The 144,179-nt window shown below is 42.7% G+C and overlaps 2 protein-coding genes and 3 long non-coding RNA genes across 17 annotated transcripts; 1 reads left to right on the forward strand and 4 right to left on the reverse strand.

Annotated features, from left to right (window-relative positions):
* Positions 1-8,132: 8,132 nt before the first annotated feature.
* Positions 8,133-17,659, reverse strand: LOC141923834 (uncharacterized). The gene is made up of 3 exons (XR_012623410.1): positions 17,619-17,659; positions 11,148-11,229; positions 8,133-9,117 (listed from the first exon to the last, which is right to left on the reverse strand). It is a non-coding gene; the product is annotated as an uncharacterized LOC141923834 (long non-coding RNA).
* An 8,903-nt stretch (positions 17,660-26,562) lies between these two features.
* LSM8 (LSM8 homolog, U6 small nuclear RNA associated) lies at positions 26,563-32,546 on the forward strand. Its single transcript, XM_074827555.1, has 4 exons — positions 26,563-26,696; positions 27,840-27,880; positions 29,243-29,370; positions 32,292-32,546. The coding sequence occupies exons 1-4, from the start codon at positions 26,666-26,668 to the stop codon at positions 32,380-32,382; spliced, it is 291 nt and encodes a 96-aa protein (XP_074683656.1). The 5' UTR covers positions 26,563-26,665; the 3' UTR covers positions 32,383-32,546.
* Positions 32,547-45,410: 12,864 nt separating this feature from the next.
* Positions 45,411-108,152, reverse strand: ANKRD26 (ankyrin repeat domain containing 26). 13 transcript variants are annotated; one of them, XR_012623628.1, is made up of 41 exons: positions 107,763-108,152; positions 103,601-103,715; positions 103,185-103,358; positions 102,967-103,073; positions 102,303-102,440; positions 101,377-101,525; positions 97,363-97,413; positions 94,519-94,552; positions 94,367-94,439; positions 93,031-93,091; positions 91,647-92,677; positions 90,778-90,919; positions 88,551-88,612; positions 87,341-87,452; positions 85,756-85,784; positions 85,588-85,654; positions 85,452-85,496; positions 80,216-80,301; positions 77,809-78,804; positions 76,735-76,973; positions 75,741-75,890; positions 74,767-74,800; positions 74,398-74,536; positions 72,763-72,976; positions 70,460-70,643; positions 69,837-69,983; positions 67,652-68,605; positions 65,761-65,913; positions 64,652-64,827; positions 64,358-64,451; positions 63,198-63,272; positions 61,939-62,064; positions 60,770-60,882; positions 60,215-60,356; positions 58,190-58,471; positions 57,240-57,475; positions 56,231-56,477; positions 51,325-51,378; positions 48,496-48,541; positions 46,600-47,020; positions 45,411-46,265 (listed from the first exon to the last, which is right to left on the reverse strand). XR_012623628.1 is itself a non-coding variant. In XM_074827557.1 (40 exons), the coding sequence occupies exons 1-40, from the start codon at positions 107,963-107,965 to the stop codon at positions 46,872-46,874; spliced, it is 7,626 nt and encodes a 2,541-aa protein (XP_074683658.1). In that variant the 5' UTR covers positions 107,966-108,152; the 3' UTR covers positions 45,411-46,871. The 13 variants fall into 13 exon arrangements, 11 of the variants coding, with proteins under 11 accessions (XP_074683658.1, XP_074683657.1, XP_074683661.1 ...); XM_074827557.1 differs by having other exon boundaries at positions 45,411-47,020; positions 94,367-94,436; XM_074827556.1 differs by having other exon boundaries at positions 45,411-47,020.
* A 6,276-nt stretch (positions 108,153-114,428) lies between these two features.
* LOC141923835 (uncharacterized) lies at positions 114,429-116,220 on the reverse strand. The gene is made up of 2 exons (XR_012623411.1): positions 116,173-116,220; positions 114,429-114,704 (listed from the first exon to the last, which is right to left on the reverse strand). It is a non-coding gene; the product is annotated as an uncharacterized LOC141923835 (long non-coding RNA).
* A 20,745-nt stretch (positions 116,221-136,965) lies between these two features.
* On the reverse strand, positions 136,966-143,209 carry LOC141923836 (uncharacterized). The gene is made up of 3 exons (XR_012623412.1): positions 143,172-143,209; positions 141,514-141,696; positions 136,966-137,061 (listed from the first exon to the last, which is right to left on the reverse strand). It is a non-coding gene; the product is annotated as an uncharacterized LOC141923836 (long non-coding RNA).
* Between the last annotated feature and the right edge of the window lie 970 nt (positions 143,210-144,179).

Here is a 144,179-nt window from a genome sequence, read left to right on the forward strand (position 1 = left end):
CTCCATTTGATTTTTGTATGAAATATGAAGACCTGAAACACAAAACATTTTATTTGGATCTCAAAATTTTATATTTGAAAATGCAAGCAGGTGTCCTGTGAGTTTCATGATCTCCCTGTCTCCATCATCTCCTTGGGTTGTTCTCCTGAGCACATCTCCCCTGGTGCACTGTTGTCAGGAACTCCAGTGATGATCCTATTTAGCAACAGGTAGATCATCAGATACAGAATAAATAGAGAAACTGGACCAAAAAGAGAATTAACTATTACTTGCAAAATAAAATAATAAAATAGTCACTGAAAACTTTCTCAGAATATGTGTGTGCATGTGTCTGTGTATAGGTATTGCTCTTCAACTTTTTTTGAAAAATGCAATTAACTTTACCCAACTAGCTGTAATGCTCATCATTAGTAGCCATCTAATGTACTGGGCACAAATATGCATGACTAACAGTGGTGATGGAAACTTTTATAAAGAATACTTCAAAATCACAGGAACTAAAGAAACACTGTTCCCCAAATCACTTGGAAAATTTCACCCGCTACAGAGCCAAGCCATATAACTGTGCTGCACACTGCCCATTACAGATCTAGCTCCTTAGAAAAATATTAGCAGTGCAACTATCCATCAAATAAATGACTCAGTCCTGCAGAAGCCTCCTGAAAACAATGGGCTCATCTGTGGTGCGTGCTAGCTTATTAAGAGATGTCTTGTCTCGAATGCCAGTATTACCCCACAATCATCACATGCAGGATTTCATCAGTAACTGAGGGTCTCTCAGGATTTCACAAACAGGAGACTCTTGAGTGGGATCCCCCTTCCCCTTCTTGGATCACAGGCATGATGCTCCCCTCTGCATCCCTTACCTGTACCTCTGATGGCTGCACTGTTACCAGCAGTCAGATTAGCTCAGGGACCAACAGCAAGAGAAAAGACAAACAGAAGAAATAGTATCTCCACAGCCCACCTTGTCCTAAATGAAAGTGTCTGACTTTTCTCCCTCACTTAAACAGCCCATCATTATGTTTTCCGAAGGCCCAGGGATGTCACTTCCATACAAACGGGGCTTCATGAAACCTTCCTGGAAGGTGGTGTCGCTAAATCTGTGCTGTGTGGGAGCTGGCTGGCCCTGAAGGCTCAGTCCTGGAGCTCCTCTGAGACCTGAGTCATCAGAGGAGGGACAGTCTGCTCAGCTGGGTTTGTGGCCAACAGAATCTGCCCCCAAGGACCTATCAGACACAGAACTCTATGATTTTGGGTCTGACACACCAGATTGGGGATTTAAAGGGTGTTGGTGTAGGGACAGGCTACAGGCCTGCCCTGCCATGCAAGAGCTCAAAGCTTTAGGATGTTCCATCATGATGAAGTCTCCAAATCTTGTGCTGAAAATCAGATTTCGTCTCTATGGACATCTTTAGTAATATGTGTAAGATTGATCTGATACGGGGAAGTACACCAGGACCTAGTCAGTCTTGGAAAGCGCATGCTTGAACTTGCTCCGAGGTGCAAGTTGAGCTGAGATTTTCCGCCAAACCCAAGAGTTGGCTCCCCCTCATCATGGTTCCTCGGTCAACCCTGAGGCACAGTCATGTGAAGACATGGCAACTTTGGACTCTCAACAGGCTAGAGAAGTTCAAATTTATTTCAACAGCCAACATACTGTGGCCTTTTCCCTTTGCTCTGTTAACAGAGTCTTATTTTTCCAAGGCTTAATGCCCATTTCTTGCAGGAGGGAACCCTTTTAATGTATCAACATGCTGTATGCCTGATGAAGTGTGTTTAGGGACTTGTAAAACAAAGAATACTGTATAAATGTAACAAAAAGTGCTATCACAGCTATGTGCACTTGTGGGACAAAATTAAAGGGAAACAGTTCCAGGTTGAGGCCACGGTAACTTGGTAATTGAAATGTTATCCACAGCATCCTTTAAACAATGAGCCAAATGCTAAAGACCCTATTTCAAACACTGCTTATTATTTCCTTTGAAGCCGTATACAAGTAATGTTTAGAATAAAAAATGAGCTGGTAATTTAGGATTTTTCCCACTGTTTGTATACAATTTTCTTTTTAAAATATAAGGAGAAAAGGAAACAAAGGTTTCACAACGAGAACAAACTGAAATACAAGAACTTCTGTGGGAGACTGAAATAGCAGCAGGATTAAAAGCAGAAAATACATGCATCCCACAGACTCCTTTCTTGCCTCTGAGGCCTCTCATTCAAGTACTAACCAGGACCACTGTGGCTTTGTTTATGGCATCTGACAAGCTAAAAGCCTCTGGCTGTAGGACTGCATTAGGTATTTTTTAAAGTGTCTTTTGAAGCTCTAGAGAACAATAAAACAATATTAGAAATCAAATTCAGCTCTTCCACATTTGCTCAGCACTCCATCTATACTGTTAATGTAGAGGTAAATTTTTGTGTATGAGTAGGCATGGACATATGTGTGCATATATATATATATAAAAGTTGAAATGTTTTATTTAACTATCACAGAATTGGTAAGATCTGCTGTTTATACTGGGGAACTTCAGAAGGACATGTGATGTGGTACTTGTATCTTCTTGTTTTATAAAACTGATTGACTATATATAATTTTTGTTAATTACATTTAACAGTTATTCATAGCATGTTAGCTTAAATTAAATAGCTTCTATTTCATATTTAAGGATTTGGGACAAAATTTTAAGTATTTGTGAAGAGAATGGATTTTTAAGGCATGTTTCAGCACCACTGGAGTCAATAATTTCTCATCAACCTCAACATCTTCAGGAATGAAGTCCCAAAATTCAAATGGCTTACAGCTGTCATCTTGCCCTCTAGTGGTATTTCTTTAAAGCCACCACTGAATAAAAATCATGAACTATTTTAAATTTATGAGAAATATAAATTGACTTATGTTACAGCTGGAGAAACAAATAGGGATAAAAAATGCCTAACTACTACTCTAATTTCCCCTAGGACAGCAAGATAAGGCTATTATAAAAGTTCTGAAAACTTCACAGGAAGGTTTGCAATTGAAGGTCAGACAACTCAGGTAGCTTGATATATTTTGTTTGTAAACAATACCCCCATTTTTTTTCAACTTCTTCCCAGTGTTTCAATGTCCTTCATCCCTGATAAGAATATAGTAACGTTTTGACATTTTATTTCCCATACAGGGGCTATTATGTCAGACTTGTTGGATGTCACCCCGTTTTGCAAGGACTGGGAGCAAATGTTAAAAACCCATCATGACTGCAGAAATTGTTGCCTGTGGTTGTCTACAGGTGTCTCTGGCTTGTTTATAGGATGCAGAGAGACAATGCTGAGATTCAAAACTTTCAGTAGATTGAAGAAGACAGAGGTCTTCTCATGCTCATAGGGGAAAGAAGTCCAGATACTGTCAAAACACTTCCAGGCAGGCTGTACTGAAGCTGATTCATAGCAGAGAAAAGGGATGCTGCATTGACCTCATCTATTTCATATGATGCTTTCACAGTATGTTACTGTACTGGGTCTGGCTGAGCTGGAATTGGTTTTCCCCTGTAGCAGCCCTCATGGTGCTGTGTTTTATGCTGGGAGCTGGCAGGGTGTTGATAGCACACTGGTGTTGTGGCTACTGCTGAGTGGTGCTTACACAGCACCAAGGCTCTTTCTGACATTCCCCCCCCCACAGTGGGACGGGGTGGGCAAGATCTTGGGAGGGGACACAACCAGGACAGCTGACCCGAACTGACCAAAGGGATATTCCATACCATATGACGTCTGCTCAGTATAAAGCTGGGAGAAAGGAGGAAGGGGGTGGGGTCACCCTTGGTCCTCCGAGGCAACCACTACGCGTATTGGAGCCCTGCTTCCTGAGAAGGCCCGACATCGCCTGTTCATGGGAAGTAGAGAATAAATCTGTTTTCTCTTTTTTGCTTCTGCGCATGGATCTTTGCTTCACTTTGCTTATATTAAAACTGCTGTTGTTTTACCCACAAGGGTTGGTGGTTTTTTTTTTTCCCTATCTTATTTTCTTTCCCCTCCTTGCCCTGTTGAGAAAAAAAGGGGAAGGGGGGGAAGTGATAGAGTGACTTGGTGGGTACCTGGCATTTAGCCAAGGTCAAACCACCTCAGTTACATACTTCTTATCTTGCAAAATATTTTGGTATCTACTTGCACTGTCCTGCAGTAAAAACAAAAGAGGCTAGGGGCAAGAGAAAAGCAAGTTGTTCTTCTCAGGCAGAAAAGACACTAAAAACTAGGGGTAACATCCTATAACAACCTAGGATGTAAATCTCTTAAGCCTTGTCACATGTTTCTACCTGTTTTTACACTGGACTAGCACCATCAGGCAGAGGTTTGGGGAGCTGATCTAGCTGTAACCCAACCCAGCACAAGAGGAGATGATGTCTTCTCAGCTAGATCAGCTCTTCTATCCAGTTCACCAGGTAAATCCTAAGACTGGTTCAGGAGAGAGAAGAGCTTCCCAAGAAACCTGGACTTTGATGAGCTTCAGCTGCCAAGGTGCTACCTGAGAAATCTGGCAGATATTTGGGGCAGAAACATGGAGAGAGCACAAGAGCACTGCTGTATAGGACCTCCATGTGGGAGATCCAAGCCTTTTACGTATCCTAGGGATTCATGGAGAAGAATTGCCTAATCTCTCAGAGTCAAAAACAGCTTTCTCCATGGCATGATTTTTGGACAATTCTGTTCAGGAGACAATTCAAGATGTAACCTCCACCAGTTTTCCCCCCATTTTTATTTCCACAGGACAGGAAATCTGAGGGTCTGGCTTTTATGTTTCAGCATTTGTAGTAGTTCATGGAAGAAGACTATGTCAGAGGTACCTCACTGAAAACGTATGATGGGGAACAGACACTGCTTACCTGGCAAGGTAAAAGATATCAGACTTGGGGACACATTTGCCCCAAAGCTTTTCCCTTCTAAATAGCACAATCAGGACTGCAATATTCATACATAAGAAAATTCATAAAGACAATTCATGCTATCACTATTATGCCCTGGAAGAAAGTTACATTGGCTCTCATCTTAAGGGTCACGGCCACTGGAAAAGCCTGTTTGCAAACATTTGTAAAAGCAATAAAAAGAAGTACCTTCTCAATAAGGCTTTCCTTTGTATTGTTGCAAAAGTGTTTCTATTTCACTCTGGAGAAATTACCAGTTAATGATAAATACCCTTCTAAATATTCCTCTGGGCCTAATCCTGAAGTCCTTAGTTGGTATTTAATCACTCTTTATTCTGGCAAGCACCCTTTTGATTTGAGGGCACAAGTGCAAAGTTTCGTACCAGTAAGGACATTTATCACTTCACTGGGAATTTTGCTGTGCCATGCTTTCTTTGATCATTCAAAACAAAGCAAAACAGCTTACTAGAGATGATTGTGAACCACAAAATTTTGATCTATAAGTAAAATTGGTTTTAAATACATGTTTTGGCTCATTCTGCCATGGAGATGGTCTGGCTAAGAGTTCATAACCTGAAGAAATGCAAGGCAGCTTTAAAGTATACTGATCCCTACACAGAGGTTTGGGTTCAGGCTCCCCTCCAATTCTTCACGGTGAGATCATAATTTACCTGAGACAACTGTTTACTTTCTTCTTAGTGACTCCATTGCTGATGTCAGCAGTGTCTTGCATACTAAAATTCACATGCTCTTTTTCTGAAAGCAGACTGTTACTTTCATTTCCTATAAAATAAAAATAATTCTAAATGCAAGTTTTCAGAGAAATGTTGAAAATGTTAAAACTTTAAGCACCTAGATTAAACAGCTAGTCTTCTTTATTTCCCTTTACAGTCCATTAACATTGGTTATATATTCTGAAGGTTTCTTGGATCAAATAATACCTTTGACTCTCACCTGGACTCAACCTTTGGGAAAGCCTATTGCTTTATAGGCTAAGGTTGGAGCTCAGAGACATAGGCCTTCTCATAAAGTACCTTAATCAGATGCTTTTCTACCGAGCAGTAGCTCTAAAGGTAGAGATATTGAATACAAAAACCTACAATGCTTTGGTCAGTACTTTAAGTTCCCTAACTGTCTTTAAAAGCCAAGTGAAATAAATCAGTGACCACATTTTAAGCCTGAATTTTTATTGTGATTATTGTCATAAATATAGTGTATGAATCTAGAGAGATGAATGCAGACAATTCCGGTATTGGAACATCCTACTAAAAAAACTCCCACCAATTCTGGACATTTACATGAAGTGCAGACCGGAGAGAAAAATTTTCCTTTAAGTGAGAAGGAAGTTATTTGGTTAGTTAAGTTGTTCAAAGATTAATAAAAGCAGTTTACCCCAGAAGATGGGAATCAGTCAAGCTACTAAACTGGTAGATGATTTATTGAATGTGAAACTTAACCACTGTATTTCTGTCCCTGACTCAGGAAATAAAAGCTTTGATATAATATTTGATCAAACAGATAATATTCTTAAAATTTTCAATGAACTTTCTATGTCCTACCTAACAAATGTTCACTTCAGAATACAAGTTTAAATAGCTTATTTTTTCAGAATTAAAATCTATGAGACCAAAACTTGCAAAAGTGTGTCTACTGATGTAGGATATTTCCATTTTTACAGACTGAACTCAAACAGTCTGATTTTTACAGTGTACTAAGCATGCATGCATAAAATGTCTCAAGGCTGGCAACTTAAATCATGAACCACTCCTTAAAATCTTTTAAAAATTTTGTCTGGACAGCAACTGAAGTACATTTCTGTTGGAGGCAATGCCAGTGTATGCAGTTTATATGTGTATATATACTTATTTTATATATAAGGTATATATGTACATATTATATATGATCTTTTTTATACTCCAGGTGCAAGACAAATGAATCGTGAGAAGGTTTGCGTCCACCTTTCGCTTCCAAGCAATGGTAGGATAGTCAGAACATTTTCATAGACCTGTCCAAATATCACTTCTGCAGTGAAGTTGGGACTAGTAGAATAAATCGAAAAAGATAGTCCCCAGCATAAGCATTTGACCCCTAGCACTGTAGCCATTGACTTGATCACAAAGTTTCTCACTCATACTCTGATATATGCAGCACTAGTACTAATTATGCTAAGAGACCCGAAGCTATCATGCAGTTATCCACAGGTTCTGAATAATATTTTTGGGCAAACAAGTGTGGACATAATTTTATATTAACAAAGAGAGAAAAGAAAGGAATGGTAGTGCTATGTCTAACATGGGAGAGGCAAAAAGGAGATCTGTGAAAGGCTGTGGTTATGCATAACTGACCTCAAGAGGCGCCCTACTGATGGTTGTGTCTTCTAAAGGCTCTGCAATGAGCTGAATCTCACTGAAAGCATTTAACATGTTTGCTTTCACCTGCACTGGTTCTGTAGGCTACCTCAGTTCCAGTATGACCCTGGCAAAGTCACTGCGGTCAAGTGGAGCTCAAAGCTCCATGGTGAGTTCTGTGGCTCTAAAGGTGAAAGCCTACACAAAAAGAAAGTAATGGTCTTGCATGGTCTGAGCTGTAGGACAGAAAGGGCAGCAGACTGTCTTGCTTACCACCTAGCCTTTGGCTTTGTTTAAAGCTGAGAAGACACCACCAGTCAGTCTCTCATGTTCTGACCTGAGAGGAGGAGACAAATGTAGTCTTTGGCAAACTGAAGCCTTTAAGGACCTTTGTTTCAGTTCTGTGGGCTGTGCTTCTATGAGCAGAGGAAGCCACTATATAGCACAGAAATATAGGACAAGTGATTATCGTGAGCCAGATCTGTGGAGTGCGGGTGGGAAGTGTTAATCTGCATATGCTGTAACAGTTCATTAAATGCAGTAAACTGCCTGCAAAATTGCATAGTGGAAAGAGGGTGTTTCATTTTTCCCTCTCTGTTTGAGAGTGACAAAAACCACTGAATACATCTCAGCAGTCATCATCTTAAGAGGATTCTGTTCACTACAGGGGAAGTACTTGGTAACACTTCAGTGGGGCTAGGCTTTTGCCTTGTGCTCATCAGCTGCCCTTGGGCTCTTAATTACAGAGATCAAGAAAATATATTCCTAGACTAGAAGAAAATTTCCTTCAAGATTTTGTGTAGCAAACCTTCAATGCTACATTGGCTCTACATAATTTAAACATTTGTAGAGTCATGTAAGTACAAGAGAAAATATCAGAACAGAGACCTTCAATGTGGCTGTGAAAGAAATGTTTTAATTGTCAAGATGCAGGATTTCATTGTCAGACAGTATCATAGAATAAAACTTTGCCATCTCATTTGGGTGATCCTAGGTTATCTGTCATTTAACATTTAAACTATGTCAGGAAACTGACAGACATTCATATTTCCACTAAGATACTTCTTCCAAGAGAGTCCTTAAGTGATTTGCCTTCTCTTGCATGTATTTGCAGTATATAATTATTTTAAAGCAGAAAGAACGCTATGCCTTTGTACATCTCCTTTGACAGTAGTCATCTTGGATTTCAGTAGAAATTACTCAGATTGAAAGGGATGTGTTATTGTAATTGACTATTTATATGCCCCAAAATATCATTTGCTGTGGGTGGCGGGGGAATCTCCACCAACACACTGACTCGTTCTGTTACTACATGTTCTTTGAGATTATCAACAGCCTGAAAAAATGAATCTGCCATATGTCTATACTCAGCCATTCTCCATTTGGTTGAATGTACAATTCCTATTTTATAGAGCTCTCGATTTTACTCTCTTGAATCATGCTGAATGGAGAGACTTAGTACCTAAGTAAATCCAAAGATCTAAAGCCAAGCAGGACAATTACAATCATCCATCTGACCTTCTGCACCACATATAATTCAGTCTAGTCAAAGCCCAATCAATTTGTGGTTGAAGCAGGCTATCTATTTTAGAAAGATACCCACAATTTTAGTCAGCTGCAGAGAGCCTGAAAGTATGGGGCAGAGCATCAAACATTTTTCTAAAGAAAATGGAATCAAGCTGCAGACATAGCTAAGCAATCTCACCCATAGAAAATTACACTTTTGAGAATGCTGAGATAAATCAGTTTCTGCAGTGGTGCACTGGGTTTGGAGTGTATCCTTAGATACTGTGCAATGTTGCTGGAGAATTTCAAGTCCTCTCTGTATCCTCTTCTTTTCTCTCTCCTGCAGTCACACGAAGACATAACATTTTCTATAAAGTAAAGGAAATGATGAGTACAAGGAAAGTGTGGCATGTCAACTGAGGGCAGTCAGATCAGCTGCCTGCAGGAATATTTATGGTCCATTCACTAATTTATTGGGGAGGTGAATCCCTATAGTCAGGGCAAATACCTTTTCTGGTTTGACATATTACTTCAAAGCACAAATACAAATTTGACTTTGTTATCAACAACTACAGGATACATCACATTAACTCTATTTCCCACCAGATAAGAAAAGCTATAGCCGAGTAAGATTTGACCAGATTTTAAACACCACCATGGTGGGAAGTCCAGCTTCTGGCACTATTTCTTCAGTTCTAGTTCTGTTCTTTGATAACATAAGGAGGGAATTTCCTTTTCCATTGTTTTTTCTCTCTTTTCTTGTACTCCACCTTTCATCACATGCTATGCAGAATTAGCTTCTTCTATCAAATCAGGACTTTATCAGTCTTCCACAGATAACTGTTGTTGCTTTGCAATCCCTGCTGCTCACTGTGGTATTCAGAACTGCCTCACTCCAGTCTATATGATCACTAGACCATTTTCAAGGTAAGTAATACTCTTTGTTACAACATCAGCTTCTCTTTGGTTCCACACTCACGAACTTCCCTAGCCTTCAATATTACCTGAACAACAATGCCTGCCCTTGATCCTATAAAGTGCTTTTGTAAGTCACTATGTGCTGCAAAACCTTTCATGAATCTCCACCTACAGTAACAGACACAAAGACCATAGGCTGCACCTTGGTATGGGCCATGGTCTATGAAAACAGTGTCTGCTGTTTAATGGTGCAAAGTTTACCTTCAATTTTCTCCCTGCTCACTGTACAAGAGTGAGCCAACTAGAAGATACAAAGCAGCTTACACCAGCTCCACCACAGAGCTTCCCTCCAGCTGCTGGGAGGATCCAGGAGCAGGGGAAGAGAGAGGTAGTTCCACCGGGCGATGCCAATGCACACACCAAGCCCAGAAGCAGGGCCCCCCCAGGGCAGGCAATGGCACCTGAAGGACAGGGAACTTGTGGGAGGCAGACTGTGGGTGCAAAGAGTCAGTCAGGCAGTGACAGGCATAAGCAAGTGAAAGCCAGGTACACGATTTTGGAGGGAAAAAGTTAGAATTTCCACACCTGAATTGACTGGAGTGTAAGTAATCTGTGGGGGGAAGAGGGAGAAGAAGCATTTTAAAAGGCAAAGAGGTGGAAGACAGAGAATGAAGGCTTGGTGCAGGCCGAGGCATATGTCTGTTTAAACCGTCACAGCAAGGTAGGAGTGAGCCCAATCTAAGGAAACTTGGGAACTGCTAGTTTAGTGAAATGATCACAGAGTAAAACCGAGCTCTAATCTTGGCTTAAATATTGATTCAGTGTATTTCCTTGGGCAAGGAATCAGTTAGATGGGATTAATTATGTCTATCTACCTATTTCAAAGGGCTGCAGCAAGGATTAATTAGTTAGTCATTGTTTGCAGATTTCTTTGAAGATGAAAATGTTGAACTGTATAATTAAACAAAATCATTAGACGTAAGGTTATATGACTTTAATGTTTTCCAAAAATGCATAAATTAATACCATAACATCTACTTCCATTTTATTCTTAGGCATATGTGTAATCCTGGATAAGGAATTAATGGTGTCTGTAAAACATTCCCATACAGTGGTTACATGAATGAATGAAATCCATTTTATAAATAAGGCTATATTAAAATTACAAAGGTTAAAGTAATAAAACTTACGTTTATGTATCAAGCTTTCTGTTGATATTCAAAGACTTAGTGAATCTGAGATAGACCACTGCTGTTTTAAAATATTGTTTTATCTATAGAAACCAAATCTCTGGCTGCTTTCCAACACTTAGGAATTGTAGCTGATGCTCCTCAAGGCAGTAGTGAAACTCCACTACTCCACCAGAAAGAAAGGAATGATCAATGCACATGTGATAAGGATTACAGTCTAGCACTGGAGCTGTGCCTGCCAGGGTGACATGGCTTGGGCCACAATACATGGGAAGGGTGATAGATCTTACCTGTCTCCTGCTTAAACAAACTGAAAGATGGTGATATTCTGGTTGGCACACAGCTTCAGAAGCATAAACCGTCAAAGACATACTAAATGAAAAGACATTACACAATTTTATGTCATAATCTCAGGCCAAATGGGTTAATATCTATGACCGAATCATGTCTTTCAAGTTCAGTGTTTGTCTGGTTCTGCACACCTACTCACACGAGTGTAACAGAGGTTCCTGTGTGGTTTTTCACCATGATACAACACTGAGTAACTTTATACCTATGGAAGGAACGGTTTCTGGTGATAATAAATAATTTGTCATCATAAATGACTGAAACCATCATGGAAGGCTGCTGTGGAAAGTTTCTAGACCAGACTTGTTATCATAAACTTTTTTTTTTTTCTTTTTAAAATGAGACTATTAAATGTTTCTGACAGGACACAACAGCTCCACCACCACACAGTTTGCTTCTTTGTAGGTGCTGCTTAGCATTCATAGAATTACACAATAACACAAATGAAGTTTTGGTTTGAATTGGTTGTTTTTCAAACAGCTTTTGTACACTGATTTATTGAACTTGATGGGGAGAAGGGAGAAAGAGTGTTAGATTCCTTCAGGGTCCAATCACCCCACCTAACTTTTCAGAGCTCCTAAGATCCATACCACCCCCTGGTAGGACCCATCTGCTGGTAGGAAATGGTGCTTAGGGCACTGTATTTCTCACTTAAAGTTCCTGAATAGAAACAGAAGATAGCAAAATGGCTGAACAGACATAAGAGATGACTATGTATTTATCTACCTTTAGATCACATGCAGAAAGCTTCCTATACTCTGTCAAACCAGTGCCTTGACCATGGAGGTCAGAACACTGTCCTTATGGAAGTCCATCATATGCTGTAAAAGCAAACCTGAAGAAGACCTCAACCAGGGAATGCATGCTTCCTCCCTCTGTTAGCATCTGTTTGGATTAATTCTTACCTCTACAGCCTCTTTTGCTTTGTCCTTTTCACATCCACCCTGACTGCTGCTCCCCATCAAGAGACTTATTGGTTCTTAATTTATTCAGGAGACAATATCAATATTCACTCCCCCAAAATCTTCACTGCTTTCAGCTCCTCAAACAGCTCGTACACCTGTTGAGGCCAGGTGCATGCATCCCTCTCCTTCCTGCAAGCAGCGCCTGTTAATGAGGGCCACTCCCCAGATCTCACTATAAATGTTAGCCACACTAGGGCAAAACATTCTCTCTCACTTGGTAAGGGCCTGTTCAGCTCTCATCATGAAGCCTTACCATATATTGAAACTTGTATTACATACAAGCATATACATCTGCCTATATGCTTTGCCACACCTTACACAAATAGATCCATGCATTACTGGGTCTTGATTGAGGCTGGACTTGGCAGTATAAATTATGTAAAAGTCGTGAGGCTTGGTGTCAACAGAACCCTGAAGCAATCTTTGAGGGACACTGTGACAGACTTATTATTTGCGAAACACGTAAACAGGAAGCACATATTTCATACAACTCTTTATGAAGTGGATTTTCTTCAGGAGCATGGGGAAGAAACCAGTCAGTACTTCCTCTCCTCATCTGGACTGCTTAGTTACAATTCACACGCCTGTCTGCCTAACGCAGGGCATAACAGACACTCTCAGTCCAGAGATTTCCTGGGTAAACAACTACAGCAAATGAACTGGCTGCAGAACTGAGGTCTATTTTATAAAAAAATCTATTGGGTGCTAAGCATTCCAGACACAAAGGGTCTGGTTTTCTACTACTCTGTACCTGTGTAGAGTGAAAACAAATGGCTGCAGGAAGATCAAAATTGCCTACTTATACATCATGTGCAATGTCTGCATCTTGCTCTCTACACCATCAATACAAATACAGAGCACAGAAACTCGCCTCTACAGAGGCAGAGAAGAAAGAAGGGGTGAATTGAAACACTCTGATTTTATAGAATCAGAATGAGGGCTACCCTGCCAAGAAAAATGTGAATTGGCTTTAGCCATCTCCAGTACCTGGGCTTAGACACTCAGTCCTCCAGTAGCTGGTCCTCAATTGCCTCATGCACAGAGAGAGAGGCACACACACACATCTAATCTCTCAGTCAATCCCAGACCCTACAGTCTCTCTGCCACATGGCTGGGACCCCCGCTTCCTCCCACAGCCAGCTCCTCCAGTTGTCTCACTCCCAGAGACACATGCACACACCTGGCTCCCAAGTCACTTCAATTACTTTGCAAGCCCAGGCTGATATTCAGGAGCAATCACACACTGACTTACATACCCTCACCCACTCCAATTGCTAACACCACAGATGGGAGCCCCTGTGATCCCATGGTCCCACTCCAGTTGCTGGCCTCTCAGACCTCCATACACGCAGAAGAGAGCTCTGCACACAGGAAAATGGAGTTAAACAAACTGTTCTGATCAAGTGCAGGGCATGGCCAGACAAGCCTACTGACCAGCCACCTGGTTACGTGCAGCTGTGTCCTTTTAGCCCCTTATTCCTCTGTTCTCCCAAGATTTTTCCTCCCCAAACCACCTCTATCCCTCCCTTTCCCTGCTTGTGGTTCCTCCCCTAAACATCCTATGATAAGTTTTGCACAATCCCAAAGTGCTCTTCCCCTGCAACCCGTAATGTGCCCTGTAAAAAGTCTGCAGATGACACCAAGTTAAGCGGGAGTGCCGATCTGCATGAAGATAGGGAGTCTCTACAGAGAGACTTGGATAGATTGGATTGGTGGGCCAACGTTAACGGGATGAGCTTCAACAAGGCCAAGTGCCAGGTCCTGCACTTGGGCCACAACAACCCCATGCATCACCACAGGCTTGGGGAGGTGTGGCTGGAGAGCTGTGTGGAAGAAAGAGATCTGGGGGTTCTAACTGACAAGCAGCTGAACATGAGCCAGCAGTGTGCCCAGGTGGCCAAGAAAGCCAACAGCATCCTGGCTTGTATTGGAAATAGTGTGACCAGCAGAAGTAGGGAGGTGATAGTCCCCCTGTACTCTGCACTGGTGAGGCCACACCTGGAGTATTGTGTCCAGTTTTGGGTACCTCAATACGAGAGAGATATCGAGGTGCTGGAGCGAGTGCAGAGGAGGGCAACGAAGCTGGTGAAGGGCCTGGAGAACAAATCCTATGAGGAGCGATTGAAGGAGCTGGGACTGTTTAGTTTGAGGAAGAGAAGGCTAAGGGGAGACCTCATCACTCTCTACAACTACCTGAAAGGACATTGTAGAGAGGTTGGTGCTGGTCTCTTCTCACAGGTAATTAGCGATAGAACAAGAGGGAATGGCTTTAAACTGCAACAGGGGAGGTTCAGACTGGACATTAGGAAAAAATTTTTCACAGAAAGAGTGGTCAGACAGTGGAATAGGCTGCCCAGGGAGGTGGTGGAGTCACCATCCCTGGATGTGTTTAAGGGTTGTTTAGATGGGATGTTGGGGGATATGGTGTAGGGGAGAACTTTGTAGAGTAGGGCTGATGGTTGGACTTGATGATCCCAAGGGTCTTTTCCAACCTGAATGAATGATTCTGTGAAATGCCGCCCTTCTGTGAAATGCTGTCAAATGCTGTACTCCCATGCAGTGCCCCCCCTCAGTCTGTGAGGTGATACAGAAACACACTCCCATATTACAGACAAACACTTTCTCTCTGTATAACACAGCAGACCTGGATCCTGATAAAACTCAGCAGGAAATGGAAGTCTCTGCCCCTTACAGATTCCTCTGCCAGTATAGCGTCGTCCTGACACCCAAGATGCTGTATGCATGTTCTCAGCTGCTCTAGAGCTCTTAGATCTTGCTTGCATCTGACACACGTGATAGCTTGCTTTGTACTCCTTGGTAACCATGTGAAGGGAAAAAAGGTAAAGACCTGCATGAGAAAAAAATACTCAATATGAAACAATACACCCAGGTTGTAACCCACCCATCCTCTAAATCCAGTGCACTAGCATTGTTCAAAATCTGTTTATAAGAGCATTAGCTGGTGTAATCTTGTTGCCAGCTTCCTCCACGCTCTTTTTATTTCTATGTTCAAACATTTGCCTTTGGAATCCTTGCACTGCATAGAGGCCCCTTGCTGGACAATGTCTAAACCCGGAGCAGCAATTGTACCCTTCTGAACTGAGGCTTTGTTCAGCTGGAACATTGCCGATTGATCACCAATTCAGCACAACAATGCTTTAAACTAAAAAATAGGCCTGCTTCAGAAAATCTGGCATTATACTTGGCATTGTGTGTTCCAATATATACACACATGGTGCTGTGACGTAGGGTTTCTAAAGCTGAGCATTTTCCTGGAAAGATTGTATCCCTGAGATGTGAGGAATACATGTTTCAGGAGTTTTTCCTACCTTGAGACAACTTTCAGCTAGGTATGTATATCCTGGACACAATGCATCCTTAAAAATAACTTCTGTCTGTACAGGAGTGGTGCAGCAGGGGAAAAAAAAGCCTGCATTCAATAAGTGTCTAAACAAATTTGCTAGCAGTGACTGGAGATAAGTTACCAGCTTTGCTTCATCTGGAAACAAGATAATTATGTGTCCCTTACCAAACACATTTTCATAATACAATCATGCCACGTTTGTGTTTCAAGATTTTCAGAAAGTCTTGAAATGTTTTAAAAATCATTGCCAGGCAAACTCTTTGAAAGGAATTTTCTTAACCAAGGGTAACGTGGTGCTTTATCATACCAAATGCATTTTGATTATTAACAATATGATGAAGTTTTATAAAAAGATCTCCATTATTTACAATAGTTGCTATTCAAGTGGCATTGCTTATTTCATCTAAGTAATCAGAGCTCTTAAGCTGAAATTCACAGAATCACAGAATCATCTAGGTTGGAAAGGACCTTGAAGATCATCTAGTCCAACTGTTAACCGAGGACTGACAGATCCCAACTACACCATCTCCCTCAGCGCTATGTCAACCCGACTCTTAAACACCTCCAGGGATGGGCACTCCACCACTGCCCTGGGCAGCCCATTCCAACGCCTAACAACCTGTTCTGTAAAGAAATACTTCCTAATATCCAGTCTAAACCTTCCCTGGTGCAACTTGAGGCCATTCCCTCTTGTCCTATGGCTTATTACTTGGTTAAAGAGACTCATCCCCAGCTCTCTGCAACCTCCTTTCAGGTAGTTGTAGAGGGCGATGAGGTCTCCCCTCAGCCTCCTCTTCTCCAGACTAAACAACACCAGTTCCCTCAGCCGCTCCTCGTACGACATGTGCTCCAGACCCTTCACCAGCTTCGTTGCCCTTCTCTGGACATGCTCGAGTAATTCAATGTCCTTTTTGTAGTGAGGGGCCCAAAACTGAACACAGTAATCGAGGTGCGGCCTCACCAGTGCCGAGTACAGGGGTAAGATCCCTTCCCTGTCATCCCTGCTGGCCATGCTATTTCTGATGCAAGCCAGGATGCCATTGGCCTTCTTGGCCACCTGGGCACACTGCTGGCTCATGTTCAGCCAGCTGTCAATCAACACCCCCAGGTCCCTCTCTGACTGGCAGCTCTCCAGCCACTCCTCCCCAAGCCTGTAGTGCTGCTGGGGGTTGTTGTGGCCGAAGTGCAGCACCCGGCATTTGGCCTTATTGAAACTCCTACAGTTGGCCTTAGCCCATCGCTCCAGCCTGTCCAGATCTCTCTGCAGAGCCTCCCTACCCTCGAGCAGATCAACACTCCCACCCAACTTGGTGTCATCCGCAAACTTACTGAGGGTAAGTTTGAGAAGCAGTATTATACAGCAGCTAAAAAAGAAATAGATGAGACTATATATATGTAAGAACTTTCCAATTTAATATCATACTTGCATTTCTAACACAATGATAATGCTCTCTAGCTACAGACTAGAAATCAGATTCAAATCACCATGGGTTTGTACATGAACATAATGAATACTGGGTATATTCTTTGAAAAATAATCATAACACCCTCTTGCCAAAAAATAGCAACACTTTTTTAAATTATTTCCTCTATAACACAGCCCCTTTCCCATGTGCAGAACAGATCACCTCCTGTTTAAATACCACAATCGTGACTACAAAATACCAGAGTCAGCCAATACTAAAAACACTTATGTGCTGTATATGTTCATAATAAAGAACAAAAATATGAAAGCACTTGCAAAAACAGATTGTGCACATTAGCTTCAGAGCAGCAGAGACTTGCACAATGACAGTCTTATCTTGATATTGTGCTTCAGTTTGCAGAAGCCTGGTTTCCCTAGGAGACACACCTGCCTCATCACTTGTCTGATATAAAAGAAGACAGACCATTTACAGGCCATTTTTTGAAAGATGTATAAACACCATAATATGTCATGTCAGTGTCATCAGGAATGGCAATTAATATTATTTCCATTCTAATGACCTTCTTTCAGATGCATTTAACTCTATTTTTCTCACTTAAAAAAAAAAAATAATTACAAGACGGACAAGCAGGTGAGGCAGATGATAATACTGCTTTACCTCATGTGTGGTGTACTACAGTCCATATTCCACTCTGGAACTTCTCCTCCTGTGCCTGAAAGAGAATGAAGGTGATTAGCAAGTACTGGAGTCTCTGGAAAGGGGAAGAGAAGGGGCAAGATGGGGAATGCTCATACATGCTCTGTATCAAATTATGTATTGAGTGGGGAGCAGGGGAACCTTCTCAGGGACCAAAAACGTGGTAAAATAAACTATGAGAAAATGCCTAGAACACAGTTCAGAAATCCAAATTTGGTTTCTGCTGGTGGTACACAGCAGTCTTAGGCAAACCACTTTTCTTTGCATTCTCTCTGGAAAATAGAACAGAATAAAATAGAATAGAATATTTTCAGTTGGAAAGGACCTAAAATGATCATCTAGTCCAAATGTGACCACTTCAGGACTGACCAAAAGTTAAAGCATGTTATTAAGGGCATTAAAATGGAGACATTAACACCTTCTTCCTTCCGCACTTTTTCTTGGCTATTCACTGTGCAAATTCCTTGTAGCCAAGACTTTTTGTCTCTTTTCACACGCTTATGCAGAGACTTTAGCATAACAAGGCCCTAATATTGACTGATGCCTTCTGGTGTCATTGTAATACCAACATTTAAAAATTAACTAACTTCTATTTACAGTTCCACCACTGACTTAAAAAGAAATTCTGCTATTTCAGTGCATGTCTAATGCCATTCAAGTTACAGATTTGGTAAATAATTAGAATAATATTTACCAATCATTCTGAGATATGGTAACACTTAACTAAGATGTACATAATACTTTTATTCCCTACAATAAGTGAAGCATGCAAGTCTCCAGAACATCATTAGCAGCAGCATGTCTATCACGAGTTGAGTAAAATATAAAAAAAAATAGTACTGTATTTGGAAATGTGATGCCTTCAGGATGGTTTCAATATTCAGTGGCATACATGCTTTTGCCAATGACTATAAAGGGAAAGAGTGCTTATGAATGACATTTCACTCATTCCTCTTGCTATTCAATTAGATGTAGCTGATACGTTAAGTGGTTTTCAGTAAGAACATAAGGGACCATCAGGAATGGCTTTCAACAGCATTAATCAATAATGCAATAGCACAGTGGTTGATAATGAAAAGGCAGCAGTTACTAATGGTTAGCACTGTGCTCTCTGAGACACTGCTCTTCTCTCCTGTGAGATATTGTGGAGTGATTGTAACCCTTCTACACCATAGCCAGGTAAGCCTGCACTCCAACAGGACATTTCTCAAGGCCTTTTATCATTTCCTTCTCAACTACTAGAGCACTATAGAGTTGCAAAACTAACTTACACTTTCAGGCATTAGAGGTACCCATCCAAATAGCCCAGAAATTTCAGGGCATGAGTTTATCTGTGCCATTCATCACTCCAGAATGGCAAATAGGCCTTGGACACACAATCATGTTAATCCAAGGAGAACAAATTTTCCCTGAGATTAAAAGGAAAAAAAACCTAAGCACAATTCTTGCTGCAAAGTAGATCTGCCTCAAAAAGCTTTACCCATGGGGATACCTCTTCAAAAAAGGAATACATCTTGTCATGACCCAAAGCCCTGGGTTTACAAAGGCGTTCCCCAGTTTAGACCAACAGTGCAAACAGTAAGTCAACAGAAAGACTTTCTTCTGCTGCCAATCATTCTTACCCCTATTAAACTCTGTAATTGAGATCCCTCCTTCCCCTCCAGATAGTGCAGCATGTACAGTTATCTTCTTCACACCAGAGGCCTCAACACTGAGCCCTGCATTGTTGCCAGCGGCCTGCTCAAGTGAATCATGAGCTACCAAAACTGGGACAAGCAGCTCACTGAAGCTATTTCTTCTCCCCATAAGTTAACTGACCTCAGTATCTGAACACTCACAACTAAAAAGATTCATCACTAGAAGGAATCTCAAGTGCCAGCAGAAACATTACCCAGAGGATGTGAAGAAAGTACCTGAAAGTACTAAGTGAAAGACTGAGCATGTACTCTGGCAGTGAACAAGCATGCCAATTGTGATTACCAAGGAGATTCTGGGGGTTATAAGAGAAAATATACAGTTGGAGCAGTAGCTTGCAAAATCCTAGGCTAGAAATAATAACAAAACAGACAGCCCTCTTCAAGACTGTGAAGAAAGCATAGTACCTGCCATCCTCATGTGCCACCTCTCTTCACTGCTGTTGGTGAATTTCTGTTTGCTTGTGCTTCAAGTTTTGCCTTCCACAGCGTAGCCTAGTGATAAAATAAAAATGGCCTTCTCCCTGCCCTTTGGTCTTATGCCTTTTATTAGACAAAACACTGTTCAGTGCCTGTTAAAGGAAAGGCAGGTTCTCCTATTTATCTTTCTCTCCTGTTGATAATTTTTCACTGACATGTTTCACATTTCTTCTGGGCAGGACCAAATCCACAGTATATTCTTTCTCCATTTCCGTAATTGGTTTAAAGGTCCTGGTGCCAAAAAACTGCTCTGTGGTACAACGAATAACCTACTTCACAAAATAATGATGCCATATAAGTTACAAAGCAGAATTATATTGATTTTTTAGCACAATCTACATTATATCTGTCAGCAGGCAGTGTGTAAGTCACCTCTGAACAGAGCACTTTGACCATGTGCTGTTCCTTTTACATGGTGATCATGTGCCACAGAGCAAATGAAACAAGTGGAATGGGGTCAAATGGGCATCCCTGCAGAGTATTAAGATAAAGGACCTTATATTTAAAACTGGAAGATCTAGTCATCTTAACACAGGCTAAAGATGAGGATCAGTGCTTTTACACAAAGATGAATTATACTTTGAGGAGTAGGGAATCTATCAGAATGAAAAGCCTGCTTCATGAGAGCAATTTAGCAAATGCAATTCCGGCTATGACTGTAAAAAATGGTGAACCTGACATCTAGTAAATGTCAGTTACTTGAAGCTTATTATTCATTTTATGTACAACAGAATTGTCTTAATACTCTGCTTAGAGCACCTGAAAAATAAGAATCCAATTTGCTCTGTAATTCTGTAGTTGTAGGTACAAGACTCATTAGCAATGGCATTTTTCCTACCAATAGTTCATAACATCCCCTATCTTTATTATCTAAAAGGACAACTGTAGTGAACTTCTACAGCTGTTTTCAGTTTCTTCTGTTAAAAAAGAAAAAAGGAGGGAAATGGAAAACAGTTTGTTTTCCTGCAAACAGAAACATGCAAAATTATGTTTTATGTTAACACATTAAGTAGGGCTGTAGTCATTAAGATTGCTACCATTCTTTGCACATTTTAGCAAAAATTGCTAGGAAAAATATATACTTTCTCATATAAAGGAGCTCTTTGACTAAAATTAAGTTTTTTGTAATGTTTCCCATGATAGCAGCAGCTGCTATCATAACAAACAAAATTTAGATCAGGTGTTTGTTAACACTGAGTTTCTAAAGATAAATATAAAGCACTTTGGGACTACTCATGCTACAGATTTGTTTCTAATGCACAGTAACTTACATTCAGAATCTACTTGCAATTTTCAGGCTGTTAGCCTTTTACAATATTTTCCAGTTGTTTCATTGCAAACCCATGTCATTTGATATAATAATATATATGAAACACATCTCAACTTAGATTGCAGCTAGTCATGCATGAGGTAAGATCCTTCTACTTTTCTCCAGCTACCAGATAAAATCTGTGTCCTTGCATTGCTGATAATGGACCCTAGAGCGTCTACAGACTCAGAGGAACAGACACGAAGGGATGTGTCTGTTTTTCCTGAACACATAAAGAGAAACCAACCATGTTTAGACAGCTTGGGTGTGTATAAACTAAAGATGAGCTACAGAGCTAGGCTCTTTTTATGGAGTGACATTCTGGAGATGCAGGTGAAAATCAGAGTGATTTAAATCTTTGAGTCCCAGAAAGTTGTGAGAAAGGCTGTTAGAAGGATTAAGTAAATGAAATGTGTGGGATTTGGGGGTGCTTAGTTCTCTTCTGGAGTACATACTGTCTGATTATTCTTCTTTGGTACATAACACTCCATTATTCCCTACCTCAGGTGCTATTTTTTCTTGAGCAGCAACCAGGGGATGCAACTCTTGCTGAGAAGGCTGACAGATGTTATCAGTTTTGGGGGTTTTGTTATAGGAAATTTCTTAAATCTCCTGTTCCGACAGTCAGGTGATTATATTAGAGTTTCAGCTTTCAAGGAAGCCTGAGGAGTAGGTCTTGCACCTTTCTCCATCTGATCTAACAGGGACATGGCTAGACATGCCATGGCACAGCAGTGCTGGTCAGGCCTCTCCTCTCACGAGAACTCCACAAAGCCATTTCACCCTTCAGCATGGCTGGGTCTATAAAACCTAGCTACTTCTTAATAACCAAGGAAAGCAAAGCCACCAGAAGCTAGCATGTTTTGGGAGATGTAAAACTGTATACAGTGACAGCAGCAACAAAACATTCACTCATCCATTCCACCAGCCCTCAGCTAGGTAACAAGTTTACACACAACCACTGCTTGCACATACACCCTACAACTACCATTGCAGGGTTTCCTTGCTGCCCTGGCAGACTATAAGGAAGCAGGAAAGTGTGCAGAGACACTCCAGGGCATGATTAGTTGGTTATATACTCTGCAGAAAGCATAATATACAGCAAACACTTGCCACAGTAACCTTAATGTATGGAGAATCAATTGCAGAAAATTGCAGAAAAACTGATTTTAATTACAGGAGCCAATGTAATTAGCAAGTAAGCTATATCTAGACAATGTAAGAGAAAGGGAAAGCCTTTTTACAAAGATGTTTTGTTTCTTCAATTAGTTGAGAGCTTAATGGGAATTATGCTCATATCCAGTTATTTTATTTAGTGTATGCTCATATTCAGTTATTTTACTTAGTGTATGCTCCTATTCAGTTATTTAGCGTGTCCTCAGGGGCAGCTCTGCAGGAACTGAAGGGAAGAAACAGGCAAGGCGTCGCTAGCTGCGTGTTTCTGATCCTCAAGCCAATGTTATATTGGCAACTAGGGTGACCAGGAATAAAATTTGTCTGGCCTAGTATAAGTGTGAACCTGTGAAATGTCTGTGTCTGAGTTAGTCACCCTGGTCTCACTTTGTATTAGAGTGTACTCACTAAGTACTGGAGAAACACAGACATCTTTAGTGGGAAATGCATCTCATCCTATGGTAAAAAACTCTTTTTCTCTGTAAAGACCAGGGTGACTTGCTCAGACTTAAGATACTGACTTTCTACATCTAAAGTTAGGACTTAAGTGATCTTGACCAGCTACAGAGAATCAAGACTGCTTATCATTTCATCTAAAATGCCACTGGATTTCTCTACTGAGTAAAGAGACCTTGTAATAGCAACCAGAAGCTAAGATTTCCCTCTACTGGACAAGTAGTTTAACCACAGTTTTAGACTCTAGCCTGATGAATCCATGTTTTTTCTGCATGTGGCACAGCTTCGACAAAAGGGCAAATTATGGCCCCAGGTTCTAACTTAGTCTACCAAACCTTGCTACTGAGGGCAAGAGGCAGGCAATATATATATATATTTTTTTTTTTTCCAAAAAGATGCGGGGATTAAATTAGAGTTTTCCACTTTCTACGTGTTTATTTTGTAAAAGGAGAATAATAGTAGTGGTGGCTTCAAACGGAAGGCTGAACCTCTGTTAGGACTGTGAGAAGGGCACAGCTGCTCACCTTCAGGAAAAGGCAGAAAGAGCCTAAGTAGATGAAGCCAGGAATTCTCCTTTCAGGGTTCTTTTATACTGAGAGTGCTAACTGCTTGCACCTAGCTTGGCAAAGCCTGGGCACCTGACTTCAGGAGACCAGACCTAAGCCTTACTCTTTTGGTTTTAGTCCTCCTTTATAAAATAAAGAAAAAAAGTCCTTCTCTGCTTTTCAGGGACTCTTTAAAATAAACAGATAGATCAGAGATTCTCAGGGGATCAGATACTGAGGTAATGTCATGGTACAAGTATTTTAAGATTTTATCCTACATCCTTGTATCCTAATGATTTCATACTCTTGGCCCTTGAAAATGTCTCTTTATAGTGAGAAGAAAGAGTACAAAAATCTCAAGCCACACACACACACAAATCTTCAGTCTCTTACATGGAATATACAATAATTAGTTTGAAACCTGGTATAAGGGTTAGTGGCAGTTGTTAAGCTTTTTCTAATAAGAACTTAAGAGAATGGGCATTATGTAATGCCCAATTTCAGAAGTATTTTGTTCTCTGACATTTCTTGTCATGTTTCTGATAAAGGCTGAGCCATTAGACAAATTCCTGAGAGACTATTTTGGTGTAGTTAACTTCAGAGGTGCCAGGAAATGTCTATCAATTTTTTCTGGCTAATTTGCCTTAAAAAACTTTATTTTGCTTTCTCTGTAGTTATGATGGCTAGAATGTGAAAGGAAACAATTAACACACTAGAAGGGGATGAAACAATAGCATTCCACTGTCCTGAAATGGTACTTCCCGCGGGAATTAAACCATGGGCTGGACACCAAGTTCCAGTTTGCACCTCTTGCCAATTTGTCCCTACAGCATTTATTGAAATAAAAGGAAGTTGGACTAGTACTGACAGCAACGATCTAAACTCTAAGTAGCATGTATATAGTAAAATTAAAAAAAAACCCGCAAAATATTTTTACAGTTTAAAGGTTGACACACAGGAGTCAGAGAATGCAGAACTGGGACATTTTAAGGAACATCAGTTTGGCCTCATTTGTGTCTGCATCTTTTCCTACATAATCTGACACTTCTTTTTATAGGATTCCATCAGTTAGAGCACAAAGGCTGGTACGTCATCCGTGTCGAGTTATTCAGTGTTTTTTCTACAAAAGCGGGGAGTAGACAACTTTGAATTTTCAGTTTGTCTTAAATACCCGATTGTACCCTTCAGTTATTAAAAAATGCATTCACATTTGAATGTATGAAGATTTAAGAAATTTACAGGTGAAAGCCCTGGAAATCAAGATAATTAAAAAAAAAAAATCAGAAAGCTAATTTCCTCCCATTTTTTTCAAAGTATTATTTGTGAGAGCTTTCTCCTATGAATATCTGCTCAGTGCTCCAGCAACTCTAATCTCCTGATTATACACAGATCTAATGTTATTTTAGACCATTTTATGAAACCCATCACAATCAGTATCTTCACTGACAGACTGGAAAACTTTACAGAGCTTAAATTTTCTCAGTGTTGTCCAAAAACTGACAAAAAGAGGAATTCCATATTCTAACTGCCAAGCTAATTTTCTGTCTACTCAAGGTCATGAACTTACAATATTTTTTAAATCCAGAATTTATGTAACATTTCATTTCACAATACGCTGGACTGAAAATGGCCCACTGCATGTTTTTATACTTTGAAGGAGCATTTCCCACACAGTGTTACATCTCAAAAGGTTAGCCAATACTGTCAAAAAAGCAGGTGGAAGAAAATTTATTTTAATGTGTCTCCACGAGGACTATTTGAGCAACGGTGCTGAAACAAAAGCATTGACCTCATGCTTTGAGAAGCTTGGTACATAGGCTATTATAAGAGGGCATGCCTGTGTAAAACTCTAGGTATCACCCACAGACTGCTATATTATTAAATACCATTAGAGGGATGCATTCATGACTTTGAATACATTGCAATGCAGAGGATGTCTGTATGTACAACATACCGCAGTATGCTTCTGAAAGCCTGTTGCATACTAACAAAGATTACACTATCTCCCACAGGCAAAGATGGCTAAAGCACCAGGATTAGTTTTGTAGTTTAACTTGGTTCTATTACTGAATATCTGAACTTAAATTTCCCCAAGATATTTCTTTTTGTGAGCCCAGCCTCCTACATAACAGTCTGCCAGTACCACCATTGAATCCAGCAGATTTCATCCACTCCTCTATCTCACAGGACTCTAAGGAGACTGAGGAAACACTGTGTGCATCATGTAGACTGAGCAGAAAGTATGGAAGGCAGTAATAATCAGGGACGCATCAAAAGACATAATGGGCCACCAGAATGGACAGGGAATAATGCGAGTGACAAGTAAAGTTACACAAAAATGAAAAAGTACAACTCCTTCAGGACATCCTTATTTGCCACTCCCATTTATAGATCACCGTGAGATTCCTGTAAGCATAAAACCCAAACTTGAAGAATCACCACTTACTTGGCACTGCACATCTTTTTAAAAAGATGCATAGTTCTGCTTGGATTGTAGAGCTTGCCCCCTGCATTTCTCTTTAAAGCAGAGGCACAACTCTCCACTTGTGGACCACAGCCTGAGCCCAAGCAGGCGGCTTGGTGCAATGCCCATTACAGCATGGGATCCAGGTACAACAAAACCACCTTCCTAAAGCCTCGCCTTCCCCACACCTCACCATTCATCATTTCCTACAGAAAGCACCACTGCACGGAGCTTCAATAAACAGCACTGTAAGGTTGGCCTGGGCACCCACCCCACAGTCCTGCCGTGAGGCTCTCCGAATCCGTGCGGAGGAGAGACAGCAACCAGACCTCCTTCCCGCCCACCTCACACCGGCGGCCCAGGAAACCAAGGGAGGGATACGTGGCTCCCAAGTTAGCGAGAGAAACGCCACACCCAGGCAGCGACACCCTGAGAGTCAACCCTTAGGCTGGGCACGGAAACAGCCCCCCCGCCAAACAGTCCCTCCACAGCGATAGCGTCCGAGAGGGTTGGGTGAGGGAAGACGACGGGTCATACAGCGCCTGCGCCTCCCGTCCCCGCCCACCCAGCAGGTGTCCCTACGGACGGTGCCATGTGCCGTGAAGGGGGCAGTGTAACCCCCCCGCGCGGCCCTCGGCGGTAGCTACTTGGTACAGCCCGCTCCCATCTCTTCGCCGCCCTCTGCCTCTCCGCGCATGCGCAGCCCAAGCCCCGCCCCCGCTCCGCCGGAAGCCTGCGGCGCTGCTGTCCCGCCTGGCCGCGGCATCGTGCGCCTGCGCGCCGGGGCCGCGTCAGCGGCGCGCGCCGGAGGTCGCGCTGGGAGCGTCGTCACCGCCGTCTCGTGGGAGGTGGCTGCCGGTGTGAGGCGAAGCGCGGGAGCCGTCGCCATGACCTCTGCTTTGGAGAATTACATCAACCGTATCCTTCCGGCGGGCGGAAATGCCCCGGGGCAGCCGTAGGGGCGGCGGGAACGGGCCTTCCCTCGCCTTCGCGCCCGCGGACACGAGGGGAGGCCGGGTGCGGGGGGCCAGGGGCCTCGGCGCTGCTGCGGGCGGGCGGTGCCCGGCCCTGGGGGGCTGGTGGCTGCAGCACGGCGCGGGGTTGGGTGCCAGAGCTGCTGCGGGCATCGGGTGCTTCCGGGGCCGGCAAGGTGTGAGCTGCGGGGAGATCCCCAGCCCTAGGCCGGCCACTGAGGGGCCTGTGAAAAGCGTATCGGCCGGGGCCTCTGGCCTCCTGCATCCCGCTCCCGCGAGCAGTTACGCTGCTTGAGTCTTTTCTGGTTGGCTGTGTCGGGTTTCTCTTTGCATAAGACTGGCTTGGCAGGTAGAACGGAGGTTACAAGAGACCCACAGGATAGCGTCCCACGTAGCCTCCAGTGCTGCAAACCCAATCCTTACTTTATCTCTGACGAGGAACGAGATTCACAAGGGGCTTGGCCCCTTAAAGGATTCTTAACACGTGATTAGTTACCAGCTTTACATCATTTGCTCAAAAGCTGTGAGTTAGTGTTCTTGGAACCCTTTTCGTATTATCTTTTTGTACTCCTAATAACCTATGGGCATTTTCAGTTTTATTCACAAATTGTAAGATACTGACCCAAAGTCATTCAGGATGATGGATATGTGATCATCAAATTGGGATGGTCGGACCTTCAGAGTGAGGGGGTGTAGAATGCCAGATTCAGGATCCCTACAGCTAAGCTGTTTTTAAGGACTTGCCTTCAAGTGTTTATAAAACTGTTTATGTTGTTTCAATTTTGAGGTAGTGCAGCTAGTAATGGAAAGAGAGGTGAATTCAAATCTTTACTCTGCTTTTAATGGTGTTCATGTTTGTGTATGACTCTCCACGGTTGGGTAAAATGAAACTTTAAAACAGATTTTCATAAAGACTACTGTGTTGTCAAATATTATCAACTGTGCTGCTTTTTTTAAAAAGAAAATACTGATAGGTTTTTCTGTCTCTTAATGGCTCTTAAAACTTATATTGCTTATGAATGTTTCAGAAAATGTTAATGGCTCTATTTCAGATATCTTTATAAACATTTCCTCAATGAACTGTCAGGTACTGTTGCAGTAATTACTTCCGATGGAAGAATGATTGTGGTGAGACTTGTATTTTTTAACATTTTATTTTCCCCCATAAAGAGTTTCCATCATGGCAATTAAGAAACCATGCTAGGATATTATCACTTATGGTCACACCTTTACAATTAATTTTTCTAAAGCTTTGTGGACATTATTTTATACTGTATAATTTAGACACTGGTTCTTGCCTGTCAGCTTTGTCCATTGATAAACTTGTGTGTGCAAATGCTTTGACTTTTTGTCATTTCTATAGAAATGCACAAGAAAACGCATTTCTTTTTCTGTTCAGTAATTTGGTTTCCATCTAAAATGTCCTCATAATTCAGTAAGCTCTTCAACTTTCATGCTAAAACATTTTCTTCCATATGGTTATAGAAAAATATCAGCTGACAATTGCTGAAGAATTGTGGGATTCTGTTTAAGCCTGAAAACCTGACGATTGGCAAGCTTATACATTAGATTGCGAATGTTGTGGGTTTATTGCTTCTGTGTTGTTTTTTTTCTCTTGTATTCCTCTCCACCTTATCTTTTATTCTTTCATGTTTTGAGTTTAACTTAATAGTATGGTTGTTCTGTCTGTACTGAGCTTTGTGTGGCCTCTGGAAAGAAAGTACTTTTAGCAGAAAAATACTAGCTTCACCAAATCTGTCTGGTTGGAGTCAGTCTGGTAAACTTTGTGTTGTGATACAAGATACTTTCTACTAAAAAGACTTGAATGGAATTGATATATATGACTCATTGTTACATGGTTAGATGATATAAAAGGATATTACCATTGTTTGAATGAGGTTGTTTTATGAGTTTAGATTTCTTAATCGGTTACTGATGGTAAATTACACAAATCAATTACCATTTTTCTAAACATATATTGAAGTGGCACAGAAATTCTTTGTGTGTTTTGTATTTTTTTGAATGCTTTTGTGGAACCAAGCTAATCTCCTTCAAAGAGATACCACTTTAAATTGCATGTTAAGAATGGTTTCAACAGTGTTGACAGCAGGATTCCAGTGTTTCTGTTCTTTGATTTAATCACTTATTTGATTTCTGGAAACTTCCATACAAGGAAGACTAAAATAGTGTAGGAATAGTACAATCTAGTTGTCTAGAGGGCTGTCATTGGTAAAAGAGCAACTTTCATTCTTTTAATGCTAGATTACTGTAGCTTTTAGCATGAACACTCAGTAGTAAATATAGATACTTTTCTTAAATTGAGTATTGCTTTTAAAGTTTCATTCTCCAGCTATTTGTGACAATAAAACCTGAATAGAGCATCTGTTCTCTAGTACCTTATTATTGCCACCTTGTTTAAGATATCCTTGGAAGCAAAGACGATAAATTTAAAAGGTAATTGGAGTGCTTTATTTTTGTGTGTTTTTTCAGGGAACCCTCAAAGGTTTTGATCAGACCATTAACTTGATTTTGGATGAAAGCCATGAACGAGTGTTCAGTTCTTCACAAGGAGTTGAGCAAGTAGTGCTGGGATTATACATTGTAAGAGGTGATAACGTGTAAGTATAGCATATTCTTGTTTAAAACAATTAATAGAGATTTAGTGTGTGTATATACATATATATAAAATGTATCTGTATACAACTCGGTAGCCCCAGACGTCTTGTATCTGTGGGCAGCACTGTCAAAGCTGAGGCATATTATATAGCAAGTATCTATGCTTCTGCTACAGAATCGATTGCATTGTAATGTTAAGCTATTGTTAGTCTAGCTTTAATGAGCTGTAAATTAACCAGCTGATGTACTGATAGCAATTGAGGAAAGGTCAGTATAAAGCTCAGCATTTTCCTTTCTTGAGTCTAGACATTGTGTAGATGTTCTTTATTCCAGCCTGTGAAAGGCAGGATCAGAGTTAAAAATAGAAGAATGAACAAAATATGATATAGAACTTGTGTGCAAAAAGTCAGCAATCTGGTATACAAAGTTGACTTTTAACAGGATCTTTAATTTTCTAATTCTAGTGGATATTTCTGTACAAAGAAATGTCAAGACTTAGATTTATATCTAGGTGTGTTTATCTAACATCACTGAGAAAGCATATCATTTTGGAAGGCTTTTGTCACTTTTGACTTAAGCTTTTAAACAAAATAAATAAATTGAGAAATGTACAAAGGTAGGGTTAAGCATGCTACTCTACCAGTAACTTTTCATTCAAATAGTACAAATGTATATAAAAAGCCAAACAATTGTTTACTACTTCACTTTTTCACCATAGCAGGCTGACACATTACTCAAATTTATCTTCAAAACATTCTTTTATAGAAACTATTCTATTTTTTGTAACCTTAACAAACTCAGAAACATATTTGTTAGAAGGAATAATTCTGTATTCATGCAACTCTTAACATACTGAAATTCAGCATCCATACAGGAAGAAGAAAAAAGAAACAACAGCTAAGTAACAGTTACTTCAAAAATGGGGACTCTCAGAAAATAGAGAAGCTATTGAAAAATAAAAGAAAAGAAACAGTTGTGGGATAAAGTGCTTCCAGGCATTCTAGTGTGTGTCACTAGAAGCTTGCAGTGAATGTGTGGCATCAGAAAAATTCAGTATGATTCAACAGCAAGTAGAGGTTGTTAGAAGGAAAAGGACAACTTCTGATTTAAAAGTGTGTGATGAATTAGGAAAACCAAAAAAGATACTAATACTAGAAAGTTGTGTGTAAAACTGTAATAAAAATTGTGAAGAAAAACTGGTTAAAAAACCCAAACCCCTTAAATATATGTGTTTGCTTTGCTGCATGAGAAGCAGAAAGCCTATGAAAGAGACTTCAGGAGTGGCAGATATTCTTTGTTCCTTTTACTTCTAGGAGAATGAGATCCCTGATGAAAAAGCTGCATTTCTCAATGTGAACTAAAGAGAAACTTACGCTTTGAGATCATAGACAGTTTTTAATTTAAGAAGATGTTTTAAATTTAAATTAAATTTAAAGTGTCACTTTAAAAAAAACTAATAAATGGAATAGTAACAAGCATCCAGGATCAAGTTCTTTTCATGCAAGAATTCTGAAGAGGCTCAAATTTGAGATAAGGTTTCATGCTGGTCAGTACTTGAGTATTCAGTTGGCACAAGCAGTTTACATTTGTATTGTGTAAGCTCCTGATATAGGGAAGATTTAGGCAGTAATGGAACTAAGAAAGCTACTCAGCTGCCCAGATTTCTGTTTCAAGGCAAGTTGAATTAGGCCTCTTTAGTTTCCACTGACCATCATGGGAACCTAGACACCTGTACTGGGATGTCTTACTCTTAAGCTCAGTCTCACCCTGGTATCTGGCTATTTTTTTTGTAAATACTTATTCATTGGGAAGAAAGAATATTAGGGATTATTAGGAAGAAAACTAAACCAGCAGATGTTGTCATGTCATTGCATAAACACCTGGTACGCCGCTATCTTTAGAGGGGTGCAGTATGAAAATGCATGAAGAGTGCAAGTGAGAATAACTAGAGGCATGAAATGTTTTGTGTCAGGGAAAGGCTGGATAGGCAAGGCCTCTTAAGTTTGGGAAAAGTACAGCTATAATGGTTATTGGTTGCTGTGAAATCAGGAGTATTAGAAGGAGATGGGAAGCTAATGGCTTCATTTAAATTCCTCTAGTTTTTCCTGTTACTGAAAATGGAAGATAACTTCTTGTTGGATTACGTATAACAGTATTTCATGGCACCTTGTAAAACTTAATTGTGGAACTTGCTGCTGTAGGATGTAGCAAAGACCAAAATTACAAATTTATTCAGAAAGTTATTGGATAGATTAATATAACATAGTTTCTGGTGGCTGTTAATTCATTTTGTTGATACAGCCACTAGCTCATAAGTCTCTGAAGTGGTGAGTAGATGGGTATGCCAGAAGGATTAGACTTTTTGTTCTTATGCTCCCTCTGGGTTAGTTCCCATCCTGACCTAGTATGACTTCTTTTACCTTAATCTTCTTTTCTCTCTAAAGCAGTTTTACTGAGTCCACTAGTGTTTTAGTCCAGATAATCTTAACATAGCATAGGTGAAATACTATATATCCTTTCTTGGATAAATTAATAACATTTAATTAGATTGTATTGAAGGAAATCACCTTGCTTATCTGATGCCACATGCACTTAAAATTGCTACAGTTAGACATAACTCTTGAAAAGCTATTCTCTCACTAGGTTTCCAATTCTTGTTTCAGAGGCTAACCTTCTGCCTAAAACAGACCAGTAGTATTTGGTTCTTATAACCTGTATCTTTAAAAAAAAAAACCCAAACCCCCTTTCTTTAGACTCTACTTATAGCCATGGTAATCTGAAGATCAAAGGATAGAACTCTACAGTTTTAAAAAAAGAAAAAAAAAAAAAGGGGGGGGGTGTCTTCACTAGCAAGTGAATTTTGTGGCTTTGCAGATTTGTACTGGGAGATTTCAACAAACGATAACCTGTTTTTTTATTGCAGTGCTGTCATTGGTGAAATTGATGAAGAGACAGATTCAGCTCTTGACTTGGGGAATATTCGAGCAGAACCTTTAAACTCAGTTGTGCACTGAAAAGATGAAAATGTACAGGGACTTTGTAAATCTTTGGTTGTACAGACCTATTTAACAACGTGGATGATTTTTACAAATTGTGTTTAATTTGTTTAGTCACCAGTTTTTTATTATGAATATATTGTAGTTTTGCATGTAAATTAAAGTTTCTATGTTTTACTAAAGATGCTTTCATTGAATTTCCTTTGGGGTTTCATTCTGCATAATTTCACTGTAAAATATGCACTGGGAAATGCAAGCAATATCAATGATAGTCCTGATATTGTGTATATATACATCTCTTTCTTAAAATAATATCTCATTCCTAAAGGTAAATTGAGGCTTTTTGTGTTAGCTCAGGATTATTTGGAGGTAGGTTGTGTAACAGTCAGTTTAACCATCCTTAAATGTAGTTCTGTCTGTAAGTAGAAAACTGGGCATTGTGAATATTTTTTTTTTTGTGTGTGTGTAGTATAGAAAGCAGGAATGTTAAAAGCTTTCACAGTCAAATTAATGACTTACATATGTGTTAGGTGTTTTTGTTGTTTATCAGACTTTGTTCTCTAGTCCCCAAGATGGGGGACTAGATGGAGATGCAGGAGTTCTTAGGGCCTTAATGCTTGAAGGCAAGTTAATGGAGAAAGAAAGACTTTTGAGCAGGAACACAGAACTTAAACCAAATATCCATGTTTACTTGAAGCCCATTAAATTCCACACCAACTCATTCTCTTCTCTTCTCGGCAGCTGTCTTGTTGCTCAAAATTTGGGTAAGATCTATAGAAAGAGAATTGCGTGTTTGCTAGTATGTAATTAGCACTGTCTTGCTAGAATGTAGTTTAGAAGACGCAGAAGTACTTTAGATAGAGAAATTATTTCTTTTGAGTGACATTTGCCTTAATATTGAATATAAGGAACACAGGTAACCATAGTAGACCCTTTCATATACATCAGCAACAGCCAAGTTAAGTGGGACAAGCTGTGTGCAGTATAGTGTGTTTTAGGCCACATCTTACTACTCAGCAGTAATACTGGTATGGTGGCAGCAAGAGGAAGTCAGTACTGTAGGACAAAGCTGTTTTCCTTGTCTTCTAGTGTGCCAGCAGGTCCAATATTTTTCCCTCCTATATATAAATGTACTGTGGAAAAGTCATTTTAATGTGCATATTTGTTTTTTATATTGATTTTTATGATTAAGTGGGATTTGGTACTTTTCATTACAAGTTCACTGTTTGGAAACCAAATACACTGAACTGAAGATATTTGTTCTCTGTGAAATCTGGTTCTCAATTCTTGTAGCTTCCAGCTTGTTTTCTGAGTTGTTCTTGGTGGAGCATGTGAAGCTCAGCAAACCTTTTTTGTCTTTCTCCATCTTGTGACCTGGTAAAGTAGCGTCTTGTAGTTTTCTGTCCATATTTCTGCAGGGAATTGCTGACCAGACATTGAGTAAGGCAAATCAGGGTTTTTCTGTGATTACTGAAAGTCAATGAAGTCTGGCTACAATTCCTTATGTCAAAATAATCTGTTTCATTGAACAGTCAGCAAAATTGTATATAACAAAAAACCCTTTTGCTACTGAAACACTGATACTGGCACAAGAAAGGAAAGTATAGAAAGTGAGTTGTATTGATAAAGGACAAATAAAGCAATGATAGGGCTCAGTAGAAAAAATTGCAAATGCAAAGAGTAGAATCAAGATGAGCTGAGTTTAAATGCAGTACTTAACCTTGGATATATTTGGAGAGTTATAGTTGAAATACATAGGTTGAATACTTGCAGAAGCACTGGAATGACTAAGGAAATCTGTTGCTTTATAGCTGAGGAATTGTGTTTTGAAGCTGAGTTACGGAATGTTAATGTATATGGAGACCATCTGCCTCGAGCACATCATTTGCAATGCAGCTCCTTGGTCCTGTGTTTGGTTGAGGACTTAAAATATGATGAGCTGCTGATGTTAGCTGAAACTACTTTCTTTGTCCTTGAAGTGATGATTTCAGATACAAAGCTGTGGAACCAAAGTGGTGAAGCTGATCAGTATAATCCAGGGACTGTCCAGATAAGAATTCAGAGTAGTTCAGGAATTGCTGAAGCAGGAAAAAACATGATCAGGAAAATAATAGTTTCACACAGCCAGGTGTTTAAAACACAGATTGCAAACCACATCCTCTTCCCTTTAGGTGAGTGACCTCAGCTCTTGCATGCACTCTTTCTGGACCTGTGAAATTGTGTGTGTGGCAGGGAGGTTACAGCTTAAAGAATTTAAGATGTTTCTCTACTCACAGGCCGTCCTAAATTTATGGCATTCTCCAAGGGATTGAGAGAGATAAGTTAAACTCCCTTTCAGAAGGGAATCTAGTGAAAACTAGCTGCACAAAGCCCAAAGGGGTTGATATGCAGTGCATTGTCAAATTGATTCTTCTGCAGTGAGATAGGTGAAGGATGACCCTCTCACAGGCCTGACTGGGACAGTGGGCAGTAACAGCCCTGCCAAGATGGAGCCTGCTCAGAAGCAAAGTTCTGTCTAAAACCTTAAAACTGGCAGCTGTGGAGTTCGCTTACTTTCATGCTTAGACAGCAGAAATATAAAGCTTTTCAGAGTTGTGATTTTTGTCTTGCACTCAAATTTTTCAATTTCTGCAGGAAATTTTGCTTCAATTTAATGTCATTGGTTTTGGTCCGTATTTGACCAAAGCCTCTTCTGGGTATACTGGTGAAGGGATCAAAGCCAGGAGACCTAGTCAGAAGGTGTTTCTTGCAATCAAATCTAGGGCCCAATATGCTTCTAAAAATTACAAGATGAAATTATAGCCTTGTGAATCTATAGTGGATAAGTAGGTCCCATCCCTCCCTATAGGGTGGAGAGAAAGCACTCGGGAAAACAGTATTTGGTGCTGGAAGTTGAATTGTAACCGGTCTGAAATGGTATTTTTATTGAATCAAACCTGTAATGCAGTCTAGCTAAAAAAGAGGTCACCAATGGAAGTTAATTATTTTTATATCACTAATTTACTTTCATAAAATGAATCAAAGTAGGAGAAATAAATGGGATTGAAACCAGAAAGTGGACATAAAGTGATGGCCTTGTATTAGTCACTCTAAAAAAGAAAGCTAGAGAATGTTAGTCTGAGGAGGAGGAGGGAGAGTTTAGGATGGAAGCTCAGCAAGTGTGAAGGCTCTGTATGTGTCTTGACTCTAGGTGAACCCACACTGCAGTCAGTGTAGCAAAAGTTTTGAAAGTAGTAAAGAGGTAAAACATAGAGGAAATGAAGCAGACCTGAATTTTTGAGAGGAAAAGTTATCTCAGATGCTGAGGAGTGTGAAGGAGGACTGAAATGGGGAAGGCACACCACAGATCATAACTCTGTGTGGAGCCTATCGGTGTGTGCCAGCTGGCTGGGGTGAAGGTTCTGCTTGCCGTTTCCCACTGATTGCAGAGATGTAGCAAAGCACATGTCTCCTAGGAGATGAGTTGTATTGTCTGCAAAGAGTCTTTGCTTTATTCTTGCTGGAGGGAAAAGTACTCTCAACAAAAAAAGAGTAACTCCTTTTTCAGACTTGAAGGCACTCCCAGTGAGTTTTGGCCACTGTGGCTGTATGACTGTCAGCTGGTTCCTTGGGGTACATGAAGAGCCCTGCTGAGATAGGAAAAAGGGGTCATAGTCCATAGTGTTCTTGGAAACTGTCTTTTCCTGCAAAGAGCCGAGATTAAAGATCCAATAAATAACAGGCGATCTTCAGTAAGAGCAAATGAGTCCTTGCAGAGTAATAAACCAATTTTACAAAAACGAGTAGGGCAGAGAAAGGTGATGCTAAGGACAAAAGGAAGTAACGCTGAATTGGAGGTAATTGTCATATTCCATTAAGTTTCCTGCATTGCTCTAGGTTGGTCACTTCCTCCTTTTGTTTGTTTAATAGAGATCTTGGAGTAGAAAGACAAGTCTTGACGAGTACTGGAAAAGGATGCCCCCAGTGAAATGACTGAGCTGGCTTATAAAGAAATTAAATTCATTTGGTGTGCATGAAGCAACACAGAAGCCATCTTCTGTGATCCAAGGGCAACTCCCCTAATTGCAATCCATGTGAAGTGTCTCCACGTTCACTTCACGTATTTGCAGTCAAAGTTCTTCAAATATTATGTGGCCTACAGGCAGATTACTGAATTAAAAGAACAAAAGTAAGTTTTGAGGACTTACTCTGACAGTGGAGAATTTCTGTGCGACTCAACATTTGCTATCAACTTTGGCCTGTTTTCTTTAGTTCCTGGAGTTAGTGTTTATTCTTTGATCCATTTTATAAGTACAGCAGCTGAGAGACATACCGAACACATTGCACTGGAGCTGAAGATGAAGAACAAGTGGTTTGTACGATAGATTTATCTTATGGCCATCCCCATACTACTTTCATAGCAAATGTACTGGATCTGTATGCTTGAGTAGGTGCTTTGTACCTGTGGTAACATAAGTCCACCTCAGCCTCTGCTGCATGAAGCTGCACTCTTAAGAATTTTATTCTGCACATTCATACAGAAATGATCCTAAATACCGGGGTGTGTTCTCCGTGCACTGGTTAGGAAGGTTTAAATTTATTTCACAATTAATGTGACAAATACAAAGCTGGGAGCTGTTGTTCCTTTAGGAATTAAATGACAACGACCATGAAGGCACTTCTCAAGAAGGTAGAAGCCTCAGTTGAAGAGACTTGGAAACTGTGAATGTGAGTCATGGCAGTGAAACATCAAGGTGGTTTGTTCTTGGTAGTTATATTTGGTCTGTGGTACATTTTGGCACCTGTGTATGCAACTCTCCTAATTTTTACTAATTATGTTCTTATTTCTGCTTTCCAGTTGGGGAAACTGCAGTTTATTGATTCGAATCATGTTGTTTTTTTTTTAAGTGGAAGAGTTCTTCAGTTGCAGTTCTTCAGTAAGGATCCAGAAAAGCTGCGTCATATCAGTCTTAGCTTCCCTTAGCTTAAATAATAAGGCGTACTTCATGTATCAGCTATTCACAGACAAAAACCCACGAAACCACGTGGCACCATGATGTGCCAGAAGGTGGTATCTGTACAGAACAAGCCTTGAGGTGAGGGAGGGAAAACTTGTACCAGGCTTAGGTTAAAAACGTATGACAAATAGTAAAGAGCCAGGTGTTTGTCCTAGAAATCCTGTTCCTGATAGCCTCTTCCAGTGTGCCCTATTCTGTCTAAGGGTCATTTTCAGGGGCCTTTTTTTACAGTAATTTTTATAGTTAACGGCAGAAATGCTGGCATTTCTTCCAGTAGCAGGATTTTCCTTGAAGAAAATAAAAGCCTCACTGACGAAGGTGGAAATCAAAAGCTGAAAACACAATAGTATTCAGACTTTTGCCAAGAACTACTTGCTAGCACTAAAAGCCTGACCTTATCTAAGCAGTAATATCTTCCTTCCTGGAGCCTTGCAGCACGTTCCAGGAACTCTGGAACTTGCGTTGAACAACCTGTTGCTGCCGTTCAGTCTTACATCAGTAACGGTGCCAGCGAATGCCAAGAAATTTCACTCAATGCTGAACTTCTTGCCTGCTACTCGCGCTTTTAGATGAGAGGTGTTTGTTACTCAAGGGAGCACAAGGGCATGTGCATGTCCTGCTTTTGTCCACTAAAACATCTTTAATGGTTGTCCAACCATCATCTTTTTGTTTTATACTCTAGATTCATCTTTAATTTAGTGTTGATTTTTCCAGCAGTGATGGTTATGGTGCTCTGCATAGAAACTGGAACAGAAATGGTGCAGGTGGAGAAATCAAAGAAGTTGGATTTAAAGTAGTGACATTCCTAAAACATGGAAGCAAGCAGGATAGAAACCTGTTGAACATGAACAAAGTTAGGTTTTACAGCAGTGCTCACTATAGCGAAGTTCTCGTTAACACATACAATTATTGTGCGTGTCATTTTTATTAAGAGAAATACTGCAAAATTGTGAGAAAACATTCTCTACTCAGAAATATTTTAAGGCACTAGAATTTCATATGGAAGCTTCCTATCCTAAAATGTTATTTTTAAATTATTGTTCATGCTTTGGATTCTTATGCTTAAATCTTCTGGAATTATCACTTGTATAATTTCAGATTTCTACTCTGCTTATGATGCAGTTGGGAACCTGTATGCAGATGAATACTGTGACGTTTCTGCAAACTGGCCACAGTTGCTGGTGGTGTATGGCAAGGATCTGCACTATTTGCACTGATAGAATATGCAGGTGACGTAGTGTCCTCAGATACAGGGGATAGATTGTCAAAATTGTATTCAAAGCCACATGCATACAAAAAAAGAAGAAAAAAAACATGCAGCAATGAAAACTCTAGATATTTACAACCTTTTCAAACTTGGTTTATAGCATTTCCAATGAATAAAAACAGTTCTTACCAACTGCCACCTGAATATCACTTCATCTATACCATTTCATGTATACAGACCGGATTTACGGGAGTTCTGTTTTGCAGCGAGTTGCAGTGCTGAACAGAAGCCAAGGCAGGAAGTGATTAGGGCTAAGGAGCTGATGCTGATTGAAAACGTGTGATGCTGCGGAGGAAATATCACACAATAGAACCTCAGGTAGTTTGGAAATAGATTTCAAAACCAGGGCACATTAAGATGTAAACAGTCAATAGGTCTGGGGCCCACCTTTCTCCTAACAATCAGATCATTAGCAGTAGGAGTGTGCAGAATGATTTCCATGATTAAATTGCAAGTGCAAAGTGCATGAAAGTGTGTGCTCATCAACTCTGAACGGAAGCAGCCTTCTTGCTTTTTGCCATGTTTCTTCTACTGCTTGCCCTAACCAGAGTCAGGCCTAAATTCAGCTTAAATCTAAGAGGTGCAAATGTTCTAGGTCTTTGAAAAGCCAGGCTTAAGGTTCTTTTGTGTAACTATAACGTGGTAGGATTGCTCTCTGGAATTGGACTTCTGATTTTCAAGACTGCTTCCCTGAAAAGTTGTCAGTCATATTCAGTTAAAATTGTCAGGATCTGAGTGGAAACAGTCTCTGATGAGAAATAGAACAGAATGAAAATATTTGGTAGAGTAAGCTATTGTTATAATTTAAGTGATGATTATTATGTGGGTGAACAGGACAGTTCCCTATTTTATCTAGAGACTACTTTAACATCTTGCAAAGTTTATAACATCCATCAAGTAATTTTGAGTTTTATGCTCTAACTTCTGATTCCACCATTTTTCAGAAGTCCAGCCAGTGCAGAAAGCAATAAGAAAGACAAACTTCAATCTGGGAGTCATAACATTTTATTTGTGGATAAAACATGTATGATGCTCTACAACCACATTGTGTATGTCAGTAGTTTTGGGTTTGGTTCTAATTATGCTTTTTCCGAGTTTCAACAGCAAAGCACAGATGCTAGCAGAATTGCCCTTAGCTGAAAGGGAATTGCCAGGCTACCCTACAGTAAATGCCATGCTTCCACTCACACATGTACCCAGAGTAATGCCCTTCATCATTGTGGGCCTTTAAGCAGTTCAGCATTATTTATGAAAGCACTGAAGTTTCCATGCACTCTGCCATGTGCCTCCTGAGCCTTAGTAATTTAATGAAGCAAGAAACTTCTAAGATGACAGAGATTCTACTGCAGCACCAAGAAAGGCTTAATCAGTGAAGATAACCTAGACATAAGGAAGTATAGATAAGTTGTAAAAGCCAGTGATGCATCATTTTCCCCTGCACTTCTGGTATGTATTTTTCTCTGTTTTGCTGCATGCCCAGAATATCTAGACATCTTGTCTTCCATGTCTAAAATGAAAGCTGATTTTTCTCACAGTGACTTGGGACCCTCATATGACAGATGGCAAAATGCAAGTGCAGGATTTTGTTTTCGGCATAAAGTTGGAAAGTAATACAGCCAGTCATTTATAGAAAGATTAAATTCAGCCCATGTTCTAAGTAACTTCTCCCTTGCCCCAAAATAGATGGGGGGCAAAAAACCCCAGATATGTCCTTTTCTTGATGGAAGTTGGCTCAGCTCCATTGTGGATGCCAAGAAACAAACCAGGTTTTGAAGCCCAGCTTCTCCGAAATATCGTTGCGTTTCCAGGACACAGCCCTGCAACTCTTGAAAATTAGAGGTATGTATAAAGCAACTTGAGTTTATGAACAGTAAATACCAAGACACATTATTGATTAGGCTGGTCTGAAGAATTCAGTAGGAAAGCTACAGAGATGGAATGGGCCTGTGTGTGTGTGATTCAGGATTCCTTGGTAAATAATTTCTGGTGTGGCCACCTAGCTGCTGTGTAAGGACTGTTAGCTTTGTACTGGATTACTTTTGCCTTGATGCTCTAGAAATAGGTAAACATTATCCTGTTTCATGAAAAGTCATTAAAGAGGAGCATTTGTGTTGAATAATAATGTCTTCATTCTTGCAACAAGTTGTATGCACAGGATTTTGGTACTACAAGTAGAGATAAAAAGTGACTTTTCTCTAAGGCTGTGGCAACTGGTAGTTCACCAGTAAGAAAGTGACTGGCAGTGGTGTTCATGTAGATGCCACAAGTGTTTAGAAATGTGAAGGAGGCATTTTTGTTGTTGTTGTTTATAAAGATGCCTAGAGCTCTATTCTACATAGAGGCACTGCTATAGATGTCTGGGGGTGGGCCTCTGAGGTGGGAGCAGAACTTGTATTCCATTTCTACAATTAAAACAGAAACGTCAAGAGAATATAAAAAGTGAAAATTGCCCTTGTCATTTGTGGTACACAGCTGTGCTCATAAGCCTAACTAATATGTGGTCCACATTATCCTGAATAAAACATGGACTATGCTGCTTGCCTGTGTAACAGTCACTGTCCTTGTGCTTATAGCTTGTGGCAGTGATTAAATTAATAGTAATAATTAATAATTCATTACAGTTAATAGGTAGTAGAATGGTCAGCTATTACAGTAACCTCAGCTAATGTGGTGCTTAAGCTCGGGGAAAGGTGGTGCTATCAGAGAAAATTTGCATATTCAAGATTGACAGTGTCAAGAAATACAGTTATCAACTTGATTTCCAGGTGAAACAGTGCATGCCATCTACTCTTGGCAACTTGTAACCAAAGGGTGAGAGGAGGCATAAGTCAAGCTGATGGTACAGTAAAACCTGGTTAACCAGTTTTCAACCCCTTGTCCTAAGGGCTTTTTCTAGGTATCCTGATACCTCCCAGCACCTGCACATTGTGCTGGCATGCTTCTGACTGTCATTTAGAAGAGGTCTATTGTAATGGTGATTTCCATAGTCTTCTCAAACTAGCTGTACTAGGAAGAGGCATGCAAAGTCATTACAATTATAAGCAGTTTAAGTCCTTCACACTGCTATTTCTTTAAGTATCCCTACACTGTTAATCTTTGTTGTGGTTTAACCCAGCCCACAACTAAGCACCACCCAACCACTTGCTCACTGTCCCCTGCCCCCTCCCCGTGGGATGGGGGAGATAAGCAGAAGAGTAGAAGTGAGAAAACTCATGGGTTGAGATAGACAGTTTCATAGGTAAAGCAAAACAAGGAATTCATTCACCATGTCCCATCAGCAGGCAGGTGTTCAGACAACTTTGGGAAAGCAGGGCTCCAGCATGCTTAACAGTTACTTGGGAAGACAAACACCATCACTCAATGTTCCCCCAGTCATCTGTCCTGGCTGTGTCCCCTTCCAAGTTCTTGTGCACCCCCAGCCTCCTTGCTGGTGGGGTGGGATGAGAGGCAGAAAAGGCCTTGACTCTGTGTAAGCACTGCTCAGCTGTACTGAAAACATCCCTGTGTTATCAACACTGTTTTCAGCACAAATCCAAAACATAGCCCCATACTAGATACTGTGAAGAAAATTAACTCTATCCCAGCCAAAACCAGCACATTCTGTTTTAGAAATTAAATCAGTGAGCAAACAGCAATGTTAACAGACACTGGTATAAGGAAATATTGGGACAGCCACAAAGAGTGTAACTTGACACCAGTCAAAGGTCTTCTTGCCGATTACTTGGGGTTTTATGAGTAAATAATGGGTCCAAGTGACACTGTGGTGAAAAACCTGACCCATGTGCATGCTGGAGGCACTGAGGAGTTAAGTGTTGGGTTATGTGATAAAAGCTCTTCTGCTTGCCCCCCACAAAGGAGGCAGACACCGTGGTGGTGGTGGCAGTGGTGGTGCAGATGGACACTGGAGTAATACCCTGCTGCAGCTGCACCCAGGCCCCTTACAGGAGCCATCAGCCCATCAAAGGTACATCTGCACCAGCCCAGGGGAGCAGAGAGGGCCAAGGGCAGGCAGGAACCCAAATTAGGGCCTCAGAGGAAGGGATTTGCTGTCCAGGTCCCTCCCAAGGCTGCCCCAGTAGAGCCACAGCCTCATGGTTGAGGTGTGAAACCATCAAGATGAGTTAACAGCTCAGCTGCAGGGCAGACTGAGTGTCTGTGCTCGGCTGCTGAAGGGATCCACACTGTACATGACTATATCTAGATATCTGTGTCTATAGACATATCTATACGCATAACGGTATCTTTGTGTCTGTAGCTATACATATCTTTGTACCATCCCATCCCCATCAGGCCACTGAATTTGGCAACTTACTCACAGTAAGTACTGGGATTGCCCCATTAGGATAAACTGTAAACAACTAAATTATCTTCCAGATTAAAGGACAAGAGCCTCTAACAGGTCTGCTGCTGTGCTTGATCTTCTTGTAGGACAGTATACCTAAATCAAGAGTTCAAGGCAGTAGGAAATGAGGTTTGTGACAGGAATCCTGGGTGACTGGATGAGTTGGTGTGGCTGAAGAGAGAAGCTGATTGACTCTCACTGTTGGTTTGGCATTGTATCTGTGCCTCATGAGCACTGAGGACCCGAGGCTGATGTCCCAGCCTGGCCCATCCCCATGGCCCTGGGGCCATGTCTGACCCTGGTCACCCTCACAAGGCCTGATCTCAATGCTGACCTTGACCTGAGGACAGACTTCCCACTAGACTTGTTACTAGGAACTTGCCTGGTAATCTGCACTCCTGGTTGGACCTGGCGACAATCTTCAGGTCCACCCTGCTTCCCTTGCTCCAGAGTGGTGGGACTGAGCTCCAGCTGGCAATGCCCCTGCTCCCACAGCTCCATCACGGCTCATGGCTGTGGCTGCAGCTCAGTGCTTGGGAGGTACCTCCAGGCCAGACCTGAGTGTTCCCAGTCCCAGAAGCCACCATCAAGTACATCTTCCAGGCCTCCAGAGCTAAAGCTGTGGCTGCAACAGGGCTTCTTTTGCTTCACAAGATTCACTCTAGGTGCACAACTGCACATTCAAAGGAATTGGCACCTATACCAAGGTGACAGATATGCAGACCTACATTTCAGCTTTGTGTGCAAAACAGATTATGTCTGCACAGACCCCTTCAGCAGACAGAGGCTGCCTCATGGAGGGATGGCCAGCCTTCGGCAAGAAAGTACCCCAAAGATCCCCATGTGTAGCTGGTTTTTCAATTGACATCTTATCTTTGGCTTCCTATTGATAGTGTACCACCACTGAAAACTGGCAAGGACTTCAGCATGCCATTATAATCACACCTCTCCATTCTGTTTTCAAGTATCCACTTAGTTGATTTCTCCATGAAAAACTTGAAGACACCAAAGCTATTGAGGCCACAGCAGGGGCTGGCTGGCTGCAAGACATACAAATATCATTCTGCCTCTATATAAACTGAATAATATAGCATGAACAATAGCTTGCTATAAAAAACCCCACCATATTATCTGTTACTGAAATAAGATCCCTAGTTTTAATATCATTGGAGGGTGCTGAAGGTTACACAGACATGTACCAGTGCATTCAGGGCTTTACAGAATGCACTTTTCACGTGGTCTTTCCCTTTTTTTGTAGCTGTGATGCTCCAGAGCAGCTGGAGTGGTATAAAACACAGAACTAGGATTCACTGCTGTTATGAAACTTCATGCTGCAATTCCAGTATATAAGCCGTAACTGCTCAGCATTGAGGCTTTCTCTGGTGATGGCAGACTAAAAAAGGAAAGATTTTTTTTCCCCTGTGTATCTAACTGGAATGGCCTCAGACTCCAATTTCACCAACAATGTAATTTGACCATTCAGGACTGTTAATCTCTTTTTACTAATACCATGTAAGACATCAGGAATGTGAAAGAAATTGCTTCATTTAGAGAGGTGAGAAGACAGGAACAATAATATGAATAAAATTATATAATATGCTGAAAAGCAGACAATGGCTGCAGCCAAAAGGGTGGGAGAGAAGCAACTGGTGACTACATTTTGCATTACAAAGGAGAATGTTGAAAGGAAATGACTGCCATGGCCTCACCAAGATCATGTCCCCACAGCGACACTGGAGATGGGACTTTAAAGTGAAGGAATTGACTGGACTTCTCTTTACCTCCTCAGCCCCCACCCCATTGTAACTGCTATCAATTCCCATTATGCCAGATGCCAACACTGAATTTCTGTTCTGCTGCTCCACCAGCCAAGAGCTTTCCTCTCTCACTGACAACCAGCAGCACAGAGCAGGTTAGGAACAAACTTGAAAACAGGTCATGTCTGAGTTTATCACAATGACAACACAAAGTGAAGGCCAAGACGTTCCGCACCTGCTTTCTCTGTGGAGAGACACTAGAAAGTACCAAAAGCTGAACTTCTCTTTGGCCGTTCTGGTGCAGGCCAGAGAAATTTCTTAACACCTTTTCTTTTGTGGGCTACAAATCAGTCAACTTCCCATGGGAACCAAACCTGTGGGATTTGCCAGCGTTTCATGGCTACCAGAAGCTCACCCACTACCTTCTGCCCAGACCACAAGAAGGATTGCTCTAAAATACAGGAAGAGTCTGGGAACTATTAGCAATACCTCAAGTCCAGTCCACAATCCTAACACAATTGTGCTTCAAGCCTCCCCGGAGGAAAAGGACACAGACTCATGCTGGCCCTTTGCCTGGCCTCCAGGACAGACTGAAGATGTAGCCATGAACAGAGCTGAACGGCACAGAGGAGAGCTCTGGAGAGTTATAAGGGCAGGGAAGGGAAACAATAAAACAAAAGACATGTACTAAATTACAAAGTTTATTAAATATCAAACTGAAATGGAATATCCAGAATACAGTGTATTAGCTTCACAAAAATGTATTCATATAAAAAAGAACAGTGTCACAGCAGCATTCATTGCTTTCCTCACTGCTGGTTAACTCAAGTCCTTGAGTTAGTGGGTAGAACCCCCCAAATTTTCCAGTCTTAATTAATCTCACTACAACCATTCTTACTTTTCCAGAATTGGGACTTTGTTCTACCATCTTCTGGTTGCTAGTGACTTTTGCAGATTGGAAGTGACAAAGGCAGATAGATCTTCATTAACAACAAGTAACTCCCTGCCATAAGTAAAACTGCTTGCTTTATTGACACAACTGTGTCACACAACACTGGCTAACACCTGGGCTACAGCCACCATATCAGCTGCATCAGCTGCCAGCAGCAACAAAAGGATTAGGTCTCCTGTCAGACAAGTTCTGGAAAGTACTGAGGAGACTAAAAGTTGATAAATTAACATTCCTTTCTTCCCCCCCTGTGAAGTGTTTCAGGTGCACCACAGGTGTTGATGTAGGAACTGCAAATGTCTAAAGCCGCAGCAATTTGGAATAGAAGAATCAACATGAAATCCATGAGAGGCAACGGGCACAAACTGAAACACAGAAGGTTCTGTCTGAACATCAAGAAACACATTTTTACTGTGAGGGTGACCGAGTACTGGCAAGGTTGCCCATGGAGGCCGTGGAGTCTCCATCCTTGGAGACACTCAAAAGCCAACACGGTCCTGGGCAAGCAGCTCTGGGTGGTCCTCCTCAGGCAGGGGGGCTGGACCAGATGACCTCCAGAAGTCCCTTCCAACCTCACCATCCTGTAGTTCTGTGACACAAAACAAACATACCAAAAAGACCACATAACAACTTTCTTGGCACTACTACACACTCACAGTAATTTTCAACCTAAGATGCATAAAGTGACAGCAACATAAAGTGCCCTATTCTCCAGCTTGAACAGTGGTAAAACTTTCACTTCATCAGCAGAAATATTCACTGCATCAGGAATGAGGCAGCAGGCTCAAAGCACATCAAATAATTTGCTAAGCATTAAAAGAACACTGGAAACATTAAAAATACAGAGTGAAAAGATTAAACAAAACAAAGGGAATGCTTTTGTTAAAACACAGAAGGTGAGTGGAGCAAAATAATGCATCTACCTTAATAAGCAGCATTGGGGCACTTCCGTCAAGCTCAAGAATCAAGATTAGTCAATCTGCTAGTCAGAAAAAATAGATATGGTTCTTACTGTGAGTATCAAATAAAACAACTATGAATCAATAAACCAATAGGCAAGTGCAATGTGCTTGACATCCATTTAATAGACTTAGAATTTATATTCAGACCGCAATGAACCCGTTTTCACACCTGAACCGTGGATGGGAAACCACAGATGTACTACAGGAACAAAATAAGTTCCAGAGCATTTGGTTCAAATCAGGTAATTTTTGGTTAAAACATCACGGTACTCCTGTATTGCCCTGCTAAGGGGATCCTGGTCAACGTGGAAATTTTTTGAAGATCCATCAGTGGATACCATGGGAGAAGCTCCAGCAGATCCAGTTTCAAGTTCAGCAGTGGCTAGGGAGAAAAGACACAAGGTTCCTGGTGTTACTGTTACAGTAGACAGGCCCAGATAAGTCCCTGTAAAAACATCACGGGTGGCTGGAGAGACAACAGTCCAGAAAGAGACTGAAAAACTTCCAAGGGAACAGAACAATGAAGGGGCTAGGCACAAAGGAAGAAGCACATTTTTGCACATTTGCTTATGAGTCAACAGTATTTCTAAAGCTAGTGAAAGACATTCCAGAGGCTACCCACTGAACATCTCCAGGGTACCCACAAATGACTCCTGCCTACGCCAGTGCCAAATTTAGCCCCCTGCAGACCTCTTCAACCTCAAGTGTCTGTTTTCCTGAAGTGTTCAAACCAGGGATGTGCTGGAACACCACTCCCTCCTAAAAGCCAGCTTCTGCCTTTGCTGTGACAAACTTTGAAAGAATCTGCCTGTGAAAAGGCAAACCCCCTTTGCACTGCAGTCAGGGCAAGACAAGTCTCCCAGCCCAGCACCTTCTCTCACCCTGGCAAAACCCTTTTACCTCCGTGAAAATACATATTGAGTGAAAGGAAACCCACCTTTGCCATCTTTCTCCAGCCACCCTTTTTCAGACAAGGTCCCCAAACCAACCAGACTCTACGACTCCTCGCAGATGCGCACTTATGTTCAAAATGCACATGGATGCAGGGCAGTGGCCTTGTGTCCATTCGGACACGTGGAAAGAGCTATGAAGCTACAGCTGAACGCTCTCTGTACGATTAAAAGCATACGGGAGCAGAAGGAAATGCTCACAGGGGCTACCTGCTTTGAAATAGCACCAGTCCCTGGCACAGCAGTGACTATGGATGAACAATCATCGCGAAACAGGTGGAATTCCTCTTTGGACACCTGGCCCCACGCTTTAAGCTGTGTATTACAAGCATTCGACTCATCTTATGTTTGCCTAAACGCTACCGAATGCTCTTTTCCTAAAGAAGGGATCTCTTTTGTCACCGACTCTATTCTTCCTGCTTATTCAAAGAAGACTGCAACACATGATATACAAATACAAGCGATGAATAAGAGACACAGCAAAAAGCAAGAACCAGCAATAGAGGTGGTGTGTGGTATGGTCTAGTGTGGAATGCAGTCGATGCAGATGGAAGGAGAAGCAATGGCTGAAGTCTATAAAAATCTTATCTCAGGGCTTCTTTTATGTTTGATGTTTGTGCCTGAGGATCAACTCTCATGAGAGGTGACTTCAGCTTAAGCCAAGTGTATCTGTGTGGGGGAAATGGGTTAGTTTTCTTTGCGCCTGGCTATTTCCAGGCAACCGTATAACATGCTCCACAAAGTTTTGGTAAGTGGGAAGTTTTCACTTTCGAGTCTAAACTGGAAAGCTAGTAGAAAAAACCCTGCGCTTAGCACAGGAACCTGACGGCTTTCAAGACAATATTTTCAAGAGTTAGGAACAGTCATCTTTTTCCTTCAAAACGCTCCTAACATAATGCCACATTACCCTGTTCAAGTTCTTTCGTGATTTTTTCATCCAGTTCCTGCCGTATCTAGAATTACAGAGAAAATACACAGTTAACATTTTAACAGTTATATTTTTGTCATATTAAACGTCTAAAACAGTCTTAAAACCCACACATAGCATGTGACAAAATCTAAAGGCATCATCCCAAATAGAGACATCTTGGTTTGGGGTTTGATTTTTATTGAAGAGAAACTCTTGGTCAGCCAGGCCGTAACATTCTTATGGCTGAGCAACATTAGCTGTAGCCCAAAACTCTCTGTAACTCACCAGCTGGATTATAACTGGGTATTTAAAACTACACAGGAAGAAAGCACAGTGGAGTTATTACAGTGAAGGTATGGCTAAAGTCCATCACCAAATACATAAGTAGAGTGTCAGCTACGTGCTGAGAGATGCACAAATGCCATCCATAGGGACAAATCCACTTGAGACTGCCTTCTGCAGCTTCCTAAGAGAAGAGGTACACAAGTAGCTACTGCAGGACTGACATACGCCATTGTATAGAAAAAAGCCTGCGCCAGTGTTTTTTCCTCCACCTTAAGATGGAAAATTGAAAGAGCTCCTACAGATCACGCCAAGATTTTGCTTTCTTGTTATTGCAAATACCATGACCCATGTATATAAAAATATAAAATCACACACAGTATTTTCTTGCAAACTTTGTACTACGAAGAGATAGCAACAGCTACAGCTTCTACCCAGCAAGTGCTGTGGGTTTTATTACATAACTGGAATCAGCTTAGATTACTAGCAAGTCCAAGCGCTATATGCTGCTGTTCACATTTGGTGATACTTGTGACTCCTACGTTTTTTTCCGTCAAGTCTGTGACCCACAGAAGTGAATTTCAAAATAGATGCTACACATCTTCCAGGCCTGTCATGGCCATGAAGATGCTGAAGGGCTTGGAGCCCGTGAGCTATGTGGAAAGGCTGAGAGAGCTGCGACTGTTTCTTTACTGGAGTAGAGAAAGCTCAGGGAGGCCTTATGTACATGTATAAATACATGGTGGGGGGAGTAAAGATGGTGGAGCCAGAGTCTTATCAGTGGTGCCAAGTAAAAGAACAAGAGTAATGGGCACAGACTGAAATAGAGGACATTTCACTTTAACATAAGGATTTTTTTTTTTTTTTTAAATTACAGGTGTGGTCAAACACTGGTACAAGTTGCCCAGGAAACATTGTGGAGTGTCCATCACTGGAGATGTACAAAACCTGACTGGACATAACCCTGAGCAACCTGCTACAGCTGACCCTGCTTTCAGCAGGGGTGGAGTTGGACTAGATGATCTTCAGAGGCCCCTTCCACCCTCACCTGTTCTTTGATTTTTAGTACTGAATCCCTGGGGAATAAGTATTTATTTTCTGCAATGAGCAGGTTCACCTAGCAACATACCAAAAAAAAAAAGAAAAAAAAAACGAACTGAAACACTGTACAATGTACTCAACAGGCCAGAGAAAACCAAAGCATTAGGAAGGGAAGCACTCTGCATAACCTCACAACAGGAACAGTAACAGGCAGTAACTGCAAGGGCCAAAGAACTGGAGCCATAAACAAGCAAAGTGGAGGGAAGGGCCCTCTCTCCAGGACTACAGGGATAGCTGTGACCAAATTTACCAGCTCCTCCAGGAAAACCACCACCCAGGGGTACTTCAATGCTATAGCCTGTGCCTTCACAGCTAGGTGAGGGCAGTACAGAGCTGAAAGGACAATGAAAAAGGACCCCCCAAATCTCCGATTTTTTTCAAGCAGGTACAAGCAGCAGAAAAATCCAGGGGAGAAGGGACCCCCTAACACATGAAATGAGACATAGGTAACAAAAAACAAAAACAAAAAAAAAAAAGGAAAACTATATGCTTGGATAAAAAGATGACCCAAAACCAGGACCAATCCTAAGCAAAGCAGTAGTAGTTGAGGTGTTAGAGGAAACCACTTTTCCTGGTTTCTGGAGCCTTCACAATGACCAGAAGGTCCACAGGACCCTCTGCAACATCTGTGGATGAATCAAGAGAAGAAAAATATCTTCTCTTCCTCTTAGTCATTGCATTAACATCTTAGTGATTCTCATCCATGCCTGAGGAAAGAAAAATAGGTGGAAATAAAGCCAACACACTGATTTCTAAAAAGGGAATGAAGAGCCAGGCAAAATACACCTTTGAGGACTATAACTTGCCTCCAGTGTTCTTCTCCCCAACCCCCTGGAAAAGGCATTGCAGCTGACTATCCCAATCCTCCTGAGCAGGTATTTCTCATCTCACTGGACATCTCTTTAGGCAGTAACATACTGGGTTCCCTTGCAGCAATCACCTTCTCAATAATTCTTTTTCAGAAAGCAGTGTTGACTTGCTACTTACCCACACGGGTTGTCTGAGCACAGAGTAAGTTGGAACCTGTAAGACTCCATGAGATGATACTTAAAGAGTCTAGGAACTCAACTTCAGAACAGCACTGGTACTCCAGACACAACTGCTGTTACTACCAAGAACTTTTTGAATATCAGAACTGGCAAGAGGGTAAACCGGCTTACTTCTAGAGTTTAAAGAAGTTCCATTGTAGCAGATGAAATCCATACACTGTCATCTTACAGACAGTTAGATACCACAGAAGCCACACTATTACAAATACATAAAGCATGGAAGTACTCTGCAGCAGTCATTCTTTCACTTGGACAAGCTAAAAAGTTCAAAATATTTGCAGTATCAGGAAAACATGAATGCATCAGTAAGTGTTAATCAAACCTAACAGCATAAATAGACAAAACATCTCCAGTATAAAATACCACCCAACATTAAACAATACTGGCTACAAACCTTGTCATGTATCTGGCTGCAGGGAAGAGAGAGAACAGATTTGTGATTAAGGAGCTGAAGAAGAGAGAAAAACAGCCTTAAGTTCAAAGGTCTTCAGTGAGAAATAAGAACATGGCCTACGTCTAAGTGAAGCAAGTAAAAAAATCTAACAATCGAAAGACTGCTACAATACAAGAGTGCAGATGGAAAATGAAATCAGAAAAGGAACAGAAATTGAGAGACAGAGTAGGAAGCAGACATTCTCTTTTTCACATTATGTAGGAAAACTGGTTTCATAAATCCACTAATTCACACTGGTTGCAGCTAGCAGAGTTCACTATTATTTTTTATGTCAAGACACTTACATTCATTTTGTCCAGCCTTTAGCACAGCTGTTGGGATTTCAGCTTGACATTTGTTAAACCTAACAACAGGACTCCAGTCCCAAAATCTCCTTGCAGCACTTGCAGTAGACATTCCTTGCCTTAGTCTATGGACTAAGACAACTAACAGTAGTAAGAGGTATTAAGACACCACTAATGGTACCTCATGTTTGTGTTTCAACTGCTTGATTCAGTTTAGTTCTGGACAGTGACATGCCAATTCATGAGCAGTTTGGGAGTCAGTAGACCAGATTATAAAAAGAAAGACCCCATCCAAGATCTTTTTACTCCTGTAAAGGACAGGCAATACACACGTACGTCCTTCTTATGACACATGTCCTACTATGAAACAAATTTCAGCCAACCTCCTTCCTCCTTAATGAACTGCTAGTTGCTACAGTCACTGTAATTAGATGCACAGAATTTTTCAAGCACTTGTAATTTATTCCTCATTACTGGAGCTCTAATGAAAATAAAAACTACCAAAAAACCCCAAAGGCATTTGCAGGTGATTGGGATTTTACTGACTAATGAGCTTGTGTCAGTATGAACTTTTTTTTTTTTTTCAAGATACTTCTGCACTTCCGTTTCAAGGTTATTAATTTCTGTAGCATATATATATTTGATAAGGGGGAAGAGTCTATACCGTAATGGATCACATTTCTTTGGGTTTTTTTTTAAGAATAAAATGCTCATTTTTTTCTGAGCTTGCAACATGACCATCTTCAAAATATGCATAATCATTGACATTCATGCCTTGCGTTAAGCAGTGGTTTAGGAAAACTGCGAAACCTTTCAAGCCTTTCAACTCCAAATTCCTTCACTATGTCTAAAAGAAGCAACTGTGTCCACTTACCAAAGGAGCACTTCTTCCTCTTGTTTGCAATCAGCATCATTTACCAATTTTTTTCCAACAGTTGCACAAAGAATTAATACCAACATTTTGAATAATAGCAGTGTCAAGTTATTTTCACTTCCTTGCCCCTGAAGCTCCTCCAAAGCTTTTGCACAAACCAAATTTTACATAAACATCTTCCTCTTAAGAATGGCATGTCTTCTACTTCAAATAGCCCTTCTCACCTTGAGGAAGCTACTGTGAGAAACACCAAATCTGCACAGAGAGTTTTGACTAAAAAAGAACTGCAAGAGGACTACCTGAGGCACACTGCAACTTAAGCTCTTTAACTCCCTGTCATTATGAGCTTTAGTGGCAGGAGCATTTGTAATCTCCAGTCAAGAAGGCACTGCTCAGCTTGAATTTAAAAGCAAGACAAATTCTGCAGATGGGAACCAGGTTACTGGAAAAAAGTCTGAGGCATAACTGAAGCAAACAGTGAAGAAAAGGCTTAGAGTCACAGAAGCTCTTCTGTCTTTAAATAAACTGGTGAACAGGCAGAGTAGTGAGCAGGACAGAGTACTGAGCAGGACAACCGACAAAGCACTTCAAAAGAGACTAAAACTGTCATCTCTGAATTCTTTCCTCATGCTCTAACTTGTCTCTGGAATGGCACCGGACTCCTGCAGAAATGACAGCACAGACTGTGCATCTGGTAATTCTGCATTTGGAAACAGATTGCGATTCACCACCCACTGTTGTATGCAAAGGGATACATGCATTTTTTCCCTTTTGTTACTTCCTAACTTAAAGCCCTATTTTCCAATTCAATCCTTTTTTTTTTTTTTTTTTTTTTTTTTTTTTTTTTAACACCCATGTCAAGAATCCTTTACTTTCAGTTCCTCAGAGATACAGTATGGCTTCAAACACTGTTAATAGCATACTGCACTCAGCTGAGGAAACTTAAGCCAGCAGTTCTGAGTGAAATACCCGCTTAGATGCATGTCCTCCAGGAACTACTGCACCTCTGAGGATTCTCTCTCTTTCTACTGAAGGACTCTGAAAGAGAAGACCAGGTTTTAGACTTTCCTGAATACACTGAACACTGAGTGACTGAGGCTACAGACAGTGCCATTACAATTAGTCTCAGTTGTTCCCTAACTGGTGATTACCAGGAGGAAGCAGTATCAAAGAAGGATGTGCAGCTGCATTTACGAACAGGAAGGATAAATTCAAACCAGTAATTCTGAGTCCCAGAGACCAGCCTTCAACTTTGATTGAGGGAAAACAGGCATGCTGAGATTGACAGCTTTTTCTTAAGAGAACCTGGTAGAAATGCTAAGAAATTGGTAAATTCTCTGAGGATTTAGCATTAGTTTTATTCACCTTCATTCCAGGAAGAAAATATGAGAATATCTAATACTGTATTAGACTTAAAAGCTAATCCCGAGAAGATGATCTGTGTAAAGCAAGAGCGAATTATCCTCTGCTTCTCTGTCGACAACAAACTAAAAGTCTCTGTTGGTTGTAAACAAGACCAGAGAGGACTTCAGGGGACTAAGTCCTACTGACAAAACTGCACTAGGAAGGAGAAATGTGGGTATATAAGAACGCCCCCAAACTACAAACAAAACCCCACCTGACATCCGCAATTGGAGACTGGGGAAATGTCATACGTAATTGTTCTTCCACTTCCTTGAGAGTCTGCTCAAGGCTGAGGGGTATTTTTTGGTTCTGTTTTTTCAGATCTTCAAAGTGAGGCCTCGAAAAACAGCACCGAAACCTAAAAGCATTGCCCAGCACAGCGATCCATCACAAAATGCGAGACATACGCTCTGAAAAGAAACTTTATGGCTTCTGTGGAAGTCGGGGCACTGAGCGAGAACAGTAACACCGCTCTCAGATCCAAGGCAAGCTTTTCCTGCAATCGGCTCAAATGTTTTTCACAAGTCAATTTGGGAGCCATTTTTCACAAAATGTTGAAGCAGCCTATATAAGGATTTGAAATATATATCTGAATACATTAGCAACTGGATAAAAACAATGAGCTATGAAATAGCCTTTTAAAATCTTGAATTTCTGTAATATACTTCAGGGAAGCTAGTAAATTAGTAAAGGTATCTCTCTTGATACTGGGCATCTCAAAGTTTTGTCAGAGAGTTCCAATTTCTTCTGGAAAATTAAAATGGAAAGTACCCAAAGAATGTTGCTGCAATTCAGTTAAGAAGCACCGAGTACTCCCGCTTTCTTTCCCTTCACAATCTTTCTTCCTGTTTCTTCTTCAAAAGAGGCACACCTGTTAACCCTTTTCTTTGAAACTAGGGCAGCTTTTTTTCCTAGAGGTGGGTTGGTTTCCTCCTTTGCCTTTTCCTTCTTTTAACACCTTGCTCCCGCCTCTCTGTCCTTCCTTTTCCTCACTTCTTCCCTGCTCCTTACCCATCTCGTGGCCTTGTCCTGGCCTTCTCCTTATTTCACTTTTGCAGCGGGTCCCTGAGTTTTGCCTCCTTTCTACCGCCTGCATGCAGAATAGCCCCTGCAGATGGTACAGTACTAATTGCCTCCCGAGCTCTTTCTGTAATACGTGTCCACCCCTCTGACCTGAAAAGCACATTCACGGTGATACAGAAAAGTTAATCTCTCTAACTGCCACCGCTACACATTGCCTACCCTGCTTTGTCTGGTTTTGTTGTGTTTTTTTTCCTTAAACCAGGTGCAGTATGCAGACACATTGTTGAAATGGGTTCTTTCCGATGTGGGTGGGACCACTGAACCAAGAGGGACTTAGAAGTGAACAAATACTTCTCCCATTCGTTCAAACAGCAGAACACGTGAGGGATAGAACGCTGACTGAATAGGGAAGCTCGTCCATGCCTCAGGCCTATGCTAGGTGGGAAACTGATCACAACTACTGACATCTGGTTTCCAAATCTCATGATACAACGTTACAATGTTCACCATTCGGTGAGGGGTGGGCTATCACACCGACTGCTAATTGCAGGGCATACTTTGACCAGAGGAAATGCAGAGGTTGCAGCACTGCTGTGGAACTGAAAGCTGTGAAGAGTTCCTGAGGAGTAGTTAACCTTAGCTTTTCATGTAATAACACACAGCAGGAACTGCAAAACCAAATGCCCCCTACGCATAGTATATGTCCCGCACTGAAGTATAAAGTGAGAAGTTACGTGATGCCGTTCACATCATCCTATTTTTGAAGCATCCCTTTGTTGGTATGAATGTACTAAAACAAGTCCCAGTGAAGAAACTGCTAAAATGAAGAACAGTGAAGAAGGAAAAAGTGTCTCCAAGAAAGATGCCTGATGGAGCTTTGCATTCATCATAAAGTTAGCCCTTTTAAATAGGCCAGACGTACTATAGATTAAAATGTAAGGAAGACCTTAGCTGGGAACAGTGTTCTTTTGCAAAGAACAGTTTCTCTTGTAAAAGAATGTAGTTACCCAGTTCATTGTTTAGATGTCAGTATTTTTTGGTCTTTGAGCACTCCTGGAAATTTGTACAACCCCGATGACCAGCAGCCTTCACCCCCACCACAGGTAGTTGTGTACTGGTTTGATGATTAGCAATTGTTTTGACCTGTTAGACCATACGGTTTGGAACGATGAATGGATTCTCACTTTAGGCTAAAAAGAGCACAAACTTCCCTATGGATACCCTTTAGCAGCAGTTGAGAACGGGATTTCAAAACGCTTACCTTAGCCACACAGGCTTCAACCCTTTTTCTTGATGATAGAGCGTTCCTGGCTGGGCTTAGGAAGCTTCCTCCTAGGCTCAGACTTCTGTTCAGGGCCAAATTGTTGCCAAGCTGTCCCAGTTCAGCTGGATGCAGAACTGGACTTGCAGACAGGCCTCCACTGACAATGCTGGTGGTGATTAAAGATTTGCTTCTACGGCGCTCCTGCAGGAGCTTAGCGTTGGCTTCTGCTAGTCTCTCATTAGCTCTGAAACATTCAGAAGCATACAGAGAATTACCTTTGGTAGTAGCACTTTCGCAAAGTTACCCTGCAGGTCTTTGACTGTTACCTGACTTGTGAAAGTGGAAGGGATTAAGGGCATCCAAAATAAGAACAGAATTTGGTCTGAGGTTTTTTGGAGAGCCTGTTTCTAAGAAGTCACCCTACCTGCAAGGAGCAGCAAGAGTTACTTAGGACTTCTCAGCATTAGGGCTTCAAAGCAACCCGTGAATGCCACATGTTTACCTAGCCTCTTCTGAAAGGTATGTCACCTGCGTAAGACCTCTGGGCTACCCTCCCTTTCCCAAGGAAAGCGCAAACTTCAGGCACACCGCTACAATGGAAGCCAACGCAGATTTTTTTTTTTTGGCTTCACTGAATCCAGTTCTGTTCTCTGAAGGGCTTACCCTTATTCAAGCAGCATGGACATGAAATTTATCTTTTCTGCCATACACAGAACAAGAGGAGGAGATTATTAGAGATGGGCAAAAAGGCTGCCTGTTAAAACACCAGCAACTTTAAAAATACCCTATGAATGCCATGATCAGTGCTGCTGCTGCTGCTGGAACACTAAAGAGAAATGAAGACAGTTCTAAGGAAGGGGAAGAGTCTTAAGGTACCTTCCTTACAAATATGCCATTTTATGCTTACACACATAATGCTGACCAGATGCAGAAGAGGGATTTTAGGAGGAAAATGCATGAGGAAAAAGTAGTATCTCATGACCAGTCCAAAAAAGCATGGACTTACCTTTCCAGTTTATTTGCTAGGCATCTTCTAATTTTTACTTCTTCCAGATACAGCTCTTTGTACCTTTCCGCTTCTGCCTGCGTGGATTCTTTTTGAAAAATACTGTCTTGTTGGGTGTTTTTTATCCTGTCCAATTCACATTCGAGATCTCGAATTCTGTGTTTTAGCTGGTTTCTCAGAGAAGCATGATGACTGGCTCTGATTTGTTCCAGTCTGTCCTGGGAGGCTGCCTGTGCCTGAAGCAGATAATGCACTTTCAACCACCGCAGAGAAAAAGAGAACTCTCCGGGGCCAGTCACTTGCACGTACCCAATTGCAAGGGCCCGGCTTTACTCAGCGAGGCAACTGTGCCTCCTCACTACCATCAGCAATCAAGGCCGAACCCTGGAAGTACCGTGTTAAATAAGTCTCTTCACGCAGAAGGAACCCCCCTCTTAGCACTATTGTTCATCAGAGCTACTAATGAAAGAACACTGTGTCTGTGGGACAGGGCATATAGAAAAGGAGTCCTCAAACAGATGATGAGGATCCCTCACCTCCACCCACCCTCCACCTCCCCCGCTGCAGCTTGAGTGACTTTGTTCCTGAGCGCTTTCCCCTGTACCATGACAAAGCAGGACTGTATGTCTGGCCATGACAACCGTTAAGTTGCAGCACCCACGCAAGGATGAACAGTGAGAACAAGACCAGCGGGCAGCGATACCTCCCAAGAACTGCAAAAGGAAATCTACCTGGGGCAAGCTTTTGATTCGGGGACCTGCAGGCACATTACACACGCAGAGGAAAGCACTCCTGCCCAACCACATTCGCTTCTCCCACTGGCCTTCAGGAAAGACCGAGGCACAGCACTAACACACACAGTCAGGCACCAAAACCAAAATATGAAAAAATGACGACGACAACAAAAGGATATGATAGAGACTACAGACACAAGTGAGAAATCCACTTACCTGCAAAAATAGATTGACTTCTTGCAGTTTTTGTCTTATTTCTTGACCAGCTCGTTCTTCTATGTCTTTTTTATATTGTTCTATTTGGCTATGATCCACCATGTTAGTGTCCAAATGATGTTTGAGATTAGCCAGCTCTTCTTTCAGCTGGCATTTGCTCTTCTCCAGTTTTTCATGGTTCCCACGCATAGTGGACAACTCTTCTCGCAAATCCTGATTTTGTGCTTCCAGCTCCATGCATTTTTTAGACTCTATCTCCAGCTGCTGGGAAAGTTCACCAACCTGTAGACAGAAAAAAAAAAAAAAATAAAAAGGAACTCAGAGGCATCTGAAATCAGTCAATTCTGTGAAAATCCTTCAAGGGGTTGGCCATGGAGACCGTATTTGTCATCTGCTGACTCAGTATTAAAACCAAAGTGAAACCAGGCTCTTCTTTTAAAACAAGAACAGCTTGGACATCATTTCTGATAGGATTCCTCAGGCTCCCATCCTTGCTCAGTTCTTTCGCAGCAGGTCACAGACCAAGAGGTACCAAACTAGCAGCATTTCACCCATGGAGCTCGGCTGAAAAGCACTAGGGCTATTCCTCCCTGAGATGCTCTTACGGTCATGGGAAATCAAACACGCCCGTACCCAGCCACCTTCTGGTTTCATCCAAAACCACATGTATCATGCTTGATGGGATTTTGTACATGCTGTCAACACAGTCAAAGCTTCATTACAGAACTGACAAGACAAGAAACAGATGCCCTTGTTTTCCATTACACCGAAAGATTTGTAAATAGTGCTTCAGAACACAGCATTTACAGCAGTGGTGGAGGAAGACTTATTTTCTCTAGGTCAAAACTGCGGTTTATTTTCAAAAATTTGCAGGGAATAGCAGACTTTCATTAGGCCCCAGTGGTCAACTACAGCTCTGTCCTCCTCTTCCCCCTCCAGAAAGACACCTTTTCTATACCTGTTGAACATAAAACACCACGTCCTGTCTTGTATTAAAAAAAAATGGAGGAACCCAGCATCATAAACACTTGAAAAAGTCTCTAACAGCAAGTAGAAACTTTAGACTGATTTAAAATCACCTAAACGTAATGCGCTTCCCCGTCATTCAGAATAACTCTTCCAACAGAAACACAAAACCGCTACTAACTTTTGGACTGAAGATGAGCCACTGCAAAGGCAGCTGACTCATTCTACAGTACCTTCTAAATACGAACCTAGCTCTGAAACACGGCTGCTTTGGCAGCAAAGCTGAGTAACGAGCAGAGGAGTAGATAAAAGGTTACGTGCTACTGAACAGCCAGAGCAACCTCAAAAGCACTGCTGGGAACTCTCCTTCTGGGTCCCCATGACAAGGGCAAGATGGGCTGAGACAGCTACTAGTCCACCATAAGTTACAGCAATTTTTCTGCATCACCTCACCGCATCGTGCCCTGGGAAGAAACGACACCATTTAGAAAAGAAAACCTGAAGTGCCTCCTGCTCATCTCACGCTCAAGGTGGGGCTCAAGGGGTGATCTTGGGCAAAGCCAACTTCATACAGTTGTTCTGAGTTACGGCGGTGTTACGTCCCTCTCTTCCAGAGAAGGGATTCATCTGTCGGCACTAGAAGATGCTGCCACAGCCTCAGGCTGCAGCCAGGCCTGTGCCAGGCCACATTGCTCTCAGCCCTGGCCCTCACCGCATGGCCACGATGTCCTGGTTGGACTGCAGACCTGCGCATCCCTACGGACTGGCCTGGTGATCTGCACTCTTGGCTGACCCTGCTCACCGTCACCGGACCTGTTCTGCTCTTCTTGCTGAGGGCCTGTGGGACCGCCAGCCTTGCCCATAAGGATATGCCCACCAGTACGAGTTATAGTCATCTACTACGGTAACAGTAGAAGGAGCATCCAGAAAGTCAGTCAATTCCAAAATACAGCCAAGAAAAAAAATCAGCAGCAGGAAAAGAAGTATAAGGAAAGAGTAACACAGGTTTCAAAAGAAAAAGCGCCACCACCACCAAACCTCAAACAAAGCAGTGCTCACCTTTGTTCTTAATCTACCAATTTCATTGACCGTTTCAGAATATCTGTTCTTCATCTCTTCCTGCAAATGAAGCTGGGACTCTGTCTCTCTCTCCTCATACACCCTCAGTTTCTTCATAGCTCTGTCCAGAAGCCTCTTCAACCTGCACAGCAAATCAGTCAAGAAAACAATGAAGCAAAGGAACAACGGGCCTGTTTCACATATTCTCAAGTACACAGCACAGACGTGCCTTGCTCCATCTTTAATGTGATTGACACACCAGGAATTACTGAGAAAAACCAGCATTCCCATGCCACAAGTCACTTGGAGGGTCCAAATGTCACCTGAAAAGGGGAGTAAAAGGCTTCCTTCCCTCCCAGGAAAGCCACAGGGCAATCTGCATTTGCAGTTCTTTTGTCAACTACTGACAACTACAGGCGTGTACAGAAGCACCTTGCAAGAACTAACAGGGGGCTTGAATTTGCTCAGGGTTACGTGTACCTATTTTTACACTGAGGTGCAATAAAGCTTGACTTCGACTCGGGGATACCTCTTCACCATACTAAAAAGCCATACCTCTTGCAGTCTTTCTGCAGTTCGATGTTTCTTTTCATTTCTTGATCCAGGCGCAGTTCGACTGGGCGTTTCAACTCTACCAGCTTCTTCACTTTCTTTCTTTCACTCTCACACTTTCAAAACAGAAAAGATACATGACACACAGAGCATAGGAACAGGATCTCCATGCAGTATGTGCATCTAGTGTTCTCCACAGAGAAAGCTGCAGTACGTCTCTATCTGTTAGCCAAGTTCCACAGAACGCCAATTGACAGAATTCCTGAGAACATGTAATCACTTCATGTTTCACATCAAACAGGCCAATACCTAAAAACAGAAACAGATTCTCCTGATGAAGCAAAGCCCACACACTTCTAATGCTTCAAGGCAAAAAGTTGCAAAAGATGCTGGAGAACCATTTTGGCAGCTATTCTGCTCATAACAGGGATTACATAGGTGTGCACATCATGGGAGAGCATATGTCAGTTTAAAGCTTTCCTGTGATCTTCAACGACCAGCAGGCAGAGGTTTGCGGAGGAATGTGATCTTTTGGAATCCTTCAATGTTTTATTCCCCCCTGTCATACTTCCATCCCTTTTTTTGGGGTGTATATTCATATGTTGTTCTTCCTCTTGGTGTTTTCTCAGCCAAGCCAGAGGAGAGACGGCAGTTGGTTTGACTTTGTACTTCCACTTTTCCTCTATGAAAAAGGAGAAAAAGGAAAGACTGCCCCTTGGAAACTGGCAGCCATTTCTTGCTTCCCAAGCACTAGTTCATTTGGCCAGAGTTTCTGCAACGCTTTTAATCTCCTGCTACCCTGAAAACATGCAGTATCTTCTCCATACACTGCACTGGAAAGAGGAAGCATTTTAACCCTGACGAGAAACCACAACATCAGAAGATGACCAAAAGGAATCCAAGGAAAGAACTAGGGAACTGCAGCCCTGTTCTATGTGCTCAACTGATAGCAAACCACACTGGGAACTCTTCCCAACAGAACCACTGCAGAGTTTACACAAAGATACTCAGCTAGCTTTTATTTGCTTCGTGGATGATCCCCAAATGACAAGAGACTCAGAACCTGAACGGCAGGGAACACAGAAAAAGCCCAGTATGTAAGAACTCGACAAAAAGGTGGACATGGTTCTCCTGGGTATTGGCTAGGTGCCTGGAGAGTTTTCTGGGCTCACCTGTTCCAAGAGTTCAGCCTTTTCCCTGGCAAGCTGAGCAACACGCTCCTCAAGGTGGGATCTTGACTTCAGCTGCTCTTCCCACATGCTGTGCAAATCCTTGGATGTCAGAGCCTGCTTCTGCATCTGTGAGAGCAACGGTGGCAAAAGAAAAAGCTAAGGTGACCGGAAAGACAGCACTGCAGTAGAAAGCAGTAACTGAAATGGAAACAGGCCTGAGCTCTCCTCTCCCCATCCAAGACCTACAGATGAGGATAATGCGAGTGTAAAACACACCTCAGGAAACACAGCCAAGAACAGCAGTTGAAGCTGGTGGAAAGAATGAACACTCTAGAAGCAACAAGAGGAGGTTGCAGCTTTGGGGGATAAGAAGACGCGCACACACACAGCCACCCTACCGCTTTCTTCCAAAGGTCCTCTGAAGTTCATAGTGATACGTACTTCATAATATAAAAATTCCTCTAGTGCCCAGCACAGACGATACCCTCCCCTCACGGCCTCTGTAACAGCTGTACATCTCCTGAGAGCAAGGCAATGTTTTCAAATCGGCAATACTATTTATGCTTCTACCCAAAGGGACAAAGACTTGCCTAACAGATGGATCTGAGCGGAACGGAACTTGCTGATTTTGTTCAAGTACAAAGAATGCAAGATGACTAGATGCTTTTGGTGTCACTCTGTACAGATCTACAGAAAGTCACGAAAACCTCAGGACAAAGGCTTAGACGAAAAATCCTCACCTCGGGCTATACAACCTTCTCCAGTGTCCTTACAGAGTAGGTGTAACGCTGGGTCTTACAACAGAAGCTAACACGGTCTCAAGGGCAAGCTGTGACAAAGCTGCAAAGGTAACACGGATCTCCCAAGTCCAGTCTCCTCTCTCAGCTTTCAGCCACAGACCTCCCTCCTGCCCACAACATCCATCCTATCCATCGTGTGCTATGGTTTAACTCCAGTAGACAGCTAAGCACCACACAGCCACTTGCTCACTCCTTCCCGGTGGGATGCGGGAGAGAAACCGTCAGACAAATCATGCTGATGAGCACGAGTATCTTGTACACCACCACACAGATACAAAACACAGCAGCAGGGAACAAGGAGATGTACAGCCTTTTCCCCTGAGGGTGCCTTGCCCTAAAACCAGAAAGGTATTTGTCAGCTGAACTGTGCCTACACAGCCCACCTGATCTTTTCAGCAGTTACCTGCACACAAAAAATGCAAAGACTACAACAGTCTTTCACAGGAGCCAGTTATGTACCTGCTGCTGGTGGTCCTCTGCAGCTGCTTGTGTTGTTCGTAAGCCAGTTATCAAGTCTTCCAGGCGGTTATGAACCTACAGAAGCATTGAGAAAAGCAGGGAGACACACTGTGACTTGCCAGACTGAAGTTTACGCCTCAATACAAAAAGTAAGTATTACACACGCTTCTTCGCCTCTTCCTTCCTGTAGTATTTACACCTGGCACCAATGATCAAAACAGCCTTAGTTTGATGCCACTGCAAAACTGTTAGCAATCATCCCCTCTGCCATTTGCTTCAGGGAGAGAGAGCACCGTGTGTGCGGGATACAAAGCATCTCCAATGAAAACAGGAAGGAGCAGCTTTTCACAGTACATCTGAAAACCATGCCCTGTTAACCAAAGGGAAGGACCAGCACTGTGACTGCCTTCCCTCTTCTCTTGTCAGTGTCAGTACATCAAAGTTCAACTTTCATATGTAGTTATTTTCAAATTCTCTTCAGTACTAATTAACAACTGCAGTCATAACAAGAACCCTAGTTCACTGGTTACAACACAAAAATCATTTGCTTCATAGAGGTCACAGTTGAACACCTCACCTGAGCCAAAATTAACCACTGCGCAGAGGCAGTGGCAATTCCAAGGCCCACACTTAGTTCTGCAAATGATACCACATACATTCCTGTTCACTGTTTCACCAAAACAAACACACAGCAAGTGGCCAAAGGAAAAGCAATTCTGCACAGCTAAAGCTCTGTGGAGTTTTTACTCCAGCCTGATGATGCCAGTCCGGCCTCCAACGTGAAGCGCTCGGCATCAATATCCCCTGCGGATTTTCCACAAGTTAACCCGATGAATACCTTTAATGACACACATTGCGACAAGTGTCTGAAGTAGCATCTGATGTCACGACGGGTCTAAAGCAGACAATAGTTACACCGGCGTATTAGTGTCAGATCCCTACCTTTTAGAGCATTAAGTAGGACCTGCTATAGGAGCGTGGGAAAACGCTCAAGCCCAGAAGGGCGGGGAACAGGCCAGGAAAGCAGCCTGCTTCAGCCTATGTTCAGGAGAACGCAGGAACCGAGTTCCCCTAGGCTCTCCCAGAAAACCTCATCTTAAAATTTCCCCACAGAAACAGGTAACTGGGCTGACAAAAAGGGAAGCTTGTGGTCAGCTTACTGAGGCAGAGGCTTGCAGGTCTCTCTGAAGGGCTTCAATCCTATTGCTCTCTTGCTGGACTGTGGCTTCCAACCTGGCATTTTCAATTTCAAGGCTTAAAAAGAAATACAGGTCTTAATGTGGAAATCTACCAGAGCACCAGTTCTGAAAAAACAGTGTGAAATAACATAATCTAAGACAAAAGCATCCTTCAAAGTCGTGTATCAACTTGCTGTGAGGCAACAAGGCTACCTGTCGCTCTCACACAATCCCAGAAAGTGACAGACACCTTGCTTCACGGCGCTACTCTCTTACCGTTGCACATGCTCTTCCAGTTGTTTTATAGTAGCGTTAGTACCAGAAGATGCCGACAGGAGGTCCTGCAGTTTCTGGGAAGAAGCGATGACTTCTCTTTCCTTATTATCCAAGGCCGTCTTCAAATCGCAAATACAATGCTCAGACTGCAGGTGCTGTTCTTCCAACTCCCGCAACTGTAAAATCACAGCAGGAATCTGCAGTCGTGAGGTGAGCTTTTCTAGAGAGGAGTCACCTGCTGCTGCAGAATTCAAGCTGCTACCCAAAGAACTGTAACCATTTCAAGTACATTCAAACCTTCACTCCTGCTAGCAAACGAAGACAAATGGTGTTACTACTTTATACTGGCCTCTGCCGTCCCTGCCCTGGGCACTAGAGCACGGTTCTAAGCACCGACACTGCCCCTCCCAGCCTTTCAGTGACTCGTGACACTCCTTGTATCCACCTGTTTGCTCCTCCATGAAAACACAAATTAAAAAGTTCATCCTTCTCCTAAGGTGACTTCCCGACTCCCTCATAAGGAGGTGAGGATGATTTCTCTTTCAGAGCTCTGAGGCCTCTATACTTCAGTTGTTGTAAGAACACTGCAAAAGGTGGTCCCCGCCTCAGAAAGTAGCTTACAGGTCACTTGCAAGGAAGCTGCTTAAGGATGGCAAAGAACTGCAGGGCCAAGGAAGGGGGAAAAAAGAAAGAGAAGAGTTATATGCAGAGTAAGTTGCAAAAGCATTCAGAATTGAGAAGATGTTACCTGATGGCAGGGGGGTAGGAGTGGGGCAGGGGAAGCACAGACAGCATGAAAAAGCCCAAAGGCAGCAGTCCAGTTCTTCAGAACTGAGACAACCTGCTTGGCCAAACCAAATGCAGTAAGCTATAGACACATCAGTTTATTTTGCAAAGGAGCTTTGCAAACAGAAACCTTTGTTTAAGTAAGGACATAGTGTCATCATGTCACAGACCTTCTCATCATGGACATCAGCTTTATAAAACAGTGAATTTAATTCACACAGCATTAAATCTATCCTGCTGAAGTTTCTTCTAGGGTTTTAGGACAACATTCGCTCCTACTTTCAACAGCTATCCTCAGATTTATTGATATAGACGTTATGTACCTTGGTTTTAACCTTTTCCAATTCTTTTTGCAAGCGCAATTTGTCTTCCTCCAGGTCACTGCGGTAGCGCGTAGTAACTTCAAGTGAAGCTTCTGACATAGATTGCTTTTTAAGAGCATCGGCAAGCTCCTGCTGCAGCTGTCTGACCATGCCCTAATGAAACAGTTAAATTAGCATGAAGAAAACTGTATGAACATGAAATATGCTTTTATTTTAAACTTATTTGATTAACAGAACTGTCTTTGGATTGAACTCAAAGGTAGGAAATTTTGCCTGCCACTAGCAGGTATCTGCACAGATGATGTCCTCTCTTCATCTTGCTCAGCTGAGCACCTCCAAACTATCAGCAGCTCTTCATGAGGATTTCTCTTTTCTAATACATAAAAAAAGGCTCAAGTACTATTCTTCTCAGAACAATACAGAAGCACACACTGCAATCGTGGTTTTTTTCTAACAAAATCCAAAGAAATCTGTGGCGATATAAGAGCCCTAGTTCGACTACAGATATTACTCTGATGACAAAACCCATATTAAGAGTGTTCTTTGTTCTATTCCTCCATTATACAAATATAATTAAATGAATACATATATCTGAAAGCTCTTCTGAGATACACTTTATGTTGATTTATGTTGAATCACATCCTCTTGGAGACTTCTTACTAAGTTCATTTTAGAATAACAACTGCCTTTATACTGACAGATTAGTTTTACAAAAAATCGGGATAGTTCATATCTATCTATCTATCTAGTGTCTTCAAAAGGAACCTGTTATTTTGGTAGTAAGAATACAAAGCAATTCACATTACAGTGATTGACAGCACTGCTGGAGTTCTCCCCCCCTCCTTTAAAGTAACTCACAAATGAAGACTAAGGTGGTTATCTGACACATGGAGATATTTACCTCACTCAAAGATTCTGGATTTGTTACGTTAAAGGAAATGTAATTTTAAATCACTATTCAAGTCATTAAGGGAGACAAACCTTACACCAGAGTGTCTAAATACTGAATGTGATTAGTTCCTATTTTCCCAAAAGTCAAGGAAGATTAAACAAAATGAGTAAGTCAACTTTTAAATCATTGCTCTACCTGGAACTGGTAAAATACTTTATCAATAGAGAAGACCCTACCTTCTCCAATTACCTATAGCTTTTTCAACTGTCTACTTATTCCTCACTCCTACCCCCACCTTTTTTTTTCTTGACGCTGTTTTCTTGACAAAAACCATCTACAGGCTGAAATGGAAGCAACACTTGCTTCATGCATGTTTGAGCAATATAGAAGTTATGCTAATGCTCTGCATAGGAGCATATTTCATACTCATATACTGTGTCAATTTGCAGGCAGGCCCCTCAGAACCCCCACAACACATACATAAGCTAACACCTGGACACTACTATAATACTCTTCAATTCTGATAGCAACTTATGGAGAAGCAATTTTTTTTTCTCTATAGGAGCTTAATATAAATCCATCCCCCATCACTTCACTTGTTTGCACCTTCATTTCTCAGCCCTTGCATATTGCATGGTTCTGCCTTTTATACTACTCTTGTTTGTGTCATCAGTGCAATACATATATAAAAACCATCAAATACATAAAAGCATTCTATATGGCATAAAACAGACTAAGGAAAAGAGACGAAGAAAATACTAGAGAAGAATCACTTTTCTTGATCAAAGCTTAGACTACGATAACTTTTTTCTGTTCTCTGCTCAGATCTCAGCAGTAACACCCTGTTTGCCACAAGTCCAAGAGAAACACGACAAACCAGAAAAAAATCAACATTAATTGGTCCCATGCATGTAACTTATACCTGGTACATTTTAGAAACATAAAGTAATTTCAAGAACTGACAAACTTTAAATTGTTCTTTCCAAGTGTGTACTTTACCTCTCTTTCTACTTTGTCAGTTTCATATTTAAAGACTTGTTCTCTTAAATCAGTACACTTGGCATTTAATTCTTTGTTTCTCTCTTCCACTAGGCAAACTTGCTTTTCAGTATCAGCTCTAAGTTTGTTGAAAATATCATTAAACCGGTCCTGCACATCATTCACTACTTTTTCTTTGATGATCCCTTTGTTCTGCATATCTTCCATTTGCTGACGGAGTAAAAGGTTTTCACTCTGAAGCTGGGCCAGTCGCTCCTGCATGGATTCCTGCTTTATTATAAATTTGCTTACTTGATCTTTCTCAAGTTGTCGAGCATGATCGCATTCCTTTGCCTGACACTGGGCTTGACTTAATTCTTTTTGTGTCATTTCTAAAAGCAATGTTTTTTCTCTAAGCGTTTGTTTCAACTGGTGAAGCTCATTTTCTAGACTATTAGCTTTGCTTTCAGCTTTACTCAGCTGCTGAGACAAGCTCTTGTTGGTTTCTCGCACATCAGAGAGATCATGATGGAGCTTGTCTTGCAAGCGAAGCCATTCATCACGTTCTCTCTGAAATGATCGTTCAGCATCACTTTTTGATGACTGATGACGCTCAAGTTCTTGAACAGTAGTGTTCAGGCGGCAACGAAACGATTCAATTTCTGTTTCTAGTTTGTCTTTGCTTTCTTTTGTCTGCTCAAGTTTGGAAGTTAACACTGCAGATTCTGTCTTCAATAAGTTCAGCTGTCCGTTGTACTGAAAAACTGTTTCTGTTAAGGCTTCCTCATTCAGTTTAAGTTCCTTTTTGAGATCTTCATTTTTTTCTTTCAAGGTCTCATTTTCCTCTAAGTACTTTCCTTCTTCCTCTTGGTGCCTAAGTCTTACTTGATCAAGTTCTAGTCTTAGCATAGCAATCTCATCTTGTAGTAGCTGATTTTTGTACAACAGATCCTTTTCTCTCTCTGTGTTGGATTCCTGAATGACAGAGAACACGAATAAATAGCCAGTTGGGAAACGAGTCTACAAAAACACTTCAGCATCAAACTGCATTTTATACATTTCTAATACTGAAGCAAGATTTCAAAGATAAGAGTGAAATTTCAGGTAATACTTAAGCTACTCTGTGAACCCATGCATGAGTACAATGTATGCACACACTGGAAGTGTAACATACCCTTAAAACCTAAACGAAAATCCCAAATATATAATGTCTTTTTTTTTTTTTCTTAAGCCAGCAACCAAATAATAAAATTACTGAAAATATCTCAAGTATAAAGCTTTTAAAATGACAGTGCTTTGTTGTATGGGCATGCCTTTAAAATACTCCTATTAGTTTAGCTGTGTTACAAATCTGGTAAAAAACAAGGCTAAAAAGGGTATTTTCCTTCTTGTGTTACCTTACATCTTGCATCAGTTGTCCAATGTCTTCTTAACACTTATTCTTTTGTATTACTGAAAGTTAGCTATACAACTTAATCAGCCCTAGAATGCAATAGTCTTGTATATTTCCTGTTTGTTATTTAACTTTTTTTTCCACATAAACATATTCACCCTACATTTATTGGGCAGCACAGCCAAGAACAAATAGTTCTTCCAAGCACTAGACATTCTTAGTAAATTCATAAACCTTTTTCAAGATTTATTTTTTTTTATACAGTGTTTATGATTGCTTTTTCTCCTCCAGTTATTCCAACTCCTACAGAGAGTTTAACTCATTGCTGATATTCCTTCATAAAATTTTAGTATGCGTTAGGTGGAAAAGAAAGGTACACCTGAAATAAGTAAGTTTGATAAAGGAATAAGTAATTTAAAAAGACCAAGTAATTGGAACACAACAAGTAAGCGTCAAACAACTTTCTTCCTGGTCAACCTTTGACATAGCTAGGTGTTTCACTGATAGAAGCCTTAAAAAGTGATGACAAAATGTTTATGAAATGAAAAATAACATCGCTTAAGAAAGAGGGTAAATAGTATCTTCTTTTAGTTTCCTACTTGCATATGCAATTCAGGTACATATAGGACTCATGCTGCTTTCCAGAACATTTAAAGACGTAAGGGAAAACAGAAAAGATATTTACAGAGTTAAGTTATGTTGGTAAACTGTAAAGAATGCATCAAGAAGCACAAAAAATTATGTAAGATTTAGTACGACTTTAGAATGAACATGGTGAAATTTAATTAATTAGAAAAAAAAAAATCTACTTACCTCTGAATTTTTTTCTATAGTTCTTCTTGTCTCTTCTTCTAGTTCCTTCTGTCTCCAGAGGTGGTTGTTCAAAATTCCTTCTTGCAGGGCTCTGGCACTCTTTTCCTGAGAGAGCTGTCTTTGTGTTTCATCACGCTCTTCTTCAACCTACAGTAATATATAATTAAACTACTTGCATCTTGAGAAAAATCAAGAGCTAGCAATATCTTCTCATTCTCCTTTGTATTCTTTCAAATATTTTTGCTTCCCCACAGTTATGATAATCCATCTATAAATAACAGATTTTAATTTTCTCCTGAAAAATTAAGAACAAATACAGAATGTTTTGTAGTATTTTAGAAAAATAACTCAAAGTCAGGCTTTGCCTGAAATACAAATGAAATCTAAATTTTGGAAAAGTGAAAAAGGAATCATGAACTTGCAAATTAAAAGAAAAAACCAAAAGCAAACCCAGACCACTTGTGAACCAACTGTTCTCAGCTGTCCTCAAAAATTTGACAATAGTTACCCAACACCTCTTCCATGAAGAAAGTACTTCCTTCTTTAGACATACTGGAATACAATGTCAATTAAAAAGAATCAGAAAATAAGAAGAAAAGTGTTTAACTCATTTTTTAATATACCTGTTTCAATAGCTTTCTCAGTGTTATTAACTCCATTTCTGAATTCCTTGAGTGTAACTCAAGTTGCTGTTTCTCCTCCATCTCTTTACAATATTGATCTTCTTTCCTTCTTAGTTTTTCTCTTGTTTTCTCGTATAGCATTTCTACTCTGAGCCTCTTTTCCTCTTCTTGTTTCAAAGCAAATCTGGGATTTAACAGAATATTTGAGAAACTAAAGCACTGATATAAAAAGTAGATATTCCACATTATGAACTTGCAGAGACAACTTATACCATAAAAATGTTAAATCTTTTCAGATTTCATTTTTTACTTTAACTTTTTAAAGAATTCTAACTTCATTCCATTATCTATGGTATCAGTTATACAAGATGCAGAAATAAACCACTGAGTGATTTATCATTTATTTCTAAGTTTACATAGATAAATATACAGTAGTATGCGCATTTCTATAATTGTTTAAAAATAATCTTCATATTATAGACATTTCATTCAAAAGCAGTTTGTTGTCTTATCAAAGCATCATAAACTTGTACTGTGATTAACATATATTTTCTTATTATGCTGAGCATTGCCTACATATTACGGATTCAGTGATTGCAAGTAATACTGATGAAGCAGCACAACACTTATCTATGACAGAAGACCCACCAATTGTTCAGCAAGCCTTCTGTAAGTCTAAACCAACTGCTGACTGTAGGAAGAGCAAGCAGTTTCTACTTACTCCAGAATGAGGTCAAGTGTTCAAAAATAGATTTACAAATGCATAGGGATTAAGCTTAATATGATTAAAAATAGTTTTAAAACTCAGTGGATCTGCATCTGGGAGAAACAACGATAATTTAGTTTTGAAGGTAACTTATAGTGAAAACCTTAGGGAATGTCAACTTAACTAACTGAAACAATCAGCAGTAAGCACCAACATGGTAAAACTGGTCTGTGGTGTGTCCACGGTACCCAAACAAGAAAGCAGTTTCATGTTTTACAACTATTTTGAATATTTTTTCTGATATCTTTGCAATGGTCAACAAGAAAAAAAAAATAAATCAAGTGTTAACATAAGAACTGGCAGTTGAACATTTGCGTTTGAAATTTTGCAAAACAAATATGAGCAACCACTAATAAATTATTCAAAAGACTGACACTAACATTTGTATTTTAACGGTTTATATTGCAAGGAAAAAGCTTTACATATAATTTTTTGTGTAATTTCACAAGAAGTATAGCTTTTATAAGTGTAAAGTTAACGTTGCTTTGAGAATTTATTTAGAATGAAAATATTAATTCTTTGTAATCGATAGATTATTAGAGAATTTTGAAAAACAGTTGGACTCAAATCCAGGCCAAGTCGTGACTGGCTTTGTCTTCCTCATAATCTCCTTCCACATACCAGAAAGCACAACTCCTTGAAGCTCAGTTCCCTCAGCCTCTCCTCACAGGTCTAGTGCTCCTGCTCCCTGACTAGCTCTCTGCTGAACTCACACATACCAATTAAGATCTCTCTTGTACTGGGAGGCCAAAAATTGGACTCAGTGCTCTAGACACAGTTCAGCAAGTGCTGAGTAGGGGCAGACAATCACTCTCCTCAATCTCCTGGCTCTGCTGCTTTTAATACACACCAGGATGCCGTTGGCCTTTTCAGCTACCATGCTGGCTCACGTTGAGCTTGCTCTCTGCTAAGACCACGAGGGCCTTCTTGGCAAGTTCCCCAAGCCAGAACATCCCATGGTACATAATTTCCAGGAATCCTCCTTCCCAAGTGCAGGGCTTTGCATTTATTCTTGCTGAGTTTCTTTTGGTGCCTGCTAGCCATTCTTGTTTGAAGTGATGTGAAAAGTGAGTAAAAAACTCACACAATCCAGATTTAGCTCAGGAGTATGGGGAAAGAGGCAATCCCAAATTTGACTTTCTTTCAAATAGACAAACAAACAAACAAATGCTCTAAGCTCTGTTTTGAGTTGCATTCCGTGGAGTTACCAGGATTCCTAATATTATACAGAAGCTTCAAAGACAAAATCCACAAAATCCAAGTCTTACGAATTCTTATAAATCTCATTTTCCCCATACCTACTCTTTGTTCTCTTCTCTTGCTATTGAAAAAAAGGAGTTAAAACAACATCTACAGAGCTAGTATGCAGGCATATTTTTCCCCCTTTGACATTATGTCCTTTAGAGCATGGCTTGCCCACAGGATTCAAAAAACCCAAACCCAAAAGTCTAGAAACTTATCACCTGTACCATCAGCATCTTCTGCAGCATGAAAACCTACAGGATAGCATACATTACCAGAACGCAAGGTTACATACTTAAGGCTTTGAATATCACTTTTCCACTCCACTTCTTGGTGAGCCAATATGGATTTCAAATCTTGAGTCTCTTCCGCTATTAATTGTGACTCCTCCTTTTCACTTTCCAATTTTCTTACTTCTTTCCAGAGAGCTGTATACCGATTTTTTTCACGTTCTATTATCTGTTCATATTCAAGAAGTATGTTTTGAATTTTCAACAAAATAGCAGAACCTATTTTGAAATAGGAAAGACACAAAGCGACACATATGCACAAACACTTTCCAATGTACAAATTATTTAATGCTTTGCTGTACTGAGTATAGGTGTGGCAAGGTTCTGATAGTGGGAAGACTGCAGATAGTGGGAAGGTCTGTGTGAGAAGAGGCCAGGGCTGCCCATGACAGACACAGCCGGTTCCAACAGACCCACTGCAGGGTAGAGCTGAGCCTCTCAGCCACGCTGGTGGCACCTCAGGGAAAACTATTTAGAAAAAAGGGCAAAAGAAGAGGAGGAAGGGAAAAAAGTGTGAGAAACAGCCCTGCGAACATCATGGTTAGTGAAGAAGGAGAGGGAGGAGGTGCTCCAGGTGCTAGAGCAGAGATACCCCTGCAGCCCATGGAGACGCCACGGTGGAGCAGGTATTTCCCTGCAGAAGACCATGCCAGAGCAGATATCCTCAATGCAGTGCTGTGGAGGACCCCATAACAGAGCAGGTGGCTATTTCCTGAAGGACCTCTGACCCACAGAGATCCCAGGCTGGAGCAGATTTTCCCTGAAGGACTGCAGTCCATGGAAGAACTCATGCTGGAGCAAAGGAAAGGTGTGAAGAAGAAGGAACGGCAGAGAGAAACTGCTGTGTCCTGACTGCAGACCCCGTCCTCCCTGCGCTGCTTGGGAAGTCAGGAGTGAAGTTGAGCCTGGGATGGGGGTGGTGGGGAGGCGTTCTTTTCATTTTTTGTCTTTGTTTCTCAGTATCTGAATCTATTTTAATTGGTAACAAATTAAGTTAAGGTTCCTCAAGTGCAGTCTGTTTTGCCTGTGGCAGTAACTGGTAAGTGACAGCCCTGTTTTTATATTGATCCTCAAGCTTTTTCATCCTATTTTGTCCTGTTGAGGAGGGGCAGTGAGAGGGCAGCTGGGTGGGAGGTTGGCCTTAGTCCAGGTTAACCCAAATTTGCCTAATGAAATTTTAGCATAGTTTAATAGACATAGTAAGTATGTTTATATAATGTTATGTGCCTCTATGCGAGCATCTTATGACAATTGATTAGATATCTATTTTTAAGCAAAGCTGTTATTCTGCTGTACTATTTGTCATTACCTAGTGAGGGGATACAAAGAGGAAAAAGAAGATCTATCTTACTAACTTTTGATGACTACATTAGAAGGAGCTGAACTGTACTTTGCAAGAACCTACTTCTCCAGCTGTGACTAGACAGAGAAACAATGATAAAGTAAAGCATGTTTGCTGAGAATACAGATGGATATCTGAGGTTAGGTGAGAGGAATTTTACATCTTGAGGGGGATCTCTGATCATAAAGAAATATTAGATCAAAATAGAAAACTAAAATAGCTAGGAGTGCACACAAAGAAATCATGTTTTAAAAGAGGAACTTGTAACAGCTGAAGTCAAAGTGACTTGAAAACTTACCTGTATGATCCACACTAAGCTGTTCTAATAGCAACATAGCCTCTTTGTAGGTTGAAGTTGGCAATTCGACATCCTCTGAAGTTGTGTCAGATGACTGAGTTAAGTCAAGGTCATCAGTTACATCCATCTGTATACTGACCTACAAACAATGCAGTATTTTCTGTATACAGCTACACAGTATTACAGACCATTACAAATGCATGAATGATTCATTCTCTCAGTCACAGCCAACAGATCTGGCTCAAATATGATAAAGTTGCATACTAGCAGCAATTTGTGCATCTGGTTGATCACTATATAAATGCTATTCCCATCTAAGTGATTAAAAGCCGATACAAACTATTTATCAAGAAACAAATTTTACAGTACCTTGTTCTTTTCACTGCCTGTTTTTGTTGCAGGTCTGGAAAACAGAAATATATTTCAGTACTGGAATGCTTCTATTGCATTATGAACAACATCTAAAAGTTTCTCTGAAAACTTAATTTCAGAAATGAATTAAACTAGAAATTTAATATAACAATTGTTAGGCATAGTTGAAAACTGAAAAAAATGTGTGTACTAATATGTCTATTGGAAAGCTGCTTTTTCCACAAAATATTAAACAAATAGTTGAAATAACTGTTCTCTGCACTTGACTCAAAATGACAGGAATCTTACAGTGACAGATATGTGGATATACAGATATATAATTATGTGCATTCTCTGTTTAAGACTAGAGTTTTAGCTCTCTTCAGTATAGACAATCCTTCTCTTAAAAATCAAAGAACCATAATTTTGAATTCTCTAGTGTACTGTGTCTGGCTAGGATGGAGTTAACTTTCTTCACAGCAGCCCACAGGGTGCTGTGTGTTAGATTTCTGACCAAAAAAACATCAATAACACACCAATGGTTTAGTTATTGCTGAACAGTGCTTGTACAAGTAAGTACAGGGTGGGCAAGAAGTTGGGAGGGGACAGAGCTGGGGGGCGGTGGGGGGGGGGGGGGGGGGGGGAAGGTGTGTGGAAAGCAAGCAGAAAAAGCTGAGATGCCTTCAGTGAAATTTTGCCCTTTTGTAAGTTTTTCCTCTCCCTTTTTAAAAAATGTATGTATTTACATGCACGCACACACACTGGTAATTCAGAATTTGTGCATATCTGACCTCATCATTAACTTTACCAGTATGTTCAAAGCACTCTAAGCAAAAATAAAGTGGTTTGAACCCAAAGGGCATCAGGTAGTATTTTCATGTGAAAGAGTAAGAATCATTGTACACATCAGGTATACAAAACTTACCTTTAGCCTTCAGATCAATTTTTATCATTAAGTAAATTTTATTTATAACATTCCTTATATTCAGTACCTTCCTTCATCTTCAGATGTTTCACTGAAAGTGCCATCATCCAGTACTTGAAAATTATTTCCACTGGAAGAGCTCATCTGCTGATTAGCATTTTGCTTTGAAGTCCGTCTTTTATTTTTCTTTGCAACTTTGGTATTCAGTGCAAATTTACTACATTAAACAGAAAGGAAAAAACAAAAAAACAACCCAGACCACCAATTGAGTAGCTTCACATAAAATATTTCTGTGAAACAAACATACCTAAGATGATGTCCAGAAACAACAGAGACAAAAAAAATATCTATTACAAAACACAGACTCAACTCCAAAGACCCTGGAAGATACCTAAGTATTTAAAAACCTTTCCCTAGGAATAGGGGGGGAAACATGGAATCTGAGGTAGATTGAGGTAAACTGGAACACATCCAATATCCCCATTAGAGGAAATATCTAGAGCAGAGATTTCCCTGAATGAGACAGGGAAAAACTCCTGCTTAGGGTTACAGAAAAATATCTGTCGTTTTCAAACTTCTGAGATTGGTTTGGTAGTATCATCCTTCCCTTTTTCCTCACAAAGAGCATGTGAACTTAAGGAAAACACCAACTGCATGGAAATTACTAAAACCACCTAGAAAAGGGAGGAAGCAAAGTAAACTTCAAGTTTCTACTTTTCTTTTCTAAATGGCCATTTCCTACAAAAATAGCTGTTTTTTGCAGTCTTCAACTTTGGTTTTGAAGATGCATTTTGCCTCAGTATGGATGAGGAAATCCACAGGGATTTGGTTTCTGTCTCCCCCCCCCCCGCGCCTTTTTTTTTAATAAGTGGGTAATAAATTTTAACCTCCATTATGAGCTTAGTTTTTTCTAAAAAAAAAATTCTTTTCTTAAATGTTTGAGAAGCAGTGGACTACTCACAGCACGTAGGAAACTACTGCAACTACTACAATATCAGAAAACCTAAAAGATACTTAAGTAGTACTACAAATAAGAAATAGAGATCATTTCCTTAGTTTACCCTTTCATCGGCAATTTAATCAACGTCGATCTCTCCTCAGACAAAAAATTCTTTTTGTCTTTTTCTTCTGTAGTGTTTTCATTCTCTACTTTCAAATGGTCAATCTTCTTTAGGGTAACCTTTTGTTTCATTTGCTGATCAGTAACGTTGCCTGCCGGTGTGTGTAATTTATCAAGATCTTCCTGTTTTGCCACCACCTGTGTTTTGGAACATCTTTGCTTGCCTTTTTCATTCTCAACCTACAAAAAGAAAAGTTAAGCTTCATATATTTCTCAGTCTTTATAGAAGAGAGAAACACCATATCCAAGATCGAATAATTCAGGGTTTACTTCTGAAAGCATAAAAAAAAAAAAAATCATACAGAGAAGCATTTTCACAAAATTACACTACAAAGTGTATCAAGCCATTGAAAGTACTTTGAATTCACTCATGATTAAAGATGTAACAAAACCACTGCCCTTAGAAAGAAGACAATAATGTATCTTAGAACATGAACAACAAAAAAGTGACATTAGTGATGGACAAAGAGTTAGGATGGCACAATGTTAGTTGTAAAAACAGAAAAAAAAATCAAGTAGAAGTGTGCTGGGTTATTGCTTCCTTAACGGGGGGGTGGAGGGAGGAAGATCCCAAACCCACAAGCAGAAATGGTTTCACAGCAAACAGGAATTTTAGTGAAGGGCAATGAAGACACACCATGCAGAAATCACAGCAAATGGATAATTAGTCAAGACCCTGTTCAGAAGCTATTTTCATTCTTTGAGTCAGAATCAGAACTGATGTAATTGTGTGCATTTCTTTTTATGGCAATGAGGTGATAACTACTTACACTGGAACTGAGTGCCACCTATTGTTAAACTGGAACAATAATGCATTCTGTTTTCCAAAAAACTAATTACATAATTGGGAAAGGACAAGACTCCACCGCTCTCTTTATTCATAAGTAATGGATTTCCATTAAAACAAAAACCAATTTGCATAAAGCATCTTCCCTTAATGATGAATAGCTACAGTGAACAGGACCATTGATATGGAGAAAGACTAAAGAATAAGGAGTAGCAGGTGAACTTCTACCTCTTTTTGCAGCTGTACCTTCTCTTTCTCCAAAGCCAGGAATGCTATTCGCAGCATTCCTACCTTACTCTTAAATCTTTCCATATCTTGTTTTAGTTCTTCATCAAGATTCCTTTTCAGCATGCCACATGATTGCTGAGCATTTGCAAAAAGATGGTCAATTTCTGTTTCTCCTATTTTGTTATTGTCGATAAGGCAGTCCCTGGGAACACCACCATTAAATCCAGAGTCTTTTCCAAGTTTCCTTTCTGTTACAAAAAGTGCATTTTCATCACTTGTAGAAACAGGTCTTATTTTAGGAAGAGTATTAGAAACATCATTCAAAATACTTGTTTTTAAGCTATGTCTCGGGGAATATTCAGGACTTCCCTCTCCATTTCTACTAATTCCATTTTCATTCTCTTCCATTTCCATAGTAGGCATTTTCTTTCCCTCTCGTTTTGCTAAAGGCATCTTTGTATTATCGGTACCATCTGTGCTATCTTCTTCATGTGTACTCCAGGTATCTTCCATGTTTGCATTTAAGTTATTTTGATCAGGAAAAACACCAAGACTTGGAACTACAATTTTCATTGTGGGTTCTTTTCCACCTAGCATAAGTTTAATATCTTCAAATTCACCTTTACTTTCCAACTTATTACTTGATTCAGTCACACACGATGAAACAACACAAGAACTCTTCAATTCTTCACTGAAGCCATCTTTTGACATTTCTTCCACAAGGGAAGTAGTTTTCCCAGTTTCATTAATTTCACCAAACAGCTGCTTCAGCTCTGCTGTAATGTTTTTAAAATTTGTTTTCAATTCCCTTTTCTCATTTTCAACCCACATTCTTTCATATCTTTCTTCCCAAGGTTTAGGGCTTAACTGCTTGTCAGCAGTGTGCGATTCCTTGTTTTCTGCTAGGGCTTCCTGATGTGAAATTTCTGCTTTGTCAGTCTGATTTTCATGTGCTGTTTTTTCTATCAAGTTGGTAGTTTCTAAAATATATTTATCCTTAAGTGAACAGGTACAGACAGAAAGTTTACCAAGAAAAAGGAAGTTACAGTTAATCTAGGTAGTTTCTGTTGCAAACTCATTCTATCATATAACAGAAATAATAGAAATATGACATTTTGAAAGCAATTCTTTATAATAAAAATCAAGGGATATTAAATTAAAGGTTCACTGAATCATCATTTTCTTAAAAACAGAAGGACCTACTCGAGGAACAAGTTTTTCTTGGATTAGATTTGTCTGAACATTAGGGTTGCTTTTACCTTTTAGCCTGCCTGCTTTCTGTAACTAGTGGCATTTGTCACAAAGCAATTTGTTTTTTCACATTTTATTGCTTTAATACCTTTTTTCATTAAAACTGTCTATGTTTTTCCACTCTCCTTCCTCCACCATTCTCTGCTGTCAGGCATTTTACAGTCCACTACCAGCTGAGCTAATACAATATGAATGAACATGACAAGCTTTTACTGTCTACCATAAGGAGAATTGGCCATGGTAGGATTATTTCTTCACCCAAGACTCAGAAATATTAAATTCCACTCCAAGCTCTGAAGAAAAGCACTTATTAGGGAAACCTGTCCATTCCTTCCCTTATCCCCAAAAAGTCAGGAGTCCAGGCTTGTATGAAAACCGTATCATGCCTCAACTGCACCCACTCTCCTCATGTCCCTCATCCCATGCTCTGTTCCACAGTTCTGACTGCTCCTGTCACATGTCATACTCCTCCCAACATGCTCCCTCAGCTCATGGTCCCTTCTAAATAGGGCCTGCAGCCTTGGTGTCCCAGGGGGCTATGACAACCCAACTCCTCGCAATCCTTTCTCATTAGTCAAGCCCTTTTCTCCCTCTGCAAAAATTCTTCCTTTCAGAACAGGGAAGAAGCACATCAGTCAGCCACCATCTGTCTCAGCCTCTCCATTCCCAAGTTCATTGCCCAACTACTACCACCTTCCAATAGGCTTACGTTCTGTGCTCTGTCTGTTAAAATTAAGCCTGTCCCTCTTTCATGGTGACTGGGTGTTAGGTGGAAATAATTTGCGACACTGTCCTGTAAGGTGTTATGGAAGACTCCAGACCCCTCTATCCAGTCCTGTCCTGTGTGCCCAACACAAACATGATGGCTGCCTTATTCCCCTCTAGAACACCCTCTGAGAAAAAAAAAAACCAAAAAACAAAACAACCTTTTCAAACACTGATTAACATGGCCAAACAAGCACACATTTTGCAGAGGCAGGGAAAGCATCAGAAAGGTCACTAAACTTCAGGGTTTTTTGTTTGATCTTTCTCTTACAAAGAGCAAGACCAGGCATGTTTAATCAAACAGATCAGCACATTACAGACAAATCTGCCTCTTCACTTGAATGTGCATTTTACCAATTCAGACTAATTTAAAATATTTGGGATTACGTACCTGCACCCCACAGTTTTCAATGCCATCCTTGATGTCTTCTTTTTCAGCTGATGATGACATATGAAAGGTAGATCCTGAATATTCACCTATGGTGAAAAGCACATTTTTATAACCAGCATGACTTAATATCACTTATTTACACCTAGACTGCATCTTGAATCATATTTGTGACAAAAATCTTAACACAAAATAACACATCCCCTCACATTTGTGAGCTCCTAGGGAGGAAATTATAATACAGATTTAAGATCCATCTGTGTGAATTCCTTTCTTCCAGGGCATTTTACTTTTTAATGTACAAAGGAAATTTGCTGAAAATTACTGTAAATGGTCACAAATAAAACATTCCTGTTTCCTAAAGGTGCGCGATCTCTCTCTGAGACACTGTGTGCCATGCAGTAACTAGCTACATTGCTCCAGCAATTTTAATTTCCTTATGTGCTGTGCACAGAAAATCATGAATAACAAAATCACAGGCTTAAAATCTTTAAGGCCCCAGCTTTAATCCATGCATGAAACAGATCTGCCTCTAGACATGGATCTGGATGGAGTATTTCAGTCAAATTGCTGCCTCATCTGTTGCAGAAGACACGGAGGGGTCACTGAATGAGACAGGCTTGTGAAATGTTGAGAAACAGCCCATGATCTGGACATTTCAGTTTGTACTGTCAAAAACTAGATTCCACCCTTTCCTCTCTCAGAATTTCTAAGTCATATTGGACAGGTCACAAATTCCTCAGAAGCAGTCACTCAGTCTGGGCTCCCCATTACGGGGTGCCTACCTTGAATCTCTGTTACATCTGAGAATTGGACTCCAAATAGTCCCAGATACTATTTAGAAGCAGCAACTCACTGTCATAGTTTGTGTGGAAGGCATACTGAACACTCTGAAGTATCAAGTATTCAGAAAGAAACAAGTCCCAGCAGCTCAGGTGTGTCATCTAAAGAGAGAGATGGAGGCTTTTCACCTTCATCACTCTGCACCTCCTTTCCTGCTCATAATTCTATGGTTTCTACACAATCCTCTTTCTATACACAAAAAAAGGCTAAAGAAGGACACAGTATTCTTCTCTGCTGAAGAGAGACACAATATTCTTCCTACAAGAAAAAGTGAGCACGACAGGAATAAAATAGGTATCATCATAAAAATACAAAAGGGTCCAATATTAATAAGTCACAGGGCCAACCTAATTTCTGGCATTTTCTGATTTAGGCAGCTCCTTTTGCAAGCTTTCATTTCTTGAAGGGGATTACATTAGATACAAGCTTAGAGTTACAACTTGTACATCTGAACTGGGAACCTAAGCTCCTCAGTCAGTCATACAGGTCTCCAGAGGTCGAGTTTAACCTTACACAGTGTGAAATAACAAACTTCTTCTCCCACTTCAATCACTGGTGGGTGAAATTTCTTAGATTTTTTGTAAATTTGTTTTTTGGGTATTTCAGCACAAGGCATTTCCCAACACACATTAGTCATTAGTGGGTTGACAGCACTTATTTCACAGGGTTGTGTTGATCTATTGATGATTATGACACATTTCAGACATTAAAGATAGTAATAACAACAATAATTAATGATTATCTAAGAATAATGCTCTATAAGAAAACCAGGCATTTTTCCCTTTTTCTTGTTTTCCCTTTTTCTTGTTTTTCAAGATCACAGAGTTGACTTGGCCTTTACTGATGCTTGTAGATATCCTAATACCAAGCTGTCTGCTGGTGCAAATGAAAGCTCCAACCAGCATTAGAAATAGAGGACAGATGTGCTGGTGGTCAAAGAACATCTGTAGATAGCACCACAGAAGGTACCGTAGAGAGTGTCATAAATTATCAGTACCAAGATGCCTGAAACAGGTAACACTTAGCTCCTATACAAATAACCTCCACAATTTGGAGATCAACATCTTCCTTTCCTCCAACAGTTATGCATAGCTTTTGTAGATGGGTTCTTGTCCTTCTTGTCATACAGCTGGATAATTTGAACCAGCAAGTCCCTCCCCTGCTGGCTGTACAGTTCTGGAACTGCCAAGTGGAAGTGGTGGCCAGAAGCACTGGAGCCTGATTAAATCCAAGAGAAGTAACCGCACAGATGTTACACTGATTTGTAGGATCCTTTCAGAAAACAAAAGGAAAACAACTCAAGAGAGTACAACTAGGCACAGACAGGCACCCAGTACGCTGATAATTTGCACATAAGCCTTTTGGACAGTAACAGTACTGCCTAGAATGAGAAGAGTCTAGACACACCAGTGTGCTCAGAGTTTCTACTACTCCTAGAAGACTCTCCACCTCAAGTACAGCAGGGGGTGGTTAACCTCTCAGACAGATGGGACAGCTCCTACACCATTTCCATAAAGGTACGCTTACCAGATTTCTTCTGTCACTTCATCAATGTTCATTCAGGTCAAACTGCAACACGCATGCAGCTTCCTACCATACAACTTCATATGTGTGATCACTCCCACCATGCAACATGGGCACCACAATTTTCCTTAAAAGACATACTATTTTGTGGATGCAGGAGAGCTGTGACACCTTTCCTGAAGAATACTGCACAACCCAGACTGAATAGGCTTTTCTGGTCAACTGCATGTGCCTGAAAGCTGGATAAAAGCAGACCTGCCAGCACCCAGAGTTTTGTACTGGCCTTCTAAACATGCAATTTACATTCTCTGTTCAGAGTATGTAGGTGTCTTAATGTTTTGGTTCTGTTTCAGAGTCCAGACACTTTAAAATTAGGTGCCATACTGCTATAATCAAAAGCAACCTGAACTACTGATCAGTCTTGTCCATCATGGTAAACAGTAAAGTCTTCAGTAGCAGCTACTTGAGTGTGAAGTCTCAGTCTTTAGATAAGATTTTAGGAACTTTGGAGCCCATAAGATTTCTTTTCCATACAGTTTAATCAATCTTGACATTTGTGTACAATGGGCACAGAACAAGGAAAGAGGCCAGAGAATGAAAGGCAGCAATGTTCTTCCATCTGCAAAATTCCAGTTCTTATGGTGTCCGAAATTCTAGTCAAAAACATAAACTAAAAAAATAAGGTCCTCTCCCATTAGCTGTGCAAGTTTCTTCTCTTCTTGGAGCAGTAATTCATAAGGCTATTTTCTGTATTATTGGCTTCTCTTAGCATTGTGAAAGAGGGATGACTCCTTATCATCAAGACTTTTTCACTTTTAGCACAGGGAAAATTTTTTAGTTAAAACACTGACAGAACCCTAGTCTGGAGCTTCTGAAGAGCCTGCCATTTAAAAAAATGTATATAGAAAATTCAAGAGTAAATTAAATTCCAGTATTTTTGCCAGTCATTTATTACTAGCATGTATTTTTATTAATGGATACCTGCAGCGGGGTTAGATGAATCTGGCTTTGTGCCTAATATATAAATACACAGAAATCCCTGCACGTGCAGAAGATGCAAATCCCCCACCTTTTACTCTGCCAGTTCTCTAGCTGGCATCAAAAGATGACTTTTAGTGTTCTTTGCAATTAGCCTTTACCTCTCCTCTCTCTTCCAAAACTTCCCTCCTCATAAATTGTCTTACATATTGACTTTTTGCAGATTACGGTGCAAAGCAGCTACTATTCTATACAGAAAACATGAGAACACCACTACTTAATTTTGACCTAAAAAAACAGATTTTAAGAAGTTATTACTATGAGTCCATAACAAAGTAAAAAGAATGGGAAATTTCATCTCCAATTCAACATTTAATTGGGCAAGATACTGTACCTGTCTTCTAGATTTGTGAAATAAACTTGTGAAGGATGGCATTCAACCCTTTTAGAGTTAGAAATACTTGTGCTGCAGGAATCACAATGCTTTGCTGAAGCAATCTAAATTGCTTAAACCCAAATCCAAACAAAAGTCTGAAAGAAATTTTCACATGTACTTCTTAACACCTGATCTTCAAGATAACACATGGATAAAAACCAACATGACACAAATGAATACAGGCACACAGGAAAAATAGCTGATATGAAATGAGCTATGAAAAAGCAGTCTTTCCTTTCTGTGTTTGTAATATTGTAACATACTGGTCCACTATGGGTCTACACTTCACATTACTGTGTGACACAGACAAAACCAAAACTCATGTTTTAACCGAGCAACTTTTAACAAACCTCTATGCATCTTACAAGAACACTACCATCACAAAATAAAGGGCAAAAGAGGACCTGTTGTTGCTTACCCACTGCAAATACACAAAAGAGGAGATGAGCGAGAGGAGGAAGAGGAGAAGGAGATGAGCGAGAGGAGGAAAGAGATATTTTTTTCCTAGAGAGAAATTTAATCACTATTACTGTCAGAAGAACAACAGTACTTTTTTTTCCCCCCTAGAACAAGGATGCCGAATTACCTGGAGCTATTTGTATTCTATACTTAGAAGTTACAAGTTCACTCAATTGCCTATGTATCTGTTCACCTGTCTCTGGTTTATATTTTTGGTAGTTGATTGTAGAAACTCTAAAACCTGAATGGGGAATTGTTTCTCATCTCATTAACAAATAGGCAAATCAATAAATGTTAGAACAAAGAAAATAAAAAAACATTATCATATATCCTCTCTCCAATATATAGTGGACCAGCTGGTGGCTTCACTTTTAGCCTTGTTTCCAAAGAAAAAAGAATTCCTAACAACATGCTGACACTGTCATTCCCTCCCACCTTGTCTCTCTTCCTCACTTCCTTCCCCTACCTCTAAACCTGCTGGTCAGTTTCCATGAAGTAAGAGAGGGAAGCCTCAGAGGAATGTATTTGATAAGTGTTTCAAAACAACTGCCAGACAGGTAGAGAAAAGCCAGGCAAGTAATAATTCCTGCTAAGTACAGCTACAGCACAAGCCCAAAAATTATCCTGTCTCACCTGCAGCTCCTGGACAGCTTAGCTTGCAGATCCCTAGCCTGGAATCAGACACAGCACATGCTCAGGGAACCAGGAATATCAGGAAGGGTTTTTCTGAGAAACTGGAAGGAAAGCAAACTTCAGGACTGCCTGAAAAGGGGAGATGATGGCAGGTATGGTGGAGGAAGCCTACATCATGGAAGGGTACTTAGTGTTGTATGGCAGACTAGAAGAGGGAGCACACACATGCATAGAGAGGCACATTTCACTAGACCTTCTGCTCCCAGAACACCTTGCTAGAACCATCAATTTATCATTAGGAAAAAATTTGCAAGTACAATGTGTTTGTCCATAAAAAGAACACTACAAAGAGACTGTTATGAATACCTTCAATATCCTCTGCATCTCCTAAACCAAATTCCTCCAATAGATCTGCAAAACAAATAAATCAGATGCTTTATTAGATACTCCTATCCAGAAAGATTATGAAGCTAAACCCAGAAACACATGAAGTGAACATTACCTGATTTCTGCTGCCTTTTTTTAGGAGAGGTTTCATTCATTTCCAAAACAGATTCAGGAGTCTTCAGCTATGAAAGAAAATTCAATGATAAAAAACCAAATTCAAAAGTAACTACATACTATTTAATGAGCAGAACAAGTAGTCAGTCTGACATGAACAAATACTTACCTGGGAATTGTTGGGTTTCTCTGAAAAGCCTGGAGACAAAAAATGTTTTGGGAAGTGTTATTTTATTTAATTGAAGGTATCTTTTACTCCAACATCGGTAGTTTCTACAACTATTAGTTGCAAGCATTATTTCATCAAGAGTATGATAACTAACATTCAATTTACCTCATCATACAGCATTTGTATTAGTATACAAGAAATGGACAATGCATACTTCCCATTGTGCACCTTGACTTTAAAAAATAATCATCACAGAACTAGGATAATTTGTGTGAAGCAATAAGTCATGCTTGTTAACAGAACAAGATCAAAGTATTTAGTCCTTTTGAAGAGCTGAATCCTTCTTTCTAAAAGGATTATTTCAAAAGCCAAAGCTGGTCTGCTGTAGTGAATGATCATAAAGCAGTCCAACAGCACTATGACTGTGATTATCCTACAAATGTTTAATGTTATTTTCCTTTCCATTGATGGGACGGAAAGCACAGGTGCAGACACAGAAAACTCATACACATCTTACTCAATGAAGTAAAAATCAAGCTAGTTCTCATCAGATTGTTTTGGTTTAGCTTGCAAGGAAACAAAAGAAACAAATGTTGTTTGGTTATAATCTATTGCATTTATAGCATAGTTCCAAATACTTTTTTTTTTTTAAATTTTTGTCTAACATAAATCATTTCCAAACCTACACAATCTACCAGCCCACCTATATTTCTCAAATCTTCTGCTTTAGTCATCTTACAGTTTGAGTCCTCTCATGCAAGAAGACGACAAATTGTTACTAAAAATGGCTCCACAGCAAAATTTATTTCAGTAAACTTGGTGGTCTAGCAATATGGAAATACCTTAGATTACCATAACCACCTTTCACACCAATTCTAAAATTTCTTGTAGAATCATACAAAGCAGACTTCCATGACAGCTACTCAACAAGTAGATTTACAAGATTCAAAGAGCTTGTAAAGTTTTGCTTCCATTTTACTAATCTAAAACTGGATTAGCTTCTTCAGCTATTCTATTGTACCTATACTACAAGCAGGACTGACAAACCATTTGTTGAAGGAGAAATGCTTCAGAAAAGAGTTCTACCCCAATAGCAAAACTTCCCTGCCATCCTATGCCCAAGAGACAGTGTCACAAACTACAGGCAGAAACCCTTAGCAAGAAAACCCGAACTTTTAGTCACATTTTAGCTCCTAGGCAAAGCATAACAGAAAGCTATCAAAAAATTAAGCTGGGGAAAAAAATGCTTAGCCAGATCATAGCTTTCTTCTGCTATGCTATCATCCAAGAATGTTTAAATGTTCAGACAGATGAGTCCTAAACCACATACACTTTCATCACTACACAACAAGAACCCAAATCCAAAAAAATACACACACATCCAAAGGAAACGTATAATGTAAACAAAACAACTTCCTTTACAAACTGGCTAGCAAGCGCTGTGATAACTGCTATTAACAAATACTAAGCACTTTATGGCTATAGCGCACACCCACATAACAGCATTCCTAAGACAGATGCTGATATAAATTCACTTTAGCCTATAAATGCTTACAGACAAACATTTAGTCCACCAGGAAGTTACCATTGTCGCGTTCCCCTGAAACAATCTGTGAGCATGCTCCATATCTGTCTGCAGCTGGAAGCAACACACCGGACGATACTTTTCTCAGACTTTCAGAATCCGTCTGTATAATCTAAAACACATGCATGAGAATTGGTACAAATACATTTTCAACTAATTTCTATGCAAAAAGTTCCTGCTAAGCCAACTTGCATAGCATGGTATCAAGTATATTAGAGATACAAGACATAGTGTATTGGAAAATCAGAGTTGTGTGTGTTTTCAGATCTTAGGCATAAACCTCACAATTCATCTAAACTATTCTGCCACGCTGATAAACCTTGACAAACTAGACAGCCACAAAAGAGAATTAACATAGTAACTCAAGATGCAGGTTGTGAACCAGTAACTGCAGGTCTGCGGCAATCCAGCTTTTGTGTTGAACTAGTACTTGACATTCAAGTTTGTGCTTGTGTTCTCTAGTCATGTATCCTGCAGTGGTGAGTGAACACATCACTACTTTCAATAACAAGGGCGATTCGGGTTGAACAAAGACTAGCAAGGCAAAGCTTACAGAAACTAAGGCTACCTAAAAATACCCTAATATTTTATTATCAAATTCTTAAGAGGGTGGGGAAGAGTCTTTTTTTCCTCACAAGAAAATCCAGAGGGGGTTAGCTACAGACCCTGCTCATTTTCTTCTGGCCCATTACTACAGACAGAAAGAACTAAAAAGGGCAAATACAGCCAGAATGTGTGGTATCTCTACTGAACATGACTTTCAAAAAGGGCCAAAGTACACCTACAAAAGGTGGAGAGGATCTATTCAAAAGCAGCTAACCGTCTAGGTTGTAGACCCTAAGGGCAACCAGGTCAGCAGAATACAGCTGTATGGTGAAAAGGCAACAACACTGCCAGCCCCTGTGAAAAGCTCAGAGTATTGTAAGCAGCAAGAAACTTAACAGCTTCAATACTATATTAGAAACCAAACTTAATGGCCAGTTGTTATGAGACCCAAGTCATTAGCTTGGCCTAACTTCATCCCAATCCCAACTGAACAGCTGGCCTAGAGCAGAACTATTTCAAGGGCCCCCAGTTACAAACATGGCAGAAGCATGAAAAGAGTAAGCAAGCCTCAACGGTAGGGCCCAAGTCAAAAGCGAGCTCTCCATTGCTTCTGGATCTTACTCCTACTCATGCCATGCTCCCCTGTGTCCTTCACAGAAGGTACCTCAGAATCCCAGGGAGATTCAGCATCGTCCCCTTCCTCTGCTCCCACTGCTGGTAGGGCACCTACAAACAAGGTAAGAAGTGAGACACTGAGTGTTTATATTTCACTCTGCTTTTCCCCCATCAATCAAGCCCTGCATCCAAAAGATGCACAGTGGTTCTATTGCTGAGGACAAACTAAGTAGTGTTATTCAAGTGTTTCTTCACACCCAGCCACATCATATTAATTCCTTTACATTGCCACCTCCTCTTGCCTCCTTTCCAGGAGGAGATGGCTATGCACAACAGCTGACACAGCTACAAGCAACACCCAATGCATCTGGGTAACATTCAGGAAGAGACTCCAGCATGCTGCAGTTCTGTGGCACACAGAGTTTAGGCCACCTGCTCTCCAGCCTACAGCTTCAGAATTTGGCATTTACTACCACCTTCCACTGTACTGGAGGTACCGTAGAAACACTATCCAAAACATCCTCACACTAACATCACTAAAATTATCAAGAAACAATGCTCCTTTTGTAGAGCTACCAGGAAAGATCTTCCTCGGCACAGAGCTGTTACTCTGCACCTTCCCAGAAACTAGACACCTAAGCATTGCCATTTAAAAATGCAGCAGAGGCCCACAGCTCAAACACCCGAAACAGCAAAAGCCATTCCTATCTCAGAGGGTTAACATCCAAATCTCTTCTCTACCAGATGAACATAAGGCTCAGTCTCAGTGGATTCCTGGTCAGATTAGACTAACTTAATTTCTCTGTTTTAAGCTACTCCATTAGGTAAAACTGATTCAGGATTCACTCGTGCGGAGACATGCACACAAAGAAGGGGGAAGGAGCTAGAGACCAGTAGGGCATTGAAGTGCTAAGGCTTGGACAACAGGCCCAAGCCAGAGTTGACATATAGATAAATCCTGTATACTTTGTAAGTTTCTCTTAGCTTCCTCCTTGAGCCCTGGCCAGGCTCTGGGGGAATCTAATGTGAGAGTGAAACCAGATGTTTCTGCTCACAACAAAGGTGCCAGCTATTCTGGCTTGCTGACTTCTGGCATATAAGGCTGGACCCGCTTGCAGCGACTTTGGATGCCTCACCTATGGCTGGACGCACTGCGTAGGATTTCCCACTTGCCGGCACAGGCTCTCCAAATCCTCGCTGTAACCGGGGCTCCCCAGCGACTGCGGATCTGGATGATGGTAACGTATGCAAGTGGTGATGGATCCTTCTTAACCACAATTCTCTCTCATGTAGTAATGATTTGATGCATTACCCTGTATTTTCCCATTTGTTTGCTTTAAGTGCATTATTCTGCCTTTTCTTACTGTATGTTTTCTGTATTACTCTGTTACATTATTTACTTATCCACAGTAAAGCCTGCTCTTTTCACTCTGGTGTGCTGAGTTTAATTGGTATCCTTAATCAGCAAAACAGGCATCTACCCCAGAAGAGGGCAGCTGCTGATTCCAGCCTCAGCTCCATTTACCCTATGCTAAATGCATACTTATGGTAACGTGCATAGAAACAGAAGACCATGTATAGGCACAACACTTCAATACAGCAGGTTCTGCCAGGCCCCTCTGTGTAGCATTTGATCAGCAGCTACACATGCTCTGGTAACATCTACCACGCCAAGCTACTCTCTGGAGACAGACAGTAGAAACAGTGCCCTCTCCTCCTGCTCTGAGACCTGCGGTGAGTACCAATGTTTTCAACTCTGAACTGGTAATGCTTTCAAGCACACACATGTGTGGCATCAGATAGACCTTCTACATTTAAAAACTGGACAAGGTGAGGCACTAGGACAGAAGACCTTTCTCTCAGCTTGACTCAAAATTTTTCCAGGTTTCAGCCAAGAGCAATCACAGCTTTTCAATCCAACAGTGTGGGCCAGAAAGGGGAATACTACTGTCACACCCAAGACACTCTAGTCCTCCTTCTCTTTTTCATCTGCACATTTTGTTTAGATCGCTTCAGGGAGAACACAGCAACAAAAGCAAGACTGACACTTGCTTCATATAGCATAGTTTGGAATCCAACGCCACAATTTCAGTTCTTCAAGAATGGATGAAAAGGAACAGAAGTTGCTTTCCTTCTTTGTCAGTGCCCACTAGGGTTCACAGGCAAGGGAAAAATTTCTTATCTCGGAAGTCAATCACCATTTTGGTTCATTTACTGTGCATTAATATTTATAGAGGAAGAACTTGGATCAGTATTTACTAACTCATTTCTCTCACCAGCATTGTCTTTTGAAGCATTGTGGACTTGATGGCTGTCACTACAAACAGAATTTTTCACACCCTCAACAACTGCAGTTTGTAGGTCTTCACCAGTGTCTCCCTTCTCCTGCTCCTCCTCTTCCCATTCAGGTGATTCTTCCTAAAAGAGATTGACCAAAACAGCTGGAAAGAGCAGAAACAAGCACTTTCTTCGCCATCTATCGACAACTCGAAAAATACTTTTCTTGTATAAGAAAAAGTGGAAACTTTTTTGAGCTTTGTTTTATACGGCCTTCAGTTTTTCCATGGGAATCTGTACAATTAGACGGCAATGCCTAATGTTCTAAGTCTCACCCCTGGTTCTCCAAAGCCCCTAAGCAGCATCTCCTCATGTCAGTCTAAGTCTAGCTTCATTTAAATTACATCATTCTGAAACATTTCTTCTTTTCCCCTACTTTTCTCCAACAAAAATCACTATCTTTCTGCTTTCAATCTTATTCAAACTTCTTTGATTGTGAGGAAACACCGCTTTCAGCCATCACCCCGTGAATTTTACTAACTGGCAGTAAATCTTCACAGACAAAATCTGTACATACGACTGAGAAAAATTTAATTGATTCCAGAAGAAGTCTAACGCCTATTCTTTTTCCTGCAAAACCATTGTAACCAATAGAAAAAAATTATTGAAAATACTGCCTGATGCTATTCTTATACCTAAGAAACGGCTTTGGCTAGAAGACAGACATTTTCTAATATCAAAAAAGGATGATCAAAAGACAGATATATGTGAAGAATAAGTGTTAACAGAAATCCAGTTTCCCATTTGTTTCTTATCTATATTACCCTTAGAAAATACCCTTGTGATTCAATCATCCCTATATACTTACTTTGGTGCTTGAGCAAGATGCTGCCCTTAAATTTTCTTCATGCCTATTTAAGCGCAAGTTTTCATATTCTTGTTTCGGTGTTTCACAGACTTTATCATCTACTTCTTCATATTGCTCTTCTTCAGTATCTTCATCACTCACACATTCAAGAACAACAGAGTTTGGTCTTTGACTCTCAAGCCTCGGGTTTTTTGTAGCTGACCAAGAATTGTTACCACTTCCAAAGCCATCACCGAGGCTTGACTTTTTCTCCTTAAGACCACAACTATCTGCGAAAGGCTGAGGTGTCTCTTCTTTCCAGTCTGTCATTTCAGAGTCTGCAAAACAGGAGTCAGCATTTTTGTGAAACTTCTCCTGAATCATGCTTTTCCTGTTCCGACTTTCTTGTGTACCTTGCAAATTATTTAGATTTTGAAAAACAGCTTGTTTTGGTACTGACTTGCAAGATACTTCATTATTCATTATCTTTGGAGACATGGCAGTTATATTTTCTTGCACCCTTTCATAACACCCAGCTATAAAAGATACAGGAGTATCAACAGATTCTGCCACCTTTTCATCAAGTTCTTTACTTATTTTATCATCATCACGGACATCTCCAGTTCCACACTGAGCTTCCCCTTCATATTTAGTGTTACTAAAATACTCCAGTTTCGGATTAATTTCCCCTTTCGGTTCTGTTTTCTTCCCCTGCTCCTCCTCCAGTATGTCATTAGACTGATTTTCTTCATCTTCCAGATCTTCCTCCTCCTTTTCATCTTGAGTAAGATCTTCATCCTCCTCTTCCTCTCCCTCTTCCTCCTCTCCCTCCTCTTCCTCTTCCTCCTCTTCCTCCTCATCTCCATTGTCATTTTCATCATCTTCCTCCTCCTCCTCCGATTCTTCTTCCTCCAGGTTGCTTGCATCCGAGACATCTTGATTCAACAATTCTTCACATTCTCCTTTGTTCAGATTTGCATCCGACGGGGTTCTTTGTTTGAGGCTTTTCTTTGGGGACTTAGGACTTTCAGTTCTAGAACCATCACCATCATCTTAAAGCACAAGAAAAGGAAAAATGCATGTAAACAAAAGGAGTTACGTAAATAGTAATACACATGCTACCAGATTAATGCACAGGAGAGAAGTCATCTGGGAATGTCTGGAAAAGGAACCAGGTAAGGAACGGGCAGGATGGAGAAAGGACTTGAGCAGGGACAGAAGCTTACAAGGGGATTAATATCTCTATTTTAATGATATGACTCATTTTTTTTCTGAAATGACTAAGTGTTGTGTTTTCAAAATGCTACTTTTCTTATTTACTATAGAAAAAAAATTATAAAAAGACTATTTAGCAAGTCTACTTTTATGTATCAGCATATCATGCAATCTTTTCCAAATAGCTTACTGTTTTTCCTGAACTGCTGTGAAGCATTCATTAACAGTGTCAAGTTTGGCTTCTGCAGCTTCTGTAAATAAAGATTTATTTAAGCAAAAAAAAAAAAATATTTTTTTAAAAACAACAACAACAACAACAACTCCTTTGTTCACATCAAATCTTGAACAGTAAATACACCCAGGTTGTCCTTTTGATAGTGCTCAGGTGCTGGCTCCATCCTATACTTCTAACCACACAAACACTCTTCACATATGCAATTCAGTGAGTATTTCACCTCAAAACCCTGTGAAGGCATCCTTCTGCAAATTGTTTCCAAGACTACATCTACATGCATAATAGTTCCAAAAATCTGGTTTTAAAATTTGTAACACTTAAGCAAAATTCACCTATACTTAAGATCACAGTTTCAGGATGCTTACTTGCAAATGTGCACAACACGAGTAACTTAAGATCCCTAGACTTAATGCATAAATTAGTCCCTGCAAATACACTTACCAAAATATCCCTACTTTTCAAAGTCATTCCAGAAAAATGCATCATTTCTATTTAAATCAGTGCAAGAAAATGAGATCATGTTAAAACTAAACATGATTGCACCTCCAGCATTAGAGAGTGGATTGAACTACCACACTCAGGTTCCTCATCACTACAGAATCCCAGTGCAACAGAACAGATGCTCCAGACATCACTGCAGAAGTCGATAATTCTTCAGAATATTAGTAAAACCAGTAGATGTGAGAGCTCATAGCTGACAAAAAGAATACTACTGGAGCATTCAAAAAAAAGAGGGAAAACATGCAGCGTGAGATTACATGCAAGCACAGAATGTCATCTCATAGAAGAAAAAAGACAACCTATTTGAGTAACTCATCCATTGAGCGCTCTTGAGGAACCTGATGAGGAGAAAAGGAGAACTAGGTGATGAAGGATTTCAGTAGATCTTGATAAATGAAGGCCCTTTTTCTTTATCAGTTAGGATTCTATCACCAAATTTACAGGAAACAATAACAGTGTTTGGAAAAGAACAGAATAGGTTATAATAGTAAATTACAAACTTTCAGGGTCTGCAAATCTGACTCAAATGAACAAGAACAAACAAAACAATGTGGTTATTTATCTCATCACCTATTGCTCTTTTGCCCCAAACCACAAATCTACTGCATGCTCTGCCACAGCTACAGGTCTTTTAGGAAAAACTCACAGCAGAAGAAAGGCTGGCAGGACAGAGACTGCTTCTAAGGAGAAAACAATATTGGCTGGAACTGCGGTTTCTTTCAATCCCACAGAAAACTTGCCTTCAAATCACTTATTTTTACAGGACATTTTTCCTGTAAATGCACCATACCTTGGGGGTAAAATCAAGTTCTTCTTCCTCAGAAGTATGCCAACTGTCATCGCTTCCCTCCTTCTCAGAGCTTCTTAAAAAGCAAAGCAAAATGAGTACTGTATCTCTCAAATCATTCCTCAAGTAAGTATTAAATATTTTTTAAGTCTCACCTTATCGAGTCTCCTTGGGAAAAGTCATCTATTGCTGTTCAAACATCAATTGACATGTTGAAATTAGATTTGGCATGCTAAAAATGAACCAGTACATATTTAACACGGACAGCTCTACAGGTCATAACAGAATGAAACTTTGGGTAGTCAATTCAACACAAGACAGCATGAATGAACGCATTTCCAAAACTGCTTTTGCAATCTACATTGAATTAAAAAAAAAAAAAAGAAAACAAAAAAGGACCAGAGTAATATCTCCTTTGGACTCTTATACCTAGAATTTTAAGAAAAAAATCTCTAAACTAAAAAAATACCATAGTATGAATATGCTATGATAGTAAACAGTTAACAAAATGGTGGCGGTTTAGCAAAACAGTAAGTAAATATGAGTACTCCGGAGTACTCATATTACACACACGAGTACCCATCACATGCAGAGATTTTACTATTTTATGTAACTTTCTGTATAACATTATGCTATATATTACACTATCTGCTGTTCTACCCAGTTACAGTTTATTCTGAAAAGGTAAAGAAAAATCAAAAAGCATAATCAAGATCTAAAGCTTGTCCTCAGGTAGAAGAATCACCAGCAGTTCTCTACACTGCACCAAAAAAGGGTATTCAACAGACAAAAGGGGCATAACCAGGGCATTCTATACTACACTTCCAGCTTCAATCAGTGTTATGAAGGCAACTTGCACGTAGGTTCGTAGGGTAAATCAGGTCAGAAGGGACCTCAGGAAGTCTCTTATCAAACTGCCTCCTCAAAGCAGGCTCAGCTATGAGGTCAGATAAGGCTGCTTAGGGCTTTATCCAGTCTGGTCTTGAATACCTCCAAGGAGGGAGACTGTACAACCTCTCTGTTCTACTGTCCTTATTGTGGTGAAGCTTCTCACATCCAATTAGAAACTCCAGGTTCCATTTATGCCTCTTGTATCTTTGCACCACTAGCAAGCACCTGGCTTTGTCTTCTCCTCAATATGTACTGGAAGCTGCTGCTAGGTCCCCTTCAAAGTCATGTCTTCTCTAGGCTGAACAAGCGCAGTTTCCTCAGTCTCTTCTCAAAAGGCAGGTGCTTCTGACCCTGATGAGTTTGATGGTCCTCCACAGAACCTGCTCCCTGTTGAAAGACCAATCTCTCTTGCACTAGGGGCTTAAAATTATACCCAGGGGGCTGGACACAATCCACTGAGTGCCAAGCAGGGGTGGACAATCACTTTCCTCAATCTCTTGGCTATGCTGCTCTTAATACAGCCCACCATACTGTTGACCTTCTCAGTTGCCAGGGCACTGTGCTGGCTCACTCTCAGCTCACTCTCTGCCAAGACCCTTTGGGCCTTCTCAACAAAGCAGCTCTCCAGCCAGGCAGTCCCAGCATGCTTCGCAGCAAGTGGTTGCTCCTTTCCATGTGCATGACTTGGCATTTGCCCTTGCTGAGTTTCATAAAACAGGCCTGACAGTCCATTTACTCAGCTTGTCAAGGTCCTTCTGAATGGCAGCACTGCCCTGAAACATATCTACTGATCTCCCCAGTTTGGGGCTATTTGCAAACTTGATGAGAGTGCACTCTAGCACATCACTTATATACTACAGAAATCTGAACTCTAGGAATCCAGCTTCAAAAGTGCTAAAACCTCTCAACTATCAACAACTAAGATGAAATAAAAGGGCTCTCCAATTCCCAAGAGAGAAGGAAAAAAACAAACAAATATAACCTCCACATAGTAGCTATTTCAGCATTCTTCAAGTTCTCGATAACTAATTCTTGTTAACTATCATAACAAAATGAAGATGCTTATGAACAGGAGATTGGTGACCTTCCATAAAGTTGCATGATGACAACCAAACAGAGGTCTTGGACAAAATCATTAAAGGGAAAAGAAAACAAAGGCATATCATGCCTGAAGACATCTCCTCTACTACCAGTAAACCACAAACGAGCACGGAAATTTTGTCTATCCTAAAGACAGGGTTGATGTGGGAACTTTGATGAGTACATCTCCTGACCTGAACTGGGCTTTCAGACAATGAAATACAGTGTACATGTTCAGTGTAGACATGTCATGTAGACAAAACCTAGACGCTTGAAGATACCAGTGTGAGGACAAGCTAAAACAGTTAAAATACCAACACAGTCACTGATTTTTAATGTTTCTTATTAAAAACACATAATATTTAAAAATATTAATTAGCTTTACATACCACAGTATTCTGTTAACTCGCTCAGTACCAGCAGTCTAATCTACCTGCTAACCTCCCAAGCTGAATAAAAATTTGTCTCTTCAAACTGGGTGGATAGCGTAGAGCAGTCAGTTATAAACTTTTGACAGGTGACTTCAGTTATATTTTCAATTAGTACAGTTATAATTAATCAAACCAGCTGAGTAAGTTATCTGAACTTTTGCTTTCAATGTATAGTAACTTTAAGCAATGATCAAAACCAGGTCACACTGTCCTTTAGAAGGCAAAAGAGAAAGTTCATGAGCTAGCTTTCAGACAGACATCGATGCCCTACCATAGAAATAGGATTTAGAAAAGCAGTCTCTGGAGATTGTTTGTTTCCATTTTAATTGAAGTGCATTTCCATTTTGGAGTAACAGAAGAGCGTATTAAAAAAAAAATTTTTAAAAATTATTTACTATCACTAATGGCACGAAGCAAACCATCCAATAATAAAGGACACATGAAAAACATGCAAACACAAAGTGCCCACAGCCTGCTCTCTAATTTATAAAACCAAAACAATCCAAATGGGGACCTCCAGAATTATAAACATCATAGATGTGTTAATATTTGTACATTGTACAACATATCTCATATTTGAAATGCTATATAGAATACCTTTCCTTGATTTTCCTGTTCTTGATGTCTGGTTAGGAGATTGTTGCATTCCTATATCCATTTAGGAAAAGGCATGGAAAGGACAGACGAAACAATGACATCAGAATAAATTTCAATTCCCAGAAATTTGGAAAACATAAGCAGTACACCAACAAAGTTATAACAATGAGGGAATGTACTATCAGCCTACTCTACAGTTATAAGTGCTAGAAACAAAACCAATCACAATCTGCAGAACTCTACGCTCAAGGGACAGTGTCAAACAGTGTAACTTAATCTACTTGCTCCATGTAAAATACCCATATTCCACTATTGTGAAATACTGAAACAGATTATCAGGAATTTACTCTACTGCCAACTTTATATTTCCCTCAACTGGACTAGTCCTCATCTAGCAGAGACTGCAAATGCAATTCCTTCATATTTTTAGAGTGCTTTATACATACAGCACACTTAAAAACCCTCCCTCTAAGCATCCCAAAAATTCTTAGCTGCCAACAACTAAACTTTGGAGATACGCTATCCAGAAATTTTGCAGGAAGTCTTCGTTCTCACTGCTCACACCTCCATGCAACTTGAGCCACAATGTTATTTACACTCGCCCATCTCAAGTTACAGTTTTAGCATGTTTGTTATCGCTTACTAAAAAAGCAACTCAGAAACTTGTTGCCTTAAACCAGCTCACCTTAAAAGTTGTGTCAGTTGGTGCCAGATACAAACACAGGCCCCTTCCACCTCAGTCTGAAGATAAGGGAGTCCTGCTTATACTGATTTGACTATGCTGAACTGTTCACATACAGAAGCTATGCCACCAGTCAGAACACAGATGGGACAAGCAGTCAGAATGACTACCCTGTTCCCCCAGGGCTACAGGGCAGGCCACAACTGGACCAAAATGGGTGCATTGACTCATGTGAGAGTCATGCATGTGTGTTTGGGTGCGTATGCACATCTGTTGTGGAACAGAAGTTTTAGAATATAAATCACTATCTACCTGCTCTACCCATCCTACTTAGTAAAATTTTATATTTTAAGTCTATGAATGGTGTGGTTCTGTTACTGCAGCTACCAGACACCAATTTTCTTTGTGACAAGGCCATAACATTTGTCTCAGAGCAGAAGGGAGTCCTGCTTATATTGATTTTACCACAAATACATGGAATACATGTGGCAAAAGGACTCCTATCAAAAACATACATTTACAGAGTTAAGAAAGGACCTCAAGATGGTTTCTCATCCCTTCTCTATTTCCCAGGTTTCTTAAAAGGTGATACATGACAACTTTTCCTGACCTCAGGAGATGTAAATCACACTGAAGCACTTAGAAAAGAAATTATTTTCTAAGAGCTTTACAATGAAAAAACAACAGTTTCTGTAAGGACTCAGGGAAACACTGAAGGAACAATACACTAATATGCAGTGCAGTAGCTAAAAAAAAGCTGCCACTGCAGACATACTAGAAATCTGAATCCTTGCCTTTAGAAAAATTGCATAATTATTATTTTTTGCCAAAGAAATTCCAACTTCAAATCTAAAGTCTGTCATTCAATATGCTAGGGCTGGAAGCCATTCCTTTGGAGGTTTTGCAAACTTGTTTGTGATTAATAAAAAGGTTCATGTTCTGACAAATAGTAAACATTCAAACAAGCACAAGCCAACTTCCTTACATATGCTGACTTGCTCATTAGAGAAGAATATTTTGAAGAAATGTTCAACAAATGCAAAAGCAGCAAAAAGAATAAGGACAACATTGAAGATCACAGAAAAATAGTACAGAAGAGCAAAAGAGAAAAAGACTTCGTGGTGAGTGTTTCTCTGGTCTCTCAAGATCATCCCAGCTTCTCCTCTACCAGAGGCTTCAAAGCCTGTTACTGCACCATATCAAAGGGACTCTCATGATGCCAGACCTGTGCTTTGTGGGTGCAAGCCAGAGACTGCAGAAATAATGCCAATAAATGTTCCCTGTATGCTACTAATCTCTCTTGCTCAACATGCTGGGGTCATCTTTTAAGAGACTGAGCACAAGGACAAAGGGATTCATACTACTGAGCAGAAACACAAGCCCTCCTAGAAACAGACTGAAAACAGAGTATACCCTTTCTTCTCCCAAGTCCTTAAGCCACATAACATTCTCTTCACACTTACTTTTCAAATGAAGAGAAGTAAAGATTTCCCATAACATTTGGGACTTACATTAGCACTAGTATAGTTTTCAAGGAATGGGGCAAATTATTTCGTTCTAGAACTCATGTTTCCCTGAGGGTATGTCAGTTTTGGAATCACACAACAGTATTATTCTTCAAGCCATATGTTTTAAAGTAACTCATTATAATCTGGTACCACAGCAATTCTCTACACGCACAGGAGGCTACTGCTGTTTGGATGAAAGCAACATTTTGCCGATTAAACTATCTGTACCAACCCCTTTCAAACAAAAGAAAAAAAAAAAAAAAAAGAAAAAGAAATCTCTTCCTTCGATCTATCAAGAAACTTTACAAATCTCCGACTAGACCAAAGTAACTGTTCCCAAGTCAAAGGAAGAAAGTTTGGCTCTAAATTAAATTCCCATGTGTGGGAAAAGTCAATGAGGAAAAATGTCCCACGTTTTGATCATATTCTTAACATATTTAAAAAAGAAGTAATGAACTGTGTTTGAACACTGTCTGCTGCCCATTTGCTACATGGTGTTCTGAGAACACCCTTAAGAAACCAGAAAGAATAAAACCTCCCACTGTAGGGCCTGAGATATAACGTACAAGACAAACAATTTCATTTATATTAAAATATTAATTTTCTAAGATTCCTCTGGTGCTATGTGAGCTCATAAGCATAGACTGGATTTTAAAAACTCACTGAAGGAGTTAATTTTTTGATCACAAGGCAATTTAATTGTTTTTCCGGATCACAAGATAAAATGGATTTTTTTTAAAGTTTATTTCATAAAATTACTGGAAGTGGAAGAAAACCATTTTTTTATTGTAAATCAAACTATGTCCAAGAAGATACAGTATACACAGACACTGCATTGTTGTTATTAACAAAGTTACTTTTCCAAGACAGTTTTTCCTAAATATGTCTCTATAGCACTGTCCTGGTTTAGCCAGGATAGGGTTAAGTTTCCCCAGCAGTTGGGGGAAGCTCTAGCCGGGTTATTCATATACCATGCTGACATCAGGTCCAGAGCGCAGCAGCGTGAGAGAGTCAGTTAACACGTGTGTTATGCCATCGCTCTTCTCACTGCTGTATCGGTAGATATCTTGCTCTGTTCATTGTTATTACTGTTATTGTTGTTGTTTGTTGTGTTGCTGTTGCACTGTTGTATTAAACCTTGCCTTATCTCAGCCCCGGGGTTTGTATTTCACTCCCTTGTGGGGGAGGGGCAACGGCCGCGTGGTCTCAGACACCGGCAGGAACTAAACCACCACAAGCACGTGCACAGAAGGAATTGTAACTGATGCTGAGAAACAAGATGACTCACTACAAAGAGCTTAGTGCAGGTGAAACTATTGATATTAAACAAAGACACACAAACTCGGTGGAAATCAACAAGACATGCATCTTCATGCTAACTCATCTGTTGCTCCTCAACTACAGAAAGATGAAAAGCTACTCAGGATGAACCTACTGGTTTTGCAATTGGATTTTCACAATCTGAATGGCCATCTATAGGTAAAAGTACACACCTGAAGAACAAAAACACTCTCCTCTAATTCCTTCTCTGTTCCCCTTCTCTCTCTCTATAGGAAAACTTACATAGATGGGCAATCTGACAGGCAGAAGGCAACAACCCTATAAGTGGGCATGTAGCACACAAATCCCAACTGCCTTCACAGCCTGAGAAGAAGAACCTCCAACTAGCAACAAACAAGTACGTTCACAAAACTTCTTGTGCTACTCCATCTGATGCCTCCCACTAAAGTCAATGGTGAACATAGGAAGCATCAACAATGCAAACCACCTAAAGAAAAGGCCACTAATTTTCCTCATGACCTCCTCCACAGTTAAGGATCCTACCTCCTCTGTCCACAGCAGGTGCACCCAGTGTAAAGCCAGCAGCTCCTGCCCGGTGAGGAGTGCTAAGTACTGTGACGCCTTGTGGACCACCTGCAGAAGCTTCTCCTGTGTTTTCCCAGTCTGCATATTCTGCCAGTTGTTTACTAAGACTATACCGAGAAAGAGGAAATATATTTAGTAAAAATAACCACATACTTGCCTATACCATTTAACAGAATAGTTAACAGCCACTTATTATCCATCCTACACATATTCATAGCCATATGAATTCATATACTCATATCTATTCACAAAGGGTAATACACACAGAACTTACTGCATGACTGTTACACACTTTAATATTCACTACAGTCATGTTCATTCTATAGATGCATATTCATACCTACAAAGTTATTAACTCCTGCTTGGTACATTTTTTCCAACCTAGCTTTTAAGCACACATAACCACCTTAGAGAAGGAACACCTACAGGTACAAAGCTATGTATAAGACGAGTAATACTGCTTAAGATTTTAACAAAAGGGATATCAGTTAGATCTCCTCTGAAACAAAAGGCTGGCAGTTCCTGGTCATTGTAGTGGAGGCCAGTAAGGACAATGGTGCTGGTCTGGGGAGAGGGTTTAAATACGTTTCAGTTTGCCAAATTGCACCTCTGGATAACTGTAGGATGCAGACACTTATTAGAGTTTATATTGGGCAGATGTGAGCTTGGCAACAAAACTTGAAATACAACAGAGAAATCTGAATGAAAATTTTCCTCAACGTCCAAAATAACAATAGACACAGGAACAATACATATCAGGAGATGTCAGTACAGCTTCAATACAGGTCTCAACACACCATTAAACCTTGGTACCGTTACCAAAAATGTTCAAAAGCCACACTGATAACTGACAACTTATTCTAACGATAAAGTTCGAAATTTACCTAGAATATCCATGAATAACAGCATAATCCTCAGCTGTCCAACCGTTAGTGTCTTTATGGGAAACATCAGCACCATAGCGAAGAAGAACTTTTATCACATTAAGCTCCCCGCCAGAAGCAGCAGTCATAAGTGGCGTTCTGAAACATCCAAAATTTGATATGAAACAGATCATTTCACACAGACCCTGTCATTATTTTTGTGCCTACTTGCTCTCCAAAAAAAGTATTTTCCCCATTACTTTAAAATGAAAGAAAGAAAAAGCAGTTTTCATTAAGAGCAACAATAAAAAGGGAAAGGTAATCAAAACAATCGAACGTCCAGTCTTCAGACAAAGCTTGCACATCGACAACACTTACATACAAACTATGCTGCCATGCGGGAGATGGTTTTTCGAGTTGAGGCAGTGCTGCTGAGCTAAGGGCACGTTTCCTGCCAGAAGGGCCATCGCAGACAGCGCCTTCTTGCAATCCTCAATGCAGGAAGCATCCACTGAGCTGAGACAGCAGCCACGTGCAGACCTGCTTTCACAAGTCACACAGAAATAGCTCCTTCTGTGAGGATTCCTGTTTGTTTTTTTTTTTTCAGAGCTGATTCCCATGCCCCTCATCAATGCAACCTAAAGAATACTGAAGATCCCATGTAGAGATTTCACAAACTCCTCACCTTTCACACTGATCTCGAGCATGCACATCAGCTCCTTTTTTAAGGAGAAACTCTACTATCTCCTCATGATGTTCAGAGACAGCAAGAAGAAGCGGGGTATATCCCTCCTGAAAGGGCAGATAAATAAATCAAGTTAAAAATCAAAGTCAAAAAACCCTTCAAGAGGATTTTTCGTAAAACTTTTTGAAAGAACTTCCTTAACAAGTATAAAAATTTACCTTATTCTGGGCATCAATACTGGCATTATGCTCAAGTAACAGCCCCGCTACAGCTGTACTAGCAGACAGGACAGCCAGGTGAAGGGCAGTGTTGCCGTCAGCGTCTGCCAGATTTGGGTCAGCACCATGCTCCAGCAGAATAGCCACACATTTTTCTTGCTGGCACTGTGCTGCCTGGGAACAACGCAGAAAATGGAAATACTTCCAGCTTTTACATTTCACTCTGTTACAATTCCACCAGCTTCTCAATGCTGGAAAATAAGAGCATCTTCAAAGATTAGCTAACATATGTCTATGCCATGCCAATGACAATATGCATGTTTCTACACAGATCTATGTAAAGAATCCTGCAAGATACATAATTAAGTGCATAATCAATAAGCCCCACTTACGAGAACATAACACATTCCACATACCTTCATCAGTGGCGATCTGTTATCATTGTCAAAAAGATTCAGCTTACACTTGTTTTCTACTAGATATGTAACGACATCCACGTGACCATTTGCACAAGCGAGATGCAGAGGTGTCCTAAAAATTATATACATTAAATTAGCACAGACAGACAACTAAAGAAATCATTTCAGGCTGTGATATACGATCACAAGTTTCACTTTGCGAAAAGCAAGGTTAAGAAAAGATTTCCCATTCCATTACCAGTAACAGCAGTTGCACACCAAATGCCTGAGGTTGGCCAGCAAAACCCCTCCATAACCTCTGCTTAGCAAGGTGACATTTCCTTCAACTGTAGAACTGAATCTGCACAAACAGTTTACCGTGCCTGGGCACTGGTCACTGTCTCCAGCAGGACTACATACATGGCACAGCAACAGAGACCAAAGCTTGGGAATCTGAGGACTATGGCAGGCAAATCCTTAAGTTCTTCTGTGATCATTCACGTGCCAGAAGTGTATCAGAGATGTGGGAGATGGGTTTTATAGTAAGTGTTTCCCAGTACTTTGAGAATTTCTGCTTTTTCTCTAGCTTGCTTACTACTGCAGCAAAAGCAAGAACACAACTGCACCAAGGTGCCACTGATAACATGTAGCAAATCAGACAGCAGAACACTGTAATCCTGGCTACAGGAAAGTAATATTTGACCTTCCTGACATGTATAACTATCATTGTCATAAAAAACCTACTACAGAGGAAGTCCCCTCTGAGGAGGGAATATTGTATTTCCACAATACATGACCAGCATAAGAAAATAAAACATTTTCTTCAAGTTAAAGCCTTGCCAGAATGAAAAGGGCTCCTTCAAACCACAGAACATCACAGATCTGATGTGAATTAACCAGCCTTCTTACACCCGAAGACACAAGCACCCAGAAAGTCCTCGCATGTGTTTCCCCCTAAATCACAGGCACAAAGCAACACAAGCTTCACTTTGTGCACAAGGCAAAGTGCCCACTGCTCTGCAGGACATCTGTCCCAACAGAGCAGGAGACAGGCTAGAAAACAGCCGGGACCTTCCCCCCTTGAAGGTGACGCAATAAAAATCTTGCAGTTCCTCAAGAGCCGAGGGGAATGCTATCACTAGTTTTGAACCAAATCACTGTGGGTAGGTCCTTCTCTGTGTTTAGGAAAGCTCAACTAACCTTGCAATTGTTTTGGTACCTTGCTGAGAGACGGGGAGCAGAAGGGCTCATTGGATGGTGGGAAGGGAAAGGTACACAAATGCAGTGGCATGTGATGCAGAAACACAGCAATTTGTAATGCAAACACTTCTTGTTACAGGGCAGCTGATGAGCCTCCTCCAGGGTAACAAGGACGAGGACAAGAAAAACACACAAAATTTCAAAGAACTTGTAACGTCTTGCTACAGACAGGGAACAGACTGAAGCACCAACAGAAGAGTCCCTCAGGAGCAACTACCGTCACTTTTTGAGAAATTCCCATATAAGTATGCAGGATCCTTCATCTCTGAAGAAGTGACTGACTGAGATTCTCTGAAAGCTGACCAGGACTGGTTATGAAAGACTCCACAGTCTCCTAAAAGCTGCGACTACCAACCACTCAGAAACGTGACAAAGCTGAAGGAGTCACTACCAACTTTGCAAACAGTTTTCAGCCTTCAAAAAACCTGCAGACTCATTGCTGCCCTCCTCAACCAAGCCTCTCAGTCTGCCAACAGAAAAGGAGCTGGCTCTGCTTGTAGCATGGCCTGCTGATCCACAGAAGATCCACTTCAGGCAACAGGCTGGCAGAGAACATCAGAGTGTTCACAGTTGCCTTCCCCACAAGAGGCCTCCAGTAATACTAAAGCCGTTCTGCCACCCAGCCCTGGGGACCCTAACCAGACTCTGCTCCTCCTGCTGCTGCCGCAATCCCACCCTGATCCACCATGGGGTAGAAAAGAACTGCTGATGCCTGAGCAGCTGCAGAACAACCCCACTGGGAAACCACAGGGAAACAGCAGGTTGGCGGCAACCACTTTCAACAGCACTTGAGCTGACAACCCAGCAGCTACAAGCTAATCCATGAAAAGCTCTAGAGTTCATTCTGACAGGCAGCTGATGGGGTAAATCTCTCTCAGTGATTAGCTTTGACCCAGGATTCATGACTAGTCAGCATCACGCCTACAGTGCTTCCAACTCTGTGCTGAGTTTTGCCAATCTCTTCCAGCAAGGCTGAAGGCTTTGCTAGGCCACCTCTGAAAAACTGTATGTTCCCAACTGATGCTGCTCCAAGTGCATTTTGGGGAGGTCCTATCAGCCTCAGGACCCACTTTATGGAAGGAGCCTGTAGGTATGATACTTGCCATGTCCCTGGTGCAGGATCTTTCTTCTGGAAATCCTGAGGAGCAGGACTCAGATATTCATACGAACAATGCACACACTTTAACCATTACTTCCCACATTTCCTGTTCTGCACTTCTATTTCCAACGGTGTCAACTTTTCCAGTCCCTGGACGACACAATGAAGCTCTGAAACACAATTGCATCTGGTGGTCACTCAGGACAACATCAATGCCACAGGCACTAAGAGGGCAGAGATGGGCCTGCAACCCTGATGGCTGGTATAGTGTACAGAGGCTGCAGCAAGCAGGCAGACTCTGTCCACTGAGTACCTCTCAGGAAAGCTTTACAGCATGGGGCACTATCATGCCAAAGCCATCGTAGTGCACTATTGTACGTACACTGCCTCGTCTCTTGGTTTATTTTTTTTTTTACAGTCTGTTACTTCATTTGCCCAGTTACAACACTGATAATAGCATAACACACAGAAGGATGCCTTTCCAGAGAAAACAAAGCTTTCTAGACAAGATGAACTTAAAATGCAAACTCTAGACAAATTTCATACCAGGGTCTGCTAAGACCTGAAGACTGACTGAATCAGCCACAGTAAAAGATCAAGGAGTAAGAATTAAAAATTAGAAACATTCAGCAGCTATTTCCATAAATGCCATTGAGCACCTTGACCCAGGCAGCTGCAGCATGCACAAAATGCCCTCAACCCACCTTAAACTGCATCCCCCATCTCCAGCTACAGAAACAAACACTGACTGGTTACACTCAGGCACACAGCCCACATTACTAAAGTGCATGCTTACTGTGCTCTTCCTTGCTTCTCTTACAAATGTTGGTGGTCTTAGGTGTTTTTAGGGCAATAAGCTAGCTGGCTGGCAGAAGTCCAGTCTTCAGGATAGACAGCCTAGGAAGCCAAGCTACTCTGAGAAAACCAGCATCTCTTCAGAATATCATGAAGGTTTTGACTCCAAGTCTTTCTGGGAAAGGCACTGAAGTGTTGACACACACAAGACCCAAAAACTTCAGCTGATTCACTTACGCTTATGATGCATCACTAGGAGCTACGCTGCAGCCCAAGGCTGCTTCTTCAGACATAGTTGCCATATACTTGCTGTGCTTGACTCAAAAACCCGCACAAGAACACCTCCCAGAAGCAGCAGCTTCTCCTGAACGTCACTGCCCAGATCTTACAATCCAAAGTACTGATTAGCAGTACCAAAGCCTCAGAGCAAGCAACTAAGTAACGGCCACCTAAGAGCAGAGCGTTGCTTTGGCTGCCACAGTCCCAAAAGGCACATAAGGCAACTGCGCATGCAGCATCGATAAACACCGCGTTTATTCTGTGCTGTAACTCTTTCCTAACTGCAGGGTTTACCTCTCCTTCAGTTACTCCCAGCTGAGGCAGTGCAGCTTTCCCAGCACAGCTACTAAGTCTGCACGCTGAGCCCTCAGAGATGCCCGAGATACCGGCGACTGCGCTGTGACTTCAAAGCGTGGCTGGAGAATGGCCGTGAGGCCCCTTCCGCAGCCCACCTTTGTCAGGCTGCGGCCACCTCCCTTCCACCCCTGCGCCCCAGGCAAGGAGATGCGACTCCAGGCGCTGAGGAGGCCGGAGCCAGAAGGGTAAGGCGACAGCTGGATGCCAGGCCGAACTCAAGGGTCTCTGGCAGCACAAGCCCGACTCCCGCACCCAGCCGAGGGCGGAGCGCGGCTGCGGAGCCAGCCCTCCCGCCCCCCGCAGCGAGGCGGCCGCTGAGCCGCCGGGGGCTGCAGCCGGGACCACCCCCCCCGCGCCTCCGCGCCCGCCCGGCGCTGCTCCCCCGCCTACCGCTCCGCCTTGTCCCGCCCGTCGACGCCGTATTTCTTCAGTCCCTGCCGCACCTGGGCCAGGTCGCCGCTGGCGGCCGCACGGTGTAGCTTGCCCAGGTCCTTCTGCCGGAGCTCGTAGGCACCGGCCGGGCAGGGCAGGGAGGCGCTGCCGGAGAGCGGCTGCCCCTTCCTCTTCCTCCCGAACCCGAAGATCCTCTTCATCCTGCGGCAGGGACGCGGGCACGGTCCCGCCTCGGGGCAGCGACGGCGGGAAAAACCCGGCGGGCTATGTCGGGCCGCGGGCAGCGGCCTCAGCGCGGTACGGCTGCTGCGGAGCGAACCGCCGGCGGGCCGGGAGCCCGAGGGCAGCGGCTTGCTGCCCCGGTGACGGCGGCAGCCCGTAGGGTCACAACGGCGGCGGGACGGCGACAGGCGGGGAAAGACCCGCCCCGTCCGGGGAGCGGGGGCGGGCCCGCGCATGCGCGGTCATGGAAGGGCGGGGGGCGCCAGCGGGGAGCGGTCGCGCGTGTGCGTGGGGGTCTGGTCCTGGTCGGCCCGTGTGAGCGTTTGGCGGGTGCGAGCTGTGTCGGGTGTGAGCGAGGTCGCTTTCTGCCCCTCAGGCGCTTGGTTGCGGCTCCGCGGAGCGCGGTGGGAGCAGCGATAGCCCCGGCGGGTGACGAGGGAGACAGCGCACCCCCCAGAGCGCCCGCGGATCGCCGTGGGAGGCTCGTGGGGCGCTCATGAACCTGGCAGCAGCACTGCCGCGCTGCGAGAGCGTGGGGCGGCTCGGCATAGTTTCCTCTGAAAGCAGATTGCGCAGACCCAGTGCGTTTAGTGCAGAACGAGAAAATGTCATCAGAGAGTTACGGATAAAATAATTCTCCCATGAAATTTGTGTCCTGGTTTGTTTAGCAGTGCTGCTTGAGTGCTCTTATTCGGCTTGGGTGAATGGATGCCAAAGGAGCAAAGAGCAAGGGTCTGTGTAGTAGGAAACGGGATGGGGGGGACACCTCAGACATCGCCTAGTTACGTGCCTTACCCATGACAGAATCAGAAAGTTACTTTCCGGTAAATGTGGCGGAGCTGGCACCGCCACAAAAGAGTACAAACGCACGCACGCTGACTGTACGGAAACATGGTACAGAAGTCAAAAGACAGGTCACAGCTTCGGGATAGATATTGTTACATAGATACAGTTGGGAATCGTTCTCAATGTTGGCCTGCTGCAGCGGTTGAAGTGCTAGGCCTGGACAACAGGCCCAAGCCAGAGTTGACCTATGGATGAATCCTGTATGTTTTATAACCCATAACCATTGTGCCAGTAGGTATTGTGCTAGGTTATAACAAACCACCTATGCTGACGTAAAAAATGCTAAGGTGTTGAAATAATTGACGCCTGAACAACAGGCCCCGAGCTGAAGCTGCTAACTTAGTATGTGACCGTTAGCAAAATATGTATGCTCATTGATGAAAGATGTAGCTTAGATACCATATACTCATTACTGATAATGAATGTAATGAAAACATGTCTATCCTGAATATATTTTTATCCTTCTTTGCATAGGGGCAAGTTAACCGGGCTATTGGAGCCAGCTGTCCGGCCTTGGGACCAGATGTGTGGCCTTGTTTTGAAAAGAACGTGGTCAAAATTGGATGAACAGGGAAACTCCCTTGGCTTCCTCCTTGAGCCCTGGCCAGGCTCTGGGGGAATCTAACTGGAGAGCGAAGCCAGATGTTTACTCCACCATAGTCAGGTGGACTTGTTTATTCAATACTATATAAACCTGGACCCGCTTGCAGCAACTTTGGAAGCCTCACCTACGGGTGGACGCACCGCGTGGGACTTCCCACTTGACGGGAAAGGTCCAAATCCTCGCTGTAACCGGGGCTCCCCAGCGACTGCGGATCTGGATGATGGTAACATATGCAAGTGGTGATGTGTCTTTCTTAATCACTATTCTCCCTCTCATGTAGAAATGATTTGATGCATTACCCTGTATTTTCCTATTTGTTTGCTTTAAGTGCATTATTCTGCCTTTTCTTGCTGCATGTTTTCTGTGTTACCCTGTTACATTATTTGGTTATCACCAGTAAAATACGCCTACTCTTTTCACTCTGGTGTCCGCGTTTAATTGGTATCCTTAATCAGCAAAATCAGCGGTGCTGCTAGGTAGTTCAGAGTGGTGAGACCTTACTACGAGCTACCATATGATTTTGAGGTAATGACATAGTACAGTACACCCTAGATTATTTGGCTAATGGAACATCTTGCCAGAACACTTTTTCCTATTTTTCATATGCTTCTCGGATATGGATTTGTGAAAAATGGAGAGATGGCAAACAAAACCTTATTAAAACAGAGGGACACATTTCACTGTGATTAGCAGTGAAAATATTTACTGCAACGGGACAGGAATTTAGTGCCACTTTTTAGGGAGGAGATTCAGCCCTCTGAAATATTTTCTTCTCCTTCATCACTAATAACAGTACAGCTCTTAAAATCCTAAAGCCTGCTTGCTTCTGGCAGTGTTGTATGTCCTTTACCAGAGTGGCTGATGTACAGTCACTTTCATTAGTTGATTCTCAGTGTATTAGCGGTGTTCTGTTGTTTCAGACCTGATCTCTAGAAGGAAGAGCTAAAATAAAATAACAACAACAAAAATAATAATACAGAAAAAACCCTTTTGCTGAAAGCACAGCCGAGTAAATTCAGGTTGCAAAACCTAAATTCTGTGAGTATTGGGAGATGGCTACGAGTAGCCGTTTTGAGAGTATCTCTGTAATCAGTGTGACCATTTAATGGAGAAATGGAGACCAAAATGCATTTTTCAGTTGGGTATATCTGTTTTCTTCCAGACATCACTTACAAGGTGGCAATATAGAGTTAAAACAATCCATCTCTATGCTCTTTCCAGGAGGAAATATTTCTTCTCAAGTCCTTTTTCAGGTGGATGCATGCTCAGCCACAAAAACTTCTGTTTTTCACAGGTCACTCCCCAACCAAGACCAGAAGACCTTACAGTGCCTGTCAAATGTCAAATGTTTCCGAATGGTATCAGTAAAACCTCTATGATTAAAGAGTAGGTTTTAGTTGGTAGGAACTTTGGTAGCTAGTTGGGATGAAATTTAGTTTCACGCGTTGAAGATAAGGGGGTGCTGCTCAGGCCTGTGGATATACTCATATGGGCACAACAGGAACTGCTCGTTCATGATTAGTGAAAAAAAGATGCAAAATGAATAGCTAGAATCTATCCCTAAACCAATTATCCTCTGTTTGTATTTATTTTTGCCAGCTCTTTGATCTTTGTTCATCCTGTTTCTTGAATCTCTTTGGCTCATGGGTGATGTTGAAAATATGCAAGTCTTTGGTGTTAGTTCTAATCCATTCCTATGTTTATTTTTTTTAATAGTTCCTTTTCTCTGTTTCTTTGGGTTTTTTGTAAGGTGTTGGTATTTCCTGTTGTGTTGCTTTGTCCTTTCAGTGTGTTCTATGCGGCTTATCTGTAGCTTTCTCAGTATCATCTAGTAACCGTTGCTTATTCCTGTCTGCATGAAATGTTTCATTCCTGTTCTGATGCCCTTGCACGAGGCTCGTGTACCACGGGAAGATTTCCACATAGGGCTTAAGTGTGGCTTAAGCGTTACATAAGCCTTGGTATTTGAGTTAGTCTGCTAAAGGTACACCTTGCCTTCGACGTGATTCACTGTAGCTGGATAATTTAGCTCAGTCTCTGTACTGCTGCGGTGCAAAATGGCAGTCTAAAATTCCCTTTTTCCAATCTGTATTTTCCCCCTATTAAATCATCCTGTCCAATTTGTTTACCAAGAAGGAGGAGTTTCAGTAGAGACTTGTTGGGCTGATAACCATATGCTGCTAATCATCTGGTTTAGTACACCTGCTTTGCAACTTCTGTATTTACAAGAGGGGTGGTACAACTCAGAAAAGCTGTCTGGGAAGATTCTCAGCCTTGCTTCCTCCGAGGCTTTGAAGAGAACTGGGTAGTTACACGCATTCTGCAGGCAGTGACTGTAACAGCCTCTGCTCTGTCTAGGTGGAGAGCTGGAGCTCTGGTGGTGCTTCTGGTGTGCCACCTCTGGAGCCCTGTACAGTCAGCGGATATGCTGAGTCAAGTGGTGGCAGTTTTAGTTGTTCCCAGTCCACTCACACCACATCCTGCGCACACATGCGCACACAGTAGGAGTAACAGCTAGCTTTCTATTGAGAATGTAGAATGGATTTCCTTTGGCTTCCTCTAGGTGATGAACAAGAAATACTATTTTCTTTTCGATACAGTAAGAGTTACCATGGAACAGAAGAGACTTACTAGCATATTCCGAACCACATAGATTCACTGGCTTACACGTTTTGGGCAACAAATACACGGTTATGATTGAAATGGACTCTGTGTTATTGTGGAGCCAGGTAGGTCATAACTGGAGTTAGGTTTAGTTACATTTTAGCTGATAACAAAGCAACATAAAACTTTTGTCTTCCTCCTTTTAATTAAGCTACTTAAAAATTATAAACCATAAGAAAGTGAGAAACATCTGCTAAACGTAGGACTGTAATGCACTGAGAACTGATTTCAATTCACAAAGGAACAGAGTAGCATTCCTACTAATGTTTTTTCTTATGTTGAAATGGGATTTCTTGTATTTCAGATTTCAGTTTGTGGCCAATGCCTCTCGGCCTGTCGCTGGATGCCAGAAGGCTGCCACTCTTCTTTACTGCCCTCTCCCCTCCCAATTTATAAGATTCCCCCCTGAGAGTTTCCAAATGAAATTCATTACAAAAAGCTCTTTCCCATCTTGAGGCTTCTCCTGTTCTCGTACCAAGAAGCAATGGAAGAATGGTTTTGTTGCCTCTGTCTCACTCATTTTTCTTTCCAGTCTATTGATCGTGCTGAAAAACGATGAATGTTCAGAGTCAAATGGCATGAAGACTTTACATACTGGTTCAATATAAAGTGTATCAATGATTCCAGCAATGTTAGTGAAGTTATTTGAGCTACAGTGCTCTGTCGGGTCAAAGCTATGGTTGGCTACGGTTGGGTTTGGTGCATCCACACCGTTGATATAACACATTGGTTATTCTGAGTCTATAGAGCTCATATAGCCCTGCCCAGAGCGTTCACGAGCATGGAGAATTTGTGAGAAACATTCTGCTGGAGAGCTATGGGGTACGGGGACCTTAAAAAGTGCAGCAGTGGGCCACTACAGCAAATAACAGAGTAGGCAGAAAGTTATAGATGTATTTATTATTCACCTTGTTGGCTGTATTTCAGATGTTCATAAACTTGAGTTTGGAACGGGCTTAGGCATCGTTTTCAATTGGTATTGAGGGGGAGAACCATCATCGTTCCCAGAAAAGTGCCCTGAAAGCTTCAGTTGGTAAATGGTTTTACTGTGACCCTGACGGACTGATTGCGAGCTGCCTTTTTAGAGTTCAAGCTAGCTGAAATTTCTTGAAAGGCTGAGACTTTCTAAAATAATCTTGCACACTTGAATTTTAAAATCAAACCAGAATCAGTCAAAAAGAAAACAACGCAAACCAAAATACAAATGCAAGTGATTTGCTTAGGTAGTGTGTTGTCTGCTTTTGCAGATAAGAAACGACAAAGGCAGATCTTCAGTAACAACAGATAACTCCCTGCAGTAAGTAAAACTGCTTGCTTTATTGACACAACTGTGTCACACAACACTGGCTAACACCTGGGCTACAGCCACCATATCAGCTGCATCAGCTGCCAGCAGCAACAAAAGATTAGCTCTCCTGACAGCCAAGTTTTGGAAAGTACAGAGGAGACTGAAAGTTGATAAATTAACATTCCTTTTATTCCCCCCTGTGAAGTGTTTCAGGTGCACCACAGGTGTTGATGTAGGAGCTGTAAATGTCTAAGCTGCAGCAATATGGAATAGAAGAATCAACATGAAATCCATGAGGGGCAACGGGCACAAACTGAAACACAGAAGGTTCTCTGATTTGATTGTATAACCATCTAAGAATGACAGTCCACAACGAGTATGGAGACTCACCGGGACCGCACTCCCTTGTAACCTTGGAGGCAAGAGGTGACTGCACCACCACTTCAAGGAAACCAGCCGAATCATGACTGTAGTCACGGGGTGGATTGTGTGGCAGGTGCACCTGCCCAATGAAAACAGGGCTTCTTGGCTGCTGAAGCGTACCAGCTCCTGATTGCCTTTGCTCTCAGGGCTTCACGGTAGTTGGGGCCTTTGGCCAATGGGAGCCGCTGTTGACTACAGGTCAGATTTGGCCTGGGTATAAATGGAGTCCACTGGGGGAGCCATTTGGAGCTTGTCCCCTGGAGCAGCTCGCTGCGGTCGAGGACTCTCCCCTTGGGTGGAGACGCTGCCCAGGAAAACTCCTCGAGGTGACTTGGGTTGGGACGCTGCCCTGAGCAGGTCCGCGAGGTTGAGAGCCCTCCCTTGTTAGGTGAGTGACAGAGCGTTTTGGGTTGTCGTTAAACCCTAGGCAGTTGTTCTGTTCTCATCTCACAGACATTCGAACCTGTAATTTATGGAGAGCTACTTAATTGTGTTAATAATAAATTTTTAATTTTTGGTGGTTGGTTGTTTATGTGAGAGCCTCCGTAACAGGTTCTTACTGCGAGTACCAAACAAAGCAACTATGCATCAATAAACCAATAGGCAGGTGCAATGTGCTTGACATCCATTTAATAGACTTAGAATTTATATTCAGACCGCAACGAACCCGTTTTCACACCTGAACCGTGGATGGGAAACCACAGGCGTACTACGGGAACAAAATAAGTTCCAGAGCATTTGGTTCAAATCAGGTAATTTTTGGTTAAAACATCACGGTACTCCTGTATTGCCCTACTAAGGGGATCCTGGTCAACGTGGAAATTTTTTGAAGATCCATCAGTGGATACCACAGGAGAAGCTCCGGCAGCTCAGGTTTCAAGTTCAGCAGTGGCTAGGGAGAAAAGACACAAGATTCCTGGTGTTACTGTTACAGTAGACAGGCCCAGATAAGTCCCTGTAAAAACATCACGGGTGGCTGGAGAGACAACAGTCCAGAAAGAGACTGAAAAACTTCCAGGGGAACAGAACAATGAAGGGGCTAGGCACAAAGGAAGAAGCACATTTTTGCACATTTGCTTATGAGTCAACAGTATTTCTAAAGCTAGTGAAAGACATTCCAGAGGCTACCCACTGAACATCTCCAGGGAACCCACAAATGACTCCTGCCTACGCCAGTGCCAAATCTAGCCCCCTGCAGACCTCTTCAACCTCAAGTGTCTGTTTTCCTGAAGTGTTCAAACCAGGGATGTGCTGGAACACCACTCCCTCCTAAAAGCCAGCTTCTGCCTTTGCTGTGACAAACTTTGAAAGAATCTGCCTGTGAAAAGGCAAACCCCCTTTGCACTGCAGTCAGGGCAAGACAAGTCTCCCAGCCCAGCACCTTCTCTCACCCTGGCAAAACCCTTTTACCTCCGTGAAAATACATATTGAGTGAAAGGAAACCCACCTTTGCCATCTTTCTCCAGCCACCCTTTTTCAGACAAGGTCCCCAAACCAACCAGACTCTATGACTCCTCGCAGATGCGCACTTATGTTCAAAATGCACATGGATGCAGGGCAGTGGCCTTGTGTCCATTCGGACATGTGGAAAGAGCTATGAAGCTACAGCTGAACGCTCTCTGTACGATTAAAAGCATACGGGAGCAGAAGGAAATGCTCACAGGGGCTACCTGCTTTGAAATAGCACCAGTCCCTGGCACAGCAGTGACTATGGATGAACAATCATCGCGAAACAGGTGGAATTCCTCTTTGGACACCTGGCCCCACGCTTTAAGCTGTGTATTACAAGCATTCGACTCATCTTATGTTTGCCTAAACGCTACCGAATGCTCTTTTCCTAAAGAAGGGATCTCTTTTGTCACCGACTCTATTCTTCCTGCTTATTCAAAGAAGACTGCAACACATAATATACAAATACAAGCGATGAGTAAGAGACACAGCAAAAAGCAAGAACCAGCAATAGAGGAGGTGTGTGGTATGGTCTAGTGTGGAATGCAGTCGATGCAGATGGAAGGAGAAGCAATGGCTGAAGTCTATAAAAATCTTATCTCAGGGCTTCTTTTATGTTTGATGTTTGTGCCTGAGGATTAACTCTCATGAGAGGTGACTTCAGCTTAAGCCAAGTGTATCTGTGTGGGGGAAATGGGTTAGTTTTCCTTGCGCCTGGCTATTTCCAGGCAACTGCATAACATGCTCCACAATGTTTTGGTAAGTTTTCACTTTCGAGTCTAAACTGGAAAGCTAGCAGAAAAGACGCTGCGCTTAGCACAGGAACCTGACGGCTTTCAAGTCAATATTTTCAAGAGTTAGGAACAGTCATCTTTTTCCTTCAAAATGCTCCTAACATAATGCCACATTACCCTGTTCAAGTTCTTTCGTGATTTTTTCATCCAGTTCCTGCTGTATCTAGAATTATAGAGAAAATACACAGTTAACATTTTAACAGTTATATTTTTGTCATATTAAACGTCTAAAACAGTCTTAAAACCCACACATAGCATGTGACAAAATCTAAAGGCATCATCCCAAATAGAGACATCTTGGTTTGGGGTTTGATTTTTATTGAAGAGGAACTCTTGGTCAGCCAGGCTGTAACATTCTTATGGCTGAGCAACATTAGCTGTAGCCCAAAACTCTCTGTAACTCACCAGCTGGATTATAACTGGGCATTTAAAACTACACAGGAAGAAAGCACAGTGGAGTTATTACAGTGAAGGTATGGCTAAAGTCCATCACCAAATACATGAGCTGAATGTCAGCTACGTGCTGAGAGATGCACAAATGCCATCCATAGGGACAAATCCACTTGAGACTGCCTTCTGCAGCTTCCTAAGAGAAGAGGTACACAAGTAGCTACTGCAGGACTGACATACGCCATTGTATAGAAAAAAGCCTGCGCCAGTATTTCTTCCTCCACCTTAAGATGGAAAATTGAAAGAGTTCCTAGAGATCACGCCAAGATTTTGCTTTCTTGTATTGCAAATACCATGACCCATGTATATAAAAATATAAAATCACACACAGTATTTTCTTGCAAACTTTGTACTACGAAGAGATAGCAACAGCTACAGCTTCTACCCAGCAAGTGCTGTGGGTTTTATTACATAACTGAAATCAGCTTAGATTACTAGCAAGTCCAAGCGCTATATGCTGCTGTTCACATTTGGTGATACTTGTGACTCCTATGTTTTTTTCCATCAAGTCTGTGACCCACAGAAGTGAATTTCAAAATAGATGCTACACATCTTCCAGGCCTGTCATGGCCACGAAGATGCTGAAGGGCTTGGAGCCGTATGGAAAGGCTGAGAGAGCTGCGACTGTTTCTTTACTGCAGTAGAGAGTAGAGTCGAGTCTGCCAGCCTGGCACCTTCTCTCACCCTGGCAAAATCCATGAGAAAGAGTAAATTATCCTCTGCTTCTCTGTCGACAACAAACTAAAAGTCTCTGTTGGTTGTAAACAAGACCAGAGAGGACTTAGGGGACTAAGTCCTACTGACAAAACTGCACTAGGAAGGAGAAATGTAGGTAGATAAGAACGCCCCCAAACTACAAACAAAACCCCGCCTGACATCCGCAATTGGAGACTGGGGAAAGGTCATACGTAATTGTTCTTCAACTTCCTCGAGAGTCTGCTCAAGGCTGAGGGGTATTTTTTGGTTCTGTTTTTTCAGATCTTCAAAGTGAGGCCTCGAAAAACAGCACCGAAACCTAAAAGCATTGCCCAGCACAGCGATCCATCACAAAATGCGAGACATACGCTCTGAAAAGAAACTTTATGGCTTCTGTGGAAGTCGGGGCACTGAGCGAGAACAGTAACACCGCTCTCAGATCCAAGGCAAGCTTTTCCTGCAATCGGCTCAAATGTTTTTCACAAGTCAATTTGGGAGCCATTTTTCACAAAATGTTGAAGCAGCCTATATAAGGATTTGAAATATATATCTGAATACATTAGCAACTGGATAAAAACAATGAGCTATGAAATAGCCTTTTAAAATCTTGAATTTCTGTAATATACTTCAGGGAAGCTAGTAAATTAGTAAAGGTATCTCTCTTGATACTGGGCATCTCAAAGTTTTGTCAGAGAGTTCCAATTTCTTCTGGAAAATTAAAATGGAAAGTACCCAAAGAATGTTGCTGCAATTCAGTTAAGAAGCACCGAGTACTCCCGCTTTCTTTCCCTTCCCGATCTTTCTTCCTGCTTCTTCTTCAAAACAGGCACACCTGTTAACCCTTTTCTTTGAAACTAGGGCAGCTTTTTTTCCTAGAGGTGGGTTGGTTTCCTCCTTTGCCTTTTCCTTCTTTTAACACCTTGCTCCCGCCTCTCTGTCCTTCCTTTTCCTCACTTCTTCCCTGCTCCCTACCCGTCTCGTGGCCTTGTCCTGGCCTTCTCCTTATTTCACTTTTGCAGCGGGTCCCTGAGTTTTGCCTCCTTTCTACCGCCTGCATGCAGAATAGCCCCTGCAGATGGTACAGTACTAATTGCCTCCCGAGCTCTTTCTGTAATACGTGTCCACCCCTCTGACCTGAAAAGCACATTCACGGTGATACAGAAAAGTTAATCTCTCTAACTGCCACCGCTACACATTGCCTACCCTGCTTTGTCTGGTTTTGTTGTGTTTTTTTCCTTAAACCAGGTGCAGTATGCAGACACATTGTTGAAATGGGTTCTTTCCGATGTGGGTGGGACCACTGAACGGAGAGGGACTTAGAAGTGAACAAATACTTCTCCCATTCGTTCAAACAGCAGAACACGTGAGGGATAGAACGCTGACTGAATAGGGAAGCTCGTCCATGCCTCAGGCCTATGCTAGGTGGGAAACTGATCACAACTACTGACATCTGGTTTCCAAATCTCATGATACAACGTTACAATGTTCACCATTCGGTGAGGGGTGGGCTATCACACCGACTGCTAATTGCAGGGCATACTTTGACCAGAGGAAATGCAGAGGTTGCAGCACTGCTGTGGAACTGAAAGCTGTGAAGAGTTCCTGAGGAGTAGTTAACCTTAGCTTTTCATGTAATAACACACAGCAGGAACTGCAAAACCAAATGCCCCCTACGCATAGTATATGTCCCGCACTGAAGTATAAAGTGAGAAGTTACGTGATGCCGTTCACATCATCCTATTTTTGAAGCATCCCTTTGTTGGTATGAATGTACTAAAACAAGTCCCAGTGAAGAAACTGCTAAAATGAAGAACAGTGAAGAAGGAAAAAGTGTCTCCAAGAAAGATGCCTGATGGAGCTTTGCACTCATCATAAAGTTAGCCCTTTTAAATAGGCCAGACGTACTATAGATTAAAATGTAAGGAAGACCTTAGCTGGGAACAGTGTTCTTTTGCAAAGAACAGTTTCTCTTGTAAAAGAATGTAGTTACCCAGTTCATTGTTTAGATGTCAGTATTTTTTGGTCTTTGAGCACTCCTGGAAATTTGTACAACCCCGATGACCAGCAGCCTTCACCCCCACCACAGGTAGTTGTGTACTGGTTTGATGATTAGCAATTGTTTTGACCTGTTAGACCATACGGTTTGGAACGATGAATGGATTCTCACTTTAGGCTAAAAAGAGCACAAACTTCCCTATGGATACCCTTTAGCAGCAGTTGAGAACGGGATTTCAAAACGCTTACCTTAGCCACACAGGCTTCAACCCTTTTTCTTGATGATAGAGCGTTCCTGGCTGGGCTTAGGAAGCTTCCTCCTAGGCTCAGACTTCTGTTCAGGGCCAAATTGTTGCCAAGCTGTCCCAGTTCAGCTGGATGCAGAACTGGACTTGCAGACAGGCCTCCACTGACAATGCTGGTGGTGATTAAAGATTTGCTTCTACGGCGCTCCTGCAGGAGCTTAGCGTTGGCTTCTGCTAGTCTCTCATTAGCTCTGAAACATTCAGAAGCATACAGAGAATTACCTTTGGTAGTAGCACTTTCGCAAAGTTACCCTGCAGGTCTTTGACTGTTACCTGACTTGTGAAAGTGGAAGGGATTAAGGGCATCCAAAATAAGAACAGAATTTGGTCTGAGGTTTTTTGGAGAGCCTGTTTCTAAGAAGTCACCCTACCTGCAAGGAGCAGCAAGAGTTACTTAGGACTTCTCAGCATTAGGGCTTCAAAACAATCCGTGAATGCCACGTGTTTACCTAGCCTCTTCTGAAAGGTATGTCACCTGCGTAAGACCTCTGGGCTACCCTCCCTTTCCCAAGGAAAGCGCAAACCTCAGGCACACCGCTACAGTGGAAGCCAACGCAGATTTTTTTTTTTTGGCTTCACTGAATCCAGTTCTGTTCTCTGAAGGGCTTACCCTTATTCAAGCAGCATGGACATGAAATTTATCTTTTCTGCCATACACAGAACAAGAGGAGGAGATTATTAGAGATGGCCAAAAAGGCTGCCTGTTAAAACACCAGCAACTTTAAAAATACCCTATGAATGCCATGATCAGTGCTGCTGCTGCTGCTGGAACACTAAAGAGAAATGAAGACAGTTCTAAGGAAGGGGAAGGGTCTTAAGGTACTTTCCTCACAAATATGCCATTTTATGCTTACACACATAATGCTGACCAGATGCAGAAGAGGGATTTTAGGAGGAAAATGCATGAGGAAAAAGTAGTATCTCATGACCAGTCCAAAAAAGCATGGACTTACCTTTCCAGTTTATTTGCTAGGCATCTTCTAATTTTTACTTCCTCCAGATACAGCTCTTTGTACCTTTCCGCTTCTGCCTGCATGGAGTCTTTCTGAAAAATACTGTCTTCTTGGGGGTTTTTTATCCTGTCCAATTCACATTCGAGATCTTGAATTCTTTGGTTTAGCTGGTTTGTCAGGGAAGCATGATGACTGGCTCTGATTTGTTCCTGTCTGTCCTGGGAGGCTGCCTGTGCCTGAAGCAGATAATGCACTTTCAACCACCGCAGAGAAAAAGAGAACTCTCCGGGGCCAGTCACTTGCACGTACCCAATTGCAAGGGCCCGGCTTTACTCAGCGAGGCAACTGTGCCTCCTCACTACCATCAGCAATCAAGGCCGAACCCTGGAAGTACCGTGTTAAATAAGTCTCTTCACGCAGAAGGAACCCCCCTCTTAGCACTATTGTTCATCAGAGCTACTAATGAAAGAACACTGTGTCTGTGGGACAGGGCATATAGAAAAGGAGTCCTCAAACAGATGATGAGGATCCCTCACTTCCACCCACCCTCCACCTCCCCCGCCGCAGCTTGAGTGACTTTGTTCCTGAGCGCCTTCCCCTGTACCATGACAAAGCAGGACTGTATGTCTGGCCATGACAACCGTTAAGTTGCAGCACCCACGCAAGGATGAACAGCGAGAACAAGACCAGCGGGCAGCGATACCTCCCAAGAACTGCAAAAGGAAATCTACCTGGGGCAAGCTTTTGATTCGGGGACCTGCAGGCACATTACACACGCAGAGGAAAGCACTCCTGCCCAACCACATTCGCTTCTCCCACTGCCCTTCAGGAAAGACCGAGGCACAGCACTAACACACACAGTCAGGCACCAAAACCAAAATATGAAAAAATGACGACGACAACAAAAGGATATGATAGAGACTACAGACACAAGTGAGAAATCCACTTACCTGCAAAAATAGATTGACTTCTTGCAGTTTTTGTCTTATTTCTTGGGCAGCTTGTTCTTCTATGTCTTTTTTACATTGTTCTATTTGGCTATGATCCACCATGTTACTGTCCAAATGATGTTTGAGATTAGCCAGCTCTTCTTTCAGCTGGCATTTGCTCTTCTCCAGTTTTTCGTGGTTCACACGCATAGTGGACAACTCTCCTCTCAGATCCTGATTTTGTGTTTCCAGCTCCATGCATATTTTAGACTCTATCTCCAGCTGCTGGGAAAGTTCACCAACCTGTAGACAGAAAAAAAAAAAAAAAAAAAAAAAGGAACTCAGAGGCATCTAAAATCAGTCAATTCTGTGAAAATCCTTCAAGGGGTTGGCCATGGAGACCGTATTTGTCATCTGCTGACTCAGTATTAAAACCAAAGTGAAACCAGGCTCTTCTTTTAAAACAAGAACAGCCTGGACATCATTTCTGATAGGATTCCTCAGGTTCCCATCCTTGCTCAGTTCTTCCGCAGCAGGTCACAGACCAAGAGGTACCAAACTAGCAGCATTTCACCCGTGGAGCTCGGCTGAAAAGCACTAGGGCTATTCCTCCCTGAGATGCTCTTACGGTCACGGGAAATCAAATTTTTATTTAGAAAAGCAAAACCTGAAGTGCCTCCTGCTCATCTCACGCTCAAGGTGGGGCTCAAGGGGTGATCTTGGGCAAAGCCAACTTCATACAGTTGTTCTGAGTTACGGCGGTGTTACGTCCCTCTCTTCCAGAGAAGGGATTCATCTGTCGGCACTAGAAGATGCTGCCACAGCCTCAGGCTGCAGCCAGGCCTGTGCCAGGCCACATTGCTCTCAGCCCTGGCCCTCACCGCATGGCCACGATGTCCTGGTTGGACTGCAGACCTGCGCATCCCTACGGACTGGCCTGGTGATCTGCACTCTTGGCTGACCCCGCTCACCGTCACCGGACCTGTTCTGCTCTTCTTGCTGAGGGCCTGTGGGACTGCCTCCTTGGCCCGTGAGGTCACGCACCCCACAAGCCTTGCTGCGACTCTCGGCTCGCTCTTCCTCTACAGGACGGCTTGCCCTCGATGTGCGCTTACAGGTACTGCTTTGCACATAATGTTTTCATCTTTGCCCATAAGGATACGCCCACCAGTACGAGTTATAGTCATCTACTATGGTAACAGTAGAAGGAGCATCCAGAAAGTCAGTCAATTCCAAAATACAGCCAAGAAAAAAAATCAGCAGCAGGAAAAGAAGTATAAGGAAAGAGTAACACAGGTTTCAAAAGAAAAAGCGCCACCACCACCAAACCTCAAACAAAGCAGTGCTCACCTTTGTTCTTAATCTACCAATTTCATTGACCGTTTCAGAATCGCTGTTCTTCATTTCTCCCTGCAAATGAAGCTGGGACTCTGTCTCTCTCTCCTCATATACCTTGAGTTTGTCCATAGCTCTGTCCAGAAGCCCCTTCAACCTGCACAGCAAATCAGTCAAGAAAACAATGAAGCAAAGGAACAACGGGCCTGTTTCACATATTCTCAAGTAAACAGCACAGATGTGCCTTGCTCCATCTTTAATGTGCTTGACACACCAGGAATTACTGAGAAAAACCAGCATTCCCATGCCACAAGTCACTTGGAGGGTCCAAATGTCACCTGAAAAGGGGAGTAAAAGGCTTCCTTCCCTCCCAGGAAAGCCACAGGGCAATCTGCATTTGCAGTTCTTTTGTCAACTACTGACAACTACAGGCGTGTACAGAAGCACCTTGCAAGAACTAACAGGGGGCTTGAATTTGCTCAGGGTTACGTGCACCTATTTTTACACTGAGGTGCAATAAAGCTTGACTTCGACTCGGGGATACCTCTTCACCATACTAAAAAGCCATACCTCTCACAGTCTTTCTGCAGTTCGATGTTTCTTTCAATTTCTTGATCCAGGCGCAGTTCGACTGGGCGTTTCAACTCTACCAGGTTCTTCACTTTCTCTCTTTCACTCTCACACTTTCAAAACAGAAAAGATGCGTGACACACAGAGCATAGGAACAGGATCTCCATGCAGTATGTGCATCTAGCGTTCTCCACAGAGAAGCTGCAGTACATCTCGACAAAAAGGTGGACACGGTTCTCCTGGGTATTGGCTAGGTGCCTGGAGAGTTTTCTGGGCTCACCTGTTCCAAGAGTTCAGCCTTTTCCCTGGCAAGCTGAGCAACACGCTCCTCAAGGTGGGATCTTGACTTCAGCTGCTCTTCCCACATGCTGTGCAGGTCCTCGGATGTCAGAGCCTGCTTCTGCATCTGTGAGAGCAACGGTGGCAAAAGAAAAAGCTAAGGTGACCGGAAAGACAGCACTGCAGTAGAAAGCAGGAACTGAAATGGAAACAGGCCTGAGCTCTCCTCTCCCCATCCAAGACCTACAGATGAGGCTAATGCGAGTGTAAAACACACCTCAGGAAACACAGCCAAGAACAGCAGTTGAAGCTGGTGGAAAGAATGAACACTCTAGAAGCAACAAGAGGAGGTTGCAGCTTTGGGGGATAAGAAGACACGCACACACACAGCCACCCTACCGCTTTCTTCCAAAGGTCCTCTGAAGTTCATAGTGATACGTACTTCATAATATAAAAATTCCTCTAGTGCCCAGCACAGACGATACCCTCCCCTCACGGCCTCTGTAACAGCTGTACATCTCCTGAGAGCAAGGCAATGTTTTCAAATCGGCAATACTATTTATGCTTCTACCCAAAGGGACAAAGACTTGCCTAACAGATGGATCTGAGCGGAACGGAACTTGCTGATTTTGTTCAAGTACAAAGAATGCAAGATGACTAGATGCTTTTGGTGTCACTCTGTACAGATCTACAGAAAGTCACGAAAACCTCAGGACAAAGGCTTAGACGAAAAATCCTCACCTCGGGCTATACAACCTTCTCCAGTGTCCTTACAGAGTAGGTGTAACGCTGGGTCTTACAACAGAAGCTAACACGGTCTCAAGGGCAAGCTGTGACAAAGCTGCAAAGGTAACACGGATCTCCCAAGTCCAGTCTCCTCTCTCAGCTTTCAGCCACAGACCTCCCTCCTGCCCACAACATCCATCCTATCCATCGTGTGCTATGGTTTAACTCCAGTAGACAGCTAAGCACCACACAGCCACTTGCTCACTCCTTCCCGGTGGGATGCGGGAGAGAAACCGTCAGACAAATCATGCTGATGAGCACGAGTATCTTGTACACCACCACACAGATACAAAACACAGCAGCAGGGAACAAGGAGATGTACAGCCTTTTCCCCTGAGGGTGCCTTGCCCTAAAACCAGAAAGGTATTTGTCAGCTGAACTGTGCCTACACAGCCCACCTGATCTTTTCAGCAGTTACCTGCACACAAAAAATGCAAAGACTACAACAGTCTTTCACAGGAGCCAGTTATGTACCTGCTGCTGGTGGTCCTCTGCAGCTGCTTGTGTTGTTCGTAAGCCAGTTATCAAGTCTTCCAGGCGGTTATGAACCTACAGAAGCATTGAGAAAAGCAGGGAGACACACTGTGACTTGCCAGACTGAAGTTTACGCCTCAATACAAAAAGTAAGTATTACACACGCTTCTTCGCCTCTTCCTTCCTGTAGTATTTACACCTGGCACCAATGATCAAAACAGCCTTAGTTTGATGCCACTGCAAAACTGTTAGCAATCATCCCCTCTGCCATTTGCTTCAGGGAGAGAGAGCACCGTGCGTGCGGGATACAAAGCATCTCCAATGAAAACAGGAAGGAGCAGCTTTTCACAGTACATCTGAAAACCATGCCCTGTTAACCAAAGGGGAAGGACCAGCACTGTGACTGCCTTCCCTCTTCTCTTGTCAGTGTCAGTACATCAAAGTTCAACTTTCATATGTAGTTATTTTCAAATTCTCTTCAGTACTAATTAACAACTGCAGTCATAACAAGAACCCTAGTTCACTGGTTACAACACAAAAATCATTTGCTTCATAGAGGTCACAGTTGAACACCTCACCTGAGCCAAAATTAACCACTGCGCAGAGGCAGTGGCAATTCCAAGGCCCACACTTAGTTCTGCAAATGATACCACATACATTCCTGTTCACTGTTTCACCAAAACAAACACACAGCAAGTGGCCAAAGGAAAAGCAATTCTGCACAGCTAAAGCTCTGTGGAGTTTTTACTCCAGCCTGATGATGCCAGTCCGGCCTCCAACGTGAAGCGCTCGGCATCAATATCCCCTGCGGATTTTCCACAAGTTAACCCGATGAATACCTTTAATGACACACATTGCGACAAGTGTCTGAAGTAGCATCTGATGTCACGACGGGTCTAAAGCAGACAATAGTTACACCGGCGTATTAGTGTCAGATCCCTACCTTTTAGAGCATTAAGTAGGACCTGCTATAGGAGCGTGGGAAAACGCTCAAGCCCAGAAGGGTGGGGAACGGGCCAGGAAAGCAGCCTGCTTCAGCCTATGTTCAGGAGAACGCAGGAACCGAATTCCCCTAGGCTCTCCCGGAAAACCTCATCTTAAAATTTCCCCACAGAAACAGGTAACTGGGCTGACAAAAAGGGAAGCTTGTGGTCAGCTTACTGAGGCAGAGGCTTGCAGGTCTCTCTGAAGGGCTTTAATCTTCTTGCTCTCTTGCTGGACTGTGGCTTCCAACCTGGCATTTTCAATTTCAAGGCTTAAAAAGAAATACAAGTCTTAATGTGGAAATCTACCAGAGCACCAGTTCTGAAAAAACAGTGTGAAATAACATAATCTAAGACAAAAGCATCCTTCAAAGTCGTGTATTAACTCGCTGTGAGGCAACAAGGCTACCTGTCGCTCTCACACAATCCCAGAAAGCGACAGACACCTTGCTTCACGGCGCTACTCTCTTACCGTTGCATATGCTCTTCCAGTTGTTTTATAGTAGCATTATTCCTAGAAGACGCCAACAGGAGGTGTTGCAGTTCCTGGGAAGAAGCGATGACTTCTCTTTCCTTATTATCCAAGGCCGTCTTCAAATCGCAAATACAATGCTCAGACTGCAGGTGCTGTTCTTCCAACTCCCGCAACTGTAAAATCACAGCAGGAATCTGCAGTTGTGAGGTGAGCTTTTCTAGAGAGGAGTCACCTGCTGCTGCAGAATTCAAGCTGCTACCCAAAGAACCGTAACCATTTCAAGTACGTTCAAACCTTCACTCCTGCCAGCAAACGAAGACAAATGGTGTTACTACTTTATACTGGCCTCTGCCGTCCCTGCCCTGGGCACTAGAGCACGGTTCTAAGCACCGACACTGCCCCTCCCAGCCTTTCAGTGACTCGTGACACTCCTTGTATCCACCTGTTTGCTCCTCCATGAAAACACAAATTAAAAAGTTCATCCTTCTCCTAAGGTGACTTCCCGACTCCCTCATAAGGAGGTGAGGATGATTTCTCTTTCAGAGCTCTGAGGCCTCTATACTTCAGTTGTTGTAAGAACACTGCAAAAGGTGGTCCCCGCCTCAGAAAGTAGCTTACAGGTCACTTGCAAGGAAGCTGCTTAAGGATGGCAAAGAACTGCAGGGCCAAGGAAGGGAGAAAAAAGATGCTGAGATGCTGCTTTGCATACACAGTGCAAACACCTCACCTGCAAACGAGCTCTGCTTCTTGCTTAGTACAATCCAGATGGTTCTGGCACCTGTACTATTAAAAGAACCCCAAACCCCAAATCCTAACAACTCTTTAAAAGTTCCTTCAACCATGAAGAAGGTTCCCAGTGTGTTACACACTGTGCACGCAAAGCAGAGACAATGACCTCACACGTATTTAGCAAGCTACAACTCAGGATCACCTGTTGTATACAGGGGACGATAAAGAAAGAATGCAATATCCTGATCAGGGAAGTCGTGCCTCAGAGCAGAGGCGATTTTTGAGAGAACAAACTGCTCTGTTCATACCTAGCCACCAGAAGGCTGCTCCTAACACACCGCTTTGCCTCTCCAGCTTGTGAGCAGCTCCCCGAAGGGCCAGCTGCATTTATCACCAGGGGAGTCGAGGAAGAAGGGAAGAGAAAAGACATTGCTGCAATACTACCCCAGAGCCTGAACAAGAGCTTCTGCTGTGGGCTTGAGGAGCAAGACGGTCTCCTACTTGCAGCAGAAGCTAGTGGGCTTTTTGATGATTCAGGTAACACTCTCTTGCACGCTGGAAGAGGAAGAGGAGGCCACCGGGCTGAAGGTTTCACCGGCTGCATGAACGATGTCAGGCGATCATTGTTAACTTCCTTAGAGCTCTCTGCTACTGGCTCCCAGAACACTCTTTCATCCTTTTGGACGATGTACAGGAAGAAACAGTCACCCACAGGTTTATTCCTATAGTGACAGGCTTTCCATACCTCAGCTTTAACCCTGTCCAATTCCTTTTGCAAGCGCAGCTTGTCTTCCTCCAGATCACTGTGGCAGCGCATAGTAACTTCCAGGGAAGCTTCTGACATTGGTTGCTTTTCAAGAGCATCGGGAAGCTCCTGCTGCTGCCGTGCGACCCAGTCCTAAAGAAATGTTGATACGTGAGCACAAAGAATTTGATAAGAACATGAGAATATGAGGTGTGCTTTTACTTCTCAGGTTACGTAGTTAGGTCAGTCCGAGTGAATTCAAAGAACAGAAACGTTGCCCGTCACCAGCAGGCACCTGCAAAACTGATGAGCCCTGTCCATCTTTCTCAGCTGAGCACCTCCACGCTACGCAGGGAAGCAGGGGCAACTTCACTGCTTCTGTACTATACGGGAAATGAAACTCAAAGGCCAGTCGCTATGAGACCCAGGTCATTAGCTTGACCTGCCTTCGTCCCAGTCCTAAATGAAAAACTGGCCTAGAGCACAAGTATTTCAAGGGCCCCCGGTGACAAATGTGTGGCGGGAGCGGCAGAAGAGGTCAACGAGCCCATAGGCAAATAAGCCCAAAGGCGAGTGAACCAAGGGGGACCCCACTGCATCTCTCAGAGAACGGACCTTGAAATCCCCAGAAGATTCTTCATCTTCCTCTCGCTCCGCTCCTCCTGCTGGCATGGCACCTACAAAAGAGGGGAGAAGTGACACACTGTGAGTGTTTACCTCACTGTGCTTTTTCCCATCATCCAAGCCCAGCATCCAAAAGACGGGGAACGGTTCCACTACAGGCCATAGCAATTCTCCTCATTGTCTCTTCCACAGTTAAGGATCCTACCTCCTCTGTCCTGAGCAAGGGCAGCCCAGGTAAAGTCAGCAGTCCTCCCAGGGCAGGAGCTGCTGAGAACTGACTTGTCTTCTGCACCACCTGCAGAAGATTCTTCCGGGTTTTCGCCGTCCACCAGTAGCTTGCTGAGGATATATACACAAAGAGAGGAAATAGAGTTGGTAAAAAAACCCCACGTCGTTGCATACACGCTTGACTAGGACAGCAACAGCCATTCCTTACCCAGCCTCTCCATTTTCAATGCCAACTGAGAAACGGTAACACACACACACCCCCCGACATACCCACCCCGTGTCACGTATACTCGTGCACTACTATTACATGAGGAAATACTTGCTGCAGGCATGTTCATTCTCTACATGCGTGTTGGTATCTGTGAAGCACTTCAGCCCTGCTGGCTACAGTCTAAACTGATAAACAACCTGTCTCCATAGGGAGCACTACCAAAATTAACAAGCCCTCTGGCAGATTCATATCTAACTGCAAGGGTGCTCCTTCTGCAGGGTGCTCCATGAATGCTGTAGTTATTCACACTGAGCTAGCCTATGCTCTCCTCAAATGCAGTGCTGACTTGGAAGGACTTCAGAAATCTTTACGGTTAGCCTGAGGACTTGAGAGTTTAGACAGCTGCTGAGCTCCTCAGACAGCCCCCGCCCCCCGCAACAGGGGCTAGGGCTTTTAACGTGGCAGCCACCGGCTCTTTCGGGCCTTTATTTCCACGCCTCTGGTGGCGCACCCTGGTTGCTGCCACGGTCAGGTGCAGAACGGCACGCCCCTCCGCCCCCCCAGTGGTGGGAAGAGGGAGGTGGGACCCCTGGCCCACAGCCAGGGTCCCCAGCCAAGGGGGCGCCTTGGCCCGGGGGAGCCCCTGGACCACGACCAATGGATCACTACAGTTCAGATCTGACCAGGCTATAAAATGGGGCCCCCGTCAGAGACCCCTTTTGAGTGGTTAAAGTATTAAAAGTACAAATTAAAGTCTGTTCAAGTTTACGATCTATGTGAAGCCGCTTTGGCACACCTCCGTAACAACTGGTCACACAGGGAACTCCTTCCGTGTGGCTCCTTATTTTTCAAAGCTCATTCCCACGCCTCTCATCAGTCACACTTGCGGTCAACTAAGGAGACCTATGTGCTGTTTTGACAAACCCCTCACCTTTCGTGCTGCTCTTGAGCATGCCCATCAGCAACTTTTTTCTGAAGAAGCCCTTCCATCTCTTCCTGGTGTTTGGAGACAGCAAGATGAAGGGGGGTATATCCCTCCTGAAAGGAGAAACAACCTCGGTCAGAAAAACACAGACAAGTTCAGCACCTTTTCGAAAGAGCAGCTTCACCCAAATGCCAAGGTTACCTGGTTCTGAGCATCAGCATTGGCATGATGCTCAAGTAGCAGCCCCGTTATCGCTGTATTAGCAGACAGGACAGCCAGGTGAAGGGCAGTGTTGCCGTCAGCGTCTGCCAGATTCGGGTCAGCACCATGCTCTAGTAGAATAGCCACACATTCTTCTTGCTGGCACTGTACTGCCTGGGAGCAACACAGAAAAAGGGAAAGTGCCAACATTTACGTTTCACTCTGTCACAACTCGCCCAGCTTCTGAACGCTGGCAAAGAAGAGCGTCTTCAAAGACTAGCAGACATTTGCCTATTCCACGCCAATTGCAACATGCCTGTTTCTACACAGGTCCATGCAAAGAATCCTGCCAGACACCTCTCATTGACTGGACAGTCAATAAGCCCTGCTTGCAAGAGCATAACATATTCCACATACCGTCATCAGTGGCGATCTCTTGAAATTGTCAGCAAGGTTCAGCTGGCACTTCTCTTGCACTAGAAATCTGACGACATCCGCATGGCCGTTTGCGCAAGCGAGATGCAGAGGTGTCCTAAAAATTAAACACACGAGCTTAACACAGACAACAAAAGAACCAAAGCTGTGTCGCCACCCAGCCCTGGGGATGCTCTGCCCAGGCTCTGCTCCTCCCGCTTGCTGCTGCTGCAGTCCTGCACTGACCACCCACAGGGCAGAAGAGAACTGCTGATACCTGAACAGCTGCAAAACCACCCTGCAGGGAGACCATGACCCAGCGGCAGGTCGGTGGCACGCGCTTCCAACAGCACTCGAGCTGACCCAGCAGCTACAAGCAATGAAAAGCTCTCGCGTGCGCTCTCCCAGTGGACAGAGCAAAGCTCACTTTCCAAGCCATGAGCTTGGATGGGATCCCACACAAAGCCTTAAGGGCAGATGTTTCCACGTGGCACCCAAAAGCTGCCGGGGGAGGGGGGGGTGTTGGTTGCGCCATGCTGATGATCCCGTGGGATCAGTAGGCTCTGTGTTGTAACACACTCCTTGTGCTTGAGAGAGGGCTGCCAAGAACTAGCAGAGCGTGGCTCAGAACCTCCCGTAGCAACGCCTGCCAGAAGCAGCCAAGGCGTCCCATCAGCGACCCACAGCCCCTCACCGCTTCTCCTTGTCTTGCCTGTCGATGTCAGCTCTCTTCAGCCACCAGCGCCACCGCCTCAGCCAGGCCAGGTCGCCACGGGCAGCCATGCGGTGCAGCCTGCCCAGGTCCTTCTGCTGGAGCTCGTAGGCACTGGTGGCGCTGGCGCAGGGCTGCCCTGAAGTGCTGCCGGAGGGTGACTGCTGCCGCTTCTTGCTGAAGAGGCCCAAGACCCTCTGCACGCTGTGGTGCACGCTGCGGTACATGCTGCAGCGTGGGCACAGCTCCGCTGGGAGCGACCAGCAGCAGGAGGCACCTGGTGGATTCTGTCGAGCCCTGGGCGAGGGCGAGGACGAGGATGAGGACGACGAGGAGGAGGAGGAGGAGGAGGAGGGCTCCCAGGGGCCCTGGGGAGAGGGGGCTCTGCCTCGACAGGGGCACCGACAGGGCGCCCCGGGGCAGGGGCCTTGGCTGCTCCCGCCTGGCACTTTCCTTCAACGAAAAGGCGGCCTGAACTTCCTGCAGCGTGGCAAAAATCGAGGGCGCCGTCTCACTGTGCTGGCGGCTGCTGCTCACCCCTTGCACACAACCACAAAGTGGCTAAGGTCCTCTGTCCAGGCCCTCTGTTTGAGCAGGGTAACCTAGAGACAGTGTCCCAGGACAACGTCCAGCCAGCTATTGTCCAGGCCCTCTGTTTGAGCAGGGTAACCTAGAGACAGTATCCCAGGACAACGTCCAGCCAGCTATTGTCCAGGCCCTCTGCTTGAGCAGGGTAACCTAGAGACAGTGTCCCAGGACAACGTCCAGCCAGCTTTTGAGTATGTGGCAGCATGGAGATGCCCCAGCCTTCCCGGGCAAGCTGTGCCAGTGCTGTCACCCTCACAGTCACAATGTGTTTCCTGATGCTCAGAGGGAACTTCCCGTGTTTCAGTTTGTGCCTATTGCCCCTCATCCTGTCACTGCGCACCACTGAAAGACGCTATGGAGCCTCCCTTTGGGTATTTCGAGACATTGATGAGATTTCCCCTGAGCTTTCTCTTCTCCAGGCTGACCAGTCCCAGGTCTCTCTCAGCCTTTCCTCATGGGAGACGTTCCAGTCCCTTAATCAGCTTAGTGCTCCTTGTATGTCCATGTCTGCCTTGTACTGAGGAGCCCAGAACTAGACACCATACTCCCCTCACTAGCGCTGAGTAGAGCGGAAGTATCTCCTCCCTTGACGTAGAAGTTTATCAAGTCGGTCAAACATGACTTCCCCTTGCTGGAGCCATTCTGACTACTCCTGATGCTTTTGTTGTCTGTCCTGTGCCTGGAAACGGTTTCCAGGATTAGCTGCTCCATCCCCTTCCCAGGGGTGGAGGTGAGGCGGATTGGCCTGTAGTTCCCTGGGTCCTCCTTCTTGCCGCCCTTGAAGATGGGAGTGACCTTTTCTTTCCTTCCGTCTTTGGGCACTTCTGTCAGTCACCATGACTGAGCAAAGGTTATCGAGAGCGGCTTCACAATGACACCAGCCAGCTCCCTTGGCACTCATGAGCGCATCTGGTCAGGGCACGTGGACTTCTGTATGTCCACTTTGCTTAAGTATTCCCTGACCTGATCCTCTTCCACCAAGAGTACATGTTCCTTGCTCCAGCTTCTCCCCTTGTCTCTGGGACCTGGGATTCCCGAAGGCTGGCCTTGCTAGTAACGATGGAGGCAAAGAGGAGATTCAGTACTTCCGCCTTTTCCATGTCCTGTGTAACGGTAAAGTTAGAAATTTACCTAGAATATCCATGAATAACAGCATAATCCTCAGCTGTCCAACCGTTAGTGTCTTTATGGGAAACATCAGCACCATAGCGAAGAAGAACTTTTATCACATTAAGCTCCCCGCCAGAAGCAGCAGTCCTAAGTGGCGTTCTGAAACATCCAAAATTTGATACGAAACAGATCATTTCACACAGACCCTGTCATTATTTTTATGCCTACTTGCTCTCCAAAAAAAGTATTTTCCCCATTACTTTAAAATGAAAGAAAGAAAAAGCAGTTTTCATTAAGAGCAACAATAAAAAGGGAAAGGTAATCAAAACAATCGAACGTCCAGTCTTCAGACAAAGCTTGCACATCGACAACACTTACATACAAACTATGCTGCCATGCGGGAGATGGTTTTTCGAGTTGAGGCAGTGCTGCTGAGCTAAGGGCACGTTTCCTGCCAGAAGGGCCATCGCAGACAGCGCCTTCTTGCAATCCTCAATGCAGGAAGCATCCACTGAGCTGAGACAGCAGCCACGTGCAGACCTGCTTTCACAAGTCACACAGAAATAGCTCCTTCTGTGAGGCGCCCTGTTGGTTTCTTTTCAGCTCAGCATAGTTTGCTTTGAAAGCAGATTGCGCAGACCCAGTGCGTTTAGTGCAGAACGAGAAAATGTCATCAGAGAGTTACGGATAAAATAATTCTCCCATGAAATTTGTGTCCTGGTTTGTTTAGCAGTGCTGCTTGAGTGCTCTTATTCGGCTTGGGTGAATGGATGCCAAAGGAGCAAAGAGCAAGGGTCTGTGTAGTAGGAAACGGGATGGGGGGGACACCTCAGACATCGCCTAGTTACGTGCCTTACCCATGACAGAATCAGAAAGTTACTTTCCGGTAAATGTGGCGGAGCTGGCACCGCCACAAAAGAGTACAAACGCACGCACGCTGACTGTACGGAAACATGGTACAGAAGTCAAAAGACAGGTCACAGCTTCGGGATAGATATTGTTACATAGATACAGTTGGGAATCGTTCTCAATGTTGGCCTGCTGCAGCGGTTGAAGTGCTAGGCCTGGACAACAGGCCCAAGCCAGAGTTGACCTATGGATGAATCCTGTATGTTTTATAACCCATAACCATTGTGCCAGTAGGTATTGTGCTAGGTTATAACAAACCACCTATGCTGACGTAAAAAGTGCTAAGGTGTTGAAGTATTGACGCCTGAACAACAGGCCCCGAGCCGAAGCTGCTAACTTAGTACGTGACCGTGTGCCATTTTAGGTGCCTGCTCGATTCAGGCAGAGGATTATTTTGTAGTAGTGGAGAAAGATAACTTAGAGGAGCGGTTGGAAATTGATTATTTGAAGACAGAAGTGTTACGAGAAAGATAGTGAAGGCGGTTATTAGAAAATAAAATATTGAAATTATGTTGGCACGAGCAAAATAGCCTCCTAGTGTTGTTCAGATTCAAAAGTTAATTACAAGTGTAGATCTTGAGGAGTGGCACGGAGATATTTGGGGTGAGTCTGATGAAAGTGGCTCGGAGGAAATAGAGGAATTGGGGGAAAGAAATGTGCGACCTCTCATGAAAACAGAAAGGCATACAGGTCCACAAGGTGGGAACCCCCGAACCACCGTCCCTACAACCCCCTGGACAGGACCTGAGCTTAGTGACCTTCAGGTTAAATGTTCGGGTAAGCCGGGTGAAACTGAAACCGAGTATTTGTGGAGCGTTTCTTTAACGGGGGGGTGAGGGGGGGTGGGGTGTTGAATTCTGTTGAGTGATGGCAAGGCAGGAGGTTTCTGGGGTCCCGGAGTGTTTTTAAGTGACGGACCAGCGGGTAACCAGTCGGTAACATCTCGAGTGGCTTACTGGGCTGGGGGTGTGGACCCTAAGGAGAGGGGGGAAGCTGTTACCTTTAAGGTGAAGGATCTGTCGGAACTGGCGGAGGGAGTACAAAAGGCGGCTTGCATTCAGGCGATGGGCGAGAGGGGGCGGTGCGGAATCTCGCTTGCCGAGCCGCTGGATCCCAGCCACCTTAGAGCTCTTATTAGAGCCGGAGGGTTGGGCAAGACCGTGGGAAACTCCCCCCCGAGGGCAGAACTCCAGAACAAAGGAAAAATCTTAAGGTTTGATGTTTTGGCAGGTCAACAGTGGGTGTTCACCAGACGGCAGTGGGGAGTTTTGGAGTTAGGGGGACACAAGGTACCTGTGTCTCTCAATAGCCATTGCCAGCTGCTGCCAAACAGGGTCTTTTTGAGGTGATTAATGATGTTGAAAAAAGATAATAAATCGTACACATTCCCCTTATGATTCTCCGGTGTGGCCAGTCGGCAAACCAAACAAAAGGTGGCAATTAACAGCCGATGATGGGCGGCTGAATGCCCATCCAGGCCCTTTGTCAGCTGCAGGGCCTGGCTGGGCTGGCTGCGGGCCTGCAGGAGTGCGCCCGCCAGGGCTGGGACGGGCCCTTTGCGGTGCCTTTGTCGGAAGCAAACAGCGATCGCTTTGCTCCCACGGGGGAAGGCGGCACTCGCCGACAATTGCCTGCTATGCACTGGCTCAAGGCTCGCTAAAACCGCGCCCACAGAAGGGCTTAAGATCTCTGGAAACACCCCCCACCCCCCACCCCTCCTCCTGTCGGAGTCGGGCAGTGAGAAACTGCGAGGAAGCGCTATGTGCAGTTAGATCATTGTGGCCACACAGGGCAGATAGAGAAGGAAACACCCAATTCAATTTAATTGGGTAACAGGAGCCACTTCACTGCCGGGGTGGTCCAGGAGTGGGCATGTTATAAATGCAGAGGCAGAGCCGAAAATAACTTTTATAAATTTATTGCAATAAGAACAAGCTCGGTGGGCAGGGGGGCTTTCTGCTCCGCACCAACGGACACCAGGTGGTGCTGCGTCACTCCCTTTTATAGCCCCATCCTGGTCTTCACATGCGCAGCAGGGTCCCTCAAACTTTCCCGGGTTTTCTGGTGTTGCTAGGGCTCCTGACAGGGGTTCCTCCAATCATATTCCACCTGCGCAATCCGGTGTTGCTGGGGGTTTCTGACAGGGGTTCCTCCAGTAATTTTCCACTTGCATAACAACAGTCACCGAGAAAAAAACCTCTCCAAACCCTTTTAACCATAAAACCACGACAAATCTCCCTTAACATATATACATTACAAAATATATTAAAGTCATTATATTTTCTTAACATGAATCACCACCATATTCTTCACAGGCACACAAGGAATACAGTGGGTTTGCACACCCCGTACTATTCTCAGGCTCATGGGCCTTGTTGACATGCTCGGGAAGCCTTAGGGAAAGGTGGAAAAACTCACCGTATTAGTGCCCAATGGATAATTCCTAATTATTAACTTGATGCCCGGGTTCTGATCCAAGGCCTGGTTCTGATCCAAGGCCTATTTCTGCTTTTTTTGTTAGGATCTTGGAGGAGCAGATGACTTGGCATCCTGATTGGCAATGGTGATCCATATGGACAATCAAGACTTGGACGGCAACACGGTGGCGAATAAATCCTGTAAAATTGGCATCATTCAGAAGAATGTGATTGATCTCGGTGCTATTGTGTTAATGCCACTTCAGGTCAACAAATGAAGAAAGTGGCAAGAGACTTGAGGCAATTGTTGCTATATTAAGTATGAATTAGTTAATTGGATATGTTTGAATCTTCCTTGTTAGAATGGTCAATCAGCTTCCTTCAATTTTGACTGTAATACATTGTCTGGTTGGAGGTTTTTTTTTTAAGATTGGATTGTATAATCATCTCGATGTATAATGACAGTCCACAACGAGTATGGAGACTCACCGGGACCGCACTCCCTTGTAACCTTGGAGGCAAGAGGTGACTGCACCACCACTTCAAGGAAACCAGCCGAATCATGACTGTAGTCACGGGGTGGATTGTGTGGCAGGTGCACCTGCCCAATGAAAACAGGGCTTCTTGGCTGCTGAAGCGTAGCAGCTCCTGATTGCCTTTTGGGTTGTCGTTAAACCCTAGGCAGTTGTTCTGTTCTCATCTCACAGACATTCGAACCTGTAATTTATGGAGAGCTACTTAATTGTGTTAATAATAAATTTTTAATTTTTGGTGGTTGGTTGTTTATGTGAGAGCCTCCGTAACAGGTTCTTACTGCGAGTACCAAACAAAGCAACTATGCATCAATAAACCAATAGGCAGGTGCAATGTGCTTGACATCCATTTAATAGACTTAGAATTTATATTCAGACCGCAACGAACCCGTTTTCACACCTGAACCGTGGATGGGAAACCACAGGCGTACTATGGTGTCCTGGTTTAACCAGGATAGGGTTAGGTTTCCCTAGCAGTGGGGGGGGAGCTCTAGCCGGGTTATTCAGATACCATGGGGACGTCACATCCTGGCAGGTCACATTTTCCTGGCGCGGGAGCGCGGTGCACTCGTGGTTTTGTACATCGTGCTTCCCACTGCTGTATTTGGTAGCTATTTTGCTCTGTTCATTGCTATCACTATTACTGTTATTGTTATTGTTGTTGTTTGTTGTGTTGCTATTGCACTGTTGTATTAAACCTTTCCTTATTTCAGTCTTGGGGCTTTGTATTTCACTCCCTTTGTGGGGGAGGGGCAGCGGCCGCGTGGTCTCAGACCCCGGTAGGGGCTAAACAACCACAACTTAATACTCCACCCCTTTATTCTATACCATGTGCGTCACATCCAGCTGCCACTTAGCAATTAGCATTGACAAAGAAAAATTAACAAAAGCACAGTATAACTCACGGTGTGTTTTCACCCACAATCAAGTCCCCCTGTGGCACGCATCGGACCTCTCCATCCTTCTGCATCACCCACCAGGTGCACCCAGGTCCTGGAGCAAAACCAATCCTGTGGATGGGTTTGCCTTTGCCCGGTGCAGGACTAACCCAGACCATTTTTCCCAGCAGGTCCCTCATGCGCACCACAGGGACTCTATCCCTGTCCACAACACGTGGAAGTTTTGACTGAGCCGGGCCAGCTCGATTGGCAGATCCTCTTGTGTTGACTAACCAAGTGGCCTTTGTCAGACGTGTGTCCCAGTGTTTGAAGGTTCCACCCCCCATTGCTCTCAATGTAGTTTTTAACAGTCCATTGTAGCGCTCGATCTTCCTGGAGGCTGGTGCGTGGTAGGGGATGTGGTAGACCCACTCGATGCCATGTTCTTCTGCCCAGGCATCTATGAGGTTATTTCGGAAGTGAGTCCCGTTGTCCGACTCAATCCTCTCTGGGGTGCCGTGTCGCCACAGGACTCGCTCTTCAAGGCCCAGGATGGTATTTTGGGCGGTGGCGTGGGACACTGGATAAGTTTCGAGCCACCCAGTGCTTGCTTCCACCATTGTGAGCACGTGGCGCTTGCCTCGGCGGGTCTGTGGCAGTGTGATGTAGTCGATCTGCCAGGCCTCTCCATATTTATATTTCATCCATCGATCTTCATTCCGCTGGGGCTTCACCCGTTTGGCTTGTTTGATTGCAGCACATATCTCACATCCATGGATGATCTCTGCGATGGTGTCAATGGTGAGGTCCGCCCCTCGATCTCGAGCCCACCTATATGTTGCATCTCTGCCTTGGTGGCCCGAGGTCTCATGGGCCCACCGGGCTATGAACAGTTCACCTTTATGCTGCCAGTCCAAGTCCACCTGAGCCACCTCGATCTTAGCAGCCTGGTCCGCCTGCTGGTTATGCTGATGTTCATCAGTGGCTCGACTCTTGGGTATATGGGCGTCCACATGGCGCACCTTCACAATGAGGTTCTCCACCCGGGCTGCAATGTCCTGCCATACTTCAGCGGCCCAGATGGGTCTGCCCTTGCGTTGCCAGTTGTTCTGTTTCCATTGCTGCAACCACATCCACAGGGCACTTGCCATCACCCATGAGTCAGTGTAGATATAGAGCCTCAGCCACTTTTCTCGCTCAGCAATCTTCAAAGCCAATTGGATGGCTTTCACCTCTGCGAACTGGCTCGATTCACCTTGTCCCTCAACAGCTTCAGTGGTTTCTTGTGTGGGATGCCACACTGCAGCCTTCCATCGTCAATGTTTTCCCACAATGCGGCAAGACCCATCAGTGAACAGGGCATATTGTTTTTCTTCCTCTGGCAGCTCGTTATATGGTGGGGCCTCCTCAGCATTTCACCTCTTGTTCTGGTGACATCCCAGCATCTTTGCTCTCTGGCCAGTTCATGATCATTTCCACTAATCCTGGGGGGTTGCAGTTCCCTATTCGAGCCCGTTGTGTTATCAACGCAACCCATTTACTCCACGTGGCATCTGTTGCATGATGTGTGGAGGGAGCCTTTCCTTTGAACATGCATCCCAGCACCAGCAGTCGAGGTGCCAGGAGGAGCTGTGTCTCAGTGCCGACCACTTCTGAGGCAGCTCGAATTCCTTCGTACGCTGCCAGTATCTCCTTCTCAGTCAGGGTATAGTCAGCTTCAGAGCCTTTGTATCCCCGGCTCCAAAAGCCTAGAGGTCGGCCTCGGGATTCCCCATCTGCTCTCTGCCAAAGGCTCCAGGAAGGGCCATTCTCCCCGACTGCAGTGTAGAGCACGTTCTTAATCTCCTGCCCTGTCTGGACTGGCCTGAGAGCCACTGCCTGGGTAATCTCCTGCTTAATTTGTTCAAAGGCTTGTTGTTGCTCTGGGCCCCATTTAAAATCGTTCTTCTTGTGGGTTACGTGGTAGAGAGGGCTCACAATCAGGCTGTAGTTTGGGATGTGCATCCTCCAGAACCCCACAGCGCCCAGGAAAGATTGAGTCTCTTTTTTTTGGTGGTTGGTGGGGCCATGGCTGTTATCTTATTTATCACCTCCATTGGGATGTGGCGACGCTCATCTTGCCATTTTATTCCTAGGAACTGAATCTCCCTTCCAGGCCCCTTAACTTTCTGTCGCTTGATGGCAAAACCAGCCTTCAGAAGGATTTCAATTACCTTCTTTCCTTTCTCAAAGACCTCCTCATCAGCTGTGTACAAGGGACTTGATCTGGATCCAACGGTGACTGCTCATCATTCAGATCACCATAGATCATGTCAAACACAGCCATTTCCCTGAGGTTTTGGATGCCTTTCTCCATGTCGGTCCACTTGCCTAACCGACATAGAGCATCATCCTTGTAGGGGTACCTCTCCCTCACAGCGAGCAGGAGTCGCTTCCAAAGGCTGAGGGTTTGAGCCTGTTTCCCTATTGCCTTGTCAATACCAGCCTGCTTGGCTAAAGGTCCCACCTGCTTGGCCTCTCTCCCCTCCAATTCCAAACCAGCAGCTCCAGTATCCCAGCACCGGAGCAACCAGGTGCAAATTTGCTCGCCTGCAATGCGGCTGAAATCCTTCCGCATATCTCGCAACTCACTGAGGGATAGAGATCGGATGATTACCTCCGGCTCTTCCTCCTGCTCTCGTGATGGGCCTGGTTCATTATCACCCTGTGCACTGCGAGGGGATTTTTTGGTATATTTGGTTTTCCGTATCGGGGCAACTGATATTGGTACTGCCTGTCCCTCTGGCTCAGCTGCTGTGCTGGTGGAGGCGACCGGTACTGGCGCTGCCTGTCCCCCTGGCCCAGCTGCTGTACCAGCAGGTTCACTTTCAGATCCTGCAGCTCTTTCGCCCCCTTGAGGGCAGTGATCAGTGTTAAGGGCGATGCGGTAAGCATGGGCAAGCCCCCAGCACATCGCAAGGATTTGTGTTTCCCGGGGTTTGTCAGATTGGCAGCACACCTTTTCCAAACACTCCACCAGTTTATCAGGACTCTGCACTTGTTCGGCAGTGAGATCCCAAAGCATTGGGGGTGACCACTGACTCAGGCACTTGCCCATCTTTTCCCACACACCCTGCCATTTATAACTATCTGCCCCCGGGGCAGGTTTCCAGGTGCTGCTATTGTTGGAGAAGTACCGCATGGCCCAAAACAAGATCTGGCAGACATTTAGAAAGCATTGTGCCGCAAACACACTGGCCTGGATGCTCCAGGGATAGCTGAAACTCTCAAAAACCGAGAGAATCTCTTCCCCTGGCTCACCCATAGAGGGGGTGAGACCCCAAACAAAAGACCAGGCAGCAAACAGGTAGCGGTGCACCCCCACAAGCAGCGAAACGAGCCCATTATAAGCAGACAGTAACCAGTAGAGCAAAATAAAGCCCTTGACACATTTTCCACCGACAATAAATGCCACTACTAGGAGCACAGAATGGACATGAGGATTAATCCAGCCCCACCACGCAAGCAAATTGCCCAGCATTGCAAACATTTCTTATCAGACAATACAAGTAAAACCAGAAAAAATTACACTTAACAGATTGCTCTAACACACTTCTCCTTTTGTCCTTATTTCAGTCTTCTCCAGCCTCACGTTGGAGCGCCAAAGTTGTGGTGGTTTAGCCCCTGCCGGGGTCTGAGACCACGCGGCCGCTGCCCCTCCCCCACAAAGGGAGTGAAATGCAAAGCCCCAAGACTGAAATAAGGAAAGGTTTAATACAACAGTGCAATAGCAACACAACCAACAACAACAATAACAGTAATAGTGATGGCAATGATCAGAGCAAAATAGCTACCAAATACAGCAGTGGGAAGCACGATGTACAAAACCACGAGTGCACCGCGCTCCCGCGACAGGAAAATGTGACCTGCCAGGATGTGACATCCGCATGGTATCTGAATAACCCGGCTAGAGCTCCCCCCCCCACTGCTGGGGAAACTTAACCCTATCCTGGTTAAACCAGGACATATGGGAACAAAATAAGTTCCAGAGCATTTTGTTCAAATCAGGTAATTTTTGGTTAAAACATCACGGTATTCCTGTATTGCCCTGCTAAGGGGATCCTGGTCAACGTGGAAATTTTTTGAAGATCCATCAGTGGATACCATGGGAGAAGCTCCAGCAGATCCAGTTTCAAGTTCAGCAGTGGCTAGGGAGAAAAGACACAAGATTCCTGGTGTTACTGTTACAGTAGACAGGCCCAGATAAGTCCCTGTAAAAACATCACGGGTGGCTGGAGAGACAACAGTCCAGAAAGAGACTGAAAAACTTCCAAGGGAACAGAACAATGAAGGGGCTAGGCACAAAGGAAGAAGCACATTTTTGCACATTTGCTTATCAGTCAACAGTATTTCTAAAGCTAGTGAAAGACATTCCAGAGGCTACCCACTGAACATCTCCAGGGTACCCACAAATGACTCCTGCCTACGCCAGTGCCAAATCTAGCCCCCTGCAGACCTCTTCAACCTCAAGTGTCTGTTTTCCTGAAGTGTTCAAACCAGGGATGTGCTGGAACACCACTCCCTCCTAAAAGCCAGCTTCTGCCTTTGCTGTGACAAACTTTGAAAGAATCTGCCTGTGAAAAGGCAAACCCCCTTTGCACTGCAGTCAGGGCAAGACAAGTCTCCCAGCCCAGCACCTTCTCTCACCCTGGCAAAACCCTTTTACCTCCATGAAAATACATATTGAGTGAAAGGAAACCCACCTTTGCCATCTTTCTCCAGCCACCCTTTTTCAGACAAGGTCCCCAAACCAACCAGACTCTACGACTCCTCGCAGATGCGCACTTATGTTCAAAATGCACATGGATGCAGGGCAGTGGCCTTGTGTCCATTCGGACATGTGGAAAGAGCTATGAAGCTACAGCTGAACGCTCTCTGTACGATTAAAAGCATACGGGAGCAGAAGGAAATGCTCACAGGGGCTACCTGCTTTGAAATAGCACCAGTCCCTGGCACAGCAGTGACTATGGATGAACAATCATCGCGAAACAGGTGGAATTCCTCTTTGGACACCTGGCCCCACGCTTTAAGCTGTGTATTACAAGCATTCGACTCATCTTATGTTTGCCTAAACGCTACCGAATGCTCTTTTCCTAAGGAAGGGATATCTTTTGTCACCGACTCTATTCTTCCTGCTTATTCAAAGAAGACTGCAACACATAATATACAAATACAAGCGATGAGTAAGAGACACAGCAAAAAGCAAGAACCAGCAATAGAGGAGGTGTGTGGTATGGTCTAGTGTGGAATGCAGTCGATGCAGATGGAAGGAGAAGCAATGGCTGAAGTCTATAAAAATCTTATCTCAGGGCTTCTTTTATGTTTGATGTTTGTGCCTGAGGATCAACTCTCATGAGAGGTGACTTCAGCTTAAGCCAAGTGTATCTGTGTGGGGGAAATGGGTTAGTTTTCCTTGCGCCTGGCTATTTCCAGGCAACTGCATAACATGCTCCACAATGTTTTGGTAAGCAGGAAGTTTTCACTTTCGAGTCTAAACTGGAAAGCTAGCAGAAAAGACGCTGTGCTTAGCACAGGAACCTGATGGCTTTCAAGTCAATATTTTCAAGAGTTAGGAACAGTCATCTTTTTCCTTCAAAACGCTCCTAACATAATGCCACATTACCCTGTTCAAGTTCTTTCGTGATTTTTTCATCCAGTTCCCACTGTATCTAGAATTATAGAGAAAATACACAGTTAACATTTTAACAGTTATATTTTTGTCATATTAAACGTCTAAAACAGTCTTAAAACCCACACATAGCATGTGACAAAATCTAAAGGCATCATCCCAAATAGAGACATCTTGGTTTGGGGTTTGATTTTTATTGAAGAGAAACTCTTGGTCAGCCAGGCTGTAACATTCTTATGGCTGAGCAACATTAGCTGTAGCCCAAAACTCTCTGTAACTCACCAGCTGGATTATAACTGGGTATTTAAAACTACACAGGAAGAAAGCACAGTGGAGTTATTACAGTGAAGGTATGGCTAAAGTCCATCACCAAATACATGAGCAGAATGTCAGCTATGTGCTGAGAGATGCACAAATGCCATCCATAGGGACAAATCCACTTGAGACTGCCTTCTGCAGCTTCCTAAGAGAAGAGGTACACAAGTAGCTACTGCAGGACTGACATACGCCATTGTATAGAAAAAAGCCTGCGCCAGTATTTTTTCCTCCACCTTAAGATGGAAAATTGAAAGAGCTCCTAGAGATCACGCCAAGATTTTTCTTTCTTGTTATTGCAAAAACCATGACCCATGTATATAAAAATATAAAATCACACACAGTATTTTCTTGCAAACTTTGTACTACGAAGAGATAGCAACAGCTACAGCTTCTACCCAGCAAGTGCTGTGGGTTTTATTACATAACTGAAATCAGCTTAGATTACTAGCAAGTCCAAGCGCTATATGCTGCTGTTCACATTTGGTGATACTTGTGACTCCTATGTTTTTTTCCATCAAGTCTGTGACCCACAGAAGTGAATTTCAAAATAGATGCTACACATCTTCCAGGCCTGTCATGGCCACGAAGATGCTGAAGGGCTTGGAGCCGTATGGAAAGGCTGAGAGAGCTGCGACTGTTTCTTTACTGCAGTAGAGAGTAGAGTCGAGTCTGCCAGCCTGGCAC

This window comes from Strix aluco, chromosome 5 (assembly GCF_031877795.1).
Source record: "Strix aluco isolate bStrAlu1 chromosome 5, bStrAlu1.hap1, whole genome shotgun sequence".
In the NCBI taxonomy this organism is placed as follows: Eukaryota; Metazoa; Chordata; class Aves; order Strigiformes; family Strigidae; genus Strix; species Strix aluco.

What these genes read in the sequence shown, in the direction of transcription:
- LSM8 (XM_074827555.1), top strand. Translation starts at nt 26,666, where the DNA reads ATGACCTCTGCTTTGGAGAATTACATCAACC. An exon ending in CCGATGGAAGAATGATTGTG is followed by an intron (nt 27,881 to 29,242) that starts GTGAGACTTGTA and finishes GTGTTTTTTCAG; the next exon opens with GGAACCCTCAAAGGTTTTGA. An exon ending in ATTGTAAGAGGTGATAACGT is followed by an intron (nt 29,371 to 32,291) that starts GTAAGTATAGCA and finishes TTTTTATTGCAG; the next exon opens with TGCTGTCATTGGTGAAATTG.
- ANKRD26 (XM_074827556.1), bottom strand. Translation starts at nt 107,965, where the DNA reads ATGAAGAGGATCTTCGGGTTCGGGAGGAAGAGGAAGGGGCAGCCGCTC. An exon ending in GTTATTCATGGATATTCTAG is followed by an intron (nt 101,526 to 102,302) that starts GTAAATTTCGAA and finishes TTCTCGGTATAG; the next exon opens with TCTTAGTAAACAACTGGCAG. An exon ending in CAGAGGACCACCAGCAGCAG is followed by an intron (nt 62,065 to 63,197) that starts GTACATAACTGG and finishes TTGCTCTCACAG; the next exon opens with ATGCAGAAGCAGGCTCTGAC.